The sequence below is a fragment of the Stigmatopora nigra genome, chromosome 21, assembly GCF_051989575.1.
Source record: "Stigmatopora nigra isolate UIUO_SnigA chromosome 21, RoL_Snig_1.1, whole genome shotgun sequence".
Classification (NCBI taxonomy): Eukaryota; Metazoa; Chordata; class Actinopteri; order Syngnathiformes; family Syngnathidae; genus Stigmatopora; species Stigmatopora nigra.
Window position 1 is genome coordinate 1,089,809 of NC_135528.1, and position 115,192 is coordinate 1,205,000.

General features: G+C 37.8%; 7 protein-coding genes across 9 annotated transcripts in view; 4 read left to right on the top strand and 3 right to left on the bottom strand.

Annotated features, from left to right (window-relative positions):
* The first annotated feature begins 213 nt into the window (after positions 1-213).
* Positions 214-13,224, top strand: ppp1r10 (protein phosphatase 1, regulatory subunit 10). Of its 2 annotated transcripts, XM_077743996.1 has the most exons (19): positions 214-546; positions 1,623-1,688; positions 2,891-2,999; positions 3,080-3,166; positions 3,280-3,415; positions 3,570-3,621; positions 3,698-3,787; positions 3,869-3,997; positions 4,072-4,177; positions 4,298-4,401; positions 5,279-5,433; positions 8,105-8,261; positions 8,349-8,489; positions 8,568-8,814; positions 9,771-9,846; positions 9,918-10,133; positions 10,848-10,968; positions 11,733-12,098; positions 12,255-13,224. In XM_077743996.1, exons 3-19 carry the CDS (start codon positions 2,893-2,895, stop codon positions 12,395-12,397), a joined length of 2,433 nt encoding a protein of 810 aa, XP_077600122.1. In that variant the 5' UTR covers positions 214-546; positions 1,623-1,688; positions 2,891-2,892; the 3' UTR covers positions 12,398-13,224. The 2 variants fall into 2 exon arrangements, with proteins under 2 accessions (XP_077600122.1, XP_077600121.1); XM_077743995.1 differs by lacking the exon at positions 1,623-1,688.
* Positions 13,225-22,443: 9,219 nt separating this feature from the next.
* On the top strand, positions 22,444-29,974 carry agr2 (anterior gradient 2). Its single transcript, XM_077743560.1, has 8 exons — positions 22,444-22,488; positions 23,491-23,612; positions 23,713-23,776; positions 23,862-23,914; positions 25,175-25,251; positions 28,100-28,163; positions 29,482-29,565; positions 29,639-29,974. The coding sequence occupies exons 2-8, from the start codon at positions 23,504-23,506 to the stop codon at positions 29,686-29,688; spliced, it is 501 nt and encodes a 166-aa protein (XP_077599686.1). The 5' UTR covers positions 22,444-22,488; positions 23,491-23,503; the 3' UTR covers positions 29,689-29,974.
* Positions 29,975-32,127: 2,153 nt separating this feature from the next.
* On the bottom strand, positions 32,128-44,301 carry tspan13b (tetraspanin 13b). Its single transcript, XM_077743899.1, has 6 exons — positions 44,080-44,301; positions 39,130-39,297; positions 37,623-37,703; positions 35,547-35,660; positions 35,267-35,377; positions 32,128-33,498 (listed from the first exon to the last, which is right to left on the bottom strand). The coding sequence occupies exons 1-6, from the start codon at positions 44,140-44,142 to the stop codon at positions 33,424-33,426; spliced, it is 612 nt and encodes a 203-aa protein (XP_077600025.1). The 5' UTR covers positions 44,143-44,301; the 3' UTR covers positions 32,128-33,423.
* Positions 44,302-46,694: 2,393 nt separating this feature from the next.
* LOC144215023 (ankyrin repeat and MYND domain-containing protein 2-like) lies at positions 46,695-62,098 on the top strand. Its single transcript, XM_077743786.1, has 10 exons — positions 46,695-46,830; positions 47,409-47,473; positions 50,889-51,027; positions 52,657-52,755; positions 52,831-52,991; positions 55,906-56,120; positions 56,738-56,873; positions 57,120-57,248; positions 58,907-59,030; positions 61,811-62,098. Exons 1-10 carry the CDS (start codon positions 46,764-46,766, stop codon positions 61,963-61,965), a joined length of 1,290 nt encoding a protein of 429 aa, XP_077599912.1. The 5' UTR covers positions 46,695-46,763; the 3' UTR covers positions 61,966-62,098.
* Positions 62,099-72,394: 10,296 nt separating this feature from the next.
* Positions 72,395-81,237, top strand: ilf2 (interleukin enhancer binding factor 2). Its single transcript, XM_077743923.1, has 15 exons — positions 72,395-72,561; positions 72,940-72,999; positions 74,233-74,275; positions 75,570-75,674; positions 75,733-75,810; positions 76,026-76,128; positions 76,300-76,365; positions 76,847-76,963; positions 78,584-78,662; positions 78,755-78,842; positions 79,553-79,614; positions 79,693-79,807; positions 80,643-80,733; positions 80,816-80,983; positions 81,064-81,237. Exons 1-14 carry the CDS (start codon positions 72,557-72,559, stop codon positions 80,974-80,976), a joined length of 1,173 nt encoding a protein of 390 aa, XP_077600049.1. The 5' UTR covers positions 72,395-72,556; the 3' UTR covers positions 80,977-80,983; positions 81,064-81,237.
* Positions 81,238-85,134: 3,897 nt separating this feature from the next.
* On the bottom strand, positions 85,135-88,978 carry pex11b (peroxisomal biogenesis factor 11 beta). Of its 2 annotated transcripts, XM_077744099.1 has the most exons (5): positions 88,690-88,978; positions 87,622-87,750; positions 87,414-87,529; positions 87,100-87,301; positions 85,135-86,451 (listed from the first exon to the last, which is right to left on the bottom strand). In XM_077744099.1, coding segments are annotated over exons 2-5 (729 nt in total). In that variant the 5' UTR covers positions 87,624-87,750; positions 88,690-88,978; the 3' UTR covers positions 85,135-86,042. The 2 variants fall into 2 exon arrangements, with proteins under 2 accessions (XP_077600225.1, XP_077600224.1); XM_077744098.1 differs by lacking the exon at positions 87,622-87,750.
* Positions 88,979-95,247: 6,269 nt separating this feature from the next.
* smad10a (SMAD family member 10a) overlaps positions 95,248-115,192 on the bottom strand; it is a 22,963-nt gene continuing 3,018 nt past the window's right edge. Inside the window, exons 2-13 of the mRNA XM_077743701.1 lie at positions 112,441-112,516; positions 106,379-106,622; positions 106,098-106,272; positions 105,957-105,980; positions 104,699-104,911; positions 103,911-104,153; positions 101,958-102,059; positions 100,974-101,027; positions 99,199-99,382; positions 98,825-98,993; positions 97,585-97,723; positions 95,248-96,505 (exon numbers count right to left, since the gene is read on the bottom strand). Of these exons, the coding sequence (XP_077599827.1) occupies positions 96,294-96,505; positions 97,585-97,723; positions 98,825-98,993; positions 99,199-99,382; positions 100,974-101,027; positions 101,958-102,059; positions 103,911-104,153; positions 104,699-104,911; positions 105,957-105,980; positions 106,098-106,272; positions 106,379-106,622; positions 112,441-112,516 (1,835 nt within the window). The 3' untranslated portion in view covers positions 95,248-96,293. The remainder of the gene's footprint in view (positions 96,506-97,584; positions 97,724-98,824; positions 98,994-99,198; positions 99,383-100,973; positions 101,028-101,957; positions 102,060-103,910; positions 104,154-104,698; positions 104,912-105,956; positions 105,981-106,097; positions 106,273-106,378; positions 106,623-112,440; positions 112,517-115,192) is intronic.

The following is a 115,192-nucleotide window of genomic DNA, read 5'->3' on the forward strand; positions in this document are numbered from 1 at the left end:
AATTGCCAGTTTAAATTTTATGGGATACGCACGTAATCGTCGAAAAACTACGCGCATCGCCATTTTGCCTTTGAAATAGAGGGTAGGGTTGGTTGTCCACCATTTTGAAATGATATCAGTCTAGAAATGACGCCCCCGTGACGTAAAAATCGTCACAACGTATAAAAGCTTAGGCCCTCCCCCAAAGCCTCATTCCTGGATTTGGTCAAAGGTAAGTAAAGACGTCAAAACATTCGTGTATGTATTTGTCGTAATTGAAGGTGAAATCACCCCAGCATTTGCACACAAGTCACCGCATGCCTTTAACTCTGCGGAAGGGGAAAAAGTAACTCGAGTGTAACTAAGATGGTTTTTTTCTTGTGTATTTCTTCAGGTTTCAATTAATTTTCCCGAAGACGCAGCCGTCGAGGACGTCGACCAACTACTCAAATTGATGTTTTTTTCATCAAGTAATGGACATCTGATTACTATTTTTGCCTCCAGTTCTTGAAGGAAAAGGCTAGCTTTTAGCTACCAAAGCCCCACCCATTAGAAATTTTGAAGCAGGTATTAAAGCCATCAAAGTTGACGATATGTTTTTTTATATAAATGAATAAGTGCCCCGAGAAGCACAATAAGTTATTACTGGACGTTTAGGGGATTTAGTTTTAATATTAATACCCTTGGTTGACTTGTTTATGTAAGCCATTTTGCGGCACTGATTAGCCTAGCCTATTGTGTAGCATGAGCTCACACAAGAATATAGACGTTGACACAAGTCTGTTTCTTCGTGTGTGAGACGAGCTGGGCTAATTAAATTTTATCTCGATGAATAGTGAATATCTATAAGCAATCTCATCATAAAGATTGCCATGTTTTCTCAGGAGCCTTAATGACCAATGAAGTCGGATTTATTTTTTATTTTTTTTGCCTGCCGGGGTTTCGTATGGGCTGCTCAACGGAACTGAAACTCACCGCAATCTATACATAAAGATTGCATTGGGCTGAGGACTGCTGGACGTTCGATGAAGCAGTCTTGTTGACGATAATAGCGAAGCCGCCTGCCTCTAATCCCGCAGTACGCACTGGGCAATCTATGGATAAAGATTGCGGGATGTCTAGAGCCATGTGGTTTTTCCTAACACGAAATTCGGAGAAAATAGTGGACGAGTGCCTTGGTTTCCTCTGAGCACTTGGGGGTTGAAATCCGTAAAGGCACAATGGTCTCGCTGTTGCGTATCAGGTGTCTTGTTAAATTGTCGCGCGACAGTTGCTCCTGCTTTGTTGTTAGAACCTAAGCGTCCTTTTTGATGTGCGATCCTTTGCTAACAGTTCTAGTCTGGCGTCGAAGGGGTGAAAGAGGGGTGCTCTCATTGGCTGAGCAGTCTCGCCCCTCCCTCTATTCCACATAATTTAAGATAGGATTTCTCTTCATAGAACTGAGGCATAACAATAGAGACCCTAAACACTTATCTCGATTTTTAATAGTTTAGTAATTACTCACTTGCTTTTTCTTATTAGCTTTACTCTCGATTTCTACTAGTGATTTCCCATCCTTCTTGCCAATATTTTCCCAATGGGAAATACAGCAGCATCTTGTATCATTTTTGTTTACCCATGTGTAACAGTTGTGCCACTTTCAGGCTTTGAATTATTTCCAGTGTTGTGGAGTTCAGAGACTATATAAAACTACTTCAACATTTAAGCGGGTAAGACCTAACTGATTCCTCACATAATATTTCCAATGAACTAAGATCCACTAGAAAGATTTTTATACACAATTCCATGAAAAGGAACTTTGAGAAAGTACACAACATTGCCCATACTATGCCATTCAATGTTAAGTTATATCTTGGCTAGCACTTTAATTGGAGTACAGGTAGCCACAGGCAATATTATACCCTTGTGTATCAAAAAGTTATTACTGTCAGTAATTTGTAATCTGTCATTTCAATTTTTTTTATAATTCGGGCGGTACTATATAAACAGTCATCCAATCAGAAAATATTTGTACAACTGGCCTCGTGCAAGCATTCAATTCATTCCTATGACTTTATACTTTAACATAAGTGAGGGAAAGGTACAGAATACACCTCATTAAAATTAACTTCATGAACCTTGTCATAATTACTAACTCGTAAACCACCTGATCTTTCTATTACAGCAATGCATGTTATAAAGTGGATATGAGTAGCTTTTAATTGACTGATGACTAAAATTAAGCAATGGATTATATATATATATATTTAATCAGATTTGAAATTGATTTGAAGCCCTGATAAGTTATTCATTCATTCAAATGAAAACTCTGATATCTCATCCAGAACCATGCCAATACAAATGCCCTTTATGATCCATAGAGGAGACATTTTGGTGCCCTGGGACACTAATTTTTCCTTGAAGCATGCAACACTTACCATTTATTAGACTGCGTATTCATTTCTGGGGTATATTGTGCTCATAAGTAATTTTGTAGGTTTGTTGAGGTGTTGTCTGATAACAGTGTGAGGTATATTTTTATAATGAGTTATATTATGAATGAATCATTTTGTAACTTCATTGTTGTGTTGTTTGATTCCAGCTTGACCACTAGGGATTTAGTTGGTTGATGTCCTTGTGACTTTAGAAAATATGTTCTTTGAACAGTTAATTGTAGAATTAAGTGGTGAGACAAGTTGTGTGGTGGACCGGCTGCATTTTTATGATTTTTGAGTTGGGTGAAATGTTGGCTGGGCCTGGTAACTATGGGTGGCATTCATTCACTTCAGTTGAGCAGCCCTATTTTGGATGCAAAATCTTCGACAACAATAAGAAAAAAAATCAGTGCCGCAACAGATAAAACTGATTATTTATTTTTTTCCCCACAATTACATGTATTAATGGAGGTTTGCTTTTTTTTTTCCTTTTTTAGAAATGGACGGGGTGCCGGTGGACCCCAAAGAAATTTTAAAAGGAGTGGAGCTTCTTCTAGGCAAGGATGGAGGACTGTGTAGCTTGGAGGGAGTCCCCAAAATGTTCAGGTAAGGAATTCAAGCTTGTGATGAAATAATGAAATGTTTGATTGTTTGATATACTGCAAATAATTTTTCTTTTTAAACAGTCTGATGAAAGCCTCTACCAAGATGGTCAGTCGTTGTATGTACTTAAACATCCTACTTCATACAAAATCTCATGATGTTTTAAACAGGTTAGTCTTAATGCTGCCGTACAAATTGTAATTATTAATGTCATGCTACTGTTGTGTCAAAACCTTAGGCCCTCAATTGTTTCATTCACAAGTGCATCAATCTCATGTTTTAGATTCATTCGAGTTGGAGGCTACAGGCTACTGAACTCATGGCTCACCTACTCCAAAACAACCAATAATTCTCCTCTGCTCCAGCTTATTCTGCTAACTCTGCAGAAGCTGCCACTTAAAGTGGACCATCTCAAACAAGTATGTGCTAAACATTAAAATATATGTTTTTACAATTACTGTTAAGTGCACAATATTTAGAAAATCAATGTAAGTGGATAAATATTTTGATAGGATTTTAATTAGCACTTGACCTTGTCTTCGTTTTGTTAATGTATCTTTTTTTTCTACACAGAACAACACAGCAAAGTTGGTGAAACAACTATGTAAATCTGCAGACACTGAAGGTCAGTATGCTCTTTCATCTTATACGTATTGTGTCCCAGAGTTTATTCCTCATGCCTAATTTCACCCATTTTATAGAATTGAGAAAGTTGGCGTCAGTGCTTGTTGATGGCTGGATGGCAACAATTAGATCCCAGAGTGTATCAAGCAATACCAGCAGTCCTGCCGGTAAGAGCGACCTACTTTATATCTTGTATTAATGTTTTTTCCTTTTTAATTATCTTTAAATCCTATCTACTCAACATTTAGATAAAAAGAAGAAGAAAGAAGATGGCAAGGTCCCAAACAAAGAAATTAAGGACAAAAGTGTAGAGGAAGAAAAGAAGAAAGACAAGGCTAAAGCTCATGCGCCTAGTCATGCAAAAATTCGTTCCATAGGTCAGTCATTATAAGAAATGAAGGTACTACTGTCTCTTTAAGGTACTTTTATTTAAGGACACGTGGTTTTGTAGGTCTTGAGATGGACGCGCCAAACCCTGCACCCGCTAAGAAAAGTCCTGCAGCCCCTCAGCTCGGTGACAAGTACAACATCAAGCCTCCGGTTCTCAAGAGATTAAGGTAATGAAATTTATCAGCAAAATACGTCAGCACAGCGCCATCAGAGCTAATTTGTGTTTGCTCTCTGTGCCCATCTAGTGGTCAGTTACCGTAACTGCTCTCTTTATTTTCTCTAAACAGCTCTGGTCCATTTGATAATCCCCCATTGGAGAAGAAATACAAACCTCTAAACACGCCTTCGAACTCAGCCAAAGAAATTAAAGTCAAGATCATTCCAGCACAACGTAAGTGTATACTTAATTCAACATAATATTAACCAACTATCAAGGTACTGCATTTACTTTTTAACCCACTTGCTTTTAGGGGAGGTATTTCATCTATGTATCTTACCTGCGTGAGGTGGTCATCCACCTGCCCTGATTTATAACGTTATTCCAAACACAGATATGGTGAATATTTTATGGGTACTGGTACAAAGACAATGCGCTGTCGAAATCCCAAATGGAACATGATTGGTGCGTACCGGCCTGCGTAAAAAAAAAATCTAGTAATATTTGTTGCAAGGTGGCGGCGCCTTTAAGGGAACAGAGATAAATATTTCACACGAGCATCGGAAAAATATCACATGCACATTCCCAAGAAACAACACGGATGAAGTGATTGTGATTTTCCTCATTTATTTTACATCACGTAATCAAAACATAATGAGCTGCCCGAAAAGAGTACAGTGTTCCCCCGCTACTTCGCGGTTCAGCTATTGCGGACTCAGAGCTTCGCAGATTTCTTTTGGGAAAAAAAATACAAATATTACATTGAAACAACATATTTTACAGGTTTTTTTTGTTGTAACATGAATTTCACTCTCTCTGCCCGTATTCTATATGGTGTACTGTATACAGGGGGGGGGGGGGTTAAAAAAATATTTATATATATTTTTGGAATTAAATTCAAATTAAGCATTTTTGAAGGGGAATCCCTACTTTGCGGAAATGCACTTATCGCGGGTGGTCCCGGTCCCCATTCACTGCGATAAGCGAGGGAATACTGTACTTGGCTGCCGCGGTTATTCAGGCAGTTGTTTATGTCGAGCCCTGACTATTGTTATGTATACACTTGTAAACGTGTAGCTGCATGTTCTCATACTATTGAATGTGTCTGCAGCTATGGAGTGCACAGGATTCCTAGATGCCCTCAACTCCGCTCCAGTGCCTGGTATCAAGATCAAGAAGAAGAAGGCTGCTGCTGCTGCCGCCGCCGCTGCTGCTGCTTCTTCTTCACCTTCGAATACCAAGGCAGTGTCCCCGACTGCAAACAAGGTACATTTACTGATGATAGACTGCCGGACAAATGTAGACAAACAAATGAAAGAAAACTTTGTGTAAGATGAATTTATCCCATTCATTAGTGTTTTGCAGTTGATATCAATTTTTTATTGAACAACCTGCTTCTGATGGAAAACAAAAAAAAAATAGTTTATTGGTTACAACCCTGCATGTTAAAATTATTGGATTGCAGGTGACTCTTGAATATCAAATTTAAAATCGTAAATATTCGTTCAAAGTGCAGAGCTGCCAACTTGCACAATATGCAAGTGTGACTTAAGCGTGATATATGCTCGCATTTCTCACTGTAAAACGCACGTTGGAGGACCCGAAACTCAAAGATTAACTTATTTTCATTATGCTGTACTTTTTCAATAGTTTGCAAACACAATATTTCATTTAATGTGAAGAAACACCATAAGTTTGATTTATATTGTCAAACTTTTTATTCTTATAATACATTTTATATTGACTCACATTCACTCCGGAAATGGGACAAGGGTACTCCTGAAATGGGGTCGACAGAGGTTGGCAGTTTTGAATGTGATTGGCGTCAATGGCACACAATGACTTGAGTAGTTTGAACTCAACATTATCAATAAACTGGACTTCAGTTTTTGTAAAATATAATAGGTTGCTGCTAAATTGGCTTAGAAGGGCACTCAAGCCATTGAACCTTTTGACTGCCTAAAGCACATTTTTGTGAAAATTAAGTTTTAAGACACAAATTTTTTGAAGTTAGCCCCATGTTCCCTACATATACCATGTAGAAATGAACAATAATGTTTAGAGTTTAGGTGATTCCATTTATCACCAGCTTGAAGAAATAATCACCCTCCGCAAAACAGCTGTACAAAAGTAATCAAACGGCGGGTGCGGAACAACATTTTACTGGAATTTTTGGGCTTTTTAACTCGAAAGTTAATTTTTCAAGAAAATAATAGTCATAATGAATATATGAATTATCCAAGAAAGCTAGTTTTTGTTATACTTGGATGGGATTTTCAAAACATCAAAAAAATTATATAGAACCTTCATATAAGTAAAATGCAATTTTCAGATCAGATAGCCAAAGAGTTAAGGTCAGTTTACTCAGAAATTTAAGCATGGGCCATGAACCCGATCATCTCATTTAATCGAGTTCACAATATCAGTGTCATAAAATGGATCAAGTGCAGTCGTAACCCTACATACAAAATGAATTGGTTCCAGAACCTTTTCCATAACTTTTTTGTAATTGGACCAGTACTTTGTCATTTCTCTAATTCATACCTGTCAACCTCTGCAATTTACTCCCCTTGTTAATAATTGCAATGATTAATTTACTACTTATTATTTACTCACAGTAAAAGTCAAACATTTTCTCCAAAGTGGACAGCTTTCTGGCACGCTATATTTATTTAGTGAAAAGGCGTACCGGTAAAAGGAGAATGCGCGTGCGCATATCATGCTTAAAGCATGACAACACTATTAGCAGTTGGCGATGATGTTTTCGTCTACTACCAGTGACCGAGATGATCCGGATTACAGGAAAAATGGGCAAAACGAGATTGGTTTTACAAAAAACGACTTTACAAAAATACGGTACAAAAATTATACGGCTTACACAATTCGAAATCATCAAAAAACATGTATGGGAACATATGGGAATAATGTATAGGTTGACAGGTATACTAATTTGTTCCATGATCCTCTCACAACTATCAACTAAGCCCTTTAAAATTGGTTAAATTGTTCCAATTTTGTATAAAAGTTGAGAAACACAATAATTAAAGAAAGTTATTAGAAAATAATTTATTAATGTCCTAAAATGAATAAACAAGCATAGAGAGAACACATGAACATACATCTCATAAAGAATTCAAACCACAACATTATTCAACATGATTTCTTTAAAATGAAAATTTTCACCCATTTTAGTAGTCACTACGGGTTCTTGTTTGGATTTTACCTGCCCTTCTGTAGTGCTGGTTGCCGGACGTTAATTTTTTTATTTTATTTTTTTAAAACTATCCAAAGACGATTGCCATTGACGACTTAAAATAAATTTTCTATCATGCGACAGATAGTGGGCGAACACATGACTCTTCGATGGTTTTATTTCTCTGAGGAGAGAAAGTTTGCGAAATTTCTCCAGCATTTTTTTGATATATTTTTTTTTATGTTGGAATGCTCGCTGTTTCCTCCTCATCCACCTTCTCCCTATGTTCCTCTTGTATTGGCAAGTGTTCCATTTAACTCTAGAGAGTTCCTTTTTATGCCCCTCAACCATCTCATTGTCCCTCCTCGCTAACAACTTCTTTTCATTGGCACTGGCAATTTTCTTTGGAAGCATGATGATAAAAACAGAAGCACCTGCTTTATCTACACTTGAAAAAACTCAACAAAAAATCAAGAATTCCGTGACGATGAATGGCATTTACATTTTGGGGAAATTCGTTACTGGGATCTTTTTTGTATCTCGAGACATTCTAATGTAGAGGTATGACTGTATACCCAAAGTAAGTTAAGTGAACATAGTACCTTAAGGTATGTCAACTTGAAATCATGATTAAATTAAAAAGTAAAAGAAAAAAGAACATATGGCCAAACAATAGCTGGTTCCTAATGTCCATTTGTATTAAGCAGTTGCACCATGAAACAATTCTCACATCTTTTCTTTCAGACAAATCCATTTGACAGTAAATCATCTACATATTCTTCATCATCAACCAAACCAACATCTCCAGAGACGACTTCGTCGAATACTAGTTTTGAAAATCAGGAGACGGAACGACCCGGGACCCCCGTGCCTTCAGAAGACCCAGACTCCATGGACAACGGTGAGGCAAATGAAAGAAGACAACATTGTCACCTTTTCAGCCATGAATTGTCAGTAATCCCAATTTAAATTAATTGTATTTTTTCAGGAGACAAACCTAATTCTCTCTCAGAACCTCGCGGAGAAGAAGACTTGACTAAGAAGGGAAAGAAAAAGAAGACTGTTCACTGGGCTCAGGAAGATAACCTTAAGCATTACTTTTATTTTGACCTCGATGAGACAGAGAGAGGTATGAAACATGCAAAGCTTTGTGAATGTCAAACTCCCTCTATTATATATTAATAACTGTCCCCTCCTCCATTTCCAGTCAATGTCAATAAAATTAAGGACTTTGGTGAGGCAGCCAAACGGGAGCTAATGATGGATAGGCAGACTTTTGAAATGGCCCGACGGCTTTCCCATGACACAATGGAGGAAAGGGTGCCCTGGACACCCCCAAGGCCTCTGAATTTGCCTGGCAGTCTGGTCATTCCTGGGTCCAACAGCACAGAAAAGCTCACCCAGCGGGACCGAGAGATGGGCATCCTGCAGGAGATCTTTCTCAGTAAAGAGAGGTGGGCTTGTTTTTTTTAAGACTAATAACTCTGTATGTATTAATACAGTGGTACCTTGAGATATGAGCTTAATTCGTTCCGGGACTGAGCTTGTATGTTGATATACTCGTAACTCAAATGAACGTTTCCCATAGAAATGAACTAAAACAAATTAATTCATTCTAACCCTCAAAACAGGATATTGGTTTGGAAAAACATTTGTATTTGTTCTAACTTGCCATCTATTAAGAAATAACAAATAACGAGTGGTTTAATAGTACTAAAATGTGTTTAATAGTACTAACATAAATAGGTTTCACGGAAGGGAGAGAGAGAGTGACAGGTGGGGGGGTGGGGGTGCTTATGCACCCAACCTGCTCGTAACATAACATAAACTAATTTAAATGAACTTGGATTATGATTCAGACACACTCAAAAATAAATTTAATCTAACCTTAACTAGACTTAATTCTAATGTTGTTTTAAACTTCTATACTTTTCTTTTCCTGAGTTGGCGTTATTTGCCCCGCCTCCACCCTGACCTTTAGATACAACCTATCAAGGGTTGTTTGCTTTTGTATTCCCTTCAAAATATTCCAAAAATGATACACACAATTTCCTCACAATAGGCTAACGCATGACCACTTCCCAACAAGAAGTAGTATATACGCCATTCGCACTGACTAATGGGAAAATAAACACTGAAAAAATGCAACGCTCCGTCCAGTGCTCGTAGACACATTACACGAGGGAGTTGCGACCAGAGAAATTACACGAGGGAGTTGCGGGGCGGGAGACAGTCTCACACGTCCGTTGTATGCTCGTATATCAAAATTAGTCTCGTATCTCAAATTGCTCGTATGTAGGGGCACACGTATGTCGAGGTACCACTGTACTATATTGCTTTGTTGGATTTACTTGAGATTAAATCTTGAAAAGTTTGTTCCAAAGTTTTTTTGCTTATTTCTTTTTACTAGTGTGCCTGACAGTCCACATGAACCCGACCCAGAGCCTTATGAACCTATGCCACCTCGACTCATACCCCTAGATGAGGTTTGTATAAAAGTCAAAGCAAAACCCCATTCTTTCGGGTCCAAAATTAACTCTCTATTAACTTTGTCTAGGATTCGTCAGTGCCAGATGATAGCTACTCAGAGCCCATGGACACGTCTCAGCAATTTCCTGCAATGGGACAGAATGAGGGCTCCAAACTGCCACCTGTCCTTGCCAACCTGATGGGCAACCTTAACAACAATTCACGTAGCCCCCAGAACACAAACACTGTCAACAATCCCACCACACCAGCTGTCAACGTACAGGAGCTGCTTTCATCTATCATGGTACATGCCAACTGCAGACTGGCTGCATTTGTCAACAGTGAAATAAAAAATTTTCATCTGTTTCATTTACTCACTTGAAGCGACTTCATAGGTTCTATAGCCATAGATGCCCTACCACTTGCTGTGGGTGTAGGTTTTTATTCCAACCAATTAAGAAAACATTTTCACCAATCTGGTGTCGTACAAGTGTAGTCACTTGATTGAACTCAGATGTAACTTGTTTCAGGTTAAACACTTGTATTGATTGGATGGAATGAAAACCTGCGCCCGCTGGGGTCGCATGTGGAATTGGTTCGGCACTCTTGTGTACATTTTTTATGCATGTGAACATGACAACTTCTTTCATAAAATGGTAGCAGTGGTTGTTTGATACCTTGTTTATTCATCTCACGAGTGAAACTACATTTTTATATAGACAGTATTTCCAAATTTGTGTGAATGGAGAATCTAATTAGAATCAATTGACAAATACATACAATCTTAGGATGAATGAATACATTCACAGTGATCAATTGGATATGTTTGAAACTATTGCAAACAAGCTTTCTCGATTTTGCCTTTCAAGAGGCCTGAGTTCAATTCAGTTTAGGCTCATATCATTACATGTTCACATCAGGACTCTACAAAAGTGGTTTTGTAGGGGTTTTCCGCTACAAAACAATTAATACTGCTTTCGTGTTATAATTCCGCTACAGCTAACGTTTGTATCTTTAGGGGGCATCTGGGAGCCAGTCTACTGAAGACATCATCAAGCAGCCTGACTTCTCTGATAAGCTTAAACAACTTCTGGGTTCCTTGCAACAGACACAAAACCAGAACCAGGGACCTACACCAGGTATAGTGACAACTTGCTCTTTCTTTGATCTTGAAACCTTTGTAGGACACTCCTATCTCATTGGTCGCCCAATCTATTTTGACTGGGAGAAATTGGCAGTAAATACTTTCTACTCTCTGAGTTGAAATGGATTCGACATCGAGCACCTTTCCAAAACCTTGAAACATTCACAGTGATTCTTCCCCATTTTAAATTATTTGGATGTCTAATGTTGTCAATGGCAGTCATAGTTCATTGTATATATTATTTTATCAAATTTTAAATGAATATTTTCCTTGATTTTATCTTGAGAAACCCTAGGGGAAATGTTTTTATTGTCTTCATTTATTTCTTAAATTTAAACAGCTTTAATAATAAAATTATTATTTATTTTATTAAACTTAAAACAAATTTAAAAAAAATTTATAGCATGTTTTTATTCATCAAATTTAGCGTAATTTGGGGCCATATCAAGTGTATATCTGTTTTGTTTGATTAGAATTTTGTTTTAAAATTCTATTTTTTAATTAATAGTAAGAATTAAATAACGATTAATAATTATATGTTAGACTAGGTGTCCAAATAGATGGAGATGTAGTTTTTTTTTCTATTTTTAATTATCAAAGAAAGTCACTAAAAGGATAAAAGAAAGGAGAGACGTTCGTCAAAATGTATATTCTTGGTAATTATTGTTATATTAACTAGTTACATTTGAATTCCTCCCCTTTTAAATTTAGTTTCTCATGTCTAACTCATTTTCCCATTTCTCCTCCTTGCCCATCTAGTCAACCCAGGTTTGCTGGGTCATGGTCCAATGAACAACATGAACAATATGCACATGCCAATGCCTATGAGCAGTGGCGGATACCCACCCAACATGCCACCAGGTGGTCCCCGGTTCAGCCACCCCCCGCCACCCCACAATCACGGGCCACCTTTCAACCCCGGCGGAGGCCCGAGAATGATGGGACCACCACCACCACCACCAGGGCCGGGCCGTGGGGACAATGGCCACTACTGGGGAGATGACTCCATGAGAGGAGGGCCCCACCGAGGGGGGCATTTCCATCGTGGAGGAAGAGGCCGAGGAGGAGACCCTGGCTTCAGGCCGCGAGGGCGAGCAGGTCCGAGAGGCGGGCACAATATGAACGGTATGTGGAGATGCAAACATAACATGAGGGTTGTTTTTCATAATTTGATCAATCAAAGGGGAATAAGTAAAAAGTATGATGATAATGTGAGGTGCCTGTACATTTGATTTATCAAACTAATTGTGTTGTTTTTCTCCCTCAATTCCTCAACAATAGATATGTCCATGCGTCCTGTTTGTCGACACTTTATGATGAAGGGAAACTGCAGGTACGAGAGCAACTGCGCTTTTTATCACCCAGGTGTAAATGGACCACCATTCCCCCCCAACCACCCTGCAAACAACCAGCACGGACACTGAGTTGACATATTGTCAACCTCATGGTTGTCAAAGACAACACCCTGTGCAACCTCTGATTTCATCGAACCACTGTAGATTTACTCTACAAGCAAAAGTCTCCAATTCTTTATGTAGACGACCAACTGTTTTTAATAGATTGAAACTTGCTGTTTTTGCCTTTACGTCTGCCTGTCACGTGAGCAAAATCTTGGACCTGAATGGAAGTCGACAAAGATTCTTACATGAATTCCCCCCCTTGGTTATTCATATTACCCATGGGATTCTTTGACAGAACTTTAAAACAAAAGATTAAATGAAATGGCAACACAAGTAATAATGATTTGAGCATGAACAACTATGAAATAGGCCCCTTAGCCTAAAATTCAATATATTTATAGAACTATTTTTTTTTTTTTGCTCGCTGCAGCTGTTAGGTGAATGTGCTTAAGATAATGAGCCTGTAAAAGCTACTTATTTTTTTTTTTGCTTTGTGGCTTGGATGCTGATCTTTTTCCAGCTGTCTATTATGATGCGAGTCAGCCGATTACACCAAATGACCTCTGAACCCTCCATCTGGACCCTTACGGAAGGGTTTAATGTCAGTATTATGAAGCATTCTGCAGGTCAGCTATACAGTCTATATGTTTTCTGTGAAAACATTGACCTTTGTCTCTTGTGGGACTTTTTTTTTCCTCATGTATTTTGATACAATGTTGCGACCAGGTGCCCTTTTTTTATGACTGGTTCATTGAAATGTTTGTACTTTATGGTTGTGTACATACATGTTCATGCGGTCATGTTTTTCAGTTGAATTATCTTGTACACTATTAAATGAATGTTAAAATTTATTTTTAATGAATTTGTTTGAAATTGTTTATGACAAAACACTTTAAAATCAAGGGGAAGACATTTTATATTCCTAAATAAAACATCAAAATTAAATATCTAATGAAAAGATGAGCGGAAACGCTATTCTAAATCATACGTAATGTAATATAGTACTAGTTCTATATAGATTCAATTTGTTACATACTGAGCATCACCAAGACAATGGTTGCGTGAAGTCTTTTTTTACAGTGAAACTAGTTTCAAAACAACAAAAAGATATACATTTCTTCAGCAATACTGCTGAAATTGAAGAGGGTCACCGGGTGATAAAGCCTGTCCCAGCCTCCTTTAATAAACTTTCATTATTGAATACTGTATTTATTCGCATATAAGCCACCTTACGTATAAACAGCACCCTTAAAATTGCCCTAAAATCATTGAAATTTACAATTTCTCCGCCCCTGATTCACATTTTTCACCTCCCTAGTCATGATTTCAATAGTGAGTACAAATGCGTTACTTTGAACGGAAAATCTTAAGAAAAATCGCACGGTATTGCTGAGATACTGTATGAAATAAAAGTACATTATTATGGTCAATATCATAAGGAAGTTAGTGATTCATCCTGGAATGATCATTTGCTAACTGCAAAACAGAAAATAACCGTGTAATAGTAAATGTTACTTTGAGGACATCTACTGGTGAAAAATAGTATGACACGTCTTGTGTACATATAAGCCAATACCCTTTATTCAGTCATATTTTTTTGTTGCGAATATGGTGTTTATGCAAGAAAATACGGTGGTATATACAAATATCCTTGAACAGTTCATATCGATTCTACTCATATCTGCACAGAAAATTTCATCATCCATACCTTTAAACCAGGAGTCCCTTTTGAAAGAGAGAGCCATAAACAATTCCCATTTTCAAATGTTATTCTTTACGAGCCATACTCACAATTTAAAAGTCAAAATACGTGAAATTTTGCAGTCATTTTTTCACTTTTAAAGTACAAAAAGTCTCTGAATTCCTTTGACAACGTTGTTACGCTGTTGCTAATCAATGAATATCGATGAGTTCAATGTAATATTAATGACAGTCCCGACGTGACGTTCCTATTGGTGCGTTCGGGACTCGGTGCTCTCACCACTGGTTTCCATATTTCAGCAAAGAGCCATATGCACCCATAATAAGAGCCATATGCACCCATCATAAGAGCCACATGTGGCTCCCGAGCCATATGTTTCCTACCCCTGCTTTAAACTATTCACTTAATTTAAAGATGCATAACTTACATAGTAGGGATTCTAAGTGAGTGATTGTATTATGAAAGGAATTCACAAATTACACAAAATATTTTTACTGTTGCAGCTACGGTGTGATTAATGTCCGCTTATTTGTAAATTGTTGTCGTTTTTGACCATGCACATTAAAAACTACTTGAATAAATTTTCTCCCAAATATATTTTTTTGTGGCCTGAGAGATAAGCTATGGGCATTTTAACCCAAATGTCAACAATGTATTCAGTTAGGTAGCTGATTCCACAGTCTGTAACTTTTAGGTTATCCATTAATTGGGATTTGGTCAAATCAAGTAGAAATTGAATTTTCAGAGGGACTGGCAAACCTGAACACACCATATTTTTGCTGATTGGTTGGATCAGCACCAGATGATTCATGAACAGAATGTTATACATCAGCGGTCCCCAACCATCAGTCCATGGACAAGTCGGTACAGTTCCGCGAGCCACCTGGTGCAGTCCGTTAGAGTAATAAACATTAACATTTTCTATTCCGCCCTTCTACTTGAAATGAAAGAACTTGTTATAATAATAATAAATAATTGCTATTATGCTTGGGACTTTTATGTTATTGTTTTGCCAAAATGGATGTCGTTCCATGCACAAAATTTTGTCTTATGATGAGAAAAAGGTTGGGATCCGCTGTTATACATTGTGATCAGGAACTGAACAATTTGTTGAATATACAGTAATCGACATACAAGTGCACCGACATACGGGCAATTTGAGATACGAGTAAAATTTTGGGCAAATATTTATCTTGAGATATAAGACAAATTTTAATATACGAGCATTCAGCCAGGAAAGAGGTTGCTCATAAGACGAGCACTGGGCGGAGCATTCAATTTTTTTCAGTGTTTTTTCCCGTTAGTCAGTGCAAATGGCGGAGCGATCACTAAGAGGAGTATATACTACTCGTTGACAAGTGGTTGTGCATTATTCTATTGTGTGCATCATTTTGGGAATATTTTGATGGAAAGACCAAAGCAAACAACCCTTGATAGGTTCCCTCTGAAAGTCAGGGTGGAGGCGGGGCAAATAGAGCCAATAAGGCATAAAAATGTAAAACTAAATTAGAATTAAGTTTCGTGTAAAACTTTAGCTGAGCAAAAAGTTGTTGAAGAGCCATAGCACATGGAAACCGTCTTATCCATGCCATTGCCCCATTAGGTACCTGTACCCTTTGTGGCAGTTCTTCCCACACAGAGGGTTCCAGGAAAGACAGTTTCAAGATCCCCCTTCTTCATCGCATGTGGTATTTCTGGGATACTGTATGAATCGAAAGCAATTATTAAGGTCAATATCATAAGGAATGAATTCATCCAGTAATGGTTGTTTTCTTACAGCAAAACAGAATATAACCAACAAATAGTACCGTATTTTCACGACTATAAGGCGCACCGCATTTTAAGGCGCACCCTCAATGAATGACATTTTTTTCATATATAAGGCGCACTGTATCATAAGGCGCACTGTACTATACGGCGCACAGTATTATAAGGCGCACTGTCTATTTTGGAGAAAATTTAAGACTTTTAAGTGCGCCTTATAGTCGTGCAAATACGGTAATTGCTATTGACTTCCAGGTATGAAGCACTCACTACACAGTCACCTCTAGAGCCATCCATTGTTGATGTTTTGGATTTTTTTGTAAAAAAAAAATTGCAGTGGGGGAGGAGCTATAAGATGCAAAATTTTGTAAAGTAAGATGGCATCTGCATATATAACAGTATTGTTTCAGTTCAGGCGTTTTTTTTTTTTTAATATCCGACAGTGGTGGTTTTTCGTTTTTGGTTTTCTGTTTTTTCCTTCTATAAGGCGCACTGGATTTCATTCATTTCCCCATGTCCTCCCCGTCAGGATTGATTTTACAGTCTTTATTTTTTTGAGAATCTTACTACATTTCATTAAAGTTTTGTTCGTGCACTCTATGCTTCCCCGCAAATTGTGTCCACCCACTAACGATCTATGAAAATTGACAGATTTCAGTTAAGTTTTTGTATACACAGGTTGTTGCATCCTATTCAAGGATGTAGCCTGCAGACCATGTGTGTTTTGCGTATGTGGGTGTTAGTCAGATCCGTGTTTATAAGGCAGGGTTAAGTGCAGGTGGTGAATGTGAAGGGCCAATAGGAGTGGCCTTTAACCTTGACTTCCAGTTCAAATATTGACCTTGTTACTGTGCCAACACTGCCTGTACTGATGGAAAGAACGAAAAGAATGGCTCATCTTCTAAGTGATAAAGAATAATGTTACATATAATTTTTTTTCATTCATTTTCTGAACCGCTGTATTCTCACTAGGGTCGCGTGGGGTGGGGGTTGGGTGGGGGGCAGAGTCTATCCCAGCTGCCTTCGGGCCCGAAGCAGGGCAAATGGAGGCTAGCCATTCACGCTCACACTCATAAGTAGGGGCAATTTAGAGTGTCTAAACAGCCTACCATGCATGTCTTTGGAATATGGCAGGAAACCAGAGTCCCCGGAGAAAACCCACGCATGCCCGGTGAGAACTTGCAAAGTCCACACAGGTGGAACGACCTGGATTTGAATCCACGACCCCCATTATGAGGCCAACGCGCTAAACACTCAAGCCGCCGGGCCATCCGAATACATATAATCAAACATAATTATTTATGGGTTTTCAAATATTAGTGTTGCTAACCCTAACCCGGAAACAACAAACTGTATAATTAACATTATAGAAAATTGAAAGTAAATATCTAACAAAATCTACACAGTATATCTCCACAGGAATACTACTGAATAAGGAAAGCCTTCGGGTGGAAAATCTGATTTACTGTGTAAGAAAGAATGTTTTACTCAGCCAGTCATAGTTTCACAATCAGTTATTTGGTAAAATTGTTTTACGTAGATAAACAAAGAGAAGAAAAAAATTATATTTAATAATTTTCTGGAGTTTTTTTGTTTGCAATTGTAATAAGTGTTATTGACAGTTTGTGACAGTTATTCATTTTTTTCCAATATATATATATATATATATATATATATATATATATATATATATATATATATATATATATATATATATATATATATATATATATATATATATATATATATATATATATATATATATATATATATATATATATATATATATATATATATATATATATATATATATATATATATATATATATATATATATATATATATATATATATATATATATATATATATATATATGTATATGTATATATATATATATATATATATATATATATATATATATATATATATATATATAGATGACTTTTGCTCTCTACACCACTAATCAAATATTCAATGCAATATTTAATGGGAAAGATGATTTAAGACACAGTGGCGGCACCAGTTGTTTGCAGTGCTAATACTTGATAATATATGTCATCTTAGGTATTTAGAGAAGAACAAGAGGATATGCTGTCTGTTTGCCTTTTGGAACGAGTTTGTGCCTGCTTTGTGGAGAGTGAGTGGATTCCCGGATGCTGCTGTAGAATGGTTTATTCACTCAGTGAGAGCCATATCGATGTCAAGGGATCCAATGAGAGGAAGCTGAACAAAGCTGCTATTGATATTAACCAGGCTGCACAAGCTTGTGACTGCAAGAGACTGAACTCTGTTGAGATAGTCTAGACCAGGGGTAGGAAACGTATGGCCCGGAAGCCATATGTGGCTCTTTTGATGGGTGCATATAGCTCTCCGCTATCCTGTGAGCTAAAAATATGGAAACGTCACTGAGAGTTGATTCCCAAACACACCAATAGGAAACTTTTTCTCCTTTAAAAGTGGTGAAATGAATTTAAAAAATCTATGCATACTTTTAAATTGTGTTTGGCTCTCAAATAATAATATTTGAAAGTATGAATTGTTTATGGCTCTCTGTGTCATAATAGTTCCTGAGCCCTGGTCTATACTGAATAAAATGAAACTCAAGTGTAGGAGAAAAAATAATGTATCGTGCGGAACAAGGACTACATTAAAAACCCTTAATTCTATGATTTTTATACTACTACAGTGTTACCTCAACTTCCGAATGCGTCTACTACATACAAAATATTCAGGTTACTAAAATCTTTGTTGAGAAACCTTTTTTCCCCAGATACGAAAGAACAATATAAGTTGCAAAACATCAACGACATCTAACATCACCCAAAACATAAATGGAGTTACTGTATTCAGTATTTTATTTATAAATTGATGTGATAGAGCCTCTTGAGCAGGGGTGGCCAACCAGTCAGAGACCAAGAGCCACATTTTTTACTGTGGTACCGCAAAGAGCCACATTTTTTACTGTGTTACCGCAAAGAGCCACATCATACACATACCTTTGCTCAGCCAGATTTATTGTAAATGTCACACACCAGCATAGTAATGACATAAATTGACTCCTACAGCACTAACAGCACAGGCCAGTCATTATCAACAATGAACATTGTGTGCACTGTCTCACACAGACAAACTCTCAGTTCAACCAAGTCCACAAACAAAAATATAATAATTTACAATAGCGTTTTTCTTTTGCTATGCATGTTACTTAGTGGGACTTCTGGCATAAAATCAGAGCCTATTTTTGCGCAACATTCGCTCCTTGTGAGCTGTCATTTATTATGAATGGCTTTTAAGTAGCGCCCCCACCACGTGGTGTACGCCTCACTCTCCTATTGGCTGCTCCCGGCTGAGCACTCTCGCCTTGGTCTGCCTCGCAGGGGGTGTGGCTTTTTCAGCCGACGCTCGATCTTTGGGATACTTTGTGTGTGCGCGACGCTGTTCATTGTCGCTTCTGGTTCACGGGAGCTCTCCCACTCTGTTAAAAACGTTTACTTAAATGACCTTGCTCCTACTGGGAAACTTTGAGGTATTTTCATCCCGAGCACATGCGCATTGGACGAAAATACCGTATTGAACTCAAGCGAAGCGCACACGCAAATAAAAATAAAACACAAATACAAACTTTGATATGGACGTAAGAGCCGCATGAAACCGGGCAAAGAGGCGCATGCGGCTCGCGAGCCGCGGGTTGGCCACCCCTGCTCTTGAGTATCCCAACACTGTGCTTGCCTCCGATTGGCTAAGAGAAGCTATATTTCTATGATATCGGACCCGAGGTTAGCGTGCTTTGGTCGCCGGCAGCCAGACGTCTGGCGACTAAACGTCCGACGACTAAACGTCCGACGACCAAACGTCCGGCGACTAAACGTCCAGGCGACCAAACGTCCAGGCGACCAAACGTCCAGGCGACCAAACGTCCAGACGACCAAACGTACGGGCGACCAAACGTCCAGACGACCAAACGTCTGGGCGACCAAATGTCCAGCGACCAAACGTCCGGCGACCAAACGTCCGGCAACTAAACGTCCGGCGACCAAACGGTAGGCTTTTGGCGGTCCTGACATGGGAGCAGAACATTTTTGACCTTTTTTTTCTTTTCTTTGCATATAAACAGATTTGCATACATCATTCAAAATTTTAATAGTTCTACAATTCTTTAAAGAGTTTTGGGCAGTGGTTCTTAACCTTGTTGGAGCTACGGAACCCCACCAGTTTCATATGCGCATTCACCGAACCTTACTTTTGTGTAACATAAAATGTGATTTTTTTTTTCAAATTCAAAATATATGAATTCCTTGCACCAGTGATTGGCCAGCATTGTCACATGATCATCTGCAACCAGTCATGGCCAAGCAGGGCATTTTATGGTGAATAGACATGATGAGTCAATGTGTCTTGAACTCTGTGGCAGAGGCTCCACTGAACCCCTGAGACCAACTCACTAAACCCCTATGGTTCCATTGAACCCAGGTTCAGAACCACTATCTTACGGTGTAGTATTAAATATCGCAAAAGGAATTATTAAATGTAAAATATGCTGCCTTTTACAAAAAATCAAGGTTACGAAACAACCCTGCACCGATTAATTTCGTTAGTAGAGATACCTCTGTGCACTGAGCAATAGTCAGGTCAGGAATATCACCTGGCCAAAAGTCATAGATTGCAACATTCTGAGAGGGAAAAAAATGAATTATCATTATTATAATGATGAGGATTCTGTCCAGGCCTGTGTGGTTTTCCTCCGGTTTCCTCCCACATTCCAAAACATGCATGATAGGCTGATTGGACACTCAAAATTGCCCCTAGGTATTGGTGTGAGTGTGTATGGTTGTCCATCTGCTTGTGCGACCACCAATTCATGGTGTTCCCTGCCTATGGAGTCAGCTAGGATTGGCTCCAACACCCCCGGGATCCTCATGAGGACAAAGCGGTTCAGAAAATGAGATGAGATGATGATGATAATGATGTTGATTATTATTATTGAGAAGTACTTACTCTTTTATTCCGGAAACCCCAGAGAAAGCAACTCGCGAATAGCTCCCCATTGGCAATCACCACTGTCCCTGAAATGGTTGCTGTGAGTTTTATCATTCTCATCATCTTCATCTTCTTCCACTCACACCTAAGGGGCAATTTAGAGTGTCCAATCAGCCAACCATGCATGTTTTTGGAATGTGGGAGGAAACAAGAGTGCAACATGCACGCTCCACACAGGTGGACCGAACTGGAATTGAACCCAGGACCTCAAGGCGGTAAGGCCAACGCGCTAATGACTTGCTCCACCGGGCCGCCCGAGAAACAAAATATTTTTTCCATTAACTTCAATATTAAAGTGCAAAACTGAAAATATTTGTATATATTTACTTTTAGATTTTACAAAATGCTTTTAAACTAAAAACACAAAAGACAAAAATTTAATTAAAAATTGCAATGATTGATTTAAAATGGGAAACATCAGGAAATATAATGTGTATATATAAACTTCATTTGAATTTGATCCTAAAACAGAAAGTCGGTGCTCCTGATTTACTTTCTCGGGCTGCACGATATAGTGTGGCGGGCCAAATTTGGCCCCCGGGCCGCCACTTTGACACCCCTGAACTACCCAATCACATTGCGCCCAGTCATCATTCCTTGATGGTCCTACCTCCAAATGCTCATTAGACTATAGAATAATTTGAACTGAACACTAAACGAAAGATAGAATAATTAAAACTGAATACTGAAATAAAAATTATACTCCCATTTCATTTATCAACATGCATTTGTATTGTATACAATACATTCATGAAGCAGTGTATACCGTATTTTCACGATTATAAGGCGCACCGCATTTCAAGGCGCACCCTCAATGAATGACATTTTTTCCATATATAAGGCGCACTGTATCATAAGGCGCACTGTATTATAAGGCGCACTGTCTATTTTGGAGAAAATGTAAGACTTTTAAGTGTGCCTTATAGTTGTGAAAATGCGGCAATTGCTGTTGACTTCCAGGTATGAAGCACTCACTACACAGTCACCTCTAGAGCCAGCCATTGTTGAGGTTTTGGATTTTTTGTATCAAATCTTGCAGTGGGGGAGGAGCTATATGATGGAAGATTTTGTAAACTAAGATGGCATCTGCATATTTAACAGTATTGTTTCAGTTCAGGCGTTTTTGTTTTTTTTAATATCCGACAGTGGTGGTTTTTCGTTTTTGGTTTTCTGTTTTTTTCCATTTATAAGGCGCACTGGATTATAAGGCGCACTGTCTATTTTGGAGAACATTTAAGACTTTTAAGTGCGCCTTATAGTCATGAAAATACGGTACTTTAAAAGCAGGTGTGCCCTTAGTTAGCATATACAATGTATGGTTGCTGATATTTTTATTTTTCTTTAAAAAACTATAATAATTTTCAGAATCTGAGTCCTGATTGCTAAAATGGATTATCCTAGGACATCAGTCATACCTAAAATGATTGTTACTTGCAATCTAAGTTTTATAAGGGCAGTAGTGCCTGTAACATTCAGGTAAAGAGAAGGTGAGAGGAGGTGGGTAGAGGGCGGGACTGTAGCGAGACATGCTTAAATATACAGCAAGTGAGGTTGAAAGGTAGATCCTGGAACGGTTATCGTCTACCTTTCTCACCTGACCACTCAAGTACAGGTAAGAGAAATTCAGTCCTCGGCACGTTGAGACACAAAAATGTTGTGTGCACAATAAGATAAAATCTAAAATGCGCCAATTTATTTGGAAAATGAGATTTATCAGACCATGTGCATTCATTCTACAACTTTTATTCCTTGTTAAAGCATTTCATTGGCTCAGTTTAAATGTTTAAGAAAATTTCATTTCTAAATTGTTCTGTTTGTAAAAAGGACAAACAATGTCACTATTTACTTTTTTTAAAAAAATTATCATGTTAATTTTGATATTTACCTTCCATTAGATATGTTTCTAATTCATGGTCACAGTTGTGAGGGTTTTGATTCTGTCTTTCAGGCCTTTTTTTTCTCCCTGTCATACATGTTTCTTTTTTATCAGCACATTAATTCCATCTTTTCTTACTTTACCTGACTGTCGTCACCGAGCGACACGTAACTTCCCCTGGTGTTCCTCGTTTTCTCAACACTTTTTTTTAACTTATTGTGGTTGTCAGTCTTTCTTCATTAGTCTTTTGGAGCTTACAAAAGGATATTATTCAAGTTATTAGTTATTAGTCACTCAAAGACAAGAGTTTGCCAAACCTGGAATAAACTGTAGGAGTAGCCTTGTGAGGCAGGAATATTTTGTGGTCTTATATATTTACAGTGTTCCCTCGCTACTTCGCGGTTCAGCTACCGCGGACTCAGAGCTTCGCGGATTTTTTTGGGGAAAGAAAATACAAATATTACATTGAAACAACATATTTTAGTTTTTTGTTATAACATGAATTTCACTCTCTCTACCCGTATTCTATAGGGTGGACTGTATACGGGGGGGGGTAATCTTTTTTTTTTAAATGTAAAAAAATAGAATAAAAAAAAAAAAAAATACATTTTATGAATTAAATTCAAATTAAGCATTTTTGAAGGGGAATTCCTACTTTGCGGAAATTCACTTATCGCAGGTGGTATATCTTATCCTGTAATGTGTATTTAATTCATTTAATATTTGTTTTTCTTTCAGTAATCCTGCCAAGATGATTAAAACATCGCTGTCACTACTTTTGGTGCTCGTGGCAATGTCTTTTACATTTGGCAAATACACCCCAAAGACTGGCAAAAGGAATCCTCAGACTTTGTCCAGAGGTTGGTTGGAAGGTTCAACTACTACTATTTATAATAGTGATGTTAACTTATTACTATTATTATTTTTGTATGCTATGATACTGTGATCCTCTTCCTGCAGGATGGGGTGATCAGCTGATCTGGGCTCAGACATATGAGGAAGGACTCTACTGGGCGAGGTCAAGGTAAGATCTGGATTGTAAAATGACCATTCTAGCCTTTTGTTCCATTGTGACAATATAAATGTTTGTATAATGCCTTCCATTTAAGGAACAAGCCTTTAATGGTTCTCTTCCACCTTGAGGACTGTCCTCATTCACAGGGTAAGATTTTGGAAATGTATAGTACCGTATTTTCACGACTATAAGGCGCACTTAAAAGTCTTAAACTTTCCCCAAAATAGACAGTGCGTCTTATAATCCAGTGCGCCTTATGTATGGAAAAAACAGAAAACCAAAAACGAAAAACCACCACTGTCTGATATTAAAAAAACAAACTCCTGAACTGAAACAATACTGTTAAATATGCAGATGCCATCTTAGTTTACAAAATCTTCCATCATATAGCTCCTCCCCCACTGCAAGATTTTATACAAAAAAAATCCAAAACATCTACAATGGCTGGCTCTAGAGGTGACTGTGTAGTGAGTGCTTCATACCTGGAAGTCAATAGCAATTACCGTATTTTCACGACTATAGGGCGCACTTAAAAGTCTTAAATTTTCTCCAAAATAGACACTGCGCCTTATAATACATGCGCCTTATATATGGAAAAATGTCATTCATTGAGGGTGCGCCTTATAATGCGGTGCGCCTTATAGCCGTGAAAATACGGTATTCTGATGAACTACTATTTTTTTAATTATAAGTCGCCGTTTTTTTTTTTTCATAGTTTGGCCGAGGGTCGGGACTTGTGTGAAATTGTGTTATTTTCACACAAAACCGCAAGAGGGTGTTTGAAGCATGTGTTGATATTTTAACAATGCCGAGATGTAATTTATAAAAATAATCGAGAAGAGCTGAACAAAAATGGTGAAATATGCAGCCAAAAACGGGAATCGAGCAGCAGAAGGTTTGGATTTAGCGAGAAACTTGTAAGAGACTGGCAAAAAGCGGAGATTACTCTTACTGAAATTAAGAAAACAACAACAAAAAAGATATTCGCGTCTACCTCCTGAGTATGGGGAGTCGTTTAAGAGTGACACTGAGGATGAAGATTTTATTTGATTTAGTTATTTGGAGTGAAACTGATAGTTTGGTAAATTTATTAGCATGTTCTTTATGCTAGAGTTATCTGAATAACTCTTAATATTTTACGTCGTTACTGACATTATCAGGCATATTAGTCATGTAACGTTAGTATACCGTACACTTATTCAGCCTGTTGTTCTATATTTTATTTAAATTTTAAATTGCCTTTCAAGATTAAATGTTTTTGGTGTTGGATTTTATCAAATACATTTCCCACCAAAAATGCGACTTGTATGTTTTTTTTCTTCTTAAATATGCATTTTTGGCTGGAGCGACTTGTAGTCCAGAAAAGATGGTAGTTGTCCAACTGTTTAAACTTTTTGTTTCTTACAGCCCTTAAGAAAGTGTTTGCAGAGGACAATGAGATACAAAAAATCCTTGATGAGGACTTCATTGCACTGAACTTGATGGTACATTTTTTGTATTTTATCCTATTTTTGAAAAATGCATTTAATGATTTTTTACGAAGATTGCCATTTAAATCAACAGTCCCCAACCTTTTTCTTAATATTTTCTCACTTACGTGTGACAACTTAAGACAAAAGTTTGGGGGGGGGGGAGTGTCAAGGGTCCACTTACGACGTCCACGAGGGCAAAATACAAGTCCCCTGCGTAATAGGAATTATTATTATTTATTATTATTTATTAGTATTTATTATTCATTCTTATTTATTATTATTTATTATTATTTATTATTATTTATTATTATTTAATATTTTTTATTATTATTTATTATTATTTATTATTATGTATTATTTATTATTATTTATCATTATTTATCCTTATTTATCATTATTTATTATTATATTATTATTTATTATTTTTATTATTTATTATTATGTATTATTATTATTATTTATTATTATGTATTATTATTTATTATTATATATTATTATTTATTATTATTTATTATTATTTATTATTATTATTTGTTATTATTTCTTATTATTTCTTATTATTATGACATATTTTCTCATTTCGAGTCTCCAGGGCCGCCTAAGCCCTCCCACGAGTGGTTAGTGTGTCAGCCTCACAGATCTGGGGTCGTGGGTTTGATGCCAGGTCGGTCCTCACTGTGTGGAGTTTGTATGTTCTCCCCGGACTTGCGTTCTCCGTTTTTCTGCCACATCCAAAAAAAATGCAGGGTAGGCTGGTTGAACACTCTAAATTGCCCCTAGGTATGAATGTGATTGTGAATGGTTGTCTGTCACTTTGTGCCATGCCAGGCCAGTGCCTGGCAAGCCAGGCCAGTGGATTCACAGTGTGTCCCCCGCCTGGTGCCCGTAGTTCGCTGCACCCTCCGGGACACTTGTGAGGATAATCGATTCAGAAAATGAATTAATATATGAATGGATGGGGTGAGTTCTGTTACGTCTTTAACAAGACGTCGAGGCGAGGAAACGAGGAATTAGGACCTAATTGCAGGGAAGCAGGCGAAGATGAGGGAGTTGGTGCTCGAACCAAAACTTTAATAACTTAAGTAGGATCTTAGAAAATAACAAAGACTTGGAAATCAAATAACACAACCAAACCTGACAAGGGGGAGACACGGGAAAGTGGGGAATGAGGCACATGGAACATGGATTGAGGTACAGACGCTCCCCTACTTACGAACGAGTTAGGTTCCAAGTGCTTGTTCATAAGTTGAAAGTGTTCAGAAGTTGAAATTTTTCAACTTGAAGTTGATTCAGTGCTATATTTTGTATTATAATTTATGTTTAAGGCCTATATAAGTATATTGAAGGTATATATAAGTGCAATTGTATGTTTAAGGCTTGTATAAGTAACCAGCATTGGTTTGTACTGAAAAAAACACCATAAACTCATAAAATGGAGAGAATACATACAGTACTGTATACATACATGAGAGAGATGGAGAGATTTACTAGAAACTGGCCGAAGGAAGCCATCTAATGACTATTGCACTTTTCTTCTTCTTTTTTTCATCATAAATGATACAGTGGCACTGTATGGCCTCATTCAATAGATTTGCAACCTTTGTGCAACGTTCAATATTTGGGTCCTGCTGCTCGATCTTTCTGTTTAGAAATGGTACTGACGGTCGAACGATTCAAGTTGTATTCCCGTGCAATGCTCACCACTTTCTCACGCACATCAAGCTTCTTTATTATTGTCACTTTCATTTCAAATGAAATGGCTTGCCTCTTCCTTGCACCTCCCTCACTAGAAGCCTTTCTCTTTTCACCAACCATATTGAATAATGGACGCACAAAATATTTAATGATGGAAATGAAAAAGGTTCTTTGCTCACTGGAGATACGTCCAGCACTTCCGCACTGCAACGAACTGGGCAGAGGAAGGTGGATGCTGGGTGAGCTGAGTTCTCACAGCGCCAGGCATCGGTATTAGCGGCGGAAAGAATCACTACTCGGAAAAGGCGCGCAATACAAAATCGAACTTATGAAAATTTTTAGACATAAACGCAATTTACAGACATATTCGTATGTACCGTTTGTTCGTAAGTTGAATGTTCGGATGTAGGGGAGCGTCTGTAACGTGAAAACATGGCTAGAACAAACAAAAGCAGACGATCTGACGCATGACATAATCAGTTGGGTTTAAATAGACTGACATGGGTTGACGACACAATTGGGAAACACACGAGGGAGCAAGTACGGAACACACCAGGGGCGGAGGAACGGCAGCTGAACACGGTGGGGAATCACTCAGACAGGACACCAGGGGGAAAAAACATAAAACCAAGCAACACTAACAAGTTCTCGTTGAAGTCTGGTGACAAAGAACTGTTGATAGGTTCATTAATAATTACCCTTCTTTGTAATTATCAATAACTGCAGGCAGACATCGTATTCAATTATTGACATTTAATTAAATAGATTGGAACACAGATAAGAACCTTAAGGGAGGATGTCTTCAAAAGTATCCTCTCGAACAGTATTTCGCGTACGGCTTTAAGGCATTTGGATAAAAACAATCACGCCTTCATTTGACCTAACAATCATATAACAATTACATAAAGAAGCCCGAAGTGGGTCACAAGTGTTATGGAAGTGGCAGATATCAACAGCCCTCAGAGCCCGATTCTGGGTGAGATGTAGCATAAACAATCCTTGGATAAGAAATCCACGTGAGAGTGGACCCGGTGGCTTTTTATGACTTCGAGCCGAACAATAGAAATACTTTTAATGATTTAACAAAGAAATGAATTACTACACATATATGTATAATAGTAATACAGAATAAACCCAACAACTGTCTTTTTTCCTTTTTCCACAGTATGAAACCACAGACAAACATCTCTCTCCAGATGGACAGTATGTTCCCAGAGTCATTTTTGTTGGTAAGAGTTTACATTTTAATCATGTTATGCAGAGTGAATGTTTTGCATGCTTTGATACTGTTATATTAAGACTTCCAAGATATTAGTAGGTAATTTAAGAATATGTGAATTATACTTTTATAAAATATACCCTAGAGTTATCATAACTATGCAGTTTCCTCAATGTTGAGTACAATATAATGCCAATATTAAAGATGAACTAGGGGAAATACTTGGTCAGTGTCGATCAAACTCAAGCATACTGTATTTTCTGGAATATAAGTCGCACACAAGTATGAGTCGCACCTGTCAAAAAATGCCTAATTAAGAAAGAAAAAAACATATATAAGTCACACTGTAATTTAAGTTGCATTGAAATTTATTTGATAAAACCAACACCAAAAATATAAATGCCATCGTGAAAGGATATTTAAAATTAAAATAAAATAGAGAACAACAGGCTAAATAAGTGTACGGTATACTAACGTTACATGACTAATATGCCTGATAATGTCAGTAACGACGTAAAATATTAAGAGTTATTCAGATAACTCTCGCATAAAGAACATGCTAACAAATTTACCAAACTATCAGTTTCACTCCAAATCACAAAATCCAATGAAATCTTCATCCTCGGTGTCACTTTTAAACAACTCCCCCAACTCGAGAGGTAGATAATTTCACACATAAATCGCACCAGAGTATAGATCTGTCGCACTGTGAATTATAATCCAAAAAATACGGTAGTTCATCAAAATGCTATATATTTCCAAAATCAGTTTTCCAAATCACTAAATCCAATGAAATCGAAATAACTCGGGAGGTAGACACGATAAGATTTTTTTTTTTTTTTCGCCCGTCCCTTACAAGTTTCTACCTAACGACAAACTTTATTTTTGGCTGCATATTTCACTATTTGCATCTTCTAATCTGCAGAATATTATTTTCTTTTTAGTCCCTTTTTTGTTCAGCACTTCTTGGTTATCTTTATAAACGACTGGCAATATTAAAATTATCAACACATGCCTAGAACGCCCTCTTGTGGTTTAAAGTAAAAATAACATGTGCAATTCCATAAGAAGGTGTTTATAATTTCACACAAATCACACCAGAGAATAAGGCGCACCCCCAGCCAAACTATGAAAACCCTAACCCAAAAAAAATACAGTAATTGTGGTGAAGCAGAATGTATGATCAAGAAAAGACAACTCCTCTAGCATCTTGCTAAAGAGTTTTTGTCACTAGCGCACTTAAAACTCCAATCAAAATGTGAGTATTTTAGTGAATAAAAGAAATGTGGAAAATGTCAATTTACAATGTATTTCTCTCACTCTTTTAGACCCCTCAATGACAGTGAGGGCTGATGTCACTGGTCGCTATGCAAACCGCATGTATGCCTACGAGCCAACTGATATCAAACTCTGTGAGAAGACACCTTGCAACTACACTCAGATTTACTTTAAGAATGTTGAAAGTAATGATTTCTCTCTTTTTAGTGCTCAGCAACATGCAGAAAGCCAAGAAACTCCTCAAGTCTGAGCTTTAAATGTGAAGACAAGACACGAAGCCTCAACATGCTATTAGTGCCTGTGAAAATTATTTTACCACACCTTCACTTAAATCCTATTCCTATTATGGTGCAAAATTGGATAAATGTAGAATTCTATGAATTTCTAAAAAAAATGTATGTATGGTTCTTTACTAGTGCATTCAATTTGACTAAAGGTTATTAATTACAAATATGTCTTTGTTCACACGTCCATTGCCAACGACGTGCCATTTTTTTTATAGATGTTTGGTGTAAGGTACAATAAAATTTTCACTTCACCTTTTGCCATACAGTGTTCCCTCGCTACTTCCCTCGCGTGTTCCCACTTGAATACCGATACATACTTTAACATATTACTCTTCCTATTTGGATGAAGGCATCAATAATCGAGCACTGATAACAATCCAATCCAAAACTAGTTTTACATCACACATGCAATCATTATTAACTTACACACTTTAGCCTGTCACATGTGACCATTATAAGACCAATATTTTAGTATTTTTGTTTTTACAGATTTTTTTCTCCTCTTGGTCAGTAGTAACAGCTCGCTTCTATTCCTTAGAAAAAATAACTAACGGTCTGAATTCATCAGACTGTTACCTGCAACATGGTTCCTCTGATTATTGTTAAGTTCATTAATAGATACATTTTAATATACATAAAACAATATAAGGAAGACATCGGGCATATCCAGCGCTATCTTGCAAATGAGAATCATTCCTGGCTCGTCCTCGTCACGGATCATTCTAAAGGACCGAATTCTTTCCTGCCCATTTAAGACATCGAATCAAAACAATTACAAGATTATCGATTCAGGTATTCAAAACAACAATTAAGGTTGGAACTAAAAAACAACTGCATAAGAATTTAAACAACCAAGTGTTGCACCCTGCATTTTCTTTATTGCTTTAAACGCATGGAGAAATAATCATACAGTGGTCAGTTGTTGTTATCTTCAAACCAACTTTTACTGTAATGACTGAAAATCTCCCGTGCCTCAACCCATTTGCACCGAGACATTAATAATCGAATACCGATACATACTTTAACATACTATTCTTGCTATTTGGATGAAGGCATCAATAATCGAACACCGATAACAATCCAATCCAAAACTAGTTTTACATCACACATACAATCATTAATAACTTAAACACTTTACCATGTCGCACTCTACCATTAATAACTCACACACTTTAGCCTGTCACACAAGCCTCCATTCGGCCAAAACTATTCCATATTAAGTGAACCGAGCAACACTATTTTAAAACAATTTGCGAGTATCCTTGGAGGTTGATTCGATAGCTTTCTTCTTCGGAATCCAAGTAAAAACAATTTAAGAGTCCTTCCCCGAATTTTCATTGTGAACTTGCAACTGGGTAAAGGGAAGTGGTTTTATCCAAATCAAAACATCAACAGTGCTTGGAGCCCGCTGCTGTGGAGAGTGAGTGACCTTCGATCTTGTTAAATTAGGCGTTTTCCTTCGTTGCAAGCACATATTAATACATACATACAGCCGCTCCCCTACATACGAACATTCGAGTTACGAATAACGGTAAATACGAACATGTCTGCACGTATGTCGAAAAAAATACATACGATTGAGGATGATTTTTGCTGGTATACCGTGACAATAGTAATGATCGATGACAGTAGCGTCGTTGGCTACCAGCCTATGAGACTATCTGGATTTTAGCAAAAACAGTCTTGTTGAGATCGGTTTTTATATATGTTGGCGATTTTTTTTAAACAAAAATTTTCCCCGTACTAAAGTCGGTGTACGGCGTACTTGATTTGAAATGGTAAAACTACTTATAAAATACGTGTAAAACGTACAAGTTGACAGGTATGCGAGTACATCTTCCAAAAGTAAGGTAAACTTCATTTTATTCATATTATTACGTACATGTACATACTGTCTCTCTCTCTCTCTCTCTCTAACATACGGAGTACAGTACTGTACTTATTCTCTCCCTTATATTAAATGTTTTTTTTTCGGTACAAACCAATACAGGTTACTTATACAAGCATTAAACATACTTATATAAAGCTTCAATAAACTTATATAGGCCTTAAACATAAATTATAATACAAAATATAGCACTTAAGCAACTTACGAACGAATTCACCTTACGAACGATCGTTCGGAACGTAACTCGTTTGTAAGTTGGGGAGCGTCTGTATAATGATTAATATTCCACACATAGATATAATGCTTAATATTTTAAGCACATTTATATTAGTACCCAAAATAACCCCAACATTTATATTATGGTATTATACCAATTACCTTTTAAGAAAAAATCTTAACATTGTCGAGTAAATTGCACAATTAATCAATTTATTCCTAAAAGTACAAAAATAAAATGCCTCAAGGAATAAGAAAATATATAGATATGTTATGACTAGAATTAATAATTCTAGAATGAGCGAAACAGAAACATACCTGTATTTTACTCCTTCAGTCTTTTATTGTGTTTTGACAGTCTTAAGTCTCAGAGTTGATTTACAGAGTTCCCAGTGCAGTTCTGAAATGTCTATATTTACAAGTCATGCAAAAGATGCTAAATAAACAAGATGCAGTCAAAAGCAGGACAAGCTGGTAGAGTGTCAACACACATTTCCTAACAAACACACATCACACATACTGTACAATATGCACTCCTTTCATTCCTTACAGCACTGTCAGACATTGACATGGTTTGAATAATCTAAATCATAATGTAGATTTGTGTGGATAATTGCATACAGTGTGACTCATTTAAGAAAACAATACAAGTGAAAAAAAACATTGTGCAGCTCTGTTAACACTTTCCGTATTTACGTGCTTATAGCCAGCTGCACCCCAAAAGTTGCCTTGAAATTTTTTTATTTTACAATTTCTCGCATATAAGCCGCCTCCCTGATTCCCAATTTCATCTCCATATTCATGGTTTTAATAGGGAGTTCAAACGTGTTACTTTGAAGGGAAAATCTTAGGAAAAATCATCACAAGTGCTATTTCTGTATATACACTGTATGATTCAAAAGCATATTATTAGGGTCAATATCATAAGCATATTATTAGGGTCAATATCATAAGGAAGTTAATATGGCTGTCTTTGTAAATGCAAAATATCAAATTATTCAATTTGAAAAAATAAATCTATCATAATGAGAACCTGATGCATTCTAATTACAACAATTACAATTTTCTTACCAGAAGTTTAAGATGTTTTGGCAGCCATATCGCTTCTAATATCAAAATATCTCAATTCTTTCAATGGTTCATTATACTCCAATAGTTGTCACTTTCATACAAGAAATACAACAAATATAAACAATATTAGCGAGTTAGCTTAGCGTTGCGATATTCTTTGATAGCGCTGGGACGATACAACGAAAAAAATCTAGGTGGAATTTTGTTCTATTTCAAAATCAAAGTGCCTAGGTAAGGTGGCTGCCCGGAACCTAGGTAAGAAGGCTGTGCTCCGAGCAACGGGGTCCAACAAAAGCGGCTTATATGCGATTAAATACTGGATAAAAAAAGCAAACTGTTATTAACAAAATGTCTTTAACAGTGTACTCAGTTTGCATGTAGTGAGAATAAGGGGTATTGAACTGATTCTTCAAAAGAGATTTCAGTCGCAGAGATAATGAGATACTGCCTACAAAAAACTAATCACATTAAATCCTAATAGCCAGGTATTTTCAGGTATAGCCCAAGGAAAGGTCCAGAGACTGATGATTTCACAGGAATGCACTGGGGTTCGCCCTGGGGTCTTTCTGGTTCCTGTAGTGATATGTAAGCCACACACCCAGAATCTGACGGAGGCACAATGAAAGCCATCGTTTGTGAACTATTACAACAAAACCAGACAATTTGCGGACAGCGTCAAAATAAGAGGATACCTCAGCATCATTTTGTGCGGGCCGACAATGTAAATCATGAGTGGCGGCTTTCTGTTTCAGAATCATATTCAAATGATGATTTGTGTGTAATATATTTCCTGATTTTCCCCTTTTTAAATCAATAATTACAATTTTTAATCCATTTTTTGTAGTTTTTCGTTCAAAAGGCATTTTGTAAAATCTAAAAATAAATATATAAAAATATTTTTTATTTTCCACTTTAATATTGAACATAATAAAAATGTTTCCTTTTGAAATGAAAAACAAATGATTAAAATATGCTTTCCCTTACCAAGAAAAAAAAAGCTATAATAAACATTGTTTTAGATCTATAAAAAACTGAATATTTAGGGCTTTTGATCCAGGTCTTTTAATCCGATAAAAAAAAAAAATCCAAATATTTCAGTGGTCCCTTGACATACGAGTGCCCTGACAAATCTACTTAATTACAGTAATGCGAATAAATGGAATTCGTTACTTTACGCTCCTGTCATGAAGTTATCTTCCAAATTATGAAACTCTAAACAGAAAACTTTTACTGTCTTCAGTGAAACTAACTTTAACACATCAAATGTTATACTGTGCTCCTTCACCACTTTGCGGCTTCAACATTCACGGCTCAGTACATCAGTTTTTTATATTAAGTATATAGTAATACCTTGACATACAAGTGCCCCGACATACGAGCAATATGAGATACGAGTAAAATTTTGAGCAAATATTTATCTTGAGATACGAGACAATTGTGTATATACAAGCAGACAGCGGACGCGAGAGGCTGCTCAAAAGAACATCATTACAACACCACTGTCTCCCCTGCAAATCTTTCGTGTAATGTCTCTCCGGTCGCAACTCCCTTGTGTAATCTCTCTATGAGCACCGGGCGGAGCAATGCATTTTTTCCGTGTTTTTTTTCCTGTCGCTAATATGAGAGTAGTGTTCCCTCACTGCTTTGCGGAAATTCACGTATCGCGGGTGGTCCCGGTCACCATTAACCGCGATAACCGAGGGAACACTGTACTCCTTCCCGGGCAAGATGGCAAGTGGTCGTGCATTATCCTATTAAGAGGATATTTATTTTCGGAATATTTTGAAGGGAATAAAAAAGCTTGCAACTGAAAGTCAGGGTGGGGGCGGGGCAAACGGAGCTAACCCGGGATAAGAAATGTATCAAAATTATGTTATGTTAAGAGCGCGCAAAATGTCTCTCCTCCCCCTCTCTCTGTCATTCTGTCCCTTCTTGAAATCCATCTAATTTTAGTATACTATTAAACACATTTTAGTACTATTAAACCACTAGTTATTTGTTACTTTGTTAATAGATGGCAAATTAGAACAAATAAAAATGTTTTTCCAATCCAATATCCTGTTTAGGGTGTTTTTTTCTGAGTATTGGAACAAATGAATTTGTTTTTAGTTCATTTCTATGGGAAAAATTTGTTTGACTTATGAGAAAATCGACAGACGAGCTTAGTCCCAGAACGCATTAAGCTCGTATCTCGAGGTACTACTGCATATCTAAAATGGTCCGGCCCAATGAAATTGTTTGACACCGTTGCTCTAATGGCATTTAATACCAGCGACCAAAGTATATCTTTATAATACAGCGAAGTCCAATCAGTCAAATTCAGTAAATTTCAGTCACCTCTTTTAATTTTGTCAAATGTCAGTCAATGCTCACCTCAGTGAAACTGAAAAAGAGTCCAGTCCCTCCTACAAAACGCAGTACTTCATCTGCATGTTCCTGGATTTTATCAGCACAAGGCAAACAGGAGTGATTGGGAAAGCAGGTCTGCAGGAAGAAAAACAAGAACTACTATTCACAACACAGATAAGCAGAGTGGTGTTTATGATTTAAAAATGCACTCCACTGCAGTCTTGGATATGATAAGGAATAACATTAATAGGAAAACATTTAGTTTGACTTGTTGCTATGTCGGCGGAGCGAGAATCATACATACAGCATCACAGGTGGCGTTGAGGTCAACCTGTCTGAAGCCACAGCAGTTGAGGCTTTTCTCCACATCCCTCTGGGTACTTTGCGAGTTATTCCAGCCGACCTCAAGCAAATGATCCTGGAAGTAGAAATTAATAATGCTTATTATGAATGATGTAAAAATAAAGTCAGATGGCTAGGTGAGCCTTTCACACTTTGGTGGTGTTTTCAAATACAGTAATCCCTCTGATATTGCAGTTAATGTAGACCAGGCTTGCCCGTGAATAACGAAAAACCGCGAAGTAGGGCACTCGGTCGAATTGTGTGTGTGTGTGTGTGAAAAATTTAAATGTTTAATGTATCATTTTATCAAACATAAGTGGGGAAGTTTCGATTGTATGTTTACAGCGGACATCCGGGTACGAGATTTAAAATAATAAATTAAACACTTTAATTTTTCACACACACATATACACACACACGTCATTTTGAAAGAGGATAAGTCATTTTCAGATATAATAAATGTAAAGATACTTTCAGTAAATAGTCCATTATAATTTGAAGACGTTTTTGCAGCTCCTGACAGAATGATCCCAGCTGTGTTTGAGCGACTGCGGGGAGTCGGTGCTTGGCTGGATGGCAACTGGGGTACAATGTGCTGCGAATGTTTGCCCCAATGGGGAGGTCATGTGTTTGTCCCAACCTTGGAGTCCAGATGAGTAAGAATAAAAGATATTTCCCCATCAATTTCTTTGCACATCCCGAGATGTACTGCCACCCGCTGGACATATTTCTAAATACAAGTATGTAGTACAATGTGCTCCCGTCCATTCCTTTTTATTCAATATTCTAATATATGTACTCATACACACGCTCTTGCTATGTGAGAAAAAACTATAAGACTTACTAAAATACAGACGAGATGGCATTGAAAACAATACCTGAAAATGCTATTGAACACACTTACTTCTAGTGATGTGTGCCAATAAGAACAATATTTAAATTTTAAATAATTTCCCATTATATATAATATATATTCAAAATGATTTGCTGAGAACCTTAATTCAAAGATTAATCTCAATGTTTTCTATGCTGGTGTAAATTTGCTGGAGTAGGATTACAATTTAATTACAGTACTGTTAAAACTACATTTTTCTACTGTCATTATAGTACTTACTGTTATAACTACTTTTTTTTCTTCTGTCATGTACTGTTCTGCGTGTGTTTGGCCGTGAATAAATGCCCTTGTTATTCTAAATAAATGTTGTTATCTGTAACGGGCCATATATGGCCTGCGGGCCGTGGTTGAAAAACATGTACACACACATGACCGGGGGCGGGGCGAGCGCGTCAGCGCAACGTCCTTCGGCTGGCTATCCGGTCGGCTAACTATCCGGTCGGCTAACTATTCGTTCGGCTAACTATCCGGTCGGCTAACTATTCGTTCGGCTAACTCTACGTTCGGCCAGATGCCCCTCGGCGAGATGGCCCTCGCCCAGACGTCAGTCGGCTAAACGTGTTTAGGCAAATCGACCGACCACGGCGAAGTAGGGTTGCCCCAATTAAAAAAAAGAATAATATTTTTTTTTAAAAGTGTGCTGAGTCCTAGTAGCAAGCGGGGGAAAGGGGAGTGGCTTCCACTTGTCAGTTTCAGCATAGATTTTCACAACCCTATGAACTTACCAAAAAACAATACTTGTCGCATCCTGTATTTTGTTAACATGCAAAGGTCTAGACACCATTGTGTAGAAAACAAAAAAAGTTAGAAAAAAAAGAAAAGTCTCAAGAATGGGCGATATGGAAATAAAATGTATTTAGGCAATCTGAACACAATTGTATGTTTAACGGAATAAGATTTTCTTTCCTCTGATCCAAAACAGAAAGTGGTTGTAAACCCCTTTATTTTTTTCTCAATGAAATGCAATAATAGCTACTGTATTGAGGTTGACACAGAAGTAAATTTAACTGAATTAATACCTGATTTTATAAAACTGTAAATGCCACACTTTCCATTTTGAGTCTATTAAAATGCATTCGAAAGTTTAGCTTATTTATCAGGCTACTTATATCTGGTATAAAGGATTAATTAATTTCTCCTCACCTGTTGCTCTTTGTTAATGGCCAGACAGGCACTGGAAACAGAAAACTGGACAATGAACACCATGAAGAGAATGATCATGTACTGCTTCAGAGTCAAGGAACTATTTTTAAACCTTTTTGCACCAAATTAAAAAAGAAAAAACAGCAGTTGTGTATTGAATTTAATAAACTGTGCAGATACAAAACACCACAGTGAAATGTATTACTTTGCCGGGTTAATTAATGGGAACATTTTGTATCGTTTTCAAGGTTTGGAATTTTTTTTGAATTTTGCGTGCAGGGATTGGGAACATTTTTGACAGAGAAAGCCATTAACAAATAATACTTTCCAATGTTATTTCTTGAGTTGGACCCAAGTACAGGAATTAGGCAAAGAAACAGGAGTGCAGGTGCACAAAGGTAATGCTTTAATCGTAACTAAAACGTGTAGAAAATAAAACCTTACAAACTAAAAACTGCGAAAACTATACACCACGAAACATACTGACCGGGAAAGGAAGATGCACACTGACATAACCTTCAAACAAGACGATGCGCCCACAAAGACTGACAACACCATGGGATTTAAAGACCATTGCAAACACCTGGGTCACACGAGGGAAGTAGAATGGGAAAGACACAACAAAGGAAAACACACCCAACCACCAATCTCCAACAAAACGTGACAAAACCCCCCTTAAGGGACGGATCCCAAACTACATAAAAATAGGGAGGGCGGAAGGGCTCCCGCAGGAGGGCAACCGCACTGTGTTCATGTGCTCTCAGCCTCTATTGCCTAATGCCTAATGATAGCTCCATATTGTTCCCCTGCGTTTCAACACAGATACATTTTTTATGCTTGTTATTCATTTTAAGACATTAATTCATAATTTCTTAAAATGTTATCTAATTTTTGTATGTTTCTCAGATCTTTCATACAAATTTGGGACACTTCAAACAATGAGAAAGGGTTTAGTTAATAGTTGTGTGAGGACGGTGGAACGAGTTAGAGAATTTACAATTTATAATCAATTCTAGGGTCCTCACACAACTCTCAACTAAACCCTTTACAATTGGGGAAAGTGTCCCCATTTTGTATGAAAGAGGTGAGGAAACACACAAAAAGGAGAGAAAATTCTAAGGAAATGTTTTACTAATGTCTTAAAATAAATAAAGCATATGAAAATGTGCCCTCCACCGCTGAAATCTCTCTCTCTCTCTGCGGCCATTATAGATGTAATCAAGATGGCGGCAAGAGCCCGTTCTACCAGGGCCGAAAACCGTCAACTTTGTATTACATTTTAGACTTTTACGTGTGCCCTGTGTGTGTGAAAATATGTGCCACGTTGCATTTGTCGTTTTTGATCGCTTAATAAGGGGAATTCAAAAATAAAATAACAGATAAGGAAATGCATTTACTTTTTGGGGATTTCGTAACCTGTTACATTAGTGAACTGGTAGTATTGTGTTCATATTAGTTTGTCTTCAAATAAGTAGACATCTTTGAGGGTAAGTCAGATAAAGGATACAAAAAAGAGTAGGACCTGGTGGTGCTTCATAGCACCGATCAGGCCAGCCAAAGCAACAAAAAACAGGAAAACGCCAACTCCGATGACGCCACCCACCACCTGGAAACTGGAGACAAGACCAAACCACTTCCCCCAAGCTGCGATACCGATCATCAGCAGGCTCACCATCTGCAGCAAAACAGGACAGACAGGGTATAAGCCAATCTGAAAACTAGAAGAGAAATACAGTAAGACCTTAACATACGAGTGCCCAACATACAAGCAATTTGAGATATGAGTAAAAGTCCCAGAAAATATTTGCCTTGATATACGAGACACATTTTGAGATACGAGGATTTGAGACAGCATCTTGGACAGGCCGCAAGAGGCAGCTTAATGATTTCAACGCAGTTGTTTTTGAGTAAGTCAGTGCAGAATTAAAGGAAACATAATGGGTCCAAAGCAAGCCGGTACAATGAAGGGTAGTGCGAAGAAAAGGTGTATGATGACAATCAATATTAAGCACCAAATAATCTAAAAACATGAGTCGTGTACGTATGACTAAACTGGCTCCCCAATACGTATGGAGAAGCAGGAAGTTTGCCTCGAAAGTTGCGGTGGAATACATTAACCTCTTTGCCTTGGCTATTGCACAAAAAGGTTTATGTTTAGTGTAACGTAAGATTAAAACTTTTTTTAACTATGTATAGGAATCTGAGTTCATTTTACTAAAATTTATGTTACGTTACGAGCATATCCGTCAAGTCTCTCTCTCCCATCCGCAAACTCCGCGTTGTAATATTAAATGACTCATATATTCTTAAACATCATAACCACTAGTTATTTGATACTTTGTTAGATGGTGATTACAAATATTAAAATATTTTCTGTCCGTCTCTCTCTCCCCTTTGTGAAATCCGTTTAATTTTAGTACTATTAAACACATTTTAGCACTATTAAACCACATGTTATTTGTTACTTTTTAATAGATTACAACAAATACAATGTTTTTTCAATCCAATATCCTGTTTTTGGTTTTATTTTTCAGATGGTAGGAACAAATTAATTTGTATTTAGTTCATTTCTATGGGAAATGTTGATTTGAGATATGAGTAAATCGACATATGAGCTCAGTCGCAGAACACATTAAGCTTGTATCTCAAGAGTTTCATACCTTAGAGAATCTTATTTCTGACAAGTGATGAGTGGAACATTTAACACTAGTAAATGCTATTTCTGAAGAAAGTGTGTGAAGATGTTTTGGGTGACAGTGTTCCCCCGCTATTTCGCGGTTCAGCTACCGCGGACTCAGAGCTTCGCGGATTTTTTTGGGGGGAAAAAAAAGTACAAATATTACATTGAAACAACATATTTTACAGTTTTTTGTTACAACATGAATTTCACTCTCTCTACCCGTATTCTATATGGTGTACTGTATACAGGGGGTAAAAAAAAATTGGAATTAAATTCAAATTAAGCATTTTGGAAGGGGAATCCCTACTTCGCGGAAATGCACTCATCGCGGGTGGGCCCGGTCCCCATTAACCGCGATAAGCGAGGGAACACTGTACTTCCTTTTTAACTCGTTGGTCGGCATTGACGGTGCTGGCGTCCAATCCATTTTTGATTGGTCTAAATTCCCAGTCAAAATGGATTGGGCGACTAGTGCTGTCAATGGCACAGAAACATGAGCAGTCGTTTTAATTACAATCAATAAGACCCATTCTGTGATCCTTTTTCACTTTGCGGCTTCAACTTACACATGTTCACTACATCTGAAAACAAAAGAGAAAATCCATGCTGAAAGTTGTAAGCGGGAGGTACTGCCCTGTCTTCTGCTTGCTATAAGAAAAATTGCGGAATACAGAGGACTGTCATTCAACTCAGCTTTGAGAAAAAAAAATGGGCGGTGGCTGTCATTTTTATCCGAAAAGAGCTTTTTGAGCGACAGGGAGCCCGTGAGGGTGGATTTTCATCAGAAATGCGAGCCCTGTGCGACCATAAGCCATGGTGCTTATTTGAAAATTAAATTTACTTGGGAAATTGGATGGCAGGATCATCAGCGAATGGTGATTTTTTGACAAATGCGAGCCCTGGCGACGTACGGCCGGCGCCATCTTCTTTTTTCGAAAATAGAGCACTTTGGCCGGCGAGGATAGCGGGATGCCGCGGTGGAAGTTGACATTCCATTTAAGTCCGGGCAGTGGGCTGACGTTGTTGCACTTATCCAAAAATAGAGCTCCCTGGAAGAATAATTTACGGTTGGACGGTGCAGAGGAGCGAAGTGGATGTTTAATTTCTCTTCTGCCGGCACTATCATCCACTGCTCAGAACTAATCCCGCGTACATTACAGCGGAGGCACGACTGAACGGCTCCAAAGATGTCTAGGACTAGCACAAGAAACCAAGCAAGAAGATAGGTGGTGTCGAGTGCAAAGGTCTCAGGACTAAAAAGCAAAGCAAAGTATATGGGAAAGCATTATTAAAATGCAATTAAAAAAGATAGAAAAGCAGCAAAAACACAAAACAAGCAAGAGCGGACGAAGCTAACGCTACCGGCTGCCACTTGAGCAGCGCCATCTTGGTTGCAGTAGCAAGAACGGATACAGACACAATAAAAAGACATTGTAGCGTTGGATAAAGCTCCGGATTTCAAGCACCTTGTATTGCTCTTTCTGCTGCGTATTGTTCACAGCTAATCCCATGTGTATGACAACGGAGTCTGAATGGTTCCAAAAAATAAGTAGCAGAAAGAAGCCAAGCTAACAGAACAAAGAAAGTTGTGAAAACATTAAAGTAAAAAGTATCATCATCATTATCATTATCACTATTGTCATTACCACTATTATCATCATCACTGTCATCATCATCATCACTATCGTCATTGTCGTCATTGTCGTCATTGTCGTCATTGTCGTCATTGTCGTCATTGTCGTCATTATCGTCATTATCGTCATTATCGTCATTATCGTCACTATCGTCACTATCGTCATTATCGTCATTATCGTCATTATCGTCAATATCGTCATTATCGTCATTATCTTCATTATGTCATCGTCATTATCATCAATATGTCATCGTCATTATCGTCATTTTCGTTATTATCGTTATTGTTATTATTGTTATTATTGTTATTATTGTTATTATTGTTATTATTATTGTTATTATTGTTATTATTGTTATTATTATTGTTATTATTGATATTATTGTTATTATTGTTGTCATTGTTGTTATTGTTATCATTGTTGTTAGTGTTATTATTGTTATTATTATTGTTATTGTTATTGTGATTGTTGTGATTATTGTTATTGTTGTTGTTATTGTTATTATTATTGTTATTGATATTATTATTATTATTATTATTACAACTTTTCTCATTTCAAGTAGGCTATTGAAAACATTCATATTTTTTACTCTGATGGATGGGCATTAGGTAGTTGAGGACCACTGATTTAAATAAATTGGATAAATATAAAACAATGATTCATAGATATGCAAGATACATCCCATTAATAACTTCATGGCTATCAATTTTATCACAAAAAATGATGTTTTTTTAAAGTAACTTTTTTTTTTTTTACTTTAGAACGAGTCATTTTGACACAGTGTTCTAACTTTGATGTCAGTTGTTCTAGTTAAAGGTGAGCCGGCACTTTACCCACTTACAAAAAGGTGCAATGTCCATAAGAGTTGAGGTGAAGTCATAATGAAGCTCCCTTTGAACTCTGTAGCCAAGTGGCACAGCAGATAAACGGTAGTGCAGCTGTTTATTTTCCAGTCTGTACCACATTCTGAAGGTTTTCTCACAGGCTCAACATTAGAGCCTTGTGCTAAAGTCACGTTATTTGAAACATGATTATCACAATTAAGATTTTAATGTCACCCAGTCTTCCCAATTTTAAATTAATTGGTCAATCATTGTAAATTGCAAGCCATTAATTAAATACTATAAAAGTAAAATAAGGCGGCCTGGTGGAGGAGTGGTTAGCGCGTCGGCCTCACAATGTTGGGTTCCTGGGTTAAAATCCAGGTCGGTCCACCTGTGTGGATGTTTTCCCCAGGCATGTGTGGGTTTTCTCCGAGTACTCCGGTTTCCTCCCACATTTCCAAAAACATGCATGGTAGGCTGATTGGACACTCTAAATTGGATGAATGGTGAATGGTTGTCCATCTCCTCATGCCCTGCGATTGGCTGGCCACCGATTCAGGGTGTCCTCTGCCTCTGGTCCAAAGTCAGCTGGGATAGGTTCCAGCACCCCTGGTGACCCTAGTGAAGATAAAGCGGTTCAGCGAATGAATGAATAAAAAAAAGTGGAATAACAATAATCAAACAAAAGAGCAGGGTGGCCCAGCGGTTGAGTGGTTGGTGCCACAGTTCTGGGGTCCTGGATTCGATCCCAGGTTAGCCTTCCTGTGTGGATTTAGCAGATTCTCCCTGAGCTTGCTTGGGTTTTCTCCAGATACTCTGGTTTCCTCTCACATTCCAAAAACATGCATGGTAGGCTGTTTGATCACCCGTAGGTATGGGTGTGAGCTTGAATGATCTGTGATTGGCTGCCCACCAATTCAGGGTGCTCCCCGCCAGCGACCCTCGTGAGGATAAGTGTTTCAGAAAATGAATGGATAAATGATTTAGCCTCAGCAAATGACTCGAAGATGAGATGGCAGACAAAGATAAAGAGACAGAATATCCTATGAAATTTCACTAAAAAGGGGATTTGATTGAAAATAGCCATAAGAAGCGTATCCTGGTACTAAAAGAGATAATAAACAGCCTTTTGTTGGTCACATCTGCATCTGACAAGGTTCTTCGGTGAATAATTGATTCAGCAAGTGTGTGACCTCATCACAAGATGTTTTCCTCCACTAGATGTATTTCCTTCCAGAAAAATAAACGTATATCGTTCGGAACCAGAGTAATATTGTGATGACTTGATCCATATGGTGCAGTGTGTTATGTTGGATACTTACAACATAGAGGATGTTGAGCGCGCACAAGGAGTGTTTGGAGCAGGTGAATCCAACGCAACCCATTTTGAAAAATAAATAAATAAATAGCAAAACAAAGCTCAAACAATGGTATATTAAATTAAATTTCTATAGAAAAAAAACGACTCTGATGGAAATTTTAGCAGTGGTGGGAATCCATCCAGCAGAACGCCCAAACTAGAAACGTCGGATCGCGTCACTTCACTCCGTTGTAACGTAATTCAAAGAACGGAAGCAGTATATTTTGTTTTCAGAACAAAAGAAACACAGAGCATGGAATATATGTTTTGTTTTTACAATAAAATTCAAGGGACACGTTTTAACTAATAAATGTATAATTTTAGAAGTAGCATGTTTGTCATAGCTTCTAAACGAAATCATATTCAATTGTACTGAAATTTTATTATTTTTTCCTTTTAAGTCATTACACTTTACTTTATTCAAATGTAAAATTTGTATTTCAATATTTTCTTTTTGCTATCCTAGTGGAGGAAAGTGCAAAAAATGCAAGAATCAGCATTTTACCCACCCTTAAATATTTCTGTTTTATTTTGAAATATATAGTTCTACTTCCAGTCATAAACATTGCTTCAATGGCGTCTGACATCAATAGGGCGGGGCATCCAATCCAGCGACCCTTGTCAGACTGCGAATTTACCGAACTTCTACTCATTGGTTAAGTAAGCCTCACGTGATTTGCGGACATGTTTCTTTCTGTTCCTTTCATTGCCTCACATTAACATATGACAGTTGTGCGGAGCCTTTTTGTAAATAAACGGCTGTTTTGGCAAAATTGCGAGCTTTGTGGTTTATGGATGGCATTAACCAGAACAAGATTATCATTTCATTATTCAGATTTCTCGATACATTTTTGTGTAGTCACGTGCCACGAGATGCACTATTTGGCTGCTTTGTTGTTTGGAAAACAATGTTCAGGTTTCCTCAAAAACAAATTGTGCCACCCATCACCACAAATGTCCACATTCACGTGAGACTTTTGCTCCTGTTTGATGTTCCAACCATTTTAAGTCACATTCATTAGATATTCCAAATGTGTATATCAGTGTTCCTGGATTCCTAAGCCGTGTGACTACATTTCAACTAGTTTTTTTCAACTTTCAATTTTGAACAAATTGCCTGCAAATGGAATCTACATTAGTATCGTATTTTCGAATAGTATCGTATTGCCTGAAAATCGTTGAATTTTGCAATCTCTTGCACGTAAGCCGCCCCCTTATTCACAATTTCCCCCTCCATATTCAGTTTTAAGAGGGAGTACAAATGTGTTACTTTGAAGGGAAAATTCGCGGGTGGCATTTCTGAGATATTGCATGAATCAAAAGCACATTATTTGGGTCAATATCATAAGAAAGATAGTAATTCATCCAGAGTAATGGGTGTGTTCTTATTGCAAAAGAGAAAATAACCAACAAATACCAAATGTTATTTTGCCAACATCTACTGGTAAAAAAGAGTATAGCAAGTCTTGTGAGCATTTAAGCCATACCTTTGAACCAGTCATCATTTTTGAGTTACAAATACAGCTTATATGTGATAAAACACGGTACATTTTTCAACTACCTGCGCCACATTTAATGACATGACGGACAGTAAAAAAAACTGTTCCACTAGATGGCAGAATATATGTAATTAACCTCTCGTGACCCCACGTATGTGTATGTATGTTTACAAATAAAGACTCAACACTTGGACACATTCGTGTTGAGTTGGGTCTGACAACTGTAACTATTTTTTGGCTGCAGAGAAATTTGAAAAACTATTTTTTTCTTTTCTTTTATCCCAACTTATTGAATTGTTTCATCTCTGTTATCTTAGTTACATAGCTTAACAAATGTGGATTAATTGTTAAAAAAAATCCAAGAGGTTTGTTTGAAATTGTTGTTGTTTTCCCCCTAAAATGTATATAGTTACTGTAATTGTAATTTGGAGCAAATATAGTAACAAGTAGTAAGAATGTAGGGTCAGAGGTAGTGATATCAAATTTTTCTGATGCCTTCTCTACATTACAAGTGGCTATGGTATATATTATAATCATATCACATGATAAAAAAGCAAATTTAAAAAAAAACTAATACATATTCCACAGTAATGATACAACAAATGTAATTGGACAAACAAGGTCCCTAAACAAACAGCAATGGAAAATATATAAAGCATTAAAAAGACAAACTCATGTGAGACTTGAAATAATAATTATAACCTCAATAACATTTGTCCCGAACGTTTTCTATTCATCACTAAATTAGTTATTGTAGTTATTGTAATATGTCCAGGACGAAATAAGGATAGAAAATAGGCACAACTTTGCTAGAAAACATGTCTAACTGGAAGAGACCACTTTTCAAATTCATCACATTCACATGAGCTTTGTTTGTCTTTCTTTCGTGTTTATTGTATAGTCATACAGTATTTACTACATATGTATTTATACAGAGAAAATTACAAGATATGAGTTACTACTTAAAACGACAACTTATAGATGGATGGCTATGCCTCCCTCTTTGTTTGTTAGTGGTATGATCCAAGAATGGCTCATCCTTCTCAAGTATTTGCCACACTTCATCAGTCCTTTTGAGAACACTTCCAATAAGATTTTGTTCACATTGATTAAAGAGAGCAAAAATAATATCTGAATAGAACAAACAATGGCTGTGCCAATCAAAGGAGATCTTACATCATCCGAAAGGAAACTTTTGGAATTAGTTGAGATAGGTGAGTTGAACTTTTATACAAATTCTCTGATTGATTCCTTATTATAGATTTAATCTCTGTTTTAATATTATTATTGTGATCTCAGACCTGGAGTGGCAACTTTCCTATTGTTACTGTGATCTATTTTGTAAAGTACATATAGTGTACAATTGGAGTAAAAATCATCAATGTAATCATGATATGATGCCATATATGAATAACAATACAATATTTGCTAATATTACAATATTTTTGTCATTCAATTCGATTCAACCGCCTTCGATCTATTATTTATACATTTTACGCAATCAATTCAATTTCACCCAAAGTTTTCAAAAAGCACTAAAGAATTATCATGCCTTTGACATTTTTGTTGCTGAAATATTTGACGCATTTTAATTCTTTAAAAAAATAGCATATCTAAAGGATGACAATATTTAACAATATTTTTTATTGTTTTTAGCGATTTAGATTCAATTGGGCTTAACATATTGACAAATGATCCAATTTCATGTATTATTAAACTCATAGTGCACAGTCATTTACTTTATATAGTAATGGTTTACACATTGGATGAATGGAATAGTTTTGATCTTTAGGTGATGTGCAAGAGGCAACCCAGCTGCTTACATGTGAAGATGTACGAGTCAACTGTTTGGATGAGGTATGAAATAGGTGGTAAAAAAAAGTGATAGATAAAGTGTTTTTGCTACATAGTACTTACATACATACAGTACACTATACACCAGGGGTGTCAAACATAGGGCCCGCGGGCCGGATCCGGCCCGTCTGGTGGTTTGGTACGGCCCGGGGACGAAAGCTGCATTGTATAAAAAAAAATATGAATTTTCTTTTAAATTTGTAGTTCTTGTATTATCCGCTAGGGGCGCAGTGTTAAAGTTATTAATTTGTTCAAATTGCTTTCCAGATGTTGAAAAACAGTGTTTTTAAGTTCCACAAGGCTGGTACTAAATGTTTTTGGAAGATTGTTACTATTTCTCTGATCAGTTTTATGTACAACACACTTAATTATAGGTTTAACTATGTAAAAGTGTTGTTAAAATTGCACATACTTTATTTATGTTCTTATGTTATTCTCTTGTTCATAATATATTGTTCATAATGTAAAAGGAAAATTCTGTTAATAAACATTTTGATAATTTACTCATTCTTTGCACTAATTATTAGTATTAGTGACTAATACAAAGGAAAAAAAGTGGGCTTATTGTTAGTTCTACGTAATTTTGCAATGAGTTTACTGGTCCGGCCTGGTTGATCTCAAATTAAGCTGTATTCGGTCCGCAGACCAAAGGGAATTTGACACCCCTGTTATACACTATGTATACTGACTTTTTATAGTTCTATCTCTGTCTCCCCCCCTATACCATCTTTTAAAAACCACCCTCCCTCCCTCCCTCCCTCCCTCTCACTCTCAACCCGGGAGGGTCTCCTCCCTCATGTGTGTGTTTATATATATGTATTAACCCTTGTGATCAAACCCAAGAATTACTTTTAAAATCACATGATAACTGTTTACAAAACTGAATCCGACCTAATTTTCTGAGTTTGTGGTTTTAAAAAACTACAAATTCAACTCAGCACAGTTATGACAAGCAACTGCTTCCGATATGCGAGTTTAATAAAATTTATAAAATTAAATTTGTTGGTGGCCGGCTGGCGGCTTAGTGGTTATTGCATCGGCCTCACAGTGGGTGACCTGGGTTCAAATCCTGGTCGGTTCACCTGTGTGGAGTTTGCATGTTCTCCCCGGCCGGGCCTGCGTGGGTTTTCTCCGGATACTCTGGTTTCCTCCCTCATTCCAAAGACTTACATGGTAGGCTGATTGGACACTTTAAATTGCCCTTAAGTATGAGTGTGAGCATAAATGGTTGTTTGTTTCCTTGTGCCCTGCGATTGGCTGGCCACCAATTTAGGGTGGTCCAAAGTCAGCTGGGATGGGCTCCAGCACCCCCCGTGACCCTAGTGAGGATAAAGCGGTTCAGAAAACAAGCTGAGAGATGAAAAAATAGTTGGCTTTATGTAAAATAATATAAAAATAACTTTTATTTGATGTTGTAATAGTCTGTGTGGTAACCTTAAAATCTTTTCAACACTTGCCTGATATTGCTCTTTTTACACAACTGATGATCTCAGGGGCGAGGTGCTGCTACTCTGAGGAGCTGTTTTATATATACCATGTTGCCAATGGACCTACTTGGTAGTACAGTGGTACCTAGAGATACGAGTTTAATTCGTTCCGGGACTGAGCTCGTATGTTGATATTCTCGTAACTCGAACAAACGTTTCCCGTTGAAATGAACTAAAAACAAATTAATTCGTTCCAACCCTCTTAAAAAATACCAAAAACAGGATTATAGATTGGAAGAAAATGTTTTATTTCTTCTGATCGCCATCTATTAACAAAGAAAATCATAACTAGTGGTTTAATATTACTAAAATGTGTTTAATATAACTGAAATTAGACATATTTCGCTGAGGGTAGAGAGAGAGGGACATAGAGGGGGGAAGCGGGGGAAACTTTTTGCAAAAGTGAATCGTAACATAACAAACTAATTTAAATGAACTTGAAATATGATGCAGACACACTCAAAAATAAGTTTAATATAACTTTACACTAAACTTAATTCTAGTTTTGTTTTACATTTTTATACCCTTCTTCTCTTGGCTCTGTTTGCCCCGACTCCAACCTGACTTTCACTATCGATGGGTTGTTTGTATTCCCTTCAAAATATTCCGAAAATGATGCACACAAATGTCATCATAATAGGATAACGCAAGACCACTTGCCAATGAGAAATAATATATACTCCTCGAACTAGCAATCGCTATGCCATTTGCGCTGAGTGAGGGGGAAAAAAAACACTGAAAAAAATGCAACGCTCCGCCCAGTGCTCGTAGCTATCTGTTATACACGAAAGAGATGCTGTAAAAAAGACAGTGCGCCAATCCAATAAGTCCTCGAGAGCTCCTGTCTGGCGTGTTTTTCATATCTCCCTCCTCTACCCCACCTGAATCATATGATCAACTCAGCAAGCTCTTCAGAAACTTCTTACCGATCCCGATGATTTGATTCAGGTGTGTTGGTGGAGGGAAACATGGAAAACAGACTGGATAGGGGCTGTTGAGGAGCGGACTTGGTCACCCCTGTTTTACATTATCTTAGTTTCATATTTTGCTATATTCATTCATTCATTTTCTGTACCACTTATCCTCACAAGGGTCATGTTGCATATTGAATAAAATATTCATCTAACAAATCAGAAATCTATGATAATATGACAGTCAATACAATATAGGCCATATATATTTCAATAATCCTATTTTTTAAAGAAGAAAAGCATTGATTCATTGGTGTAAAAAAAAGTGCAACCTAAAAATCATACCAACCTCAAATAGGAAGCAATTGCTAAATCTTAATATTGAGACATAATTCATTTATTTGGCTGTCTAATGCAAAATAATAGTAGTTTCTTTACAAAACAGTTACGGCTGTCTAACATTCATTCATTCCTTTTCTGTACTGCTTATCCTCACAAGGGTCGCAGGTGGTGCTGGAGCATATCCCAGCTGAGTACAGGCACTAGGCGGGGGACACTGAATCGGTGGCCAGCCAACCAATCGCAGGGCACAAAGAGACAGACAACCATTTGTTTTCACCCTCATAACTGGGGGGAATTCAGAGTATTCAACCTAACTACAAAGCATGTTTTTTTGGGACCGGAGAAAACTCATGCAAGCCCAAGGAGAACATGCAACCTCCCTACAGATAGTGCAGTTAACATATGTTACCTATTGTGATAGAAACATATGGCGATGACTCATGAGAGGCAGAGGCAGCCCTCTGAGTTTTTTGATAATAGAAGGGCACCACTACACAAGCTCCTTCAAAGCGCTTGTCCGTCATAATCAGGTGACAGTGCTTCTTAACAACTTCCACAAAGACAAAAAAGTATTAGTAGTTCAAGTAACCAAAGAGGAAATGGTTTAGATAGTGCCATGTTTGATGAGTCCGATTAAATAAACAATGTGTTCAACTATTTTTGTTTTGTGTCAACAAGTGTGGGATGACTCCACTGATGCATGCGGCTTACAAGGGCAAAGCCGATATGTGCCGCTTGTTGCTACAGCATGGGGCTAATGTCAACTGCAACCAGCATGAGTATGGCTACACGGCTCTCATGTTTGCGGGCTTGTCAGGTAAAATATATAAACATCTCTTACTTTTTACTACGTTTTTAGAGTGTCAATTGCAAGAAACCTCATGCCAAGTATCACTTGAAAAAAAATACATGCAATACTGTTCCCTCGGTTATCGCGGTTAATGGGGACCGGGACCACCCACGATAAGTGAATTTCCGCGAAGTAGGGATTCTCCTTCAAAAATGCTTAATTTGAATTTAATTTTTTTAAAAAAATGTTTTAATTTATTTATTTATTTATTTTACCCCCTGTATACAGTACACCATATATAATACGAGTAGAAAGAGTGAAATTCATGTTATAACAAAAAACTGTAAAATATGTTGTTTCAATGTAATATTCGTATTTTTTTTCACAAAAAAATCCGCAAAGCTCTGAGTCCGCGGTAGCTGAACCGCGAAGTAGCGAGGGAACACTGTACTGCAATGTACTCACTACTATCTAACAACATAAAAAAGTACTTTAAATAGACCTAAATATTCCTGGAAAAAACCCTTAGAGGTTTAATACATAAGGTTTTAATTGGTAAAAAATAGCAAAAGAAAAATCTCCATTTATAGATGAATAAAATCGACATAATATGAAGTTATGTGATTAATATTTCATTTTTATTTGGAGGGTGTGAGTTTATAGCAGTGGTCTCAAACCGGTTCAACATAGGGCCGCAGTGGGTCCTGGTTTTTATTCCAACCGATCCAGTGCCGACATTTTAACCAATCAGGTGTCTTTAAGATAAGTAGCACCTGACTCTAATTTACTGATTGCACTTGCAAAAGGTATCCTTGTTGAGTTGGAATGAAAACCTGCACCCACTGCGGGCCTTTGAGGACCGGTTTGAGACCACTGGTTTATAGGGATGAAATAAAATACAGTGTTTCCTCGCTTATCGCGGTTAATGGGGACCGGGACCACCCGCGATAAGTGCATTTCTGCGAAGTAGGGATTCCCCTTCAAAAATGCTTAATTTGAATTTAATTCCAAAAATAAAATAAAAAATATAATAATATATGTACACCATATAGAATACGGGTAGAGAGAGTGAAATCCATGTTCTAACAAAAAAAAACCTCTAAAATATGTTGTTTCAATGTAATATTTGTATTTTTTTTTCCAAAAAAAATCTGCGAAGCTCTGAGTCCGCGATAGCTGAACCGCGAAGTAGCGGGGGAACACTGTATTAATATTAAAAAACTTAGGTTGTTTCATTACCAATAATAATTCCAGAGAAAAACATTAAGTCATGATCTTGCATGTCAAGCATTTCTAACTTAATAATGTCAAAAGATTATCAGCAAAAGAAAAGATATTTTCCTATGAGAACTTTAATCTCCAAAATGCAAAATTTGGTGTTACCATAACAAGATAAAGCCACTGTATTCACTCTTTGTACAGTTACAACACTACCACAAAGTGGAAATACACTCAACAAACCAAATACTCCAAACGCAGTAGTTCCACATTAATTTTCCAACTATAATTCGTTGTTTTATCTACCTACTTTTAGCCCTTCTTCTTTTACTTCACTGTGATCTATAAATATTACACAGAAAAAAAAAATTCTAAGGTACATAATCATTTTTTTTAAATGCAAACATACCGACCAGTTAATTTATCTTAACCCGGCAGGAAAGACAGACATCACGTCAATGATGCTGGACGCTGGGGCCGAAACAGATCTAGTGAATTCTGTGGGTCGCACCGCTGCTCAAATGGCAGCTTTCGTTGGTAAAACAAGCACAATTCTGCAATGTTAAGTGTAAAACAGAAATCAAATGTCTCATTGTTTATATCTTTTGGCAGGCCAGCATGACTGTGTGACAGTAATCAACAACTTTTTTGCACGGGCAAGCTTGGAGTACTACACGAGACCTCAGGGGCTGGAGACAGAGCCCAAGCTTCCTCTATGCTTAGTAGGACCCCTACACAAGATTATCATGACAACCAATCTCAACCCAGTCAAGGTTAGTACCCTAAATCCAATAACACAAATGCAGTCGTCCCTGTACTTATGTAATTACAGTGTTCCCCCGCTACTTCGCGGTTCAGCTACCGCGGACTCAGAGCTTCGCAGATTTTTTTGGGAAAAAAACAATACAAATATTACATTGAATAAATATATTTTACAGTTTTTTTGTTCTAACATGAATTTCTCTCTAACCGTATTCTATATGGTGTAATGTATACAGGGAGATATTTTTTTAATAAAAAAAATACTATAAATTGGAATTAAATTCAAATTAAGCATTTTTGAAGGGGAATCCCTACTTCGCCGAAATTCACTTCTCGCGGGTGGTCCCGGTCCCCATTAACCGCGATAACCGAGGGAACACTGTAATTGGTTCCAGACCTTGTTACGTAACTTGGCTTTTTTTTGTAAGTAGAGCAGTACTTTATATGCAAATTCTCTAATTCGTTGGACAGTCCTCAAAAAACTACATACTTTAAAAATGATCCAAGCGTCCCACTTTTGTATGAAAGATGTGAGTGTTCCGACCCTGAGCAGAGGACCCAAAGGCAGGCAAATGAAGCAATCTGGATGTGGAACTTTCTATTTTTTGGAAGCCTTCCAAAGACGGGCAAAAGCACAAAAGGAGCAGCGTAGGCGAGTCATTTGTCATAGTGCGTAGGTCGGTAGCCGAGGGGTCCGTGGTGGTGTCCAGAATGAAGGAAAAATACGTGTGGTCGACATCATACCCATGGTCCGTGGTTGTGGGGCTGAGTAGGGTCAGGATCCTGGGAACAAAACAAGAGGTCATAGATCAGCCCAGGCAAACAAGGACAGAATACAAAGAAAGCTGGAATAGGCTCGGTGTAGTCTTTCTCCACTGGTAATGTGTGCAATTCGAAATATACTCCAAATAAACCAGGGAAATGGCAAGGCGTCATTCTTAATCGACGGTAAAATGTCGCTTCTTCTTCAGCGCTGAGTGCCACCCAATTTAGTCCCAAAGAACATTTTTTATTTCCATGTCTTCTGCTTGGGAGTTTCAGTGTGAATTTTGACATTTCTTATGAACTTTTTTTATATACTTAAGATTAACAAACTGTGATGTACTGAAGCCGTGAATGTTGAAGCTGTGAAATGGTGAAGGATCCCAGTACAGTCATAACTCTACTTACTAATTTCCGGTTACGAAATCTTCGTATGCAAATGAGTCACTCGAGATACAAAAGATATCTATTTCCAAAAAAACCCAAAAAGTAAATGCATTTCCTTATCCATTATTTTTTTTTGAATTCCCCTTGATAAGCGATTAAAAACTACAAATGCAAATGGCACATATTTTCACACACACAATCATTTCCATGTAATTTTGTCTCATTTTGTGTGTTTCCTCACACCTCTCATACAAAATTGGGACACTTTGACCAATTTTAAAGGGTTTAGTTGGTAGTTGTGTGAGAACCGTGGAACGAATTAGAGAATTTACATGTAAAGTACACTTCTACTCACGAGATTTTGAAGTTACGAAAAAAGTTTTGGAACCAATTAATTTCGTGAGTAGAGGTATGACTGTATATTACATATATTCAACATGTGTTCATTTCGTTCACACCAATAATTTTAAATAAAGAACATGACAAGCAGCGATCAAAAGAGAATTGCTATTCTAAGGCTAATAGGAAGCCAAAGAAGTGTCAGGCAGGAAAATTTATAACAAAATAACGGATACAAGAAATGTATTTACGTCTTGGGGAATTTTGTAACTATCAAAGTGGTTTGTAACCTGAACATTTCATATTTGGTGGCATTCATTAGTAGAGGTAGCACTGCACATCTCACACAATGGTGTGGCTAAAGTTATTTGGTTTGTGTTTGGTTCTTTCAAGTTTGTTCCATAGTGTCTCTTGTCTTTGTAATTGCCTATTGATTCCACCTGTTTTAGTCTGATCCTTGTGTGTTTAACCAACGGCTTCCTCTTTTGTCACCAACCACTTTTTCTCAATTTTCTGGAAATCCCCAGTCTGTCTATGTAAACCCTTGTTTTTCTTTGTCAGATCGTCATCCATGTTTCGCTGTCATTGTCAGATTGGTCTACCTCTTCAGGCCTTGTTGCTGGTAAATAGATAAAGACAATAAGTTTCTTATTTTACTCAGTCTTTTGTCTGCCTCCTTAGTTTTTGTTTGTACGTACAGTGTTACCTCTACTTACGATTGACTCTACTTACAAAGTATTAAGGTTACAATAAGCGTCAATCGCTGAAGATACGTATGAAATGTAAGTTACAAAACACAAATGAGCAAAAATAAAATCAAACATCCCTGAAACGTAAATACACTTAGCTGTCTCCCAACACTGCACTGGCCTCCTTCCTTCTATTATTTATTAATTCGTTTTTGAAGTTGCTTAAAAGCACCATTATTCTTTATTTTACATTTTGGCCACCAAGAAAGGTGAGTTTGCAGAATTCATAATTTGAAGTTATGTGTTCAGATGCTTATTTTCGTGATTTTGTCAGTTGTCAAACGTTTGCGTTTTCTTCTCTTACCTACACACCCTTGAAAATGTTTTTCCATGTATTTATTATTCATTTTAATGTGATCATAAATAATAATCTCTTTTTGTGGTCCTCACTTCTTTTATACAAAATTGTAACTCTGACTCAGTGTGTTTAGCTGATATATTGAAGACTGTGGAACGAATTAGAACATTTACATGTATAATGTGTCTGCTTACGGAAAATCTAAGTTACAAAACCACTTCTGTAAAAAAATAAATAAATAGATGTACCACTATACTTTGTTTTAGGACTTTCAACATAAAAACATTCTTAGTCATCCACTACTTTTCCTGACTTCCCTGTTTTTTCTAGCAATTGGTTCCCCCGCTCATCCGCAAATGTAACAAAGTTGTCCCATTACTGTTCTGCCAGATTGTTATGTTGGTGAGAGAGAACCCTGTTTTAGTGGATGTGGAAGCCCTGAAGAAGTGTTACCAGGTGATGGACCTGCTGTGTGAACAGTGCGTGAAGCAGCAAGACATGAATGAGGTTCTGGCCATGAAGATGCATTACATCAGCTGCATCCTGCAGAAATGTGTGATCTTCCTACAGAAACAAGATGACAAGTTGGATGCTTTAGTGAAGAGGTAAGGCAAAGTATCTACAAACACCTCTGATTAAATTTAGTTTTTGGCATCCCAGACTTGGAGAAATTTGGGATTCACAAGTCTTGAAAAATACAGTGTTCCCTCGGTTATCGCGGTTAATGGGGACCGGGATCACCCGCGATAAGTGAATTTCCGCAAATTTCCCTTCAAAAATGCTTAATTTGAATTTAATTCCATTTTTTTTACCTCCCTGGAAACAGTGCACCATATAGAATACGGGTAGAGAGAGTGAAATTCATTTTATAACCAAAAAAACTGTAAAATATGTTGTTTCAATGTAATATTTGTATTTTTCCCCCCCCAAATATCCGCGAAGCTCTGAGTCTGCGGTAGCTGAACCGCAAAGTAGCGAGGGAACACTGTAATACAAAAATGTTCTGCTCCATAATCATAAAACATAAATGACAATCTTTCAAAGCCTTCATTGATTTGGCATACAAAGCAATGGTAACATTTTTATTAGACCATCCAAAGGGAGGACTCAACTTCTCACCTTTGTTTTATTTCTTCTTGGTGAGGATACTATAAACATAAATAATTTTACAAACAATGTGATGTTTATGCTTTATCTTAATTATTATATTGGTGGCCCCCAGTCTTCTAAGGGGGAGAGACAGTGATGGCTTCCCACAGTACCAAGAGAAATTCATCCGAGAGTGCATCAGAAAGTTCCCGTATTGCGAGACTACACTGCTTCAGCAGCTGGTGAGGAGCATTGCGCCGGTAGAGATAGTAAGTGATGAATTTAACAGAGAATTGAACTATAGCACACAAAACTGTACTTGTATTTTATTTCATTCACTCTCATTACTGGCAATAATCCTTTTCTGCCAGCCCTTGTAATAACAATGCATTGAGATTATGTTTTGTCATATGTAGCACTAAATGAGTTAATGAACAAAAACAAGATATTCGAACTATTGTTAAATAGTAGGAATTGTGTTTATTTAGTTAACTGTAGATTTTTCCTATTTTCAGGGCAACAACCCAACTGCCTACTCAGTTTTAACACAGGCTCTCACGGGTCAGATGGCTTTTGTGGATGATGACTATTGTGCCACGTGTGGAGAGCGGGGAGCTGACAAACGGTGCTCCCTCTGCAAATCTGTAAGTAATCCATGAAAAGTACTAAGAAATATTACAGCAAGAGCCCTTTTTCAACGATAGCAAACATTATACAGTAATACCTCGACATACGAGTGCCCCAACATACAAGTGCCCGGACATACGAGTGCCCCGACATACGAGTGCCCCGACATACGAGTGCCCCGACATACGAGTCCTCCGACATACGAGAGCCCCAACATACAAGTGCCCCGACATACGAGTGCCACGACATACAAGTGCCCCGACATACGAGTGCCCCGACATACGAGTGCCCCGACATACGAGTGCCCCGACATACGAGTGCCCCGACATACGAGTGCCCCGGCATACGAGTGCCCCGACATACGAGTGCCCCGAGATACGAGTGCCCCGACATACAAGTGCCCCGACATAGGAGTGCCCCGACATAGGAGTGCCCCGACATACGAGTGCCACGACATACGAGTACCCCGACATACTGAACCACTGAAAGAAAGGTATAAAAAATGTAAACAAAATTAGAATTAAGTTTAGTGCAGTGCTTCTCAATTATTTTCTGTTAGGCCCCCCCTAGCAAGAAGAAAACTATTCGCCCCCCCCCCCCACTTCCCACCGTGACCATAAATAAAATCATTTTATGAAATTGTTATGAGTACAACATGTGAAATGTTGCACTCTCGCAAACATGACAGAAGTAACAATGAGAGCGCCACTGCCAGCTACTGTATTGGATGCGCAATTACACTTTATACTAGTAGGGCCAAATAAAACCCTGTTCCCCAGGGTTACACGCGCCCCCCCAGGTATCGCACCACGCCCCCCCAGGGGGGCGCGCCCCACTATTTGAGAAGCACTGGTTTAGTGCAAGGTTAAATTAAACTTATTTTTGAGTGTGTCTGCATTGTAATCGAAGTTCATTTAAATTAGTTTATGTTATGTTATGAGCGCGTTGCCGTGCAAAAAGTCTCTCTCATCCGTCCCCTCTCTCTTTCCCCTCCGCAAAATCTGTCTAAATTTACTACTATTAAACACATTTTAGTACCATTAAAGCACTAGTTATTTGTTACTTTGTTAACAGATGACAAATTATAACAAATAAAATTACTTTTCCAATATCCTGTTTTTGGTGTTTTTTCAGAGGGTTGGAATGAATTAATTAGTTTTTTACTATTAACAAAGTTTCAAATAACTAGTGGTTTAATAGTATACTAAAATGCCTTTTCTTTGCAGAACATTGCCGATCCACAATAATATTGTTTACCTGGTATGTAAATGTAACCAACACGGGGGAAAAAACTGGGGAAATGCAAAGTCCGCACAGTGGTCGTAGAAATATTTTATACAAGAAAAGACAAAAAAGACAGGGCCATGGCCACCTGGCTTGGTCGCTTCATGAAATTTTGATCGTATCTCGGGCGAATCAAATTTTTTGTCGTAAGACAAGAATCTCGTATCACAAAGTTCGACTGTATCCCATTCTTACCTTATCTCCTTAATACACTTCTGCACTTTTTAGTTACGCCACCAGGTCTTGCTATTTCCTTTCCCACTGAAGAAACCCCCGGTACTATTAGGTGGACCTGCTACCTAGTACCTAACTGCACTACCTAATTGTGGAACAGCTAATGCTAAAAATGAGTATTGTAATGACCTTTTTTATAATTATTATTGTATTATAGGTCACTTATTGCAGTTTGACATGCCAAAAGGTCCATTGGTTCACCCACAAAAAGATGTGCAGGGTCATGCAGGAGCAGAATGCCGACCTGGAAATGGATGCCCCAAAGCTGAAAAAGCTGAAAGGTGCTCACTTCTTTTTGTTTTAGCTCAAGGGAAGCAGTCATTGGTTATGTGGAAAATGTTTCTTATGAAGTCACATATAAAGTTGCTTCTCATATAAATGAAATATTGTGCAAAAAGGCAAGCTTTCGTCAATCATTAAAAAAGTGAAACTCATAGAAATATTATTGATTACATATAGATTCAAATATCTCAAAGCTTTGTTTTTTTATAATCAAGAGAATTATAGTTTACAGATCAATAAAACACCAAAATTTTAGGTCTTAAAAAGTTACAACTAAAAAGGCAAATGATAGAACGTGCCCTGTCACATCTTTTTCAGCCAAATTGCAAAAAATACCTTCAAAGCAAAAATTTCTTCCAACACTGCTGCCAAGCTTACCTAACACTTTTGTAGTGTGTCAAACATACGGTCCGCGGGGCAGATCCGACCCGTCTGGTGGTTTAGTACGGCCCGCGGAAGAAAGCTGCATTGTATAAAAAAAATAAGAATTTTCTTTAAAATTTGTAGTTCTTGTATTGTCCGGTAGGGGGTGCAGTGTTTAGTACGTGCAGACAACATGAATTGACATTTATTTATGTTCTTATGTTATTCTCTTGTTCATAATATATTGTTCATAATGTAAAAGAAAAATTCTGTTAATAAACATTTTGATAATTTACTCATTCTTTGCACTAATTATTAGTATTAGTGACTAATACAAAGGAAAAAAGGTGGGCTTATTGTTAGTTCTATGTAATTTTGCAATGAGTTTACTGGTCCGGCCCGCTTGATCTCAAATTAAGCTGTATTCGACCCGCAGACCAAAGGGAGTTTGACACCCCTGGTTTAGATAATAATCCAAATAGGCCTTTAAGTGTTTTTCGTTTCACCAACCCTGTTTTAGGCTCTATAAGTTCAAAAAATGTCAAAAAAAATGTAATATAAAGAGGAGTGGAACCAGTAGTTTGATGCCTCTGTATCTGCATGATCGCATTTGGTTAGCATTGCGTAGACCAGCAATCTAATTCTTTAATGTTTTATACTTCTCTATGCTGAATGACTATATGGAGACAATTTTATGTTTAATGGCTAAAGTGGTACTGACTATGGCAGTGTATTTTATTAGCTTGGAGTTTCCCTTGACTTGAATTTCACAGAAAATCTATGAGTTATCGTACATAGAAAATTGAGAGATCAATCTGAACATTGTAGCTGACCAGAAGAACACCATCAAAGCACCTTGAGCTTCCATTGCATGTTGTATTTTATGTAAAAGTAGGCACAACCAACTGGTGACTGCTTAGAGATATATATAATTATCTATCCTGATATTTGTGCTTCAAATGTCTTTTGCAGATTGATCATGTAAAATGTTCTAAGGTAGCAAATTTTATCTCTTAGTGATTTTTCAACCATAGTCAACAAAATTACTAGAATAACAAGCTACACATGGTTGGCTAAATGCTCTCTCATTTACTGAACTGCTTTATGCTCATTAGGGTTGCGGGGGGTGCTGGAGCCAATCCCAGCTGAGTCCGGGCCAGAGGCGGTGGACACCCTGAATCGGTGGCCAGCCAATCGCAGGGGACAATGAGACGGACAACCGCGTACGTACACTCACACCCATACCTAGGGGCAATTTAGAGTGTCCAATCAGAAACAGGAGTACCCTGAGGAAACCCATGCAGGCCTGGGGAGAACATGCAAATTGGATTTGGGCCCAGGACCCCAGAGCTGTGAGGCCGACGCACTAAACACTCGCGCCACCAGGTCGCCGGTTAAATGTTTTTATCAAATAACATAGAGCGACTCCTCGGGTGAGTGGTTAGAGCATTAGTCTCACAGTGGAAGACCTGGGTTCAAATCCAGGTTGGTCCACCTGTTTGGAGTTTGCATGTTCTCCCATCCCTGTGTGGGTTTTCTCTGGGTATTTCGATTTCCTCCCCTATTCCAAAGACATGCATGGTAGGCTGATTGGACACTCTAAATTGCCCCTAGGTATGAATGTGAGCGTGAATGGTTGTTTGTCTACTTGTGCCCTGCAATTGGCTGGCCACCAATTCAGGGTGTCCCCCACCTCTGGCTCGAAGTCAGCTGGGATAGGTGATAGATCTGAAATACACTTTAGGAGCAGGTTAAGAAATAAGGGAGATCAATTTAATTGGAAAAAGGGAAAACTGCAAAGTGGAGAGTGAGAGCTCTAACAGTGGAGTGCTGTTCAGCGCAATGGTCCTGCAACTCTCTCTCGAATGAACAGTGGGTTTGTCTTTATATAGGAAAACAGGGTTGTATGGTTTCTATGGTTGTATAGTATGGTTTCTATGACAACGACCAAACTCTGGGCAAAGTTGGATTAATCAGTCACAGGTCTCCATAGCAACAGGCAAACTTTGGGCGAAGGCTGATTAATCAGTGGCAAGTCTCCATGGCAACGGCCATACTTTGGGCGAAGTCAGGTTAATCAGTATGAGGTCTCCATGACCAAACTCAGAGCAAGTTTCTTATGACAATGATGTTTCTATACTTACAAAAACAGATGCAATATGAACAAACAATTGCCAAGCGACTTTGACATTTTATCTTAAAATATTATCTTACATAGGCTACGGCACCCCCCATCACCCCAGTGAGAATAAAGCAGCTCAGAAAATTAGAGGGGGGAAATTAACATTTTGATATTTTGAAATGGCTGAATTATTGCATTCAACAACAACTGCGTGTATGAGATATGAAGATGAAATTTAGTTTCAATAGTTGTTTTCATTTTTGTACTTTTACGTACATGTTTACGCCCTGTTAGATGATGAGAGTGACTTGGAAATGGAGACAGCCAACTTCCTTCAGGAGTTGTGCCTGCGGGCTGAAGAGACTGTGGCTGCTGCTGGCGGGTGCCCTGCCGAGCTGCTTGGGTGCCCTTCTGCTTCATCACAAGAATCCTCTAATATCCAAGAATGAAAAGGACCCATCAGAGATGTCAAAAATATTCTCCATAGGATTTTCTAAAAAATAATATTTGCAGTGCTTTGACTGAAAAAAAATTTGACACATGAAGCTATTTTTTAAGACATGGAACAGATCATATATAGTTAGTCATTGTTGGGTTTATTCTGTTTTACTATTATAATAGTTATATTAATTCATTTCTTTATTAAATCATTCTCTTTCTTTTCTCTGTATTAATTCATTACTTTGTTAAATCATTCTCTTTCTGTTTTTCAAAAGTCTTGAGGTCACACCAAGTCATCTTTAACCTAGACAGCCTGTTCCAGGATGGTTATACAAACAATCCACCCAATCTGGGTCCTTGAGATTTGGTGGGCCCTTGGTGACGAGGACAGGGCTATTCGGACAATAACAAGAATATTGTTATCGTTATGTAACCGTACACTTCGGGTTTTTCTGTATGTAACGATTATATGATTATGATTATATTATATGATTCTTAGGTCAAGGAGGTTGTATAATTACTCTAATCTAAATGCTGTTAGGTCTAGTCCCTGTTTTTGTTATTAGTAAAATACTTTGATTGTTATTGTAGTCCCAGATGTTGTTTTTACTCATACGTGATGGAATGATCAACAACTCTGTAACTTGTGACCATAAGAATGGGACGAAAACGTCTATTCGAGGAGACGTTCGGAAGTCGTACGGTGACGCTTGCTGTAACTCTCCCTCCGGAGGCTATCTGTTGTATCCATTTCTATTTAATTAAATGTCAATAATTGAATAAGATGTCTTCCTGCAGTTATTGATAATTACGGACGAAGGTAATTATTAATGAACCTGACATTTTGGTCCTTCGAGCCATGGAGGTCAATATACCGGAGCGAGAACCCAGGCGCTGCTGTTCGACATCTGGTAAGTGACCGTGCGCACGGCGTCTTCAAAACCCTTGGTGGGCCGGAGTTTTTCGACGGGGGCGCCTGGATTCTCGGCGGTTGAAGACTTTTCCTGCTGGAGGGAGACATCTGATGGATCTCGGGTAAGTCCACATTAATGTCTGCATGTTGTGAAGGTGTTTACAAATGCGTTAAAGGGACATTGTATGTGAGGCCCATTGTTGGGCTGGTTTCGCGTCCTGGGTGACGGCGATAAAACCCTGTGTTTATACTAGTCAATGGCAGGTACGGTGGGGCACTTTGCTGGAAAGTGTCCTGTGTCTCAGGGGTAGGCACGAATGTATTGTACTAGAGGTACAATATTGGGGCCGGGGAGTGTCCTGTGTCTAAAGGGTAGGCACGAATATACGTTGTATGTTGTTTGTGTGGTTTCTGCAGTAAAATTAAGATAAGCCTAGGAAATACAGTCGAAGGAGTGATAATAATAAAAATAGATATAATAAAGTTAACTCTGTGAGGCACACGAACTCACTACAAAAAAGTAAAATATGGGAAACACGTGTTGTAAGGCGGGTTTGGATGACGATCCAAAAAAATACGTCTAACTTGTAAGGATTGGAAAAAATTGGAAAGACAAAGCGCTTTAAAAATATTACACAGCTATATTTATGGATAAATAAATATGGGTTTGCTGGCCAGCTTAAAATGCATAAAATGCAGGATAATATATGCACTAATGCATAGAGGTAATATACATATATAAATAATATGTGAGTGGATAAAAGTGTAACAGCTTGTTCCACAGACACTAATGGAGGTAATATACATATATAAATAATATGTGAGTGGATAAAAGTGTAACAGCTTGTTCCACAGACACTAATGGCGAAATAAGGCCGGGGAGAAGTTAAAAAAATACTATTTTGGGAAAATAGTGGGGGCTCCCTCGGATAACGGGGATATATTTAAGACCGTGGCGGCGGGAAAGTACTGTTTGGTAAGGAAAAAAAAGCGGGGCCTCCTCGGCTGACGGGGAAAATATTTACCGAGATAGGGGACGGGCGCGGAGGAAGTTTAACAAAAATAAAGGGAGCTAGAAAATTAATGGGGACACTGGTATTTGATTTGGTTAATCCGGGTATGACGTTTTGTGATTACAATAAATTGGGTTTTTTTGTGATGCTTGGGCTTGTATAACAACAATTAGAATGGTTATTTCCAAGTGCTGGTGGTGCTTTGTTAATATAACCTATATGTACTGTCAATTTACAGCAATGTGATGGCTTATTGCAGCTTGGTTTTTGATCCCGTCCGCTAACGGGAAGATGGTGTTTAAAAAGACAAAAGAATATATACAAAATGATCATTTAAATTTTAGCAGGGAATGTCACCTGTGTTTTTATTATGCTCTAGACTTGCCAAAAAATGTGTCGACTGCGGGGGAAGCGTTTCTGGTGCAGCGGCTGCTGATTAGATGGGAGTGAAACATGTGGGCCGCGGGGCAGACGATTTAACTGTGTTGGGCTTTCGGGAGCGTTCGGACCGTGTAAACGACAAAAATTTTGTGATCCCTTCCGTGAAGACATTATAATAATAATAATTGGCCTTGGGGGTGCTGAAGCAAACTTGAGGGCAGAAAATGGGTTTTTGCCATATTGTTGTGCTTGCAGCATACATATTCTGGATATATGGGGTCTTGGAAAAATATTGTTATGTAGTTGAATATCGGAAGAGGGGTTAATTTGACGTTTTAATGGTTGTCTTCTCTAAAAAGCGTTGTATTTGGGCACAGGGAAAAAGCTGGTTTGTAAACATAAGATAACAATGCTGTTTTCGCAGCAAGAGTGGAGGTCATAGTTAACGGCTAATTGCGTTTTCTGTTTGGACTTTTCAGAATAAGAACAATACATGGGCTGCAAGAAATGCAAGGTTATGCGAATGCTTTCGCATTGATATTTTGGGTTTTAAAATGAAATGCATTAAGAGGATAGAAAAATCTGTTCAGTAAAAGGTTGATTTGGTAAAAAGCTTTGGATTTGGGAAATAGACCAAAATAGTCATTTTTGAGCAATTGTGGATTTCAAAGGGCTCTTAGTTAAAGGAAACTAGCTTTTGGAGGATAAAATAATATTAATACTATTTCAGAATTTTTTGATTATTCAAAATACTTTAATCCATGAGGTTGGCTGTTTAAAAGAATAAAAGGCCAGGATGACAAAATTTACAATATTATGGTATATTGGTGACGATAAGGTTTTTAAAACATTAAAGTTTTGTAATTAGGAATTGTCTAACAAAAGGTTGATTTGTCTCATTTAATTGTTGTAGATTTTTGTTTTGGTAACAGGCTATGGGAAATGACTCGTGTCTTAAGTAAACATCATATGAGGTGATTTACAAAGTATAGTAGGTATTGAATTATTTGGCTGTTAACGACATCAGATGGGAAATTTACAATGCAATAGTGGCATGATAAAATTCATGACATTCATCCAAATAATTAGGTGAATTGTAAATAAAATAATTGGTTTAGGATGAGCATATTTTCCCTAAGAATGGAGTAACATGGAATGTTTTTCAAAGTGCACTTGAAAGAACATTGTCTGTTGTCCTGGCAGGAGGAAATATGCTTTGTCACAGGTCATATTGATGACTTTAAGGATATTACGGATTGGATAAGCATTGGTCAATTGATACAACCAAATAACGTTGCTTTTACGGCTTTAAGGGCATGCAAATTGGTTAGAACTTTAGCAACGATGGGGTTAATACGCCTGAATGTTACAGTGATAACGAGTGACAATAACAAGCTTAGATAAGGGAGGGAAAGGAGAAATTCTCCAAATTCCAGAATCTGGCTTAGAAACAGGTTATGTTAGTCGTTTTGGGTTTTTGACAGGATGTGGTAGTACATAAATTCTGGGAAATTTTGGGAAATTGGGGACCCCATATCTAAAACAAGTTTGAGACAAATGTGTAAATAGGCTCTATTTGGCGCTGGATGCACGAATTCTAGTGGGGCCTTTCATGTTTTGAAACAAGTGACGCTTTAGGTAGATGGGTTGTCTATGAACAAAATGGGATGGGGGAAATTCGCTTACAAATTCGGCGTGTTATCTTGGTTCATAGAATTTGGAGTCAAGGCGACGTAATAAAGGCCATAGGCGTCATGTTGTATAAATTAGGCGTGAATGAATTTGTTTTACAAATGGGGGAGATTATCTTATCACCTGAAACAAGTAGAAACAAAATTGGATGGCCGCATTAAAAGGTGATTGGCATGCTATTAGAGGGAATTGGGATTTTCCAAAAACATGATAGGGGGCCATTAGGTCATGGCGGCTGTAAAAAATAAAAACTTTAGATGTGAAACTATTCCCACCTCAATTCGGGGAACAAACAGGTAAACTGATAGCATTAAAAAGGATATAACTTTGTGTGAAACTTGAAGGTAATTTTTTACAAACGGTTAAAATACTAGAGTGGGGGTGTGTATATTAAAGGATCTACTAATGAATGCGGGGTGGATCCAGACCTTCCGGAATGTGGGGTATTCATGGCGTCCTCGAGAATTTGTGGATTTTCTCCGGGTACTCCAGTTTACTCCCACAAAATGAAATTATGGATGCTAGACTGGTTGAACACACTAAATTCTTCTGTTTATGAGTGTGAGCGTGAATGATAGTTTGTCTTTTTGTGTTTTTTGATTGGCAGACCACCGAGACATATTCTATCAATAAAAGAAAATAATTTGGGCTTGAGTCAAGGGAAGACCTATGTCTCGACAAGGGGGAGGTGGCCTTGCTACAACGGCACTACAAGGCTTAGGGTTTAAATCTATATGCATACCCACATATCCATTTCAAAAATACATATAGATTTTATTTTATTTTTATTAGATCATATGGATATCATTCCACGATATGGAATTCCAGAAACTATTTATAGTGATAATGGCTCCCATTTTGTTAATATAATAGTTGTCTACCATCCACAATTGGCGGACCTTATATGAAGTCCTGTTTGGTAGACCTTACAAATTGTTATTATTCACTACACAATGACAATTGGATGATGAGGCGAATCTATCAGAGAGAAAAAAAAAAAAACGCACACACCAAATTTAGACTATCAGAGGGAGATTTTGCTTGTCAACAGGAAACGGACGAAGCGACGGTGATTCTTGAAGACTGGATGCTGATAAGCAGCATAAAAGAAGAAACATCGGAGCAACGCAAAGTGGGAGGGTCCTTGTTACTGAAAGGGGACACGGATGCACCTTTCCCACAGTAAGAAGGTTGTCTAAATTGAAACGTTTCAAGAGGAAAACTCCCTAAACAAAGACAAAAAGTCATGTTGAAAACAATTATTGCTTTTGGGGCAATGAGATTAATGATGATTGTGATTCTATTCCTTTCCACAGTAGGGTTGTTTTCTCCAGTTGGAGAAAAAGGCGGAGGCGTTTCAATTGAGGATACACCTTCTTACGGGAGGGTAAACCGAGAAACATACACATTTACATTTAATTAACATTACCTACTAAATCAAATTTCCAAAATGAAAATATATATTTGGACTCGGCGACGTCCCGGTTGCCGTACAAGGGGGCAATCTATGGTGGGAAATATGTGTGGTACATTAACAGCAAAAAAAAATTGAAGATTGGGAAAAGCCTTGTTGCAGAAATTGGTCAAGATTGGAAAGCTTGGACTGACATATTAACCTGTGAAATTTATTTCTGAAACAGGGATTTCCCAAACGGGGGATAATTGGGCGCTGTTAATGGAGTGTAAAGAAGGCAAGCACTAGGTGGAGCTACTTTGGTAAAAGGGTGGTCTCAATTGAAACATTGAGGGGACGGGTAAGATAAACTTTCTGACTTAATAAGATACGGGAAACACCAATGTTAATTGAAAAGATTATTGCTCAGCAAGCAATACCATAAAACTATAGGGAACTCTTTTATATTGGGTTTGACGTCTCCATATGGTTTCAATTGAGACTAAACCATCTTACAAAGGATTAGGATAACCTACCAGACAAGAGAAAATACGATGGGGTCTAACAACTCCCTCAATCACCATTCTTTTGGGGAAAAGTGTTTTTACAAATGAAAAAACGTGTCCTACTTGGCAAGAAAGAAAAAAATATTGAAACAGTGTTTATCTTGTTACGCAGTAAATAGGAAGTCAATTTTTCCACTGTTTAATCATTTTACCTGCTTAAACCTTACAGGGCATGGTCTGAAGCTGGGGGCGATAAATGAGACGTGGTGTACCGGCGTTCTAAAACAAACTACACCCCTGATACCACGTTCTGGCCTATGGTGGCGGGGTGGTAGATAAATTATACGACTCCTGCCGAAACGCGACAGGACTAGGTACTTTGGTCTCACTGCTCTTACCGGTGTCTGTTTTTCCATCCACAGTGGAGGAGATACAATTGGCGGCTCATAATTCGGAGGTGAAGGGTCGACCCTCCCGACATCGTCGAGAGGCATGGAGGGAAGGAGATCCAACATACATTGATGCGATTGGCATCCCCCGGGGCGTACCAGATGAGTATAAGCTGGCTAATCAGATCGCAGCAGGTTGGGAGTCTATCTTCCTTCTAATCACCCCAAACAAAAATGTGGATAGAATAAATTACTTACATTACAATGTTCAAAACTTGGAAATTATACTGAACAGGGATTTGTGGCCATGAAGGAACAACTGGCAGCTACCAGTCTGATGGCGTTCCAGAATCGCATAGCGGTGGATATGATCCTTGAAACAGGGGGCGTGTGTGCAATGTTTGGAAAACAATGTTGCACCTTCATACCGAACAACGCGTCACCCAGTGGATCTCTCACCAGGGCCATTACTGGCCTGCAAACACTGAACCGCAATATGCAAGAGCACTCTGGAGTAGATACGTCCGCATTGTCAGATTGGTGGGATAAGACCTTTGGAAAATCTAAAGATTTGGACTATAGGCACAATTACCGCTATCCCAACATTGTGTGGGTGATGTAGTATCCCCTGTTTGCGCTACTTGCTAAGCCGACTTATAACTACTGAAATTGCCCCTACAAATTCTAAAGTACATGAGTTGTATCTTATGGGACGGTTTGGGGAAAGCAGTGAGGTCCAGGAGTACGGTAAATCCGAGGACCAATTGGACGAATATAATTATGTTTTTTCTCTTTCAGACCAGCCATGGGAGTAAGGAGTAGGCGGATAAAATCGCAGTCACCGACATTTCCATTTAGTGATTACTAAGAAATGACTAATAACATACATATTATAAAAACGGGGGAATGTTGGGTTTATTCTGTTTTACTATTATAATAGTTATATTAATTCATTTCTTTATTAAATCATTCTCTTTCTTTTCTCTGTATTAATTCATTACTTTGTTAAATCATTCTCTTTCTGTTTTTCAAAAGTCTTGAGGTCACACCAAGTCATCTTTAACCTAGACAGCCTGTTCCAGGATGGTTATACAAACAATCCACCCAATCTGGGTCCTTGAGATTTGGTGGGCCCTTGGTGACGAGGACAGGGCTATTCGGACAATAACAAGAATATTGTTATCGTTATGTAACCGTACACTTCGGGTTTTTCTGTATGTAACGATTATATGATTATGATTATATTATATGATTCTTAGGTCAAGGAGGTTGTATAATTACTCTAATCTAAATGCTGTTAGGTCTAGTCCCTGTTTTTGTTATTAGTAAAATACTTTGATTGTTATTGTAGTCCCAGATGTTGTTTTTACTCATACGTGATGGAATGATCAACAACTCTGTAACTTGTGACCATAAGAATGGGACGAAAACGTCTATTCGAGGAGACGTTCGGAAGTCGTACGGTGACGCTTGCTGTAACTCTCCCTCCGGAGGCTATCTGTTGTATCCATTTCTATTTAATTAAATGTCAATAATTGAATAAGATGTCTTCCTGCAGTTATTGATAATTACGGACGAAGGTAATTATTAATGAACCTGACAGTCATATAGATTACGACCATTACCCATCTTAATGATCACCAAATTATAACCGCAGGGCAGCTGTTAAGACATTTTCCAAGAATACTCAGGTTTGCAGTTGTAGAGATCGAAAACTACCCAGACTTCATTCCTGGGGGTCCTAGCGAGCTAAAGGTCAGTCATTTGCATAAACCTATAGCATTAATAACCAAAGAAAAAGGATGGTGACTAACCTACTGAACATTACAAGATACTACCTTAACATTCTAACCTGGCTTGTTGTTTCTTAACAGCAGGTGTATACAGTGTTCCCTCGGTTATCGCGATTAATGGGGACCGGGACCACCCGCGATAAGTGAATTTCCGCAAAGTAGGGATTCCCCTTCAAAAATGCTTAATTTGAATTTAATTCCATTTTTTTACCCCCCTGTATACAGTACACCATAAAGAATACGGGTAGAGAGAGTGAAATTTATGTTATAACAAAAAAAAACTGTAAAATATGTTCACTCAATGTAATATTTGTATTTTTTATTCCAAAAAAAATCTGCGAAGCTCTGAGTCCGCGGTGACTGAACCGCGAAGTAGCGAGGGAACACTGTAGTTCTATAGTTCTTATGTTAGCCCTGTATCGCAAAGTTTTCATTTCAGTTGTGAGCTAGAATACAATCTGACTTCTCAGATCAATCTACAGACTGTGGGTTTTTAAATGATATTAATCAACAAACATATAAACTTATTGTTGTAATATGCTTGGATAATTTAATTATTACTACCTCTCGTCATGTTTTTTCCACAGTCATACTGTATTTGAAGTATATATGTAATTGAAACTAGTATCATTAAAGTCCTTGACCTAGTGAGTTTTGTTTTTACAGTGAGAAATCGAGTGTAAAAGAAAATAACTTTCACGATGTCTGATTATCAATGATGATATCATTGACATTAATTAAGGTGACGTGGGGGGTTAGCGCAGGGATGAGCAAACTACGGCCTGCGGGCCACATCCGGCCCACGAGGCCTTTTAATCCGGCCCGTCGACGTTGTCCAAATAATGTTTTTATACGGGTACTCCAGTTTCCTCCTACATTCCAAAAACATGCATGGTAGGCTGATTAGACACCCTAAATTTCCCCTAGGTATGGGTGTGAGAGTGCATGGTTGTCCATTTCATTGTGGCCTGGCCAGCCACCGATTCAGGGTATCCCCTGCTTCTGGCCCACAGACAGCTGGGATTGGCTTCAGCACGCCCCGTGACCCTAATGAGGATAGAGCGGTTCAGAAAATGAGATGAGATCAGACATTGAATAAAGAACTGGAATTTGTAAAGATTTTCCCTATCCTCAACTAACATTTTGTTTTCTACATAACAAAAGCTGTTTAAAATTAGATTCACTGAACAGTGTTCCATTCCGCTCATCCCACAAGGGTGCTGGAGGCCAACCAATGCAGCTATGGACACCAGGCAGGAGACATACGACCTAATTGGTAGCCAGCTAATCGCAGGGCACTAGGGGACTCCCCACTCATACAGATACCTAGGAGCAATTTAGGGCAGGGTGCTCTACCATTTTTCAAGGAGCTAACCTCCCGTGATCTACACTTTGTTCAAGGATGCTAACCTGTTCAGGGTGGGGCATATTCGGAGGAGGTCCACTCAGATGCGTCTCATTACCCACAAAGAGCACCAAAATGAAGCTGTTCAACATCAGAGGAAAGACTTAACAAGCAGTCGTGACATGTTATATATAATAGCTGAAGCTGTCGGCACCACACTATGATCCTGATAGTCGGATATGCAAAAAGTATTGCAATGTTGCGGTACAAACTCAACATTGTTCAGGCCCCAAGGAAACTAACTAGACTGGATCAAAACTCTGAGGCAATCTACTCATAGTAGATTGCCAATCGCGAGCAACGTATTGAGCAACCTTGATTTAGAGGAGGGTTCCACTCTGCTATGGCACACTGGTATGCCATGCGGAATGTTAAGATGACGTTGGGCAAGGAGACAGACAACCATGCACACTCACACCCATCCCTAATAAGCAATACCTAGTAATTCAGAGTGTGCACCATGCATGTTTTTGGAATATGAGGGGAGACCCACGCAGTCCCGGGGAGAAAATGCAACCTCCATACAGTTTGACATGACCTGGATTTGAACCCAGGACCCCAGAGCTGTGATACTGCTGCGCGAATCACTCTACCACTGGGCCGCCCCGAATTCATTTTTGTTGTTGTTTTTTTGAACGATTTTTTTTCCTCTTCGTTTTCAAAATTAATACATTTTTAATAATTTTTCTGGGTTGTTTTTACATATTTTTAAACAGCCAGGGCTTTTTTAAGGTGAATGCAATAAGCTTCCCCAAAGAAGCTTCCGTAATACTACTATGACATTCCAGAAATGGTCACACTTTGTTAAGTTATTATCTTTTAATTAGCTGTACGCGTAGCAACCAAAGGGTGGCAGCAACGCCAAGAAATGTAGCCCTTTCCGACATCCAGAAAGGCCACGAACAAGAAAGCCGGCCGTCGTCTTCGCTAATCATTCATCAATTCTCTTGCGTTTTTCTTCCATGGCAACCAGAAGGTGGCAGTAGCGCCACGAAAAGTATACCTTTCACACATCCAAAAAAGCCACGAACAAGAAAGCCGACCGTCGTCCTGCTCACCATTCATCAATTCTCTTGCGTTTTCCTCCCATTTAATTGCCAAAACGTCTTACGCAATGAGGTAAGAAATGCGAATTGTATTGTAACCTTATGTATTCCTTGATTATTTGAAATTTGGGTTCAAAATGTTGCTTTAATAGTCTATTGTTCTGTTGGCTGTTAAGTAAAAGCTGTCGTTAGCCTTGCTAAAACTATATCATATGTCCAGGACGGATCTTTATTGTAAGTAAAATGTATTAAATCTAGATAAAATATTTAAAATTTCACTTGATTCAATCAAAAAGGGAGCATCTTGATGTGTTAACACGTGTTTGTTTGTACTCATTAGCCTGCTATGTGAGTGAATGAATTGATAGCTCTTTGGTCATTAAAATCCACGTTTTCAAAACAACCTTGCCTACGACAAACATTTCCAACATTTTCTTATATTTTTGTTCAGAGGGGAACGCGGCAGGGGACGAGGAGGCCGCTTTGGGTCCCGTGGAGGACTCGTTCAGGGGTGAGTTACACTTCTCGTTCACATTTTCCCAATAAATTGGGTGATTATGTTCTATTTTCTCTGCCATTTTATTGGATGGTTCGCAAAGGCATATTTTAGATTGGTTTTGTCCAATCAGTCTTCAGAATTAGTTGAGCAAGTCAGAGTACACTATTGGGAGGCAGAGTAGAGTATTTTTTAATTTACCGTATTGGCCCGAATATAAGACGATCCCTCTTTTTCAAGACAGGTTTGAAAGACTTTTTGAACGCCAAGTTAAAAATATATACAGAGAATAATTACAGTACATCTGAAACAAATGATTATAACAATATATTCAAGAGAAAAAGCATATTATTTTGCCTCATTCAAATCATGCATAACTGCCTATCCCATCTTGAAATCTGAACATTTAATTATTTAAACTAAAACGCAATCACCTTTGAAAATGAATGGCTTCTGGTTTTTGAAATTGTAAGTTAACCAATCTACGGTGATATGGCTACAATCTTACATCTGTATGTTCAATGACATGTATATAAATATGTTCATTAATATGTGCTGTACCTTCTCAACTCAATCAATCAACAGAATTGCAGTAACTGCATTAACCATCATAGTGTTCAGCATTTGCTTTAAAGATATCTGCCATTAATCTCACAACATCGCCCTCATTCTCGGTGGTGGTCGGGTGATGTAACTATAGTTTGAAATTGTCAAATTTTTATCAAAAGTTTTTATTATAATCGCTGCACAATAATTAATAACAATAATTATTCCACAATAATTATCGGTATTCATTTATCGCCCAGCTCTATACGAGGTTAAGGACGAGTATCTGTACTTTTGTTCTAATTACGTTTATATTGGCGAAATAGCTTTGCTATCTATGTCATCATCCAGAGGGCAAACAATCTGCACATTAGTCATGGTTGGGCATATAATATTGTGCATAAGTAGCTGAACTAACTTTTATCAGCAATCAACATGTGAAGGAGGGGTACATATGGGCTTTGCCCCTTAACTTAAAACTTCTGAGGGTATCAAAAAGCTTGTGCAATATTGGACAAAGTACATTGAGTAAATCGACTGTTAAAAAAAATTATGTGATTTTATCCAGTGTGTTGTTGTTGTTTTAAATAATAATAACGGAGTGCATATATTTATTGACCGCCATATGTTTACAATTGCCTAGATGGGATTTTCTTTTACACTAATGAATAACTATTTTATGTAATTTTCTTATTCTTGTAGGTATCGTCCATTTGTTCCACACATTCCATTTGATTTTTATGTGGTGAGTAAATAATGCTTTGGCTGTTGCAAGGTTTCTACATGAACTTTTTAAGCCACCTGCCCATTGGGCAGGTAACCGATCTCTTACTTGTGCAAAGTGGCAATCCACCAGCCCTAATTTAGAACGTAAAACCAAACACAGATGATGTGAAATATTTTATGAGTAGTGGTAAAAAGACGGCATGCAGACGAAATCCCAAACGGAACACGATTGATGTGCACCTGTATGAAAAAATAATTGTGATATACAGTGGTACCTTGACATACGAGCACCCCGACATACGAGCATTTCTAGATACGAGTAAAATTTCGAGCAAATAATTATCTCTAGATATGAGAAAGCCAGGTGGGCATGACATGAGAGGTCCTTTATGATTTTAGCGCACTGTCTTTTTTTGTCGCATCTCTTTTGTGTATAACAGATATCTACGAGCACTGGGCGGAGCGTCACATTTTTTAGTGTTTTTTTTTCGTCACTCAGCGCGAATGGCGTAGTGATTGCTAGTACGATGATTACATATTATTTCTCGTTGGCAAGTGGTCGTGCGTTATCCTACTGTGAGGACATTTGTGTGCATCATTTTCGAAATACTTTGAAGGGAATACAAAAGCAAACAGCCCATTGATAGTGAAAGTCAGGCCGGGAAAAGAAAGGTATAAAAATGTAAAACAAAATTAAAATTAAGTTTAGTGTAAGGTTAGATTAGACTTATTTTTGAGTGTCTGCATCGTAATCCAAGTTAATTTAAATTTGTTTGTTATGAAACGAGCGTGTTGCCATCCAAAAAGCGTCCCACCCCCCTCTCCGCCCCCTCTTTCTGTCCGTCTATCTTTCTCTCCACCTTAAAAATCTGTATATTTTTAGTACTATTAAACACATTTTAGTTATAATAAACCTAGTTATGTGTTACTTTTTTAATAGATAATGAATTAGAGGACATATAACCTTTTTTCCAATCCAATATCCTGATTCTGGTGTTTTTTCAGAGGATTGGAACAAATTAATTTGTTTTTAGTTCATTTCAATGGGAAACGTTCATTCGAGTTACTAGAATATTGATTTACGGGCTCAGTCCTGGAACAAATTAAGCTCGTATCTCGGGGTACCACTGTAGTTAATCCGCGGAAGTTGAAGCCCCGATTTTCGAGATATTACTGTATAGTTCTATCCCTTTCATTATGCGTTTTTTTTCCTCTTGCAACTTGCAGTCCATAAAATGCAGTAATTTATGACTTAGTGTGAAAACCTAATTCAGAAACCATTGCTCTGTTAAGGGAATTGTTCTTCTCCCCAGTGTGAGATGGCCTTCCCCAGAGTGAAGCCTGCACCTGATGAGAGTTCGTTTAGTGAGTGTCTGCTAAAGAGAAATCAAGACCTGAGCCCGACATCCACAGAGCAGGTCAGTAACATTCATGAGATTGTAATCCAGTGTTTTAATTGTCTTTTTGTATTTGTAGTCCTCCATCTTGTCTCTGGTCACAAAGATCAACAATGTCATTGATAACCTGATTGTTGCTCCTGGTAATTTTGAAGTGGTAAGTAATATCGGTTTCTGACCACCCTCTATGAATTTTGCATGTTCCCCCTGTGGCTGCATGAATTATCTCCCGGTATTCCACTTTCCTCCCACATTCCAAAATTGTGTTAAAGACTCAGTGTTTAAGCAGCTAAACAAGAAAAAGTAAATAAAAGTAAAGGTAAAACGTTTTGTGAAGTGGTTAATAACAGTAATATGTGCAATTTCTTATAGCAAATTGAGGAGGTGCGTCAGGTGGGCTCTTACAAAAAGGGTACCATGACAACTGGCCACAATGTTGCCGACCTTGTTGTGATGCTCAAGATTCTTCCAACTTGTGAGTTTTTGTGCTAGCTATGTTGTACTGTATGAATTGCATTATTTATATTGTCACAATTTTAATATATTATGTATTTCTGTCCCATTCCACTCTTTTAACATATGGGTGAGATTGGGAAGGATTCCTTTTTGGTCCATATAATAATCAGGCTCGATGTTTGTGTTTAAGTGGAGGCTGTAGCAGCTCTTGGCAACAAAGTAGTGGAGACTCTCCGTACACAGGATCCCACAGAAGGTAGGACTGAGTAGCTTCAGCACAATATTCAAAGCTCAATGGAATTCAATACAGTGTGGAAGTTGATGCAAGTGATGGCACAGTAAGCACTACATCATTTTTGGAGGATAGGGATCGACCCATTAAGCTTCCATTAAGCAGGTTAAGCTTCAAACTATGATCCATGTTTATTTAGTGAGTTCAATTAACTGCTCAACCATTTAAGCGTTTACAGTGTTCCCTCGCTTATCGCGGTTAATGGGGACCGGGACCACCCGCAATATGTGAATTTCCGCGAAGTAGGGATTCCCCTTCAAAAATGCTTAATTTTAATTTAATTCCAAAAAAATATATATCTTGCACGTTTTGTGCATGTCATGTTTTTAAATCTGTGTTTTCATTAAATTACGGTGTTTAACAAATGTGAAGAGCCAATGACAAATGTGAGTGGTTTAGCTTGATAGTTGTGGATATAACTGGAATAAATGTTTGTGTTTTTTAGTGCTGTCCATGCTGACCAATGAGACCGGCTTTGAGATCAGCTCAGCTGATGCGACTGTCAAGATCCTCATCACCACTGTGCCTCCCAACTTGCGAAAACTGGACCCTGAGCTACATTGTACTGGTCTAACACACACACACACACATTTATCACACAGTCACAATTATTTGAATTTGTGGTTATGACAGCACATGCACCGTGACTGATTCTAGCATTCCAAACCTTCCAAAATTTCACCTACGTTGCACAATTTACATAGTTGAATAAACACATTTTTTTATCTTCATTAATTTCCAATGGCATAAACATCAGAATTTTCAATTTTTTTTATTGTGTATCTTGTCTTCCACATGGTTTACAAGTACAAGGAAATCAAGGTGCACAAAAATTCTACGCAATGTTTTCCTAAAAATGTACAGTTCCAGCAAACCTGACCGAGATAAAATATTTTTAATAGACTCAATCCTTTCCAATAGAAAAAATATAAAATGTTCACATTTGAAAAGTATTTTTTAATCCACTTCATGTAATGTACATTGAAGAAATACAGATAATTACGCCACACATAAATGTTAACATTTTTGCCAATAACATAGTTTCACCAAATTTGACAAAAAATTCTCCATTTATTTCAAACTGAAAAAAATCTGCTAGATTCTCTTTTTGTTTGTTTGCAGTGTATAAAAAGACTTAGGGATCAATGCGTACAAAATTGTTTACAATATTTGATGTCTGAAAAAATGTACAATGGCCCCATTAATTTCCAATCGATTGACATTTTCCAAAAAATATTTTTAATATTCAAAATCGAATGCACGCAGAAAAAAAATAGACACAAAAGGTTTATGCAGTTTATGCCAGAACTGCATGAATCTATCAATATTTGCCTAAAACTACAGCATTTATTTATAATGAGGAAAAGGGTCTCAAATATTGAGAAGTGACCCAAAAATAGCTCTAAAATCTGCAGGGCGTGACCCAAGAATACAATTAACTCAATAGTAAATTATTGAAAATCTACTGCTAGTGACCTGTAATTACCGTATTTTCACGACTATAAGGTGCACTTAAAAGTCTTAAATTTTCTTCAAAATAGACAGTGCGCCTTATAATCCAGTGCGCCTTATATATGGAAAAAAACTGAAACCCAAAAACGAAAAACCACCACTGTCGGATAATTAAAAAAACACAAACGTCTGAACTGAAACAATACTGTTAAATATGCAGATGGCATGTTAGTTTACAAAATCTTCCATCATATAGCTCCTCCCCCACTGCAAGATTTTATACAAAAAAATTCCAAAACATCAACAATGGCTGGCTCTAGAGGTGACTGTGTAGTTAGTGCTTCATACCTGGAAGTCAATAGCAATTACCGTATTTTCACGAGTATAGGGTGCACTTAAAAGTCTTAAATTTTCTCCAAAATAGACGGTTCGCCTTATATATGGAAAAAATGTCATTCATTGAGGGTGCGCCTTATAATGCGGTGCGCCTTATAGTCGTGAAAATACGGTACCCAACAATTGACAAGTCAACCAAAAACTCGTCACACTCCATTAACAAATAACTACATAATAACTCATTTAAACTGGGAGGACTAGCCGTTAATGTTCATCTTTAATGCCATTGACGGCAGGAGAGTCCAAACCATGACACTTATCCACAATTTAAAAATAAAATGATTTGAAAATACCCCAATAGGAAGTGACAAAAATGTGCAACTTTCATCTACAGTGGACATCAAGGTACTACAGAGCGCCCTGGCTGCAATTCGTCACGCACGCTGGTTTGAAGAAAATGCTTCTCAATCCACGTGAGGAAAAAAAAAGTTGCTTTTGTATTATGCAATACTAACAATTTTTCCTTAACCTTTGATTAAATGTGATGACACTTCATGATTTTCAGGGTCAAAGTGTTGATCCGCCTTCTGAAGGACCTCAGGCTGCGTTTTGCTGGCTTTGACCCTCTCACTCCTTGGATTGTGGATTTATTGGTAAGATTGCAAACCTCTATAATTGACGATAAATTTTGTGACAATGGATGCACCTTGAAATTTGAGAAGACATTTGGTATTAAGATCATTGTCCAATTGTGCGGCAGATGTGTCAAACTCAATCATTTAGAGTGGTACCTCTATGACTTGCTCTAAATATCAAATTTTCTGGTTACAAAAACACGATCTGTCAATGAACGTTACAATATATGAAAACAAAATCCTCCAAAATGTAAATGCATTTCCTGTATATGTTTATTTATTTTTGCCTTTATCCTTTTTTTCTTTTTATTGTTCAAAAGTGACAACTATTGTGACAACTATTCCCTCGCTACTTTGCGGTTCAGCTACCGTGGACTCAGAGCTTCGCGGATTATTTTTGGGGGAAAAAATACAAATATTACATTGAAACAACATATTTTACAGTATTTTTTGTTATAACATGAATTTCACTCTCTCTACCTGTATTCTAGATGGTGTACTGTATACAGGGGAGTTAAAAAAATAAATAAATGTACAAAAAATTAAAACAAATAAATTTTTAAACAAAAAAAAAATTGAATTAAATTAAAATTAAGCATTTTGAAGGGGAATCCCTACTTCGCGGAAATTCACTTATCGCTGTAGGTCCCGGTCCCCATTAACCGCGATAACTGAGGGAACACTGTAATATGAACATGAAATGGCATAATCACTTGCATGTGTTCCAGGGACACTCTGCTGTGATGAACAATCCATCCAGGCAACCACTGTCCCTAAATGTGGCGTACAGGTCTGTTCTCCTTTCGAAAACCGTTGTCACACGGATTTGCAAAAACTAATTTTCTCCTCCCTCCGTTTCATTTTAAAGGCGCTGCCTTCAGATGTTGGCGGCTGGTCTTTTCCTTCCCGGCTCGGTGGGCATCACCGACCCTTGTGAGAGCGGAAATTTCCGAGTGCACACAGTCATGACTCTAGAACAGCAGGTAGGTTTTTCTTTTTTAAAGTTTTCTACTGGCGGCTGAGTGGTTAGCGCGTCGACCTCACGGTGGGGGACTTGGGTTCAAATCCAGGTCGGTCCAACTGGGGGGAGTTTGCATGTTCTCCCTGGGCCTGTGTGGGTTTTCTCAGGGTACTCCGGTTTCCTCCCACATTCCAAAGACATGCATGGCAGGCTGATTGGACACTCTAAATCAGGGGTGTCAAACATACGGCCCACGGGCCGGATCCGGCCCGTCTGGTGGTTTGGTACGGCCCGGGGAAGAAAGCTACATTGCATAAAAAAATTATGAATTTTCTTTAAAATTTGTAGTTCTTGTATTATCCACAAGGGCCCGCAGTGTTTTAGTACATTCAGACAACATGAATTGATATTTATTTATGGTCTTATGTTATTCTCTTGTTCATAATGTAAAAGGAAAATTCCGTTAATAAACATTTTGATAATTTACTCATTCTTTGCACTAATTATTAGTATTATTGACTAATACAAAGGAAAAAAGTGGGCTTATTGTTAGTTCTATGTAATTTTGCAATAAGTTTACTGGTCCGGCCCGCTTGATCTAAATTAAGCTGTATTTGGCCCGCAGACCAAAGGGAGTTTGACACCCCTGCTCTAAATTGACCCTACCTAGGTGGTTGTTTGTCTCCTTGTGCCCTGCGTGTGGTTAGTTGGCCACCATTTTCAAGGTGACCCTGCCTCTGGCCTGAAGCCAACTAGGATAGGCTCCAGAACCCCAGTGAGGATAAAGCAGTTCAGAAAATGAGAAAAGTTGTCCAATGGAACCTTGATTCACTATTTCAAATTTCTGTTACACACAGGACATGGTGTGCTTCACCGCTCAGACACTGGTGAGGGTCTTGTCACATGGAGGTTTCCGAAAAATCCTTGGACTGGATGGAGATGCTAGTTGTAAGATTTCGTTTTGAATGGTGTCATCTCAAACTTTATGTAAGGGTTTTTAACCCATTTTTTTAACCACTTGCGTTTGAAGATCTGGCTACGGAGATGTCAACTTGGGACGGTGTGATCGTCACCCCTTCAGAAAAGGCCTATGAGAAGCCCCCTGAAAAGAAGGAGGAAGAGGATGAGGCTCTGGAAGAGGGTGCTGATGGAGTAGAAGGAGAGGATGACAGCATGGAGACCCAGGACTGATCTTGATGTCAGGCTTGTTATTTTTGGGGGTATTTCCATATTTTTTTGAGAATACTGAGAAGTCTCATTGATTTTTTTTCTGTACAGATTAGTTGCATATTGATGGGAGCTGTGAACTGCAGGTGGTCACCTAGGCAGAAACAACAGCAGGATTCCACTTTGTGATTGTTGTTTGGTTAAAAAAGATTGGTTCTGGTTGTGATTTTTTTTAAAGTTTTTATTTGAAGCTTTTTATTCTGCAATAAACTTTTTTTTATTGTCTTTGAGTGATGTTGTAATGAAGAAACCTTTAAAATGGTCCAGTAATTTTGAGCACTATTTTGCTGGTTAAACTATTATTCAAACATATCAAATGATAGAACTATTTGACTATCTATTGTCAATTTGATGCAAATTTTTTGTGTCAAGTTGGAAAAAAATGAAAATTCTTTGTAGACCTATATTGGGGGGAAATTATTAGAACCAGTTAAAAGATTTCACAAAGATGTCAACCAAAGGGTCGCACCAAACATGTTTCCAATCAACTGCCAAAATAGATTAGAACAAGGAAGCATGGTTCTGCTGTCAGGGTCCATGATCATAATGCAAAGCAAATAGAATTTCATTTTATACTCTGGTTCAACTATCTCTTGGGCCAAAAAAAAAGTTTTCACAGTACCAAAAGAAATGTAAACGATGGCCCACTATTTTGACAGGTGGGTAAAATAGCTATAAACATGTTACACAAGTAAAAATAGCTTATCTTCATAATATTCCTAAACCAAAATTAGTCATTCTTGAATATTTGGTGAAAAAATACTGAAGCAATGAGTAATATTGATTGTTTTAAATTTTAACAATGGAAAATACATTTCAGGACAATATCATATATGAATTATACTTTTAATGTATTCCCTAACCTTAATTTGGCTAAATTTAAAAAAAAATCCCTCTAATGTAGAAAAACGTTTCCACCAATTAAATTGAAACGAACGTCTCTGAGTTTGGAAAAACAACTTAACTAGATAAGTTGATTCAAAATTATTACAATACATTGTAACTCCAAATTTAAAAAAAGCCATATTTTAAAAAGAGAATCAGTGTTCAACTCCCTAAATTTCCAAAAGTTTTTTGCGATAGACTATGTTTAGCACTTTTGCGGCGTTTACAATTCGAACATTTAGAAGAATTCACATCGGATTCAGATAGTAATATTCTGCCCACTAGCCCTATAGGTTTCAATTGGATCATTAAGTTATATGGGTAATGGTGGTACATGACTAGGGCTGTTCATTACATTAGAAGTTACAGCAAAAAAGTTGTTTCATTATGTAACGGTGTTAGTTCCAACACTGATTATTATCCACCGCCAATGTTCCCTAATTTTTCGTTGGTCTGGGCAGAAAAACAATTTTTCGTTGGTCTGGGCAGAAAAACAATCTCCTTGAGCGTACTGAGTACCAGTGTGAGTGACATCATTGCTCGCTATGGGCACACACCTGTATCACACCTGCCATACACAGGTGCATGTCAATGTTACCTCTATTTTTTCATGTAAAACATGCTGTAAAAAACCAAAAAACATAAGAGTGGACGGAGCTACTGCCACTGGCTGCCGTATAAACGGCCCCATCATGGGGAAAGGGATATAAAAAAAAGGATTTTATTTAATGAGCACCATATGATTGCTGCTCCGCAGAGAAGACGAGAGTAGTGCCCAATTGCGCAAGCGCGCAGTTTAGAGGGAACATTGTCCACCGCTGTTAATGTTGAAATGTGCTGACATAAGCAAAAAAAAAACCAAACATACACAAAACATCAAGAACTTGAATCTCTAAATCAGGGGGGTCAAACATACGGCCCACGGGCCGGATCCGGCCCGTCTGGTGGTTTGGTACGGCCCGGCGAAGAAAGCTGCATTGTATAAAAAAAATGAATTTTCTTTAAAATATGTAGTTCCTGTATTATCCACTAGGGGGGCGTAGTGTTTTAGTACGTGCAGACATCATGAATTGACGTTTGTTTATGATCTTATGTTATTCTCTTGTCCATAATATGTTGTTCATAATGTAAAAGGAAAATTCTGTTAATAAAAATTTTGATAATTTACTTATTATTTGCACTAATTATTAGTATTAGTGACTAATACAAAGGAAAAAAAGTGGGCTTATTGTTAGTTCTATGTAATTTTGCAATGAGTTTACTGGTCCGGCCCGCTTGATCTCAAATTAAGCTGTATTCGGCCCGCAGACCAAAGGGAGTTTGACACCCCTGCTCTAAATGGTTCGTAGAAACCAACGTTGTCTCTAATTTTTCATCTGTCTGGACATATAGACAACCTCCCTGATAACACTGAGGACTGAGAAGTGCTCGCTATGACCATACACCAGTATCACACCTGCCAACAGCAGGTGCATTTCGACCTATAAATGATCAAATCATAATAAAATTCAATGATTAATATCCATAATGAAAACATCTTAGCACACGTCATTAGAATACACACAAATCTGACTTATTTTTCACATCTGTCCTTCTCACTTCTCATTTTCAAACGACTTTTCTGCTGAATATGTCGCTTGAGGTAGTCTAGCTTCCATTTAGTTCATATTTTTCCATCAGAAAACTTGCTTACAACTTATTGGACTTATAGTTCTAGCACCTGACTCCAATTCCTTAACTCTGTCTTATCCCGTCTAACAACGGAGCGTGTTCAGCATCGGAGGAAACAAACCACGGTTGAGCGAGTTAATCCACAGAAGATTTATTCCTGACAAATTGATCCATACAGATCTCCGGGTCTCCCTCCCAAAGAATAAGCCCGCTAAGTGTCGCTATCTCCAGCGGAGGATGAGAAAATACATCGCCCAGACCCTCATTTGACCAGTTATAGTATTACAAAAATGCATATTCATTCGCTGGTTGACAATGATGCGGACTGGTCCACGACTGCCGAGAGGGGTGTCTTCTCCGGACTCCACACTCTCCATCCTTGAATCCACATCATCCAGACCATCTGTCTCCTTATCAGCATGAATCCAACCTCAAAAGAAGAATCTCAGACAGAGCCTTTTGTTCATATTGTAATTGAGTTAAGAACCAGAGTTTAATCTTACAGTAGTAATACCAAAATGGAACAGCTACAATAAAAAGAATGAGTAAAATATGTCATATTCTTCAAACTTTAGCTTTGCTACATGTTTTTCAAACAGACCTTCTCACACAAAAAGAAAACACAAACCCAGTGTCATCACTTATTTTTCTATTTGCAAATATTCCAACAGCCTTTTTAACTTAAAAGAACCACAGTTATCAGGTCTCTTTTACATGCACAAGTACTGTCAAAGCCGTGATTGGCTGCGTAGCATAATACAGAGTTGCCAACCTCCGTCGACCCAATTTCAGGAGTACCCTTGTCCCATTTAGGGAGGATTTCCAGAGAGACTATTGGATCAGCTCTATATTGGATTTATATATTAGGAATAAATATTCTGTGGAGTAACCCATCGTATCCTGGTCGTCTCTGTCGAATTTGATCATGCCTTACTGTCAGGACGATAAGTCAGTCATGGTTTCAAATAGATAAAAGCCGTTAGTCAGATACATACCAGGGTTTATCGTCTAACACACACAGGTGAAAAAGTGGTGGGCCGGGGGCCAAATCTGGCCCATCGCATCATTTTGCGTGGGCCGGAAAAGGAAATCATCATGAGTGTCGACTTTCTGTTTTAGTACTAAATTAAAATGAAGAGTATAGATGTATATTAAATTCCCTGATTTTCCCTCTTTTAAATCACTAATTGTAACTTTTGAATCATTTTTTTCTGTTTTTAGTTCAAAAATCTTATATATCATTTTGTAAAATTAACATATATCTATGTATGTATGTGTGTGTGTGTGTATGTATGTATGTATGTATGTATGTATGTATGGATGTATATGTATATATATATATGTATATATATATATATATATATATATATATATATATATATATATATATATATATATATATATATATATATATATATATATATATATATATATATATATATATATATATATATATATATATATATATATATATATATATATATATATATATATATATATATATATATATATATATATATATATATATATATATATATATATATATATATATATATATAAAAGCTAAAATAAACATTGTTTTGTATCTATTAAAAAAACTGAATATTCAGGGATTTTAATCCAGTTCTTTTAATCCATTTATATTAAAAAAAAATCTAAATATTATATCTAAAATGGTCCGGCCCACGTAAAATTAAATTGACGTTAAAGCGGCCCGTGAACCAACCCGAGTCTGACACCCTTGGTCTAACACTATGCAATCGATTCCTGATCGATTGCCACGCTGAAGTTGCACAAGATGAATAATTTGTCAGAACTCGTAACTCGGATGATTCATAATGCACTCGTGTTACTGAATTAATCTGGTTTACAGTGCAGTTGAATCAAATGCGGAAGTAAGATGCAGAAGCCATAGCGATGGTGTAAATTTGAGGCATTTAAATTGGAAATTTGGTACTTTTCCAAAATGGTTGCTTCAAAAAAGGATTTAAGTGACGATTTTTTTGGGACTTCCATTACTTGGGTAAACTCCAGAAATTCCAGAGAAGTTGGCAGCTCTGATTATTGCATCGTATCCTCTGATTGGCTGGACATTTGTCACTCACTAAATTACACATAAAAAAGTTTTATATATCTAATTCATTTGCAGCTTAGAGGGAACGTTGGTAGTAAATATTCTCTTTGCAAAACTGCCTTCACTATATGTAAATACTAAGATTTGGTTTTGTATTGTCCAATCAGTCTTCTTTTTATTGCATTTTCAATCTAATTATAAAAAATTTCGAGAAGTTGTCTTGGCAATGTGACTGTTTTCACAGGGCAAGCAAAAATTCTATTTGTCAAAAATCTGTAGAAAACTGCACTCATTTTTAGGAAAATATTATTGTCATGTTAAACTACATTTAATTTTACTGACCCCTGAGCTCACACAAGTCTTAAATCCTCTCAGTCCTCCCTCCATAGTGTCTGCTGCTTCATGGCTTGAGCTTCAGCCAAGGGTGGACTATCGTAAGGATGGATAGCAGAGAGGAAGCCAATCCACAGGCGCCGACAAAGCCCGTCCAAGTGTTGTAAATGGCCAGGCGGTCCAACGGGATGAAGATGTCGCACGTGTTCTTCAGCAGATCCAGCAACAGCGGAGGGTTGTTGTGAAGCACCGTAAACAACAGGTGGAGCCGCCCATGGAGCCACGCCAACAGATAGGGAAGGACTGCCGAAGCGGCCGGTGACGTTGAGGACGACAAACCGGGAGCCATCAGGGTGGGGCCGGAGTCGCGAGAGGGCGGAGATTTGGCCGCTCTGTGGCGTGCTTCGCGTTCCATGAGCAGGAGTAGCTCGTACACATCTCGAGTCAGGTTGAGGATCAGAGCAAAGAGGTAGTACCTGCAACAAACAACCATGCACGCTCACTACGACGGCAAACAAGAATTCTAAAACTATTAGTAGTACAGTGTTCCTTCGCTACTTCGCGGTTCAGCCACCGCGGACTCAGAGCTTCGCAGATTTTTTGGGGAAAAAATAAAAATACAAATTACATTAAGATAACATATTTTACCGTTTTTTTGTTATAACATGAATTTCACTCTCTCTACCCATACAGTGTTCCCTCGCTTATCGCGGTTAATGGGGACCGGGACCACCCGCGATAAGTGCATTTCCGCGAAGTAGGGATTCCCCTTCAAAAATGCTTAATTTGAATTTAATTCCATTTTTTTTACCCCCCTGTATACAGTACACCATATAGAATACGGGTAGAGAGAGTGGAATTCGTGTTATAACGAAAAAAAACTGTAAAATATGTTGTTTCAATGTAATATTTGTATTTTTTTTCTCCCAAAAATTCTGCGAAGCTCTGAGTTCCCGATAGCTGAACCGCGAAGTAGCGGGGGAACACTGTACTTACAAAATTTTAACGTTACAAAAAACAACCAATTAATTTCGTAAGTCGAGGTATGACTGTATTTGCCCTTAAAATTTGAAGGGTCTGGCATTTAATGATCCCCCAACTGAGCGGCTGTGAGGCTGACTCACTTAAAAGATCTCTGGCTCCATTTGTGCTGATCCAACTTGGATAGGAGACCAGTCTTCCCCGCCCAGAGGACGTTGTCACAGGCGAAGTACATAGCTCTGTTGAGGTGGCTTATGGTGAGGCAGAGCCTTAGTATGCTATCAGAGAGATGGATAGCTCTTTTTGCTGCCTCCAAGGCCTCAACCGAGTTTCCTAGGCGAAGCACTAAGACACAAGCACAACTTAATTAGACTGTAGGCATCCTGAAAGTCAAACAGTAAGACACCTATGTCAAATTGTTAATGTAAATTCAATGGTTCTCCTGTAGTATACTTACATTTTCTCGTCAGACTCATGTGTGCTTCTAGCTGACTGACAGTTTTGAGTAGTTCTGCTCTTGCTCCGCCTTTGTGCAGAGTGTAGCCTAGCAGTGTGCAGGTATACTGGGCAGCCCTGGAAATGAGACAAAAAATGTCCTAAAATAGCCACATAACCCTGTTACAAGGGCATTTTTATCATGGCAGAATCAAAGAGTAGTGAATCACATGAGACTCTGGACTTCCTCTCTTCAGTTTTGCTAAATTCTTCAAGTTTTCACGCTTGTAACATTATTAACTCTACTTCATGCACCAATGTTAAATATATGATCAAAACAAGATTAGCCAGATAATTCGCTAGATTTTTTTGGGAGAAAAAAATGACAATTAACAGGCTTTAAAACTATGTTATTGTAATTATATTAAGTATTGTAGACAGCAAACAAAGGGGTTAGAAATTTATAACTTTGATCATGAATGCGGCGGGCTGACGACTAATTGGTTAGCGCATTGGCCTCACAATGTGGGACCTGGGTTCAAATCCAGGTCGCTCCACCTGTGTGGAGTTTGTATGTTCTCCTCGGGCCTGTGTGGGTTTTCGCCGGGCACTCTGGTTTCCTCTCACATTCCAAGGACATGGATGGTAGGCTGATTGGACACTAAATAATGAGTGTGAGTGTCTCTTCTTGCCCGGCAGATTCAGGGTGTCCCCCGCCTTTGACCCGAAGTCAGCTGGGATAGGCTCCAGCACCCCCGCAACCCTAGCGGTTCAGAAAATGAAATGAGATGATCATCAACGTGACCTAAACTAATCCCAGTGGCCCATTCCCCTATCCATTTTCAAAACAAAACACAAACTTTGTGTGATATTCCCAAAAATGTGCCACAAGAGCGCAAGCAGGTTCCATTAATTCATCTACCGAGCCACTTATCCTCATGTGAAAATAGTTAGTAAAATCATAAAAGTCGACGTTCTTTTTCAAGAATTTTCAAGACCAAATGTTTTCCAATATGTACTGGAATCACAGTGTAATTTGCGATCAGACTTCGACGCATTCCGAAGTATAATTTTTGATTACATGTCACAAAATGGAATCGATTAAACCAAATGTCCCAAACTGAAACCAAAACCAAACTGAGTTGGAGTTTTGCGTCCATCACAAAGATGGACTGTCAAAGTGTTTGATGGCGTTACGCAAAGGTTTAGGTATAGCTAAAACGAAACAGCTTGAAAAGTTGCAAACCCTTTTTTAAAAATTCAGTTCAAATTAAACCAGCAATTTTTAGAACACGTACCGTATAATCCTTTCCTTGGCTTGGCTTTGTGAGTTGAACCGAACCCAATAATCCATTTTGCCGTATCAAAACAACTGATCGAGGATCTGTTGCTAATAACTTTTTAGCTGACTATGCCTGACACGCGCCAGTTTATGACATTGGCCTTCCAAATGCAGATAGGTGATATTGCGTGAACAAATAAAAAAGTAGGATTACAGTTGAATACTTAGAGTATGACAAATATATATTTTACAAGGTGTGTCATGTCTTTAAAATCCTAGTGTGCACATCTTTTCCGGGTCCGTTCACCAACTACTTCTTCATGTATTTGAGAGAGTTCAAATTATTCTACTGTCATCTTGTGGCGACAAGAAGAACCGCACAAAAATATCTACTAGTATGTGTATGTAGTAGTACTACTACTACAACAGGGGTTGGAAATCATTTTGACAGACATAAACAATTCATATTTTCAAATGTTATTCCATAAGAGCCATACTCAGAATTTAAAAATAAATGACCATATGTGCATTTTTAGTTATTTTGTCACTTTTAAAGAACAAAGGTCTCTGAATTATTTTGACAACATTGCTACAGTGTTACTAATCAATGAGTATCAGTGAGAGTATGCATGCATAAAGGTCTAAATTTAAAAAATATATATTTAAGGGGGTAGAGGTAGTGTCAACGCCACAGTCCAATGCTCTGCCCTGTGCTCGTAGAGATATTTGCACAAGGGAGATGCGGCGAGAAAGACAGTGCGCTGAAATCATAAGCAGCTGTTTGTATCTCAAAATGTGTCTCGTATCTCAAGGCAAATATTTGTTTGGAATTTTACACGTATCTCAAAATGCTTGTATGTTGGGGCACTCGTATGTCAAGTTATTAGTGTATATACTGCCTTTGGTAATGTTTATTTAACCCCGCAAAGGCCTGGTGCCCATGTACCTATGACATCACATTTTAGAACCACAATAGTAACATTCAGCATTAAATTATGGCCTACATTTATGCACTGTGAAGCTCTGGTGAAGAAGGTTAAAGTGTCATAGTGTTCTTATTTTGCTCTGAAGGATTTTGTGAGATAATTTACATAACAATGGTCAATTCTCTTTATTCGCAAGGGAAAGGACAACCACTCACACTTAAAAGCTCTTTCTCTTGCAACCCAAAGTGGGCGCTAATTTGAATATTAGTGGGCGAGTTTCAGTTACAAAGGAATTTCCATATACAGGATTTTTGTAAGGCTTGGTAGTCTTTCATTTAACTTGATTTATTATTTAGACCTTGAGATTTTTCAGGTTTCTTGAACAGCTAAACCTTAACAAAGAAGGAATTATGGGTCTTAAGATAAGTGTGGTTACCGCATCCGCCTCACAGTGGGGGTCCTGGGTTCAAATCTAGGTCGTTTTTTCTGTGTGGAGTTTGCATGTTCTCCCCTGGCCTGCGTGGGTTTTCTCCGGGTACTCCGGTTTCCTTCCAAATAACAAATACATGCATGGTAGGCTGATTGGACACTCAAAATTGCCCCTAGGTATGAGTCTGAGCGTGAATGGTTGTTTGTCTCCTTGTGCCCTGCGATTGGCTGGTTCCCCGTCTTTGGACCGGTAGGCTCCAGCACCCCCATGAGCCTAAAGAGGATAAAGCGGTTCGTTGATTGTACTATAAAATAAAAACCATAAACTGTTGACATAATGGTGTTTTATTACAACTTAATTCATACTGATACATAGAGTATTATATTAAGTGAATACAGATGCTAGTGTAGTAACACAAAACTATCAATAACATGATCAATCATTAAATCATGTTTGGGACCTGACAAAAACAGCTTCAAACAACTGGCATTATGATTGTAGGAACAAAACATCATAAACATTTCCAAAATTTGGGAGCATGGTAGGAATTAATTTGAGGGAAAAAGAAAATTATGCACTGACAAGGACACAGAAATTATTATTAGATATAAATAAAAAAATTAAACAAAAATCTCATTCACTTTGATGGTTAGAGACTAAATGTGAAAATCATTCAAGCATAAAATATACAATGATACTGTAATTTGGTCTTAGCTGTTACGAACTGAAAGTTTACTTCAACGTTGTAAATGTCAATGTAAAAACAATAATAAAACCTGAAGAAAAACAAGAGAATGGTGACATTAATGTGATCTGATGACAATGAAAAAAGTAAAAAGGTACAATTTATCTGCTCATTTGTTGAGGACACCTTCTGGTACTTCCCTGAATATGGACTGTATGTTAAGGATAAAAAACTATGTTAAACTTCTTTCACACCCACAAAAAACTGGGTCAATAAATTATACTACTCTGATACAATAGATATTTTCTTAATATCTCAATTTTTATAAAGCAGTTTTACATTTGATGATACCAGAAACCTGAGGGAACCACAAGATGTCATCAAATTTTGGCGAAAGCCAAATCACGTTGTGCAACAACAGGAATGGTAACAGAAGAGAAGAAAAATCAAACTGTGTTACAATCCAGTGTTTTTGGCACATCTACTATTAACAACAAAAGGCACAAATCACAAATATGCATATTACAATAGTGGGCTCATTGTTGAAACGCAGCTGATTTCACAAGAGACTAAAAACTGACAACACTTTGGAGTACAGTGTTCCCCCGCTACTTCGCGCTTCAGCTATCGCGGACTCAGAGCTTCGCAGATTTTTTTCAGGAAAAATAAATAAAAAAAATTTAAAGATATTAAATTAAAATTCTAAATTACATAATTTTACAACAGGTAGAAACAAAATATTCAATAAGAATTAGTAATTGCATCAAAAAAAGGCCAAAGAAATGGTCAATAACATGGTGAGAGTTCAGGAATCGCATTGATGACGTCATGGCTGTTTACAGGCGCATCTTCACCACCCAAAAAAAACAATGTTCACAACTCCCAATAACGATGTTTCTTACGTGCAAAAAAAACTGCAGAAGATCCTCCATCCGGACTACTATGATGTTTTTACTTGGTGGTGCTTTTGTGCACGTGTTACACGTTTCTTTAAGCATTTTTGAAGGGGCACGCCTACTTCGCGGAAACGCAGCTATTGCGGGGGGGGGGGGGGGGGTGTCCCGGTCACCATTAACCGCGATAAGCGAGGGAACACTGTACTCGATTGACTGCAAGAACACGAATTGGTGAAGTTATTTATAATTGGACTAAGTTCAAGTAACAATGTAAACCACGTGGTACTTTTAGCTCTTGAACAGCCCGTACCTTTTATATTAAGCTAACACAAACCTTGAATTGTTAAAAATCACAGCAGAAACTTGCAGTTCTTACAGAGCAGTTTAGTAAAACTCTGGTCTGTTTCCTCACTCAAACTGGTTAATATGTTTTGGAATTTGGCACAGTAGTAAAAAATTATACCTAATATAAATGACCTTGATGCTGAAAGTCTTTGAGTATGCAAATCACTAATTTCTTAACAATAGAGATGTTTAAACACAAAAAGACACGGCGGTTCATTAAATAATGCGAGTAACTGACATCACAAAGAAGGGAAGCCAATTTACGAGACTTGCATTTGATAAAATAGTACCAGCATTCATAAAATATCTGCTCAAGTTTGTTTTGCTACCCTGCGACCTATCAGAAAAATAAAATTCTGTACTTTGACAATTAATTAAACAAGATTACTTCCAATGGGATGCAAAATAAATAAAGTATTGTCCCTTTAAATTCCGGTATTATTCTGTTTGCAAGTCAAATTGATGAATATTCACGTTTATTCTACTCTTTACATTGATTTTGTATAATAATATATACTATTATTACAAATAATCACAGTATAATTCGCAGTGATGTTATCTAGAAAGTACCTCACAGCTTCTACCAAATAGGATTTTTTTTCTTACTTTCGCTGTTTATTTAATACAGATTTTGATGTAATAATGTATCGTAAAACACATTTAGACATTTGAAGTTAGTTTTAATGCAAACAGCAGTAACAATGTAGTATTTATCCAATGAGAAACTATATTGTATATATATATATATATATATATATATATATATATATATATATATATATATATATATATATATATATATATATATATATATATATATATATATATATATATATATATATATATATATATATATATATATATATATATATATATATATATATATATATATATATATATATATATATATATATATATATATATATATATATATTCTGTTTGGATTGTGTTGCTATTTTTGATTGTTTGGTATGCATTACTCACAAAAGGTTTTAACCATAAAACACCGATTTGCCGATTTATGAAATGATATAAAATGAAATCTAGCAAGTCAGAATGAATTAAGGGCCATCTAATTGCCAAAATGAGAATTGTAGGCACAGCTTCATGACGGTCTCAATATTATATTAATATGTTCATTTTCTGAACCACTTATCACAAGGGTCATGGGGGGGTGCTGGAGTCTATCCCAGCTGACTTCAGGCCAGAAGTGGGGGACAACCCTCAATTGGTGGCCAACCAATCACAGGGCACAAGGAGACAAAGAGGACAACCATTCACGCATACACTCATACCTAGGGGAAATACAGTGTTCCCTCGGTTATCGCGTTTAATGGGGACCGGGACCACCCGCGATGAGTGAATTTCTGCGAAGTAGGGATTCCCCTTCAAAAATGCTTAATTTGAATTTAATTCAAAAAAATATTTTATTTTATTTTATTTTTTTACCCCCCTGTATACAGTACACCATATAGAATACGGGTCGAGAGAGTGAAATTCATGTTATAACAAAAAAAATCTGTAAAATATGTTGTTTCAATGTAATTTTTGTAATTTTTTTCCCAAAAAAATCTGCGAAGCTCTGAGTCCGCGGTAGCTGAACCGCAAAGTAGCGAGGGAACACTGTAGTATTCAACCTGGGGGCAATTTAGTGTCCAATCAGCCTACCTCGCATGTCTTTGGAATGTGGGAGGAAACCAGAGTACCTGGAGAAAACTCATGCAGGCCTTGGGAAAACATGCAAACTCCACACAGATGAACCGACCTGGATTTGAACCTAGGTCCCCCACTGCGAGGCCGACGCGCTAACCACTTGTTTCCATTGGGCTGCCCATTCATTTCAATATCAATATTATTTCATTTAGTAGGCAGCACGGTGGAGTTGTGTTTGGCATGTACACCTCACAGTTGTGAGATTGAGGTTCCGACCTTCCTTTGTGGAATTTGCACATTGTTGTTTTTTTGTTTCTGGGGTACTCCGGTCTCCTCCCACAACCCAAAAATATGTATTATTGAACACTCCAAATTGTTCCTCCGTTTAAGTGTGAATGTGAACGATTGTTTCTCTACCTGTGCCCCGCGGTTGGCTGGCAACAGATTCAGTGTCCCCTGCCTATAATATAGTTTGTGGGATGGGCTCCAGCACCCCCCAAGACGCTTTTCAGGATAAGCGGGATGTATAAATTAATCGTAATTAAAAATGTATATCTTGGCATATCAATACGGTTAAATAAAGTATTGCATATTCCACAGCATTTATGAGACACAATTGCTTGTGTTTAAATAGAATGAAAATTTTATGTACAGAGGTTTTGTGTAAAGCTGTACTAGTAATAATAAAATAAAATAATAATTTGAAGACAATTTGAAGAGTTGAAAGAAATTCTGTATATGTATATATTCATTCATTTTCTGAATTGCCCTAAATCGGTGGACAGCCAATCACAGGACACGGTCAATCATTCACACTCACACTAATACCCAGAGGTCATTTTAAGTGTCCAATCAGCTTGCCATGCATGTTTTTTTTTGGAATGTGGGAGTAAACCGGAGTAAAACCCAGGCCGGGGGAGAACATGCAAACTCCACAAAGGTGGACCGACCTGGATTTGAACCCAGGAACACAGAACAGTGAGGCCGACACGTTAACCACACAGCCGCTAGGCCGCAATGAAATTAATGTATTTGAATATTTTATGTTCGAACAAATATGAAAAAAAATCTAAAATTGTGCCATACCTAAATTTTACTGATGTGGGCTTTGTTTCAATCATGTTAAAATTGGCAAGAATTCTGAAAGTTTATCGTCCAGAATAAAATTGAACAGTAAAGATTTAAAACATTTAAGTGGAGGAAACCTACCAGATTAGTGAGAATAATAAATACTCAGTCAGTGTTGGTGTTAGCTGGAAAGGCACTGGTGCTAAAAGGTAATTTTTCATAAGCCAAGATAAGCACTCAGACATCTGTCTCTAGTTGCTTGTCAATCACATTTAACACTCTTTCCTACGCCTGCAATGCTGCAGAATAACTTCCAGTAAGAAATTAATGCTGCTGTACATATAAAACCTACATAAACTCTATATTGTTCCAATGAGAACGTTGTTGTTGTTGAATTTGAGCAATCCTGAATTTTGAAGTCAGTTAGTGAGGAACTAAGCAGATCTGGTGGGGCAAAATATGAGCACTAATCATGAGGTATTCCATCTTTGGTGATTCACACCAAACATTTGGTTAAATACAGAGTAGCACTAGTTCATCACGAATACCAACGAGACAACTTTAAAGCTAATTGTTTTTGGCGTTTTAGTCTTAAGGTATGAAAAGAAATATTGATATATGTACTTGAATAGAGAGTAGTACACGGACCAACAAACTATAGTTTGGGTCAACACACAGTAACAAGCACAGTACAAGCACAGAAGTTACAAAATACTTTCTTCCCTTATCCTCATGTACACATCACTTCAGTTGTTCGTACTACATGAAGATAAAAATAGTGCGGTCTCTTCAAACATCCTTTTATAGAGGTACTCAATTTTGATTTGAAACTTGCATTGCTTTAAACCTTATGTGGTCAAATGAATCTGACCACACAATGCCAATTGAAATTCGAGAAAAGTGCATAAAGAGATATGGATAATAAAGCATTATAATTGTACTCAGTGTTTTTCTATGTGTGTGTTTGTGATCTGTATGTGTTGTTTTTAGAATATCAACACAAATAAGCAAACATCTTGGCATGGAACTATAAAAAATAATTTGCCTTATCGAAATTTTGCTGTATCTTAATTCTGTCTTAAAGTAATTTACTTGTTAATGTCAACACGTTGTGACTCGCCCTCATTTTGAACGTTAGTGTGGAAATTTTATCCTATCTATTGTACTTTGTACAAATATGTAAGCGATTCTAGAGTGCAGGGATAGGGTAAACTGATTGTTACAAGCATTAAGTGTTGGTCGTTTGAATTTGTTTTTGTATTCGCATTGGAATTGCTTCCTTTAGGAGGGCATGGGTGGGCAAACTATTCCACAAAGGGCCACCATTGGTGCAGCTTTTCACCAATCAATCAAATCCATCCTACAGGTGCAATCAAGGGATTGCAGTCAGGTGCTTCTTGTTTTCTGCAGTAATCTCATTGGTCAATCTGCCTGTGCTGGGTCTGTTGTAAAAAAAAAAAAAAAAAAACATGCACCCACGGTGGCTCTTTGTGGAATAGTTAGGACATCCCTGCTTTAGGGGAAACCTTTTGGTACAAAGCAAAAACTATCTAATGAATTGGCTCCATGTGTGTGCACATTCAAATAATCCACATCTAAATTACAACATAAATATTCTCAGTTAGCAGGTCCCGGATCAGCTAGGGGCATGGTATGTAAAACCTCATCCAGAAGCTGCAAAGCACGATGAAGGTGGACCTCCACCCAACATGGTGTGTGTTTGATGCTCTGCCTTGGGTAGTCAGGCCCCCAGCCCTTGACAAAGCTTAGACGCAAGATACAGAGTCGCCGTAGGTCGTCCACGCCGATTCCCGCAGCTGCAGACAGGCCTGCAAAGGATGTGTGAAGTGTTACGAATACATGGATTAAAAAAATAAAAAATAAAAAATTTAAAAAAATAATTAATATATATATGCATATCTGTATGAGTGTGTATGTGCATGTGTATGTATGTGTGTGTGTGTATGTGTGTGTGTGTGTATGTCTGTGTGTGTGTGTATGTATGTATGTATGTATGTATGTATGTATGTATGTATGTATGTATGTATGTATGTATGTATGTATGTATGTATGTATGTATGTATGTATGTATGTATGTATGTATATATATATATATATATATATATATATATATATATATATATATATATATATATATATATATATATATATATATATATATATATATATATATATATATATATATATATATATATATATATATATATATATATATATATATATATATATATATATATATATATATATATATATATATATATATATATATATATATATATATATATATATATATATATATATATTGCGTTTGTTCTTTAAAGACTATTTCTCGTTGGCAAGTGGTCGTGCGTTATCCTATTGTGAGGACATTTGTGTGCATCATTTTCGGAATATTTTGAAGGCAATACAACCGCGAACCCGGAAAACGAAGGTAACAAAAGATTAAGACAAAACTAGAATTAGGTTTGTGTAAAGTTACGTTAAACATATGTTTGAGTGTGTCTGTATATATTTATCCAAGTTAATTCAAATGTGTTTGTTCGTTTACGAGTGCCGTGGATAAAGTCCCCCCGAACAGAGCCCTCCTCCGCTTCTGTGTGTGTCGTTGTATCTCCCCTCTGCAAATTGTGTATAATTTTACATCTATTAAACACATTTTATTACTATTAAATCACTCGTTATTTATTACTTTGTCAATATATGGCGAATTAGAAGAAATACAAAGTTTTTTCCAATCCAATATCCTGTTTTGGGTTTTTTTTTCAAAAAGTTGGATCGAATGAATTTGTTTTCAATTCATTTCAATGGGAAACGTTCACTCGAGTTACGAAAAGCTTGAAATACGATCTCCATTAATCGGGACATCTTTACTTCATTCAATACTCACTGACTGCAGGGGCAATGCCTCCAACACTGCCTGGTCCAGGTATATTTCCTGCCACTGCAGCTGCTTGTGCAGCAGCTGCAGCCTGAGCAGTCGCAGCTTGCTGTTGCATCTGTCTGTGGCACTGTCGTAGGTCAAATACCTGAAAATCACAAGAAATTTGGCATTCAAGCAACATTACATAGACTAGTGTTTCTTGTCTTGAGGACCAGAGTTGGTAACCCCGGACATAGACTTATACATATAGTGTACAGTAATCCCACGAATATCGAGGCTTCAACTTTCGTGGCTTCACTACATCACTGATTTTTTTTCTGGGGGAATTTTTTTCTATAATAAATTTTTCCCCCCTGTAAGTTCATAAAAATGTGAAAATCCATGCTGAAACTCTCAAGCCACTGCCCTGTCTTCCACTTGCTACTAGGACTCAGCACTGACATATATATATTTTTTTATTTTAAAAATAGGGGTGAGATTCTGATTCGTGTGCCTTCGACCCTCGCTCGTCAAAGCATTCTAACACATTGTTTCTTGAGTTTTTCTTCGTGTATCTAACAAACGGAAGACGCTGAAGCCTCGCACATTCCCACGGGAGGACTAAGACGTTGAGTTCATTCATGGGTCCTTTGGATTTGGTATCGCAACTCATTTAACAATCATCCAAAGTGATCCAAAGTGTAGTGCCGAAACATAAGTGAGCTTTCACAGCTGATTGTTTGATATTGAGACTGAAGAGACTTGCCTCATGCCTACATTAATGAAGTGTTTGGACGACAGCAACGTCTAAATCCTCACAAAATGTTTTAATGGATGCCTTTGGTGCTTAAAAAAATCCAAAAGGACTCAAAAACCCATTGCTGCCCGGAAGCAAGGATAGCCTGTTTTTGGCCAGGCTGAAGTCATTCCGTCCAAACGCCACGCCTATAAAGTGTCCTCAGTGTGTATGATTAAGCAAAAGGCACAAGATAGTGTGGTACCAACACATAAATAAGGAGCATTCACAGCTGCTTGTTTTGATTTTTTCATTTTATGTTAAGACTAAAGAGACTTGCCTCATCGAGGCTTCATTTCGGCACCCTACACTGATAATTAGACGTGTCTTGGCTGCCCTGCCCCAGGAAACATTGAACAGTGAGCTTGAGACTGCTGATCCTTTTTTTGGGTTTTTCGATTATCTCGGCCAGGTCTAGTCTACATTATCCGCGGCAGTTAAGGGAAGACTGTATACGAGCTTTATACAGACCTTGATGTATGCTCCAGGGTAGATCTTGTGTACAGCATCGCCAGGGGCTCGGCCTGCCTCCCTGTCGAGATAGTAACTCTGAACGAACACAGCGTGGTCACTCATACACCGCATCCACACGTCGCATTCTCCGCGACATTCTAGTTGAACCCCTTTACCGATGTGTAACCTGGGAAAAATAAGAATGGAATAAAGTGAGGTAAAATGTCAGTCATCATCCAAAGAAATGAGGAAGGGAATTAAACAATTTTTATATCAACATAATCCTGTATGGTGATCATAATATTACCAAATATATTCTATTGACAGTTTCATGGAGAAACCCGTAGTTTCATAAGAACAAAACAATTAATAAAGTGATTTTCGCCGCATACCGGGCTCTCTCACTGGCATCTGTGCGATGAACGTTACTCAGCTGGCCAAGGCAGAAACGGTCGCCTCCCGATGGATCGACATAGCCATCAACCGTCACAACAGGGCAGCTGGAGGGCACTTTGAACATCTCACCCACTTGAACGTCCATTTCAAAATAGGAAATCGAGCACCAAAACTCTGGTCCTGGCCAGACAATAGAACATATGTAACATATTCACTTAATTTTCTCGCATACATTCAGAAACAAAACTATCCAATACGCAAGTACAGTGTTCCCTCGGTTATCGCGGTTAATGGGGACCACCCGCAATAAGTGAATTTTCGCGAAGTAGGGATTCCCCTTCAAAAATGCTCAATTTGAATTTAATTCCAAATATTTGTTTTATTTTTTATTTGTTTTAAAAATATTTACCCCCCTGTTTACAGTACACCATATAGAATACGGGAAGAGAGAGTGAAATTCATGTTAAAACAAAAAAAAACTGTAAAATATGTTGTTTCAATGTAATATTTGTATTTGTATTTTTTTCCCAAAAAAATCCGCGAAGCTCTGAGTCCGCGAAGTAGCGAGGGAACACTGCAGTTTAATTTACAAGTAGTCCTACCTCTACTTACAAATGCCTCTAGGTATGAAATGTTCAGGTTACGAAAGCTTTTTATATGCAAATGAGTGAGTGCCTTGAGTTGAGTTATGAAATACCCCTAAAATTGAATGCATTTCTTAATCCGTTATTTTATTTAGAAAATGTTTTCGCCGACGTATTGATTCTCACTTCAGAACCTCGCTACACTCTACTGGGCTCTCATTGGCTGTCTCACAACAATCACTACCCATGTTCCAAGATTCTCTCTAATGTACTTTAGACCGCCGTTAATCGTCACAGAGTTATGACGTTGTTTTTTTTGTTTAGTTTTTTCAAGTGTGGATAAAGCAGCTGCTTGTTTTCATCATCATGCCTCCTAAGAAAATTACCAGAGCGAATTAAAAGAAGGAACACTCGGCAAGGAGGTGAACGAGGAGGAAGCAGCGAGCATTCCAGCAGCAAAAATCAAAGAAATGCTGGAGAAATTTCACAAACTTTCGGTCTTCGTAGAAAAAAAAAACATCCAGAGAAAATCTTTACAAGTCGTACGATTGCCTATTTTGACAACGTTCACCTGTTGCATTACTAAAAGTTGTCAAGAGCAATCGTGTTTGTATTATTATTATTATTTTTTTTTAAACGTCCGTCAACCAGCACCGTAGAAGGGCAATTTACACCCAAACAGGTAAAATCAGTTGCGACCAATAAAATGGGTAAAAAAAAAAAACTTCCAAAAAAATCATAAAACGTGAATATTTGTTGTTGATGAATGTTGTTAATGTTATTATTTGAATTCTCAATGTTGCGTTTATGAGATGTGTGATTATGTGCTGAGCACTGTTCTCTTTTTCTGATGCCTACCGTTAGCTTCCTTTTGTTCCCTTACGTTTCAACGCATAGATTTTGTATGTTTGTCATTAATTTTAAGACATTAAAAAATCATGTTCTTATACTTTTCTCTCATTTTTGTGTTTCTCAAATCTTTAATACAAAATTGGGACACTTTGACCAATTTTAAAGGGTTTAATTGGTAGTTCTGTGAGGATCGTGGAATGAATTCGAGAATTTACATATAAAGTACTGCTCTACTCATGAAATGTTCAAGTTACAAAAAAAGTTCTGGAATCAATTATTTTCGTAAGTACAGGTACGATTGTACAAGAAAATAATGGCCTCTGCTTGTTTCTAACCTGGAAGATTGGCTACAGAAGGGGCAAAAGATGTTGAACCCTGATGCTGAGACCCTGGAAAAGAAGAAAAAAAACATTACAAAAACATTTCCTTCTTTGTATCAACACAGTTTTTTTAATAACAATTTTCATTTTCCTCCCTATAAATGTTTAAGCGGCTCCGAGTATAGGGATAGGTACTAGTTCCAATAATGATATATATTTGGCAGGAGTTGTAATGCCCGGTGGAGCGAGTGGTTCGCGCGTTGGCCTCAGAGATCTGTGGTCCTCGGTTCAAATCCAAGTCATGTCCATCTGTCTGGAGTTTGCATGCGTGGGTTTCCTCCGGGTACTCCGGTTTCCTCCCACATTCCAAAAACATGCATCGTAGGCCGATTGGACACTCTAAATTGCCCCTAGGTATGGATGTGAGTATGCATGGTTGTCCGTCTTCTTGTGCCCTGCGATTGGCTGGCCCCTGCCTTGTGCCTGAAGCCAGCTGGGATAGCCCCCCCCCCCCCCCCCCCCCCAACCCCCCTGAAACCCTAATGAGGATAAAGCTGTTCAGAAAATGAGTTGAGATGAGTTGCAATGCCATTAATTTGGTAATTGTGTATCCAACTACTTCGATATCTAATATTTTGGTTTACACACTTCGAGAAGGTGAAGAAATTCAATCACTGTCTATTAGAATCTGACAGCCGTTTCTGGCCACCATAAAAAAATCAAATGCACGGTTTGGAGAAATGGAGCATGAAAACTTCATGATAGTTGTGCTTGTTTACTTGTATGTTTGTATCGACACGAAAACATGTAATATGGTAGTCATAATACAGATTATGGGAATCTATTTTGTTGTTTGACGTGGCACAGGTACAAATTAACTATCTGGCTTTCTATTTGAAAACGCTTTCATTGTATTTGCTAACCATTTCTTTCTGAAATTATAATGGAAAAAAAGAATCGTGTAATTGATTGATTCAAAGATTTTGAGGCATATCTTACAATGTTGATTTGGATGGTGAAGTGGAGTTGGCTGGTTACCACGTCCATTTTGCAGGGGTCCTATTGGCGTGTAGGAGGCTGTGCTGCTGCCCGTCCACACTGCTGCATTACAGAAAAGTAAGAAGTTAAATGTGTTATTGTTTGTTTAGCTAGACCAAGGGCCGGCAATCCTAAATTTTGAAAGAGCCATATTGGATGAAAAAATAACCCAATTCTGTCTGGAGCCAAACAAAATTAAAAACCTTAAAGTTTTGTCTGAGAGCGGCCTGTCGTATGAGTGGTTAGCGCGTTGGCCTTACATTTCTGGGATTCTAGGTTCATATCCAGGTTGGCACACCTGTGTGGTGTTTGCATGTTCTCCCTGGGCCTGGATGTTTTTTTTCCGGGTACTACGGTTTCCTCCCACATTCCAAAAAATATGCATGGTAGGGTGGTTGAACAATATAAATTGAATGAGTGTAAGGGTGAATGGTTGTTTCTCTCCTTGTGCTCTGTGATTGGCTGACCATCAATTCAGGGTGTCCCCCGCGTCTGGCCCGAAGTCAGCTGGGATAGGCTCCAGCACCCCCGTGAACCTAGTGGGGATAAAGCTGTTCAGAAAATGAGAGGGAGAGAGAGAGATGCTGTATGTATCTATATTAGCCTACTATCAAAATGATTAAGTTGGCTTCAAGTACATCATGAGCATTCATGAGTAATGTTTGTTTTTTCCTGGAGTGCATTCTGTAGAGAATGATGCACATGACTGTTCTGCTGTACAATGCTTAACTTCATTGCAGTATTAATGAATTGTTGCATTGCATTGATGAAATTAAAGAAATCAGATTTTTTATGCCATTAGAATTTTGAGGACTCGACAAAAGTATAACGCGCCACTTGAACACTTGTGAACGGTTTTCCACGCTTTATTATCTCCCGGATTACAACAAATCATGCAGCAGTAGTGGAGTTTAGAGATTCAATCAACTTCTTCTATTTCTGCACTCCTCTCATGCAATCGCACCTTTTCCCTCTTTCCCAACTGGGTACTCGCCGGCAAGTGTAGCATGCCAGGCAATCCTTCCGCAGGGCAAAGAATGGAAATGATTTGGTCCAAGATAAGTTGAACCCTCTGTTTTTCTCAGTTATTTTTCTTTTTTACCTCTAGGATCCATGATCCATCTCACAGACGCCAGTTTGTTTACAACAGCGACCCAACTTGCTGATAAAAACGTGTGTCGCAGTCTAAGACGCAACTCTTTGTTGACAGAAATATTAAAATTTAATATTTATTCTAGAGAATGTTTGTGTCATGTTTGTCATCTTACAGAAACCATAGTAAACAAAAAAGTGTTTATCTCATTTTCAAAAAAAGCTCCAGGGAACCACTAGGCCAGGGGTGTTAAACATACGACCCGCGGGCCGGATCCAGCCCATCTGGTGGTTTGGTACGGCCCGGGGAACAAAACGGCATTGTATAAAAAATAGAAATTTTCTTTAAAATGTGTAGTTCTTGTATTATCCGCTAGGGGTGCAGTGTTTTAGTACATGCAGACAAGATGAATTGACATTTATTTATGTTCTTATGTTATTCTCTTGTTCATAATATATTGTTCATAATGTAAAATGAAAATTCTGTTAATAAACATTTTGATAATTTACTCATTCTTTGCACTAATTATTAGTATTAGTGACTAATACAAAAAAGTGGGCTTATTGTTAGTTTTATGTAATTTTACAATGAGTTTACTGGTCCGGCCCGCTTGATCTCAAAATAAGCTGTATTCGGCCCGGAGACCAAAAGGACTTTGACACCCCTGCACTAGGCTATGGAGCCTGTGGCATGTGCCTCCAGAATCTATGGTTGTCATTCCCCGAGCTAGTTGTACATCTGCACAATGAGATAAGCATCTGGAGATTCTTTGAAAAAATGTTACAGTTACAATTACAGTCAGATTTTTTTACCCAACTCACTGTGAAAGGCAGCCTGGCTTTGAGAGTGTTTCCTGCTACTGTAGCCATTCTGACTGTGGGATTGATGAGGAGGTAGAGAGGATTGTTGTGGATGTGGTGGTTGAGGTGTTTGGGGACCTTGTTGTTGATTTGTAGTAGGGGAATGTGGTGCTTGAGTCATAACTTGAACCTGTGGAGAATCAGTCTGGTGGCGACCATCACTATGACTGGCCTGTAATGGCATCATGGAGACGGAGTTTGACACTGTGGAGGAAAACGTACACAGATCAGGATCTTTGCAGGAATCAGACTTGAAGACAAAAGATGTGTCATTTTTAGTTTTGCATTTCCCTGATTTTAAGCTCTATGAAAAACAAACACATAGGCCTGTTTTTTTTTAGGACGTAGTACTTTTTCCACTTTACTTTTTACCTGTAGCAAGAATTCCATTAGTATGCGCACCCACTCATCAAGAAATTATTTTGCATGAATTGCCATTATTCAGTTTTTCTGTCAATTCAAAACATATTGTAAGTCAGTTAACTGTTTTGGAAGGTTATTAGTTTTCATATCGTTGCATCTAATTTTATCAGGTTTGCAAGAATATTTCCATGAAAAATGATGCCAATATTATTTTTCAAGCTATTTTAGTATGTCAATTGTTTTTGCACTTGCAATTCTCATGGCTGATTACATTGAGTTTTAATCAAAAGTTTTTCCTTTTCAGTAAGATTATTTTGTCAGGATATAAAACAAAATATCACACATCAATATATTTCTGTCAATTTAAGCAAGGAGACAAGGTTTACCTTTGGGTGAGACAGGCAGCTGAGTGTATCTGGTTACCGGTGGTGGTCCATGAGGCTCAGAGGACAGATGTGGAGGGTGAAGGGGTTGGCCATAGTGATCTGGAGGAGGCATCTTTAGCGCTGTTTGGTGATCAGAAAGTGGCATGCCAGGTGGGAGATCCATCTGGATACAGTCATGAATGTACTCTTCTTTAATAAGACCACCAGGTGAAGCTGTGGGATGTAACAGAAGGGTGGGTTAAAAAAAACAGATTAAAGATTAGAAAACCATTACAATAACTTTTTGTAATGAGTCAATTTGCAATAAAGCTTGGTCAAACTTCAAAATTTAATTTATTCAAAGGAAAGAAACCGTTCATAAAGAGTGGTACCTCAACGTACGAGTGCCCCGACATACGAGCAATTTGAGATACAAGTAAAATTTTGGGCAAATACTTATCTTGAGTTACAAGACAAATTTTGCTATACGAGCATACAGCGGACACGGGAGGCTGATCATAAAAACATGTGCACTGTCTTTCTGCTTGCAACTCCCTCGTGTAATGTCTCTACGAGCACTGGGCGGAGCGTAGCATTTTTATCAGGTATTTTTTCACCGTTAGTCAGTGCGAAAGACTTCTCGTTGGCAAGTGGCCGTGTGTTATCCTATTGTGGGGACATTTGTGTGCATCATTTTCAGAATACAGTGTTCCCTCGCTACTTCGCGGTTCAGCTACCGCGGACTCAGAGCTTCGTGGATTTTTTTGGGAAAAATAAAAAGATACAAATATTACATTAAAACAACATATTTTACAGGTTTTTTTTTGTTATAACATGAATTTCACTCTCTCTACCCGTATACTATATGGTGGACTGTATACAGGAGGGAAAATAAAAAAACAAAATTACAAAAATTAAAAAAAAATCTTTTTTTTAAATTAAATTCTAATTAAGCATTTTCAAAGAGGAATCCCTACTTCGCGGAAATTCACTCATCGCGGGTGGTCCCGGTCCCCATTAACCGTGATAACCGAGGGAACACTGTATTTTGAAGGGATTACAAAAGCAAACAACCCTCGATAGATTGCATCTGAAAGTCAGGGTGGAGTAGCGGCAAATAGAATTGTTTTTAGTTTCTATGGGAAACATTCATTTGAGTTACGAGTAAATCGACATACAAACTCGGTCCCGAAATGGAGAAAGCTCGTATCTCGAGGTACCACTGTCCTGAAATTGGTAGATCATATAATGTACTGTATTTCTGTTTTCTGGAACTTACCTGTGTTGTGTAGACTGAGACCAACTATCAGGGGACACAAATATGACAAATCAATACAAATTTTATAAAACTACAACATTAGTCTTCACTGGAGAGATAATGCATATATAGTGTATTTCTAGTACTGTACTGGGAACCTACCAATGCCTGGAGACACCACCCTCTCATAATGGTAAGGGTTTACACACACATTGTCATACTTCAGATCAAAGGCATACTGGCAGAACTTGACATGCTTCAGTTCATTTTTGTGGAGGTCAGGCCAGCGCCACAGCCGAGCATAAATCACATGAGGAAAACCTTTTCTCCCTGCCACCTGAGAGAAAAGAAAAAGAAAATGCATGAAGCAGATTTATCAACTCCAAACATTGACAAGCAATTTAACAAGCAAAATTGTTTTTTTTTTGACTGGAAAGGCTGACCTGCAGTCGCCCATCAAGTGTCCTCTGAATTGTGACACATTTGCTTGGGTGAACGCCATTGGTAGTGATGGCAGTGATGAGCGAGTCCAACTCATCTTTTTTCTCCTTCAGCTTTTTGACCAAACTCTCAATGGCCCGTTTGGCAAAGCCTTCGTTTTCCCCACCCTGACGGTGGCACATGAGGCTGTGGACAATGCTGAGGCAGGCATCATTGCTACTTGGGGGATTCACTGACATGATGCCACTGGGATGACACAAAAGAAATAAACCATCAGTCAAAAGGTACTAGGATCCGTCAAAAATATTCCCACAGAGAAAAATGGAAGTAATTGTGGAATGTGTTTAACATAACATACACTTGTAACAAGATTCTCGGAATGTGTGTTTCTCTGCTACATCTTGCTCTCCCTCACTCATTTTTTAATCATTTCAGCCATTTGTATCTGGGATCTTGTTATTTCGGCCACCGCCCACAACCAGTGACCATATATAGTCGTACCTCTACTTACGAATGACCCTAGGTACGAAAGTTTCTGTTACGATCGCCGCCGCGTAATGCGACGCGATCGGAGGAGAAGTTGAACCCAGATGCAGAGTCGCCGAAGGAATGGAAAGGTGAGGCAGATCTGTAGCTCTTGTAGGTTGATTTAATAAACGGGGTAACATAACTTAAACAACTTGGCTTGTCCACTCATTACAAACGAAAGTACATGCGGCGTGGCGTCAAATGGAAACAGCAATTACTACCAGGATTAACAGGAAACGAAACCAGAACTTAACCAGTACTACACCAGACGATCCAACGGCGTCCACAGAAAATCACAATGCTTAAATACCAAAAATAATCTAATCACGTAATTAGTCACAGCTGATAATTATCGTGACGTCATGTCAGGAGAGGCAATCCAGCGACTCCTGACAGTTTCAGGTTACGAAATTTTTAATATGCAAATCAGGGACTGGAGATACGAAAACTAAGTTAAGAAATCCCCCAAAAAGTAAATGCATTTCCTTATCCGTCATTTATTTTGAGTCCCCCCCCTTATTACACAATTAAAAACTACAAATGCAACATGGCACAAATTTTCACACACACACACAGGGCACAAACGTAAAAGTCTGAAATGTACTACAAAGTGAACGGCTTTCGGCTCTGGTAGAATGGGCCCTTGCCTCCATCTGGCGGGCAAAGTGGGTATTACATCTATAACGGCAGAAGAGGGAGATACAGTGTTCCCTCGCTACTTCGCGCTTCAGCTATCGCGGACTCAGAGCTTCGCAGATTTTTTTCAGGAAGAAAAATAAAAAATTTAAAGATATTACATTTAAAATTATAAATTACACCATTTTACAAGAGGTGGAAACAAAATATTCAATAAGAATTAGTAATTTCATCAAAAAAAGGCCAAAGAAATGGACAATAACATGGTGAGAGTTCAGGAATCGCATTGATGACGTCATGGCTGTTCTAGGCGCATCTTCACCGCCCAAAAAAACAATGTTCACAACTCCCAATAACGATGTTTCTTACGTGCAAAAAAACTGCAGAAGATCCTCCATCCGGACTACTATGATGTTTTTGCTTGGTGGTGCTTTTGTGCTCGTGTTACACGTTACTTTAAGCATTTTTGAAGGGGCCCGCCTACTTCGCAGATACGCAGCTATTGGGGGGGGGGGGGGGGGGGGGGGTCTTGGGCTTACCGGTCCCCATTAACCGCGATAAGCGAGGGAACACTGTATTTCAGCGGAGGGCACATTTTCAAGTACCATATTTTCACGACTATTAGGCGTACATAAAAGTCTTAAATTTTCTCCAAAATAGACAGAGCGCTATATATATGCACCAATACTAAAATTGTTATCACGATAAAATAAAATAAATCAGTCGATAGGGTGCACCGACTCGACTATTTTCCTGTGGAAAAAGTACTTTGCAGTGACTGCTGGGATATGTAGTTCTTTTGTCAATACACCCAATGGATTGTGGTCTGTATACATCAACATCAACACAGCTTGACGAAGCATGGAAAGCAGCATTGGAAAAGTTAGGCTAGCTACCTGCTAGTTACTATGTTTTTGAGGGTTAAAACCGCTGCAAGCACACGAAGTCAAATGGCTTCATACAAAAATTTAAATTTAGTACACAAACAAGGAGCATCGACCATTTTAGGGAAAAAAATGACTTTTAGGTGCCCCATATAGGTAGTTAAATTTTTAAATATATATTATATTTAGATATTATTAATTTACAGTCTTGACATGCTTATAACTGTAATATTTAATAAATATACACGTTTTGATAATTATACGTGTACTTGTATTTCTGTAACATGTACTGTGGTAGTTATAATATAACTTCACGCTTTTGTGTTTATCGTGGCTATGTCTGGTCTACAATAACCGCGATATTCAAGGGATTACTACTGCCCGTGTGTGTGCAGTTCATATAATTAGATGTGATGAGTATATTGACTTTATTAGTCTTTTTATCTCCGTGTTGCTGTATATATAGGTATATTTTCTGTAACACACTTATTCATTTATTTATTTAATAATTTATTTATTATCTTTTATATTAGGTCTATGATGTCTTTTCCTGTGTCTGTGTGTTCACCTTCTTGCTACTGCAACAAAGTGAATTTCCCAAGTACAGGATGAAAGAAATTTAATCTAATCTAATCTAATCTAATTTTAAACTCAGATCTGAATTGGTGTGACCGTCCAGTCACAAATTAGCAAGAAGCTTCTTTTAAGAAATCCTAGGTCAGCCGGAAAGAAAAGTCATGGATTTGGTAAACAGCACTTAACACATCCTGGACCAGAGAGCAACCAATGAAGAAAATTAAGGTTTAGGCCAGGGGACCACATTGACTTTAAATATTTGACAGATGGGCCAGGTCAGCACAAGATACGATACATATAAAAAACTGCATCCGTTAATAGTTCATATGAAACATAAACAGAAAAAAAGGACTAAAGTATTAACATACTCATCATTATCAATCATCAAAGTAAAGTAAAAAGGAATGTATTAAGAAATATTAAAATGTAATTTAAAAAAAGATAGAGGTGCTGTAAAACATGAAAAACAAATAAGAGTGGACAGAGCTACTGCCACTGGCTTCCGCGTGACGGCGCCATCTTGCAGGAAAAAAAAACATTAGTTGGACAACGTCGGTGGGCCAGATTAAAAGGCCTAGTGGGCCGGATGTGGCCTGCGGGCTGTAGTTTGCCTATGCTGGTTTAGGCAATGTAAAAATCGCGTAGTCAGAGATTACGATTCAATTTAGAAATGATACAAACCATCAAGTAGTCTCTAAAAAATGTTTTTTTTATGAAAGTATTAATAAACTCTGCTTCTTTTTCATTAAGGCATAGGTTAGTATTTTAATGTTGATCCTTATAATTATGCTAGGACAAATCCTGCAAGTTACATTTAGTATGTAACCCTAATCCTGGAAGTGGAATTTAGTGTTAAAGGTTTGGGAAACCACTGTCCTACACCCTTAACCTCTAAACACAGAACACTGCTTTTTCTAATTAACATTGTTGACACGCTGGATAATAATATTAGGAAAAATACTGATTTATTTCCTTCTATCTTGGTTCTGAACCTCGTCTAAAAATTTTGACAAATGGCTTTCAAGACAATGCATGCAACCATCATTCAAACAAATTTTTGAGCTTGGTCTAAAGTCAGCACATTAGATCAAATTGAGATAAATTGTGTTAAATGTCATTTTGGGTTGTACTCGTGTGGACCGCCTGTTTTTGGTTCCAGACGTGAGGAAACCCAAACAAATTGCAGACTGATAGTAAGGACCCCAAACATACACTCAACCAAATGCACATTCAGGACACCTCGAAGTGTGCTTGTATCAGAGAAGCCTCATGTCATATTGGCAAAAATGAAAGCAACAGAATCGTGTCTAAGGTTATATTTGGTCCCCGACAATTTCTATCTGTTAACAAACGTTCCCCAGAAAAAAATCTAATGAAGTGAGTGAGTGACATGAAACGTTCCAAATCAATGCTTAGCCTTCTTCTTCTTTATCTTGGTGAATATTTCAGTTGGCTGATTCGGCGTTTTTTTACAAGGCCACATGCTCTTCCGTAGTAATATATGGCATTATAGCCAAAAATCTGGTCTTAATTAAAACGTCAATGACAAATTGGCACAACAGACTAATTTACTTCAGGAAAATTAGGGGAATAAAAAATGATAAAATTAATAAGTGTTGTCTCAATCAAAACTTCAATGGCGAATTGCCACAACAAACAGACTAATTCACTTAAGAAAAATTAGGTGGATAAAAAATTCTAAAATTAATAGGTGTGTCATTTTTAGTTATATTCCTGTTAAAATAATAAAACTACCAATTTACCATTAAAACCAAAAGTAGTTAAACTACAATAGACCTTATTTATCTGGTTATCTTTGCATATTGAGTCTGTCTGTCTGTGTGTTATGAACAATGTGACCACCACGCATATCGGTGATGTCACGTCACAGAGTACTGAGTCTCAGTTTTCTGAAGAGGAACAAGGACTCCTGAGACTGAGTTTAATGCTTTTGTCAGTGATAGCAACAGTTTAGTGAATTGATTTATGAGCATAAAGAAGTATAGTAATGATGGTATACTTCTAGTATTTATACCTGACACCATTATGACCATGTTGCCTCTCAACATATAAATTAGATACCACATTTTATATTCTGAGGTATTGCTCATTTGGTGGGATATCTCTATATACTATAATTTATACATAAAGCCCTCCATCCGTCCACAGAAACATTTATCTTCATTAGACACACAGTTGAACAGGAGTGCTGACTGGATCTGTAATTTATTCATTAATTCATTCATTTTCTGAACCACTTTATCCCCAGTGCCGGTGCTGGAGCCTATCCCAGCGGACTTTGTGCAAGAGGCGGTAGACACCCTGAATCGGTGACCAGCTAATTGCAGGCCACGTGGAGACGGACAACCATTCCCGCTCACACCCATATACAACGGGCAATTTAGAGTGTCCAATCAGCATACCATGCATGTTTTTGGAATTTAGAAAGAAACCGGAGTACCCAGAGAAAACCCATGCAGGCCCGGGAGAACATGCAAACTCCACACAAGTGGACCAGTCTGGATTTGAACCGAGGACTCCAGAGTTGTGAGGCCGACATGCTAACCGCTCAATCTACCGGGCCGGTAATTTACCTTATTTTTTTAATAATCAAATCATGGCGTTTAGTCAAATCGAAAAAAAGAAACGATGAGTTGAGAATAGATTCCCATGTAGTATATACTATGCTGGTAGATGTTACAGATAATGGCAGATTAACGTTTTTAAATACAGTGTTCCCTCGGTTATTCCGGTTAATGGGGACCGGGACCACCCGCAATAAGTGCATTTCCGCGAAGTACGGGTGCCCCTTCAAAAATGCTTAAAGAAACGTGTAACACGTGCACAAAAGCACCACCAAGCAAAAACATCATAGTAGTCCGAATGGAGGATCTTCTGCAGTTTTTTTTGCACGTAAGAAACATCGTTATTGGGAGTTGTGAACATTGTATTTTTGGCCGGTGAAGATGCGCCTGTAAACAGCCATGACATCATCAATGCGATTCCTGAACTCTCACCATGTTATTGACCATTTCTTTGGCCTTTTTTGATGCAATTACTAATTCTTATTGAATATTTTGTTTCCACCTCTTGTAAAATGATGTAATTTATAATTTTAACTTAATATCTTTAAAAAAAAAAAAATTTAAATTCCTGAAAAAAATCCGCGAAGCTCTGAGTCCGCGATAGCTGAAGCGCGAAGTAGCGAGGAACACTGTAGTGTATTAATATCTGCCCAATTATAAACACTAACATCAGGAGCATTCAAGTCGATATTGGACCTGGTACAAATGACTGAAATGAATTGAAATGTTTTTTTTTTTTTTAATAAATAAATGAAATTATTTCTGCTGGTATGCACATCTTAAAATGTCTATTCTTACATGTTTAAATGTATTATTGAATTAAAATGTGTTAAAGAGTGCTTGTGTTTTGCTTACCTGGAATTAAGTTGGTCAACCAATGAGTGACCAGAAGATTCACTGGGATCATGATGGCCCAGTTCTGAATCAGTCCCTGAGAGCAAAATGGATACAGACACGTCGTAAGAATATGATCGCTTATAAGACGCCAAATCCTTAGATATATTAAGATTCTGGAGCTCGTATTATGTTATATCACTTGCATGCAAATACTCTATTTAAATCTCATCCTGATTCCAGCCCCTTGAGATGATTAGAGTCTTGTCTCCTGATCCCAATATACTTGCTTCTTATCACCACCAGTTCTTTTATATCAATCAACAGTTTTAATCTTATTTTTGAGGGCTTATTTCAATTCCCATGTAAAATTTGCATCAACACCCGCTCACATCATATTAGAAAGAAGAGAACCTAGTAGTTCTATTACTAAACGATATATAATATAATCTTGTTACTCTTATTTCAAATCAATATTTCCCATAGAAAATAAGTAAATACAAATTAATTTGTTCCCACCCTCTGAAAAAACATCACAAAAAGGATATTACAATGGAAAAACATTTTTATTTGTTCTAATTCACCACCTACTCACAAAGTAACAAATACCTATCTAGTCGATATGATCTTCAATGCTAAAATGTGACATTTTTCAGTAAAGACAGGTGGCAGCTGCCAACTGCAGAGAAGAAAGAGGGAAAGAAAAGGATAGACTTGATGGATCGCAACGCGCTCATAGCATAACATAATTTTACCTAGGTCCCGGGGCAGCCATGTTACCAAGGGCCCTACCATCTAAAACTAGCTAAATGTGCTCTGACTGGCCAGATGCCAGTAGCCTTTATTTTGAAATAAAACAAAATTCTACTTAGATTTTTTCAAATGTATTTCTTGTTCGAAAGTGACAACTATTGGAGTAACATGAACCATTGAGATATTTAGATATTAGAAGCAATATGGCTGCCACAACATCTTAAACTTCCAGTAAGAAATTTGTAATTTCTTTAATTAGAAATCATCAGATTCAGATCAAGACAGACTTTTTTCATTTTTTCAAATTGAATAATTTGATATTTTACATTTACAAAGACGGGCTTATGATATTGACCCAAATAATGTGCTTTTGATTCATACAGTATCTCAGAAATACAACTTGTGTTGATCTTTCTTAAGATTTTCCCTTCAAATTAACACAATTGTACTCCCTATTAAAACCATGAAAATGAGGGTGGAAATTGGGAATCAGGGTAACAGCTTATACGCGAGAAATTGTAAAATTCTAAATTTTCAAGGCGATTTTCAGGGTGTGGCTTATACGCGCGGGCGGCTTCCATGCAAGTACTAAATACGGTAATTGATTTTATATGGACACCAATAATTTTTCGACCGACTAATCCTCGGACTGTTGTGTACCTGTAGGTCAATAATCTGTTGCAGCACTCTGGTTTATAACAACAGGATTCAGATGTGCCACTTTGTACTCTATTCTTAGCAAAGTGCAGTGGAGATAAACTTGTTTCTCATTACCATTTCCGATTGGCCACTAAAAGTGGAACCACGAGCATCGGCCCTGATTGCAGAATTGTTCTTTCCCACTGAGAGAGGTAAAAAGGTAACTCAGATCATGAGGTTACATTATTGCATCACTAAAACCTCAATGTCGATGAAACGTAGGTTAATCACTCAATTCTAGATATTGTACTGACCACGCTGGTCTTCTATGCAATCAAAAAAATAATAAATCAAAGTCTTTAATTGCAGTGCCAAAAAAACTAAAAATTAAAAGCCAACTGCTTAGTGACAAGGTTTATATGGGTTTTTTAATAGAAATATAGCATATAGAAAATGGGGATTTGCGGCGGCTCGGCGGTTTGAGTGGTTAGCACGTCGGTTTGCATGTTCTCCCCTGGGACTTTGTGTTTTTTTTCTGGGTATTCTGGTTTCTTCCCACATTCCAAAGATATGCTGGTAGGGTGATTGGACACTCTAAATTGTCCCTAGGTTGTGTGAGAGGGAATGGTTGTCCATCTCCTCGTGCCCTGTGATCGGCTGGCCACCGATTCAGGGTGTTTCCACCGGCCAGAAGTCAGCTGGGATAGGCTCCAGCAACCCCCATGACCCTAGTTAGGATGAAGCGGTTCAGAAAATTAATGAATGAAAAAGAATGGGAATTTGACTGGATTTGATTTGAGAACCTCACAAATAATTTGTCACTACTGATGACCTTCTAACATTAAGTAACTTATCAATAGTTTTAAGTTCATTTGCCCTAGTGACAACTCAGTGTCGCTAATGTGAGTAAATGTATTCATAGCACTAGGTTAACATTGATGGCTCCGTACTATTACTGCTAACAATATTTTTCCAGATAAATTGAAATATTTAAGGACAAAGACATATATTAGATCAGGGGTGAGCAAACTTTTCGGCCCGGGGGCCACATCGACTTTAAAAATTTGACAGACGGGCCGGCTCAGCACAAGATACGATACATATAAAAAACTGCATCCGTTAACAGTACATATGAAACATAAACAGAAAAAAAGGACTTAAGTATTAACATACTTCTTTCTCAGAGAGACCTCTGAAATATTTCGGTGGCGGAGATATGGATCCGTCCATCTAACGTCCCAGATTAAATTGGGTGATTGAGCACTCTAAATCAATGTTTGCCAGCCAATACCTATGTGTCGTGAGTCATGGGAAGGTGTGCTTAAGGACATTATTTGCCAACAAGACATACAACGTAATATTCCGAGAAAAGTTGTAATAC

What these genes read in the sequence shown, in the direction of transcription:
- ppp1r10 (XM_077743996.1), top strand. Translation starts at nt 2,893, where the DNA reads ATGGACGGGGTGCCGGTGGACCCCAAAGAAATTTTAAAAGGAGTGGAG. An exon ending in TAAATCTGCAGACACTGAAG is followed by an intron (nt 3,622 to 3,697) that starts GTCAGTATGCTC and finishes CCCATTTTATAG; the next exon opens with AATTGAGAAAGTTGGCGTCA. An exon ending in GAACCAGGGACCTACACCAG is followed by an intron (nt 10,969 to 11,732) that starts GTATAGTGACAA and finishes TTGCCCATCTAG; the next exon opens with TCAACCCAGGTTTGCTGGGT.
- agr2 (XM_077743560.1), top strand. Translation starts at nt 23,504, where the DNA reads ATGATTAAAACATCGCTGTCACTACTTTTGGTGCTCGTGGCAATGTCT. An exon ending in GGACTGTCCTCATTCACAGG is followed by an intron (nt 23,915 to 25,174) that starts GTAAGATTTTGG and finishes TGTTTCTTACAG; the next exon opens with CCCTTAAGAAAGTGTTTGCA. An exon ending in TCATTGCACTGAACTTGATG is followed by an intron (nt 25,252 to 28,099) that starts GTACATTTTTTG and finishes CTTTTTCCACAG; the next exon opens with TATGAAACCACAGACAAACA.
- tspan13b (XM_077743899.1), bottom strand. Translation starts at nt 44,142, where the DNA reads ATGGGTTGCGTTGGATTCACCTGCTCCAAACACTCCTTGTGCGCGCTC. An exon ending in CGCTCAACATCCTCTATGTT is followed by an intron (nt 39,298 to 44,079) that starts GTAAGTATCCAA and finishes GTTTTGCTGCAG; the next exon opens with ATGGTGAGCCTGCTGATGAT. An exon ending in ACCAGGTCCTACTCTTTTTT is followed by an intron (nt 37,704 to 39,129) that starts GTATCCTTTATC and finishes ACTCTGAAGCAG; the next exon opens with TACATGATCATTCTCTTCAT.
- LOC144215023 (XM_077743786.1), top strand. Translation starts at nt 46,764, where the DNA reads ATGGCTGTGCCAATCAAAGGAGATCTTACATCATCCGAAAGGAAACTT. An exon ending in TCAAATGGCAGCTTTCGTTG is followed by an intron (nt 52,756 to 52,830) that starts GTAAAACAAGCA and finishes ATCTTTTGGCAG; the next exon opens with GCCAGCATGACTGTGTGACA. An exon ending in GGTGCTCCCTCTGCAAATCT is followed by an intron (nt 57,249 to 58,906) that starts GTAAGTAATCCA and finishes ATTGTATTATAG; the next exon opens with GTCACTTATTGCAGTTTGAC.
- ilf2 (XM_077743923.1), top strand. An exon ending in GCCCGACATCCACAGAGCAG is followed by an intron (nt 75,675 to 75,732) that starts GTCAGTAACATT and finishes TTGTATTTGTAG; the next exon opens with TCCTCCATCTTGTCTCTGGT. An exon ending in GCTCAAGATTCTTCCAACTT is followed by an intron (nt 76,129 to 76,299) that starts GTGAGTTTTTGT and finishes TTTGTGTTTAAG; the next exon opens with TGGAGGCTGTAGCAGCTCTT.
- pex11b (XM_077744098.1), bottom strand. Translation starts at nt 88,745, where the DNA reads ATGGATTATTGGGTTCGGTTCAACTCACAAAGCCAAGCCAAGGAAAGG. An exon ending in CATGAGTCTGACGAGAAAAT is followed by an intron (nt 87,302 to 87,413) that starts GTAAGTATACTA and finishes CTTGTGTCTTAG; the next exon opens with TGCTTCGCCTAGGAAACTCG. An exon ending in TGGAGCCAGAGATCTTTTAA is followed by an intron (nt 86,452 to 87,099) that starts GTGAGTCAGCCT and finishes TGTTTGTTGCAG; the next exon opens with GTACTACCTCTTTGCTCTGA.